The sequence below is a fragment of the Uranotaenia lowii genome, chromosome 2 (genome assembly GCF_029784155.1).
Source record: "Uranotaenia lowii strain MFRU-FL chromosome 2, ASM2978415v1, whole genome shotgun sequence".
NCBI classification, from domain to species: Eukaryota; Metazoa; Arthropoda; class Insecta; order Diptera; family Culicidae; genus Uranotaenia; species Uranotaenia lowii.
Window position 1 is genome coordinate 253163913 of NC_073692.1, and position 144179 is coordinate 253308091.

Genomic DNA, 144179 nt, shown 5'->3' on the forward strand with positions numbered 1-144179 from the left:
AGTATTCTGAACATAACTTCAAACTTCGTTTTTCTTGGAAGCATAACTAAATTGTTTTGAATACCTTACATGTATGTATTGAGAATTTCACTCATTGAAAGTTTAATTATGTTAAAAAACTTATGAAATTACTGGTTCGATAGAAATATTCAAATTTGTATGTGCTTCTAGCTCTTGGCGCCACGTACAATGATTCTATTACGTTGGTTTATCCAATCAAACAACTTTAATTTCAAATGAGTAAACTAACAAAAGGCCAAAATTAGAGAATCATTGAGAAGTTGTTAGAATGACTATGATGTTAATTCTTCTTATATCAGGTTTTCAATTTGCCCTTTTCTTGTTCTTTTATTTCTTTAACATTCTAACTGATTCTGGAACTTTAATATAAAGTCGTTGTAGAAATTATTATTGTTTTGTGAAGCAATTAGAAAAGCTAGCTAGTTTGGTCAGAGGAGTTAATGTATTAAAATTAAGCACCGCATAATCTGGCTCGGTAGGCTGTGGCCGTCGATGACGGAAGTGTTTTTCCGTTTGAAGAAAATTTTCAAGAGTTCTGAAAAGGAGATTTAGGATTTTTCTGAGTTTCAAAGTTGTGAAAAGATGTGAAAATTTATCTGAAAACGGAATGATAGCGCTAAGTATTCCGGATCAGCCTTATGGTGTTGTAAAGCTGGTGGAGCATTGAATCCGACTGCAGGACGGATCAACATTATTTCTCAGATAAGTAGTTTGTTTAATTTTTTACAGATAGATAAAGAAAGAAAAATGTTTAGGAGGTTATTTTGAATATTTTGATAAACAGCATGAAGTCGAGCAGAAAATATTTCATTGGATAAATTGCATGGTTATTTTTTTGTGAAAACGCAAGTTACGGGTCAAGGAAAAGCCTTTTTTGCGTTTTTTTTTTCTGAAGTCAGTTGGAGATAACACCTTCGGAGAGCATAATTCCATTTTTCTCAGCGGAGCTCTTGAGTTAGCGGATAGTAAAAACAATAGGTACTAAGTTTGAATCATAAACTCAAAGCAGAAGAAAGAAAATTCTATGTATAAATCAATGGAGTGAAAAATATTTAATTGATATAAAAATTATCGTGGTCAGGAAGGTATGAACTTTACGTTTCACAGATGTTCAAGATGGAAACATACGGTTGCGTTCGAACTGATTTTTCTGCCCCAAAGTGAGTTGACCAAATAGTTTTAGTATATATATATGTATATATATATATATATATATATATATATATATATATATATATATATATATATATATATATATATATATATATATATATATATATATATATATATATATATATATATATATATATATATATAGATTTATATTTGATTATTTTAGAAAAATTTGAAATTAAATTTCAACATAGTTCAGAATCAATGAGGGCTTCAGCTGGAGTTAAAAGTAGCATCACAAAGATGATAAAATCTAATTTTCTAAAACTTGATCTCTAAATTAGTTTTCAAAGATCTGCAATTTTTGCTCACTTTGATTTCTCAATCCGCGATGCCAAGTAAATGTTTTACGTTTTGTAAATAGGAAAAAAAGTAAACAAAAGGGTGTAAATTTTCGATGAATTTAAAACTCATTTTACTACGTTTTTTTACTTCAGAGATGTCTTAAAAAGTTAGTAGAATCAACTTTTAGGTCTTCTTCTAGTGTTTTAAATATTTCTTGAAAAAATATTGATAACTACTAAGCGAAAAATTGAGTTTCAAAAACTGGTGTTTTTCTTGCGATTGAAAACACACCTAAGTATTTTAAAAGTTTTTGAATGAAAAAGTGATATTTTCACAAAAGCATTCATCCAAAAAAATCTGTTGGAGATATTTGTAAGCTAAATTTACGAAAGTTCTGTTTTGGAAAGCATTCTAACAAGGACAAAAACCTGGTTGAAAAAACTGGAATTTTATCCTGTTTTCTGTTAACCAAAGTAACAAATTTGATGATTTTATCTGGAATCAAAGTAGTGTTTGAGTTGTTTTTTGTACTGGAAGAAGATTTAAAATGATTTAGATTTTGTATAGATTTATTTAAAAGTGGTATTTCTTTTATGAAAAATGCACTTCTGGAAAGTCTGCTCTTATAAGAGAGCTGTTTGCACATTTTTCGAAAATTTTTGTAAAAAAAAATCGAATGTATTTCTGTCGGCGTATCTTGCAAGTACCTTTTCATGACAAAATTGTGCCCAATAATTATTAAAAAATAACATTAGGAGCTTATTCCCTTTTTATTATATGCCTGTTCCTAAAAGCTTCCCAAATTCTCCAAACTCTTGTATGGAGCACTTTGTAGCGCTACTGTTTGGTTAATATCTCGGATTATGTCAAAATGTATGTTTTACTGGTATGAATTACTCGCTTCTTTCCTGCTTACAAGAGGAGAGGGGGGGGGGGGGGAGCTCACGAAGTACTCTATATTGCTTAATAAGTACTCAATTTATGCTAAAAAATTGGTATGGAAGTTTCCTTCCGATCTGCAACTGCTGGAAAGATCCATTTTTTTCGTAATCAAAAACCATATCATATCAAATTTGGTTCGATAGGTTGATAAGTTCTTGAGCAATACCACCCCCTCCGTCCCTTCTCTTTCCACACTGCAAGGCAGGAGGGTCTGTAACATTCATAGAAACATATCTCGTATAACAGTACCTTCCCGTGTCAAATTTGGTTATATTTGCTTCAGTACTTCTTTAGTTATACCAAGAAAATTGTATTGTAGCCCTCTCCCTATTTCCTGTGTACTCCCTGGAAGAAGAATGTTGTTTCAAATAATCATAAAACCAATTCTTCCCTCTTCCCTAAATCAATCCAAAATTGAAGGATAAAGTCGAGTCTCGAATAAGCATATAACCTTCTCTTGTATCCAAATTTCCTCCCATGCCAAACTTGGTTACATTTCCTCCATTGAAGTTATGCGAAAAAATGTAAAAGGAGCCCCCCTCTCTCCTTCCTATCACCCCACTGGAAGGAAGCAGTAGTACTAGATATTCATAGAAACATTCCTCGTTCTCAAATACCCTTTTAAGCCGAATTTACCACCATTTGTTCGAAAAGTTCTCAAATTATGCAATAAAAAATGTATGAAAGCCTCCCTCCCCCTTTCCTATATCCCCACTGGAAGAAGGGAGAGATCTAGCATAATCATAGAATTATTTCTCGTATTTTAATACCCTCCCATGCAAAATTTGGTTTCATTAGTTTCATAAGTTCTCGAGTTATGTAAAAAAATGTAAGCTAGCCATCTTCCCCCTTCTTATCACCCCACTGGAAAGAAATAGGGGTACCAAACAGTGATGGTAAATTTCGCCCGTCACGCTTGACCCGACTAGTTTTGTTTCATCAAACGACTGGCACTGTTCTCAATTGACGGAGCCTCACTACTCGCATGACGGATAAAGCACGACAACAATCAACATTTCTCCATCATCGACTGGCGAAGCTCCTACACATGGTCAAAATTTCTCCTGAGAGTGACTGGCGAATCGCTTCACACTTCGATCGGCTGCTGACGACAGGTACAACCAGGGGCGGTCCTAGAGCTGGCTCTTGGGGGGGGGTGATTTTCCAAATTTTCAAAAATCAGTCAATAACGTATCTAAATATATGACGAAAAAAATTCATTTGGAAAGAGCGAGTGGGGGGAGGGGGGGAGGGTGCTGCACACCAGACCCTTGCGAAGGACACGTCCATGGGGGGGGGGTCCGAGTTTCAAATTTTGTTTGAAATAATGACAATACCAAAAAAGTGGAAAATAAATAAGCAAATTGATTTCGAAAACCATATTCAAATATATATTCATCACACAAACTCGAAAAAAAATTACTGATACGAATCAAAATAAATCAGAATCAAAATTTCAAATCAATTTTATTTCTGGTTAGTCATTAATAAATTATTCGAAATGTTGGTTCTTATTTTGTATTATAAAAAATCAAGTATTTTCTAAACATCGGAAATGAAATGCGAATTAAAATTTTAATAAATATATAATATATAATACATAATTTGAGCCAGAAGAAAAATACATCAAATAAAACACAAGATTTGATAAAAAATTAAACTTGAATTCTAACAAAAAATCAGATCAGGTCACAGAGGCGAATCTACCCAGCAAGCCTCTATAATAAAACAAACAAACAACAACAAACATATCAGGTCAGAATAATTGATGATAATGTTTATTATTAACCATATCAATTTAATTGTTTTTTTTATCCTTGAGGAAAGAATTGATGACATGTGATTAAAATGCTTCTTATAAAATTCTTATCTCTCATTTTCAATATCCATACATTTCTTTTAACTTTCTATTTGCCAAGAATTTTCATGATGTTGAAATGTTCTTAGTTATGTTCTTTTCATTTTCACCGATAAGGTCGATAAATTAAATATACAATCAAAATCACGGTGATTAAACTTTTCATAAATATGAAGATAAAAAAGATTAGTTTTTAACATTAGAAAATTTTTAATTTTTTTCTAATTAAAACGTCTTATCAAAATAATTCAAGAGATAGCATTTTGGTGTCTATGCTTTAAAGATTGATTTAGTAGATTTTGGTGCGCTAAACTCGAATCTTCAATTAGATTTTGTTTATCACCTCCCGTTTTGTTTAAATGGAGTTTATAAATTTTTAAATGAATCGGGTTTGAGTGAAGTCAATCATTCATAACTTATGAACTTACAAGTTAACATGAAAACAAAACTGATTCTGAAAAATCTACAGTTTTTAATAACTCGGAAAGACAAGTATTTCTGACATTACTAAAGAAAGTTTTTAAAAACAAAGATTTTATTCCATTTAAAAAATATTGCTTAAGTCTGAAAAACGATTTGGTTTCTGCTTTGAGGAATATCTTAAATTCAATGTAGTCATTACTTCTTTAAACATTCGTTAAAAGTCTATTAATTACAGATTTGGGAACAGTAAACAAACAGAAAATTTCAATTTTTTTTTCACTTTTCACAGAAGTTAAAATTACTTGCGTTCTTTGGGAAAGAAATGTGGTTTGAACCCATATTTCGAATTTTAATTGTATCTAATGTTTAAAAGTTTTGTCAGAAAAGAGCCCAATAAAAATAATTTCGGGCACCACCAAAAATGTAAATCAGCTCTTAAATTTGTTCATCTAAATGATTTATCATTAAAGTAATGGATGAACTTGATAAGATTTCTTAAAAAAAAAACAATATTACACGACCATGATGCACACTGCTTCTCTTCTTCCCTTCAAATTTCATTGAACTAAATTTGAGGTTTGTATTTTAAAAAATTTGAAATTAGAGAAGTTTAACAAACTTTCTCTACATACATATTTTGATATCCTTTTAAACACTTATGCATCCCTTTATAAAACAATAAGCAAATCTTTAACATTCACTGCGAACAATTGTTGATAAAAAAAGATCATTTTTGTCATTTGTATATTCAGCAGTTTAAAAATGATCAATTTAAGAATTCTTTAAAGAATCTTCCCATATAAATGTAATTTTACAAATGAAAAAATACGCACATTTTTTTAGAAGAAAATGTGAAAAAATTCTCAGTTATCTACAATATTTTTCTTGAGTATCTGTATATCACCGCAAAACTCTCGCCAATATTTCAGTGATTCTTGTTTAGCAACAATACCATTGGAAATCCTAACCTTTATTTGAGAAAGTGTTAACAATTGCTATGAATTTAAAACTGAATATTTTATTATTTTTCTGAACTATATTGCTGAATCGTGATAAGAAAAAACGAATTTATATAAACTCTTGTTTCAATGCTTCAATTTCTAAACATAAATTTAATTCTAAAGCAAAATCACTAAAATCAAATTCTTAGGTATGCAGCTTTCGGTACTTTATTTTTATTTGTTTTCTCATAAATTTCAAGCTCTCATAGATTTTAAAATTTATTGGAACTGAGTCGAAAGAAATTGCTTCGTAAACTCAATATGTATATTATCATGTACTGAATATTTTCAAACTTATTGTACAATTTATAATGAAAAAAAAAATTAATAAAGGGTTCATTTCTTAAAGCTAATACTATTTTTTAATGGAAAGTCCCAATCAATTGCAATTGAAATAACGGATCTTTCTGATTCAGGGTGAATTTGCAACTTAAATTAATAAGCTGGATTTCTACTTAAAACTTTAATCATTATTGTGTTGATGAGCTGCAAAATCGGCGATATTATTGGTGTGAATTTGGAACGCCAGCCGTGTTGGTCAAGAATTAGAAAAATATCTTGAGCGATAACTTTGTTCCCGAGAAAACAGTCGTGTGATGACGGGATTATTATTATTATCACTGGTTCAATCTCATCTGGGAAAAATTAATACATTGGCATGTTTTCGGAGCCTATGTTTTAAAAACTGTTTTTGGAGGTTTATTATTGAACTCAATTTTTATCAGATTTTGTTCATCACCTCTAATTTTAGAAGTAGAATTTTTGATATTTTTAGAAAATGTAATATATATATGAATGTAGGTATAAAAAATGTATAGAAGAAACATACATATAGGGTCAGCATATTTAATTATACACTGAAAGTGGCTTAACAAAAGTAATTTGTAATTTGGTGAAAATCGGTCTAGGTAATCGCAAGCTACAGCTGTTTTAGTTTGGCGGACCGAATTTTTTCTCCAATTTTAAGAATTTAAAAAATTAATAAATTCTTTTATTGTAACAATCACCCCCACGGAGTGGAAAATTTTGAAAATTCAAAGGACACCCACTAAGAAAAGTTCGAAGTTTTTATAGAAATTCCAGCGTTTGCGAGTATTTTGTAACGGTTTTTTTCCGCTTGGGGGGGGTGATCACCCCGATCACCCCCCCCATAGGACCGCGCCTGGGTACAACTTATTGAACGACTTGCTGGCAGAAGCAACAATAATAATATAAATGCTTTTCTTTTCGTCTTCGGTCGTCTTCGGCTTGCTGGCAGGAGCAACAATAATAATAAATGCGTTTCTTTTTCATCTCGGTCGTTTGAATGCGATTGCTTAACTAGGTTATTATTTTAGCTTCAAATGACTGGGGAATGAATGACCGGCAAACGAAGTGACTGGTCGTTAAGGAACAGTCAATTGAGTTTGACGGACCAAGAGGCTTCACAGTCACAGCTTCACGCCTCATGACGATGACTTTTGCCAAGCCTGGTACCAAATATTCATAGAAACCTGGGGGAGGAAAACTGAATTAAAAACGAAAAAAATCTTTCAAACGTCAAATTTCTCTCATCAATCTACCGACCAGTGCGAAGGTTTAAAATTTTACTTTCTTCATTAGTGATTTTCAATAAAACTTTTTTGACGCTGAAAAGCACTTGTTTTGCATTAACCCTCATCCGCATTAGAGCGTCATTTTGACACTATTGCAAGTTTGAAGGCTTGTAACTTTTTTCAGAAGCTTCAAAATACAAAAATTTCTTCGGGGACCCTAAATGAATTCAAAAGTTCTTTAATATTGTACATATCTTTACTTTTTATATGGACGAACCCTGGAAGCCTGGACAAAAAAACTCCCTTTTCCGACTTAGAGTGTCAATTTGACACTCCAAAAGTAAAATCTATCTAAGTCGTTTGAATTTTTACGAATTTCATATGGAACTTATATCAAAAGAAAAAATCCGAAAAAACATGCCGCAGGAAAACTGCTGTAGTTCACGTCCAAAAAATATTTGTCTTATGCAAATGAAAGCTGAAGTTAATGTCTACATCATGAAGCCAAGAAATATTTTTTAAAATTTTTTTTAATGAAATGGTCGCAAAAAGTTCTAAAAAGTGGTCTAAAAAACCTACTTTTCATTCGATTGCTTGTAAATACTGTTTGAGCGATGGTAGAGTTTTTGAAAAAATATGTATGTATGTATGTATGTATGTATGGTTCCCCCATCGGTAGCAAGGTCCTGCCTATGTCTGTGTGGTTGGCCCGAAGGCTTCCACGGCCGATGGTTCGTCGAGAGTAGGCATCCAACCTTCTGAAACCTGCAATGGTTGGCTACCACTCCGCTTGCAATAGTTTCTTTAGGTTATCCCCAGATGCATTCTCTCTTGTTCCCAACCCCCAATATGCAACTGTTTATATGATGTATAAATAAAATTTCAAATAATAAAAAGATGTGTAACATAAAAATTTACCTGAAGTAAAACCTGAAAAAAATGATGTCAAGCTTTTGATAAGGAGTAAAAGGAATAAAATTTACGTATAAAAAATTTTCAGTACCAAATGTTTCACTCCTTAGAATTTTAATTAAAGTAAAATAATAAAATAGAATAAAACAAATCAATCGTTTCAATTTTTGACTTCATGAATTATATTAGGAATGTCTCCATACAGTTTTTGATACTGACCGAAAACAAAAATGATAACAATAGGTAGAGTTTTTGAAAAAATATGACTACAAAATCTATTAAAATTCTAACATTTTGCTGTCTTTAGATTTTCCATGCAACAAAAATTGAATTTACTGGAATTTTTCAAGTTCACTACTTTGCGAGATTTTTTTACAAATTGAAATTATATCTGTTTTTGTGGCCCACCGTCAGGTTGTACCCGGATTTTCAGTGCTTTTACTTTGTTTGGACCAATCAAAAGTATATTCATTGGAAAGCACATTTAATCTACATACATTCTAGTGAGGTGCAACAATTCACGCTGTGTGATTTCACAAAAATATGAAAATTATAAACGTAAAATCATTCCTGAATTTCTAGAACCACAAGAAGCACGTCCAGCAAAACGTGTTTGTTTGCTCTCCGAGTAGGTACGCTGGGTGGTGATTTGGGCAGAGAGCCAAGCCGAGAGAAGAAATAATGATGCGTGTCGTACGTTTCTTGGTTGGAAATTTTCTATTCGGTATCGATTTTTGAATACGGCGAATGCGCCAAGACCTTTGTTTTGAGAAAAACGCATTCCAAGTTTCAGAAAATAAAATCAATTTCCTATTTAGCTGCGTACAATCATTTTCCTAAATAAGTCGCTAAAATGCCTTCAAATTGATTTAATTTCATCACCTGATCGATCAATATAGCTTTTCCGTACTAATTACTTCAAAAAATTAATAAATATAACTGTGGGCCCTTTTACCACAGACTGGTGTTCCCATTTTGTTCATTCGCCAATTGGAGCGCCCTTTTGAATTGCAGAATGACTGTTCGCCTATTGGATCACTCATTAAAGAAGCAATATTCAAGCAAATTTCGGCTTGAAAGCGGGTCCAAGTGATCACATTAAAACATTAGCACATTCAACGATCTTATAAATACTGATTTGTGCATCTCCTCGTCTTGGAACAAAAATTTCAAAAACTTCAATGCCCTTTTTCTATCTCGAAATAACTATTGACCCTTTTGTTCGCGACGAAATTTTTAGGGGAAATGGGCGAATGAACTGTGGGATTACACACTCATAAAAAAAGCTATTCGCCTCATTCAAAAATTAAATTTAACTTCACTAAAATAAGAAAAATTGAAAGGAGATCATATTTTCGGATGTAAAATAAAGAGTTTAACGGATTTATGTGATTATCTGGATTTTTTTACAGTTGGCGCATTCGCCGTATTCAAAATTTGATACCGTATTGATAGCAGTTAGCGTTTGCTAGTCACGACACGCATCATTATTTCGTCTGTCGGCTTGGCTCTCTGCCCAAATCACCACCCACCGTACCTACTCGGAGAGCAAACAAACACGTTTTGCTGGACGCGTTGCTTGTGGTTCTAGAAATTCAGGAATGATTTTACGTTTATAATTTTCATATTTTTGTGCAATCTCACAGCGTGAATCTTTGCACCTCACTAGAATATAGATTAAATTTGCTTTCCAATGAATATACTTTTGATTGGTCCAAACAAAGTAAAAGCACTGAAAATCCGGGTGACGGTGGACCACAAAACAGATGAAATTTCAATTTGTAAAAAAATCTCGCAAAGTAGTAAACTTTGAAAAATTCCAGTAAATTCAATTTTTGTTGCATCGAAAATCTAAAAACAGCGAAATGTTAGAATTAGTCATATTTTTTTTAAAGCTCTACCATCGCTCAAACAGTATTTACTGGCAATCGAATGAAAAGTAGGTTTTTCAGACCACTTTTTTTAACTTTTTGCGACCATTTCATTAAAAAAAATTCAAAAAAATATTTCTTGGCTTCATGATGTAGACATTAACTTCAGCTTTCATATGCATAAGGCAAATATTTTTTTTGGACGTGTAATATATGAACTACAGCAGTTTTCCTGAGGCATGTTTTTTCGGATTTTTTTCTTTCATGCTGAATAACGAGAAAACTATTAGCTTTAGCTATATAAAATGTTTTAAACATATTTTACTGCCATTACGAAGTTTCTATTGATATAAGTTTTGTTTAGATTGGTTTAACACGCCAATAAAGTTATAACGATTTGAGCTTGTATTAGTGTCAAATTGACACTTCTAGTGCTGATTAGGGTAATGAAATATGATGCGGATGAGGGTTAAACCGCAGACACCAGATACCCAGACTGACCACTGAAGGCTGATTTTGGCGCTTGTTCCGCAGCGCTATCTACGGGTTATCGTGAAACTAACGGCCACATACACAAAAGGAAAAATCTCGATATATCACACACACATTTGCATTGTGCTATTTGTTTTTTTTACATCTAGCGATGAACACGGTCGTTTTTGATTACCTACTTTTGATAGAAAAAAATAACACGATATATTTCGAAAACCACTGAAGAACCGTTTTTAAATTGGAGCGCATTAACCAAACGTGTTTAGAATTCAACCATAAAGCTTATAAAAAATACATCGACTTCGACAGAAATGAAAATTGAATGAAAACTTGAGATCTTCTGCACCACTTCCTTATTGCATTGTGGTTGAAAAATAACCATTTTATGACATCTTTGGCTTCATGAGTGAAGATCACCTTCAACTGCAGGATTTCGTTAACCCCGAAACCTCCGCCAAGGGTAAGTTCAAGTTTCCCAAGTAGAATATTGTGACAACCCAATTATTTGTAAATAGTTATTAAAGGATCTAGGACTTGTTGAGAAAACGATAAATGACATCGTAAAAACATTCCACTGATTGTATATTGCAAAACTACATTATATTGAATGTGGCTTTAAATTATATTACTGTTTAGAACTGGTAAATCAGTTGAATGGACGAGATTCTTACAAAATTTGGTTCACTAATAATTTCAGTTAGATTTTCTCAAAACCCTTCGCCTAGCCGAATTGCCGCATTTATAGAGGTTTACAAAAACTGGATAAAACAAATGTAGAGGTAATATTTACAAAATTTGTAAAGCAATGGTTGTTAACAGAAGAAGCTTAATAAAATTCGCAACAACGAAATATACCATTAAGTCACCATCTACAACAAAAAACCTGTGTCAGATTTTTATTTACTTTTTTCTCCAATAAATCCTAAAACTTCCCGTTCTATGAAAAATTCAGTCACATTCGAGAAATGTCCTCTTTTCAAAATATCTTACTAAACTTGAATATCAAACTAGCCCTTTTACCGCCCACTGGAAGAGGCAGTTGTGGAAAAGATATTTTTAGCTTCGAGATGATACTAAACTTGAATATCAAACTAGCCCTTTTACCGCCCACTGGAAGAGGCAGTTGTGGAAAAGATATTTTTAGCTTCCTGCAAATTTAGCACAATATCATACGACATATGATGATTCTTGACAAACAATCTCAATTATCCGAGTTTGTTTAGTAAGAATAGCTCAGCTTTTCCTTTTATGTTGTTAAGTTATTTTTTCATTATTATTTTTTTGGTTAAATTTCGAACCATTTTTTGAATATCGCACGTGTAATTGATTTTATCCATGGGTAAAATAAAACTAACGTGAATTCATCACATCAAAATCAAAACATTAAATGAATTCACTCACACAGACAAACGATATTTGACATTCCATAAAACGACAAGAAAACAAAAATGACTTCCGTTTGCATCAAGATAGAACTGTTCTTTTACCATTCAAAATTCGTTTTGGTGGTGTGGAAGCATTGAAATCGATGTATAAGTTTAATTGGCATCGGTCAAGGAACATTAAAATGACCCTTATTCAAAAGCTTTTTGAAGAATGGATTCATTTAGTAAACTAATTACTTTCGAAATATGGTTTTAACAAAACTTTGAATCAAAGAATTTGGTTGAATGTCAAAGGTGAAAAAATTTCGGAAGATGTTTTATACGACGTAATGAAAGCTCACGCGAGATGGTCATTACAGTTGTTTTTTGACATTTCTCACGCACATTTGAGCAGGGAAAATACCCGGTCGACAAACACGGTCCTTTTTGAGGTTATTTTTCCAAAAATTTATAAGTTTTAGTGAAACTAGCAGCATTATATCACGAACACTTCCAGCGGCAAATAGGATTAAAGATCTTATCAATACATTCATCACATTTAAATATTATTCAATATATGTCAATAACTTATTTCACTCCTCAAACCTATCAAGGTAAGAGCCAAGAAACAGTTAAGATAAATTAGAATTCAAGTTTTTCAATGAGTTATATATAGTTTTTCTTTTTGGTCGCAGTCAACCTTTCAGATTAAGACGAACAATTCCGAACTCAATGAATTATTTATAACAGACATTATAATTTTCATACTGTTAATCAGCCGGATAAATTAATTTTGAAATCAAAACTGAATCTCAAAATTAATTGGCTCTGAACAAAGGACCGCTATAACTTTGGGTTTTTCATCTCAATCGACCAACAGTCATTGTTTGTATACCATTCATCTCTTATTATGATACAGTAAATTAAAGTAAACAATTAACATTGAAGACAAAAACGATAATGAAAATATTTGGGATAGGATTTCAAATACTAATAGGTGATTCAATCAAGACGGTTTTTATTTGGCTTGTTAATTATCAAGTGTAATTTTTTTTTCTTGATGAAGCACAGTAGTTTCACGATGCCCCGACAGATGGCGTATGATTCTGGGCGACTTGTAGTTGTATGGATTCAAGCGCCACTGATCAGTCTGGGTATCTGGTGTCTGCGGTTAAACGATTCCGCACCGATTCTACATTGTTAAAATTTTTGGCTTTCTTACAGAAAGGCATAGCGAACGGTCAGTTGGGGCTACCATTAATTAGGGTCCAAGACCCACTTTATACATACCAATCGCCTCAGCTCGACGAGTTACGAAGATGTCCGTGAATTTGTATGTTCCAATTGAAATGGTCTTACCACCCTTTCTCCTATTGTGGGTTTCATTTTGATGAATTTAGTTTAAAAAAATTGGATTTTTTCTCGTGCAGGTGCTACTTAAACAACAACAAAAAAACAAAATTGTTTAAAATTGTTCTATTCCATAGTACATATAAAGCTTATATCGGCTCCAAAAAAGGTAGCCAGCACTCGCTAAATTCATCAAACAGCCGAGTTTTGATCATACGCCCTCTATCATGAAAGAGTTTTGATCATACGCCCTCTATCATGAAAGTTAAGGTGGCTCACCCCTTGACCACTAGTAAGCGTCGAGAAATGTGGCTGAATTTAAGTGTTCAAATACCAGTCTTTCAATTCATAAAATGAGCTCAATAAATATTAGATCGCTTATTTTCCAAAAAAACGTACTGGCCATCTTTTTTATACTGATTTTGATTTTTCACTTTCGATTTCCTTGAATCATTATCGTATGAATCAGTAATAAGAAATCCATTATTGTGTCATAGGTATTCAAACATAATTTACACTCTGAAGAAAGGCTCCAATGCACTTAAGTGTATTAAACGGTTTTTTTTTTAATGGTATCCACTTCATTTCAATGGAGCATTACTCAGAATATTGGGGATTTCTTTCAGCAAATTTAATAGAAGAATGGAAAACTTGTATTAAATGAATTTTAATGATTATAACAATACGCCTCAACTTTTTTGCTTATCCTTTTGCATCCATTATTAGAAAACATTCCAGTATCGTCGAGCGTCATGATCGCTTTCAACAGCGAACTGGAAGTGCAAAAAGAAAAGATTAATGAAATTTAACACAAACTTATAGAAATTTAGAATGAAAATTACCTTACGGCTTCACTGGATGGGTTTGCTCTACAATACTTGAGAAATTCTTTTTTTATACACATTTCGACATGCCTTGATTCCAGTGGTAAAAAAGGTATAAAATGATCTATTACGTGCGCTTCTATGATACGGGCACGATGCATTCCCCCAATCATGTTGTATGCGCTCATTTCAACGATACGTTCAAAATCCGGCAACTTTGTATTATCCCTCCATTGACCTTTTTCCACTAAAGATTTTAGTTTCTGGGAAATCTCGGCACCTGCAAACAAGCATTGTTACAATGCATTAAAATTCACAAAATAAAAAAAAAATCCTTACCTCCACTGTTCGAAAGAAATATGAAAATAGCCTTTGTAAAATCGTGTTGTTTATAGAACGCATGAGAGTCCAGTAAAGACACTAAAGAATCAAATATACCTTCGGGCATTTTTTCAACTTCATCGAAGATAAACAAAGAATTAGGGCACTGGTATATCGCGTCTTTAATAGAATGATGTAATCTGAGCTGTAAATCAATAAGTCTTTAATAATTCTTTATACCATCTTATTAACTTACATTTATAATCTGTTCATCAAAGGCGTTGAATTTATGAACGAATTTACTCTCGAATCCTTTGGAATAGAGAGCCCCGACGATGAAATCCGAAACATAATTTTTACCAGTTCCTAGAAGAAGAGAATACAGTTGAAAAAACTTAACTGAGGTTTATGTTTGTATAATTCCAGATAGTAACCTGACGTTACAGAACTAAATAAGGTACATTTGGAATACATAGGGCAATTAGGAACAAGGGGTAATTCCGAACAAATGATGTAAACGTCGTTAGGGTCATTGTAGGGTCTCAAAACTGATCAAATGTGATAGTCTACCATTCTATTGATAAGTTACAGTTATCAAAATACATGTGTCTGAGAAAAGAAAATCGCTTTGAGACGTGTCTTATCTCTTATCTACTCCCTCGTCAATGTGAGTGGAAAAAATGTCGTCTTTAAAAGTTTAGCGTTCAGTAATTGATGCTCCACGATGTGTGATATGATTTTCTGTTGAAAAAAATTTCCACCCACGCACAAAGAAGTTTTCATATTTACCCCATATTTTTCAAGATACTGGGTAATTATGAACACGTGTTTTCTGGACATTGATTGATGATAAATTTTACTTTTTACAGTTTACCATTCAAATCTTGGAAAACAAAGTCTAAAACTTTACTTTATACGTTTTTGAGAATTGTTGATTTGTGATGATATGAAAAGATGTCTCCCACTTATGTAAAACTGAAAATGTTCCGTAACTTCTCAACAGTAAATTTTGAGAATCAACAAATCTCATTACAATGCAGTGTTTAGATGTTTTTGTTTGTTTGTTTATTGATAACAGTAGAGCAAGAATACAATATTCTTTAAACTTACTACTTTCGACGTGCGCATGACTAATTATATCGTTCACTATGAGATTCCTTAACTATTTATCTTTATCTAAAAAATCTCTCCTACATAAACCAGCCGTATCGAAAGGAACACACTTGAAGTAGCGCCAATTTTGATGCTGTTTCCATAAATTCAAACATTCTCTTTTGAAAATTGCCTTCGATTGAATACGCTTCTGGTTAGACGTTAGAGAATTGTAGTTGACAATAAGTCTGTTCAATGAAGTCTGGTCGAAACGGATCGAAACAAGTAGTAACGAGATTAGCTTTCTCACGAACAAGCAGGATGTAAATGCGTACAGGTTTTTCAAAGGACATCCTGCTGCTCTATAGATGACTCACTCAGAGTGAGGCTCTTTCGTAACGGTTTAGACTGTATACATATACCGCAATACAATTGAAAGTTAAATTGAAAACCTGCCCGCATACTAAAAAACTGTGTCTGAAACAGTCTATACGATACATCTACTGCTCTATAAATAGTGATTGTCTCTGTTAACGTAGATATTATATAAAACTTTAATTCGATACTGATAAAAACGTAACATGAACGTTCATACGAAAAAGTGATGCTTTCTCAAAAGGTTAATGAATGGTAGGAAGGATTACTTAATTTTTTCCAATAATCGTATGAATGATCTCGAACCATTACCTATGGCGTCCATACCTTATGTCAAATCGTCAAAATTGTCGAAAGGTGGGTCAGTGAAGCCATATGATTTTATTTTCAAAAAAATTTTTTTTATCAAAATATTGATCACACGAACTTGGAATGAACACCAAGTACAATCTGGTTTATCAAATTTTAAAACATTATAAATTTAACAATAAATTTTTAAGTTTCAGTCAAATTTAATATTTGGCAGCGCTGCCTAATCGAAAACAAAGAAACGATTTTTCTACAGGCCATTTTGTTTTGTACTTTTCAGGACAGAAGAACGAAACGGTAAGAAAATTTGAGTTTCTAATCAATATTCTAATGTTTAAATTCGTTTGTTTCATTTCAGGGGACAAAAATTGAACGTTCAACCACGAAAATCTAAATAATACGAGATAATACTCTCTTGGAGAGCCATAGGACGCTGAAATGTTTGCTTCAAAAGGCACTGAAATCCGTGCCATTAGCAGGGTGGCCACCCATTCGGGAAAAGCGGGAAAAAGACGGGATTTGAAATCCAACGGGAAAAAAGCGGGAAAAAACCGGGAATTTCTTCGAAAAGTCGGGAATTTTTGGCTCAGTGAAAGTCTATTCAGTGAAATTTAGTCGAAATAGGTCGAAACAAGTGGAAATGGATGAACAGTCGATCACCAGTCTCTTTCCAATTGACTTCGAGCGATTTCTACCAGGTCGAAACGAATCCTCCTTGCTTCATCGAACGACAAAAGGATGTTCCCGAACAGCCAGATTGCTAATCGAATAGAAATGGGAAGAACAAAAATAAGCTATTTGATTCCACACGGTGTTGCTCCCTCTTTTTTTTTTTGAATGAAGTTTTCAATTTACTACAAAATTGCAGTGAGTTCGTATTAGGATTTGACGAAACGTTAACCCTCATCCGCATTAGGGTGTCATTTTGACACCATTGCAAGTTTGAAGGCTTGTAACTTTTTTCAGAAGCTTCAAAATACAAAATTTTTTTCGGGCACCCTAAATGAATTCAAAAGTTCTTCAATATTGCATCTTTACTTTTTTTATGGACGAACCCTGGAAGCCTGGACAAAAAAACTCCCTTTTTCGACTTTGGGTGTCATTTTGACACCACAAAAGTAAAATCTATTTAATTCGTTTGAATTATTATGAACTTCATATAAAACTTATATCAATAGAAACCTTGTAATGTCAGTAAAATATGTTTAGAACATTATATATAGCTAAAGTTACAAGTTTTCTCGTTATTCAGCATGAAAGAAAAAAAATCCGAAAAAACATGCCTCACGAAAACTGCTGTAGTTCATATATTACACGTCCAAAAAAATATTTGCCTTATGCATATGAAAGCTGAAGTTAATGCCTACATCATGAAGACAAGAAATATTTTTTTAAATTTTTTTTAATGAAATGGTCACAAAAAGTTAAAAAAAAGTGGTCTAAAAAACCTACTTTTCATTCGATTGCTAGTAAATACTGTTTGAGCGATGGTAGAGTTTTGAAAAAAATATGACTACAAAATCTATTAAAATTCCAACATTTTGCTGTCTTTAGATTTTTGATGCAACAAAAATTGAATTTACTGAAATTTTTCAAAGTTCACTACTTTGCGCAATTTTTTAACAAATTGAAATTTCTTCTGTTTTTGTGGTCCACCGTCAGGTTGTACCCGGATTATCAGTGCTTTTACTTTGTTTGGACCAATCAAGAGTATATTCATTGGAAAGCAAATTTAATCTACATTCTAGTGAGGTGCTACAATTCACGCTGTGAGATTTCACAAAAATATGAAAATTATAAACGTAAAATCATTCCTGAATTTCTAGAACTACAAGCAGCGGTCCAGCAAAACGTGTTTGTTTGCTCTCCGAGTAGGTACGGTGGGTGGTGATTCGGGCAGAGAGCGAAGCCGACAGATTAAATAATGATGCGTTAAAAAAATCGCGCAAAGTAGTGAACTTCGAAAAATTCTAGTAAATTCAATCGCTCAAACAGTATTTACTAGCAATCGAATGAAAAGTAGGTTTTTTAGACCACTTTTTTTAACTTTTTGTGACCATTTCATTAAAAAAAATTTAAAAAAATATTTCTTGTCTTCATGATGTAGGCATTAACTTCAGCTCTCATATGCATAAGGCAAATATTTTTTTGGACGTGTAATATATGAACTACAGCAGTTTTCGTGAGGCATGTTTTTTCGGATTTGTTTTCTTTCATGCTGAATAACGAGAAAACTTGTAACTTTAGCTATATATAATGTTCTAAACATATTTAACTGACATTACAAGGTTTCTATTGATATAAGTTATGTTTAAATCGGTTTAACACGCCAAAAGTTATAACGATTTGAGCTTGTGGTGTCAAATTGACACTCCTAGTGCTGATTAGGGTAATGAAATCTAATGCGGATGAGGGTTAAATTAGATTGTGCAGAAGCAACAAATGGATATTTGTGTGCGCTTCTGGAATCCAAACAAAAACCTAGTTGAAGCAAGGTATATTGGTTCTACATCTACGTCGACGTGCTCGAAAGACCCTCTGAATGGCGTGAAACTTTGTTTTTCGAAAAATCCTGATCTACTGAAACGAGTGATTCAGTATTTCATGGATGGTCCAGCAGTAAATTGGAAAATGCTCAAGGAACTAACTAGCGAGGTTCAAGAACTTGTTTCTAATCTGGCGTACGAGATTCTCACGATTGGGAGCTGTGGACTTCACACTGTAATTACATAAAGCGTTCAAGGAGCGACTGAGGAAATGTTAATGGAATTTGGATGAATTTTTGAGGACTCCGTTAAAATTTTGTGACGTTCAATGGGTGGAAAATGAGCGCGTTGCTGCCAAAATGCTACCGTACTTCAAACGGTTTGTCGACGAGGTTAAAAAAACAAGAGGAGAAAAAGATCAAGGAAAAACATCCAAATTTCAAGCGGACTTTTCCATCGATTTCCCGGTCGAAGGTATTCGACATTTTTGCTAAAGCTGTAGATGATAATTAGCTGGGATCAAAAATGAGTTTTTATTTGTTACGGTAGCTTCGACTGTTGAGTCCTTTTTATGCGAGTATCAGACAGAAGCACCGATGGTTCCGTTTCTCTTCGATGGTCCGGGCTTGAAAGAGGATGGAGAAAGTTGTAATGCCTGAACGACTAAACTTTAAATCAAAAACACTTATTAAAATTGAACTCTCAGAAATAAATCTTCTACCTCCTGGAAGCGTAGAAATTGGATTCTCAACTAAATCGACGTTAAAGAAAGCAAAATATTCTGGTCATGTTTCCGACAAGGATATCCTTGTATTAAAAAATAGCTGTCGTTCGTTTAACAGTGGATTTTTTAATAAAATGGCTATACCATCTCCCTTGTCTTATCCCATCACTCGGTATTTATGGTGCGTTAATCCCGATGTGATTGCACACTACGCAGATATTGCCAAAAAACGCTTAGACCTGTGTCTAAAGATACTTGTTGACAAGCAACACTTAATTAGAGCTTGTGACGATAAAATTAAGGACGAATTCGGATAATTATGTGCAATACCTTCAATAAAAACATCGTTTCGGGATATCGATAAAAAACACAACCATTGGACATTTTTAGGATGAAACTTATTGGCGAACCGAAAAAGGAGTTCTTCAATTTGACGACTTTATTGAAGAACATTCTAATTTTGTCTCATGGCAACGCGACGATGGAAAGAGGATTTCTGTTAACGCGAAATGCCTAGTTGAAAACCAAACCTATTTTATCAAAAACTCAAAAAAGTGACACATATTGGCATATTGGCGCTCATAGAGAGGCAAGCTTAATGGACAAAAAATTAAAATACTTAAAAATATATGAGATACAAATAAAATTGAAAAATGATAATCAAAGATATTTTAATTAATAAACCCTTTTTCTGTTGTTTAACATGTTCGAATCGAGTGACATAGTTAAAAAAACGTCTTTATCAATCCAATGATTTTTAGGCTAATTTGTAAACATTACTGAAACAAAAACCTTTAAAAATCATTTACCACTAAAAGAATGCTTAATCAATTTTTTATATGGTTTCAAAAATGAATATTCGAAATTTGTTTGGTTTTCTGTTGTATAAAACCGGGAATTTCATAAGACCATGCGGGAAAAAAACGGGAAAAATGCGGGAAATCAAAAATTGATTTTGAGTGGCCACCCTGCATTAGATCCTGTATCGCCCAAATATTGGCTAAACCTCAGGATCCCGGGGAAAACAACGCACTTTTCGAGGCAGCGGAAGTGGGAATTGCCTGCAAAGAGACATCGTCCTTGCTTAGTGGAATTCGGTATGTGCAAAGTGAAATCAGTTCACCGACAATTTGCTCATAATTGACGACAAATTCTTCAAAGTTTTAATGCGAAGGTGATATAGGTGAGTCTAGCTTTAAAATCTACTTACAAAAACGTTCTGAAAGCCTTTCGGACTACATGAGTTAATTTTCTATTTCTGTTTTTTTTTTCAGAAATGTACCAAATTGAAAAAAAAAAAAAAATTATCGAAACTTTTCGGGTTCCGAAGAATCGGGTAGCGATAAAAAAAAACTGATGCCAAATCCTTGGAGCTCGCCACAAGATCCGGAAAAAGTGCGTCTTGGTGATGTAACGTGGTTACATTTCTGTATAAATAACTAACGATTAAAATCGAAAATAAGCCATTTCTGTACATATAATTAGATAAGTTCACGTTAATTATTTATTGTTATTGTTTATCGATATTGTGCCGTTCTAATGAAACGATTAGTCGACATGCTTTCCGTCACCTGTTCATGCCAAACAATCTTTCATGCAAGCCTTTATTCTACTTTCGCATGCAACATCTGCTTTCATGACTCAAGTGATCGAGTGTCACCTCTCGAGATATTCTCAGAGATCCGAAGAGGTTCGGTAATGAAAGGGGGAGATGGCTTGTTGTGGAAGACATAAGGAGATTCCCAATGTCATGCCGAGAGCATAGCTGGAGTACACGAACTCAGGTTCGAAAGTTCATTGACCGGATTCGTAGGTCATCGGATTTCCCCTCGAAAGGTCAAAGGATTTTCCTACTTGCGACCTAACTGAGGATCCACGGAACGAAGCTCGATCACTTTGATCCAGACCGTGGTTTAGGCGTAGCGAGGTTTCCTTTTTCTATTGATTCGCGAATTAAGTCCTCAAGTAAAGTCCACGTGAAGTGTTTTTAGAATTGAATGTAATTGTTCTTGTTCCCTTTTCCATTTAGAGCTAAACCAAAAAGCTAGGAGGAAATAGTTGTGCGTGTTGAATTCCGTTGTGCGAACGTTAACCTTCAAAAAGGTAAAAATTCTTATGAATTCTGTGTGTGTGAACTGTGTGTGAACTGTGTGTGTTAATACTTGTCGAAATTCGTCCGACCTTTTCCTATATAGGGAGTCAGCACCACAACCGGTCTAGCGATTGCTAACCCGAACCGGAACCTCGTTAATCCAGCCACGGGAGGCTTCAAAGATTGCCCGACGAGGCCACGTCGGAAGCGGAACCGTCCGTCAACACACGGTTTTCGTCAGCCGGTACGCCAAACATCCGGCTAATTGATATTCGCCACCTGATTCGTCGAAGAATCAGCTCCTGATCACCATCACCATGTAAGGTCACAACAACAACAACAACCACAGCAGTAAGTTACCTTGACAACGAGCCAGACCCGCTCTGCTGCACCGGCATTGAGCCCACAAAAACGGTACCGTAAGTAACGAAATCCGAAACATATATGCGCATATAAAATCTGGCCCATGATCCCATAATACCACACACAGTTTTTGGAAACTTAGCCAAAATAGTTTCCCATTTGAGAAGCTCCGTCAACTAAAGCTATTCTCAAACCAAACCGCACAACAAGATAGGGAAAGCCAACAGAAAGGAACCAATAGAAATAAACATGTAAACTACAATAAGAAATCAACCACAAAATCTAGAAATACAATTATAAAAATAAACCGAACAAAACAATGTAGTATAGAAATAAAAGTTAGCACGCTGTAAATAGTTTTCATCAAAATAAATGTTATTTATTTGTTCCGTAGTCTAATAATATGTGGTTGTAATTTGAATCAGCTTTCCCCTGAACAGTTGCGTCTGATTTAAAAGGTATTTCACGTGTTTTGTCCGCTTAGTTTCTAGAGTTTTCTTGATGTTTTTTCTATTTTCTTCATTTTACTCCGGGTTGAACTGCTCGGGAAAACAGTTCCCTCGCTTACGCCTCTATCACGGGAAGGAAAAACTTGTAAGAGTGAGTTCCACCTATGACGAGATGCGCAAGAGAGTGCTTTTCGAGCGGATAGAACAACGGTTTGCGTCCCAGCTATCCTTTTGGCACGACGGTGCAACTGCTGGTCTATTTTCCTGGCATCCCCATTCCCCTAATCATTCCGTGTCCTTTTTCGGATCCATTTGGACAACCCGCCCTGAGGTCGGGAGTCTAGCCGGGCAAACACCCTCGACGAGTGGTCCTCATATGAGGTGACGCATAAATCACTCGTTTGATGAAAGCGGAAGTTGTATGGGAGAGGCTGAATCCTCACGCGCGAAATCGCACGTGCTACAGTGATTGCATGAACGACCTGAATCAGCTGAAAGAAGAGGCCAACATGGTTCTGCAAACTTTGTGCCTGGCCCGCCGATCAATTTCTAATTTAACTTGAGTGTTATAGTGTAAAAACGAAAATTTATTTTTTCTTTAAAGAAGTATTTATGAAATAGATAGGTGTGGATGATGATAGTTAACTTAGAAAAAAGTATTATGTATTTGGAAATTGAATATTACGAGTGTTGAATAAAATATAAGAATTATGCAAAGTTTAAATTTAGTTTTTTTTATTATGATAAATTTCCATTTATGTGTGTGGGAGCGCCATATTCACGTACGATTCTGGAAAACGTTGGAAGGACGTTATTCTGAATCGTTTGAAAACCATTATTGTTACTGTTTAGTTAAAAGAGTACTTTACGAAAAACTATAATAATAATGGTTTGAGAGTCTGAATACGTTTTCTAGAAGCGGTTTTCGGACTTTACCTCAACTGTTTGTGGAGCAGTACTTCCATATAAGTGTTTTAACAGTTCTAAACAGCAACATAACTTAACGCCATATTCAACAGACCGTCGTTTTGGAATTCACAGTTAGTGGAATGTTTTTTACGGTCTCAGTTATCGTCTTCTAAAAGTTTTTTTACGCTGTTCCAAATAGTTTTATAACTATTATAGTAATTGTTTTGTAACAGTATTTTTGTTTTCGGTGGATTTTCACGTAGGCGCTCATTACGTGAATTTTTGCTTGATTTACGTGAAGCACTTAGAGCCAATAAAAAACACTTGATCTTTACGTGAGATTCGCCTTATTACACATATTCTGTTAAAACAAAGACACATTCGATTCACGTGAAAATCCAGTGGTCCGCCAAGTATAGCGGAATTGCATTCTATGTGATGTTCACGTAACTCTTGTAACCGTTCGTTACAAAATCTTTAGGTTTTTTTTGTTGGTGCTGTTTAAATAATTGAGTGAACACTAGCTTAAAATTTGTTAGTTACGTTGTCAAAATTGTTATTGCTGGCAGGAGCAACAATAATAATAAATGCGTTTCTTTTTCGTCTTCGGTCGTCTTCGGCTTGCTGGCAGAAGTAACAATAATAATAAATGCGTTTCTTTTTTGTCTTCAGTTCGGTCGACGACTCGTTCGATTGGTGCGATTGGTGAATGCTTGACTATGAAATTTAAAAAAAATATATATATATATTTAATCGAAAAATAAATTAACCTCTACACCCCGAAGCAGTTTTTTTTATTAATTCAATTGTATGTATTTTTGAAAATGATAATATTTTAAATGTAATGTCCGAGGCCAAGATTTATCATGAGCTCAAAAATGTTGAACAAAAATTCAGTAACCGACATTTTTTATTTATTTTTGATTAAGAGTTAGGTAATTACTGTTGATTTATTTTTAATATTTTTTGTTTCGGAACTTCAAAAGTGTCCTTGAACTAATCTTGCCAGTTAAAATTTACTGTCTCTTTTTTATTTGCCACGAATTTTCAATGAATTTAAATAAAGGTAACAAAATCATATGTATACTGGTGAAACGACCAATTTTTTTTTCCAGTAATCTATGCTTTAGTAAGCATTGATGAATTATCTACAATGTATTCAATTTCATTATTCATTAATTGGACGCAGAATGCTGAAAATATCACATGTGATGTTAAATGAGATTTTTGAATTTTATAGACGCCTAAAATTCTGAACATTCGTTGGAATGATGTAACCTGTTATCAGGAGTATCATTTTGAAGATTTAAATTGTTGACTACATAGATTTCAATTGAATTTAACCTTATACTTCTGGATTTTTGAATGTATTAGCTTATTCTGGGGAATTGTCATGAGAAAGCTTGAAAATTATAAGAAAATTTAAATTTATTTCCCTTTATTTTGCTTTTAAAAAAAAAATTACTTTACCAAAGAAATTATAAATCATGATATTATGTTAAAATCTTTCACTTCAACCTCATGCGAAGTATTTATTTAAGTTTAATATGTATGTACTTGTAGTTTTATCGACCTGATATTTGACAACGAATTAAAACTAATATAAAATCACGCCATTTCTGAAGAGATGACGATCCTGAAGAGAATCCATGTACTTAATGGTAATCAGAATGAAAAGTGACCATTTTTCGGAAAATAGTGACTTTAGTGACCAAATGATGAAAATAGTGACTTTTTAGTGACTGACCCAAAAAAGTGACCAAGTCACTAAAAAGTGACTCGCTACCAGCCCTGCATTAGCCGTAAGAACATCCTCGACGCCATGACGCCATGTCAGTTGCGTTTCGACGCGGAATTTCCACGTATCAAATCCTTCCCCCGCAAACTGGACGATTCCAGCCTTCTTCGCACTGGTGGTCATCCTGATTAGGAAAGGTTTTACAACTCCTAACGGGTTTCGGGAAAATTTTCACGAGCTGTTATTTTTTCGTCCTGGTTACGTTGCTGGGCCCATAACCTAAAGAAGGTTGTTGCTTGGACGAAGGTTTATTTAGGACTAACTTAGTAACACTAGGAACATAGTTTTATAATAGGAAGGCTAAAGCAACTGCTACTTATAGTGTTTTCGTTTATTGGCAGTGGTAACCTAGTTTTCCACGAGTTTTGCCCGAACTGCTGTTATTGTGTTCGTTTATTAATTCAGAAGTCCTCTAGTTTTGCCCGAAGTTTGAACCTCAAGCAGGCGGTTGCAACCCGTAGAAGTTGTCAGTGTTGGAGGTAAGCATAAGGTTGACTATAGCAACCATATATTTGCATCGTCCCGGGTGACGATTCTGTTTGTTTATTCAGAGAAAGTTTTGCCCCGCACCAGTGGAGAAAAACGAAAACGGCATTAGATTTCATCTTCAACAGAAGTATTTCAACAGTGTTGTGATTGGATTAATAAGAAAATTTAAATACAGAATCATTCAACAAAATGTTGTTAACTACCCTAAATTTGTGATTCTCTTTTCGAATCAGAATTATGTTAATTCTCCTGTGAAATACATTCGACATTCCACAAATAATTTTCCGTTTCGGTATCATAACTGTCACTGTCTTAATATTTTGAAATAATTTAAAATAGGTAAATAAGGTACTTAGCTTTAGCCATTTTACAGGGACTCGAGTTTTCAGGACAGGTGATTTTAAGGACATCCGGAATTTTGTTTCACCTAGCGTAGCGGTCCACAGCATTCCGGGAACAATGAAAATTATCCTGATTTAGAGCTTGAGAAACATCTGAAGGAATCATCTGGGTGATTTGATTTCCTCACAATTTAGTATTTTCCGATTTTTCACTTTTTACGATAAGATTTGAAATTTTTACGGGTGGAAAAACATTCTTTAAGAAACCCCGCCATTTCCAGAACTATTCCTTTCGCCTTTAATTAGGTTTTATAACCTACCCACCTTTTAAACTAGCTCTAAAAGTTTTTCTAGTGCATGCAATATATTGATTGGACGAAACTCTTCTGAGGGTGCTAACGGCGGAAAAGGCGAAAATTCCGAATGTTTTCATTGTGATGGTGCGGGTCACTATAGACGAGACTGACCAGAGTTTAAGAAAAGGCAGAGCTCGGGAAGACCGAAGGCGCCTGTTCCTCGAAGGGATAACAGGCAGACCCATGCCAAACAGGTGAAGAAAAGTTCGGCAGTAAACTTTAAAGTGCTAGAGAATGAAGAAGTGGTTTGCTCAAGTGTTGAGCAAAATCGGTCATGGACAATAGACAGTGGTGCGTCATGCCATATGACCGGGTGCGCTAACTATTTTGACAAACTGGAACCTGGAACCGTCGAATCTCGATGTTCGAATGGCCAATAGAAACAGTGCGAAATCTGCTGATTTTGAAAAAGTGGACATAAAAATGAACAAAGTGCTTTATGTCCCGGAACTCGATTCGGGATTGCTATCGGTTGGCAAAATAACGGACAAAGGTTACAGTGTCGTGTTTGATCGAGATTTTGTGAAAATAAAAAGTGATTCGTCAAACCAAGTTGTTGCCGTGGGAGAACGCAGAGGAGATCTGTATTTCCTGAAGAGCTCGGAACGTGCATCCGTGGCCAGTGTTGAGATTCACACGCCATACTGTCAGCACACATGGCATCGTCGTTTCGGACACCGTGATCCAGCAGTGTTGGATCGGATCACGAAAGAAGGTTTCGTTTCGGGAATGAAACTGGAGGATTGTGGAGTTAAACTGACGTGTGAGTGTTATTTGGAGGAGAAAATATGTTATTTGGAGGGAGAATGCTGCTCGGAAGACCATTTCCAGGCGGATATTTGCGGACCAATGCGTACCACTACAACGGTGGAATGGAAGACGATATAATCCGTCTTGAAGTAGTGCGCAAGGAGTTCAAGATTTCATCGTTGGGTAACGTCTGAAAGGAGGTGTTTCCTTTCACCTGAGTCAGACAAACTTCATCCGTGAAGTGGCTCAGCGATTTGGGTTCCAGGAAGCGAAGAAGTCTAAGGTACCGTTAGACCCAGGATACCTGAAACACCAAGAATCAGAGTTGCTGTCGAACAATGTACAATGCCAATCGCTATAAGGTGCGCTGTTGTACATTGCTACCAATACCAGACCACATGTTGCAGCAGCAGTGTCGATTTTAAGCAGAAGCTTTCCTTGAGGTTAGGCGGACACAAAGGTCTGGAACTTGTCGGTTATAGTGACGCGGACTGGACCGTGAGTCGACCAGCGGTTACCTGTTTCAAGTTGGTGGTGCGCCGGTTAGATGGGCTAGTCGAAAGCAAGGGTACGTCGCAACGTCGGCCATGGAAGCTGAGTATGTGGCACTATCCGAAGCTTGTCAAGCTTGTCGAAGCTCGAACAGTAAGGCGAAGCACAGCGTCAACCGACAGCCATTTATGAAGATAACCGAAGTTGCTTGGACTTCATCAAGTTGGATCGCCAGAACAAAAGGAGCAAGCATATAGACACAAAGTTTCATCATGCTAGAGATTTGTGTGCTAAAGGTGAAATACAACTCAAGTATTGCCTCAGCGGTGACCAAGCTGCAGATGTCTTCACCAAGCCATTAGGACCCACGAAGACAAAAAGATTTGCAGTCTTCGACACAAAGTTGAAATATGCCAAGATATACAGTTGCCTAGCACAATCCGATGTGTTTGAAAATTGCTGAAGCGCTGTAGAAAGCATTTAGAGTTATTTTTACGATTTTTATCGATTTTTTTTTATCAAAATACGCGAAGTTTGTAACACCAGCTTATGCGGATTATATATTCGGTATTTAGACCCCAAATTTCATAATACAAAACATTTTTGTAGAAACCTCGTGACTGTTTACTGTTGAAATTATGTTTTTTTTTTGCTTAGGAAGTTGACAATTCGCCATGCTGTTGCAGCGCTAGGAAAACGTGACGTAACGACGGAAATGAAAATCTGTTTTCAAAAATTCCTGCGTGGTCACGTCACGTTTTCAACTTAGTTCTTATATAACTTTAAGATTAATGATAAGTTTTAATCGCCGATAAATTTATTAATTTAATATGTTCATTGACACGTGCGGCGAGATGAAACGCTAGGTAGAAGAATTTGTAAAGTCATGAAGAATAGGCGGATAGGCAAGCATCAGATGAGCTTCGTAGGATAAAGTTTGGATAGGTGTTGAAACTGTAAGTCTAGGGCATTTTTATTGGAAAGCATGAAAGTGTGGTGGTACGCCTTTGCCGTACAACAGACTACTCTGTATAGGAAGCGTGATCGACTTTTGATCAACACATTCCTAAACACAGCAGGCCAGTTGGACTGTGTACTGTGTATTGACAGTACACAGTCCAACTGGCCTGCTGTGTTTAGGAATGTGTTGATCAAAAGTCGATCACGCTTCCTATACAGAGTAGTCTGTTGTACGGCAAAGGCGTACCACCACACTTTCATGCTTTCCAATAAAAATGCCCTAGACTTACAGTTTCAACACCTATCCAAACTTTATCCTACGAAGCTCATCTGATGCTTGCCTATCCGCCTATTCTTCATGACTTTACAAATTCTTCTACCTAGCGTTTCATCTCGCCGCACGTGTCAATGAACATATTAAATTAACTTTAAGATTATTAAAACAATATATGAGAAGTTTGTGAGAAAATTCATTTGCTACAAATCTCAAGAACATTTTTTTTGCTAATATAAGGGAGACGGGAAATTCGGCTTCTGCTTTCTTTAAAGTCACTTTCTCACCCGTCGTCACGTCACGCATGTTTTTCTTGAATAACTTCGGAACCGCAAGTCGAAAAAGACAAAAATGAGCATGTTGGATAAGGAATTTAATAATCTTTAAGAACATGTATAGTTTGTTGGAATCCTAAAAATGAGAAAATTGACAAATTATGCAACAAAAAACCTGTCCAAAAGTCATCAAGTCTTGAGTCTTGGCCCCAGAATGATATAGCTATAGCGTAAATAGTAAGCTGGCATATTTTAAGATAAAAAAAAACATAAGTTGTTCCTAATAAAATAAAATTAAAATGTTCGATGAATTCTTATCGAACAAACCTTAGGACATATCTGTACCAACACATGAATAGGATCTATATCCATTTATGGTGAATCGAGAAAAACGCGTTTGAAAAAAATACAACCTATTTTAAATCGCTAATTAAAATCACTTAAAATTTTTGCATTTTATGAAAGACAAACGATTTTTAGAAGCATCCTCTATGTATATGTTAGAATAGAGGAATATCAATTTTCATGGAAAAACAACGCGCTATGTTATCGTAGATAGAACCTAGATCACGTAATATTTTGTTTTGTCTCCCTTGTTTATACACCCATTGCTATTTTCTCATTTCTAACTTTAGTTTTAAGCTCGCATTCAATTGCAACTATGTTTTTATGTTGAATAAAGAATCAAATTGATTATTTCGAGTTTGTTTGCGGAGTAGTAGCGAAAAATTGTTCCGGAGTAAACGATGTAAGGTACACCGGGGTAAGTGTGGACGGGTTTTCGTATAGTTCAACTTTAAAAAATCATAAAAAAAATCAGCAGTGGAGCAATTTTGATAAATTGACGTTCAATGTGATGCAGAACATGTTTTTTACAAAAGCTGAAAAGATGAGCTCGATAGAAGCAAAGCGAAAAAAGTTATCACGCAAATCGTTATGGACGGCTGGTGTCTTCACTTACCCCGCTTTATGGGGTAAGTGTGGACGGTAGATTTTCCCTTTGATTTCTCAGGAAATTTTCAAAAAATTTGTGTTTTCTTGGTTGAATACGTTACTTTATTGCTCGAATCGTCCAAAATTTTGAAAAAAGTTCATGATACTATAATTATAGTGTGTAATTTATGTTACAACACACGAGATCCGATTTCATCAAAAACACAGAACAAATAAGTACTTTACTCAAATTTTCATGATCCGAATGCTTAATATAGCTAAATAATACAACTCATAAAGGATGAAGGACAGAAAATTGAAAAAAATGTGTAAACATCAAGTCTTTTTAAAGCCGTCCACACTTACCCCAGGTAGGGGTTGGAGACAAAATTTTAGTTTTTTGTAAATAAACTCTTTTTTCTTAATTTTTAACCGCTGTTTCTTTTCCTAACTGGTTGTTTGGAATGTAAGGATTGTTTCAATGTAGAGTTTTTCATCGAGAGCCAGCTAGTTTAGGAGAAATTTGCAATTGAAAAAGATGCACATCAACTCGACATCGTAGTTGAAAATAGAAAATTCCGAAAAAGTCGCTGTAAACAACCGTTATTGGCTGAATCGTATCTTTTTTACAGTTATTGGATAGATTACAAGTAAATTGAACATTCTGCATCAAAAGTTTGAAAAAATAGTGCACAGTATTGTTTTTATAGCCATCGTCCACACTTACCCCGCGTCCACACTTACCCCGGTGTACCTTATATCAATGTGATGGCAGTTCTGGTTTTAGAATGTTTATACATTGTTTATACATCTTATGTGCATTTATACATCTTATGTGCAAACAATATGACAAAGTTCGACGAATTTAGACAAATTCTTAAAGTTTCTGATGTAGATTTTGCAGCCGTTTGTGAAACCTGGCTCAGTGAAGAGAAAGCTTCTAGTTTAATCAATATCACTGGCTATTCTACAATTCGCAGTGACCGAGTGGGCAAAGTAGGAGGAGTATTGCTTTTGTATGTAAAAAAAATCTTAAATTCAAATTATTGGTTGGGTTGAGCATAAATTATTGGTTGGGTTGAGCTATAATCATCCTAGCTTAGAATGTACAGATCTGGTACAAGATAAAATTTTGCAATACGGTTCGACATACGATGAATTAATATTTTTGGGCGATTTCAATACGAATATGCTAGTGCACACTCCGAAAACGGAACGTTTTAAGGAAATGCTTGTTTCCACGTTCTTGTTCAATGTTGGATCTGAGCCTACATTTTTTCATAAAACGGATGTTCTCAATTGGATTTATTAATACTAGTACACCTGAATCAGTTCTCAGATTTGGGCAAATAAACGTGCCTTTTGCTTCCAATCATGACATGCTTTACTTGACATAAATATTGAACCTGCCAACGGATATACTTATTTTAGATTTTTTTTTTTTTTTTTTTTTTTTTTGTGGCGTTTAAATAGCTGTGGGAAGCTGACGCTGAAAATGAAATGTGGGTAATATACTTATTTTAGAAATTACAGAAAAATAGATTCCAATTCGATTCTCGATTATTTTGACACCATAGATTGGCAATTATTTTATTCAAATTTGGTCCCAACAGCGTTATAGATTCCTTCAACGTCAACATAAATCATTACATGACAATTACGTTCCATTGGATCGTTTTAAACAGAAAGATAATTGTTTGAACCCTTGGTTTAACTCGTCAGTTCAGAGAGCCCTTATTGATAGGGATCGCGCGTACAAGAGATGGAAGCTAACAAGAATGACTGAAGATCATGTGGCTTTTAAAAGACTGAGAAACATTGCAAACAACGAAGTAACTTCTGCAAAACGTGAATTTTTGAATAATCAATTAATGAGAACAGAATCGAACCCCGAAGTTTTTTGAAACAGATTGAAACGAATTGGAATTACTTAGAGGAACACTATTGTTGAAACAAATCATGAGGCAAACGACATCAATTCCATTCTCCATAGTTGTTTCACAACAGACACTAGTTATTCTCGTTATTTTTATACACACCATGAAAACGGTTTTGCTTTTACCTATTTTGAAGAATATGAAGTGATTAATGCTGTTTATGAAGTCACATCAAACGCAATCGGTTTGGATGAGCTCCCAATAAAGTTTATTAAATATTTACTGCCTCTTCTTCTGAAACCTTTGCTTCATCTTTTCAATGTAATAATTCGCACATCAACGTTTCCCGTTCGTGGAAAAAATCTAAGATCATTCTTTTGAGAAAAAAGCCCAATCTTTCAACTTTGAATAATTTACGACCCATTAGCATATTATGTGCTGTTTCTAAGGTGTTCTAACGTTTACTTAAAAGTCAAATTGTGCTTTATTTAGAAAATAACAATCTTATCAATGAAAATCAGTCTGGCTATCGATCTGGTCACAGCACAAAAACAGCAATGATTAAGATATGTGATGATATTGGAAGATCAATTGATGAAGACAGTAATGTTATACTTGTTCTTCTTTATTGCACAAAAGCATTTGACACCATTTCTCATAAAAAATTGTGTGATAAACCCAAATCCCAAAATATCTCTATTTAAAGCTCGCGAGTTAGAAATTATTTGATTCCCTCTTACACAACTGTACACTGTAAATTTTTGCCTCGATTTCCAGCAAAAAAAATTGCTGGAAACGTTCAGCAATCCAAATTTTTGCTGGAAACCAGCAATCGATTTTCGAATTGCTGGATTTTTCAGCATTCGGTTATCAGGGCTGGTAGCGGTTTGACTATGAAAAAGTAGTGACTTTAGTGACCAAAACTTGAAAAAAAGTGACCAAATAGTGACTTTGAGGACCGAAAAAAGTGACCAAATAGTGACTTTGTAGAACGAAAAACGTAACTAGTACAAAAAATGTGACCAAATCAGGCCCGAGCGAAGGATCCGTCCATGGGGGGGGGGGGGGAGGGGGGGGGGGTGTTTGTCACTCATGTTTAACACACAAACTAAAAAAATGACTGATAAACCAAATTTTGGAAACATATTACAATGAATGTTTCAAATTTTCGATAAGTCAAGAAAGTAAGAAATAAATCAGTTTCAAAAGAATTTCTTAGCAAATTTAAAATTAAAAAAATCTGAATTATAAAATAAATGTCCATTCTTGTACAAAACTTATCATGAATAGATGTTAGGAATATGATAATAATTGTTTATTTTTATTTATCTAAATTTGGAATTCTTTTCTTCATTTTCAACTGGAAGTTTAGTGAGAAATTCCGCTGTAATTTTTTAATTTGAACAAAAAATATTTAATCACTTTTCAAAATGTGAATTACCGATTACTGAATAAAAAATGGATTTTGAACAGAATTTATTCAATATTCGATGGTTTAATTTAATTTGATGAAAAGAAGAATATATTTATAATTATTTTAAAAGTGCCAGTTATATAAGCCAGGCATAAAATCTTTAATAAAGTAAAATCCTCCAGTTATCAAAATTTCATTTTTGAAGCTTAAATAATAACTTCATGTTCAACTACACTGACAAAGAAATGTAAGAAAATGAGTAATAACATGAATGATAAAAACTGATAAAAAATTGAAAATAATGAGTTCCAAACTTTTGTTATTAATATTGAAAGCACAAATCTAATAAAAAGATAGTTAACACTGCGTATTAAAATTTATTTTTAAAGTTGCTACTTAGAACAATTTTTCAAACTTTTTAGATTAATTTAACAATCATGATCGATCCAAAAAATCTGATTTCATAAAAAAAATATTAATAAAAAGTTTTAAAATTTTCAATCGCAGGTTTTTAAGCTTTAAATTACAAGCTCTGAGTTTTTTGTCACATTTGATTAAAATATTGGGTCCTTGAAAAAGAACAGAAGGTTGAAATTATGTTTTATTATTGAAATTTTGGAGTTAAAGGCTTATGGTTGAAGAACACGAAAATTCAGAATTTAAAAACAAGGAAACAATTTTAAAAACTATGTCTTAAAAATTTAAAAAGTTTGATTGAAAAAAAATCCGGCAAGTTGATAAGAAAATTGAAAAAAAAACTGTACAATGAAATTCGGTAAATTTATTTGAAAATTGAAAAAAACAATATGGAAACAAAAAAGATTTTTAAAAACATTTCAGGAAGAGTTTTTTCAATAAATATGTTTCACCATAACCATTTTGGTGCTTATTTTTTTAAAACTATTAATTTGGTAAATAGTGTCTTTGGTCACTATTTGGTCACTTTTTTTCAAGTTTTGGTCACTAAAGTCACTACTTTTTCATAGTCAAACCGCTACCAGCCCTGGAGTTACCCGTTTCGAGTTGAACTCGAATCGAATTAGAATCAGTATTACGAATCTCGTTCGAGTTCTAAATTTTAACGTATTAGTTTTCGAGTAAATGGGGTAGTAGATCATCTCGAAACGTTCCATCCGAACCGAGATCGGTAATGCCAAAGTTGGTCGAATCGAACGAAACTCGAAATTAGAAATTTTGTCAAATTCGGCTGAACACATTTAGTTTTGATGATAAAGAGTTTATTACTAGTAAAATCAAACATTGATAGATAACTGATTATGGAAAAATATCATTACAAGTATTTTTGACATCACAGCAGAAAGTGTAAAAAAAACTTGATTCTATTTAAAGCTCATCAATTCATATAAAACTTTTATTTTTAAATAATATGTTTTTGATTTGAGTTTTTGTAAAAAAAAGTGCAGAAACTTCTCTAAAGATTTTTACTTATTTTCAAAAGTCATTTCAATAACAAAAGCTGATAGAAATATAAATATTGCATACATATTTAGATTCGGGGAAGCCAAATTAGTTGCAATTACCGTTTAAATTCATTGCACCTAAGAAAAATGTAAATTTTGTGGCCTTGTTTAAATTTTTAAAACCTTTTTTTAAGTATTTAAAAAAACAAAAAACACGAAATAAAATTGAGTCTGAAATGGTTTTTTTTTAAAAGAATATTTCATATCAACATAACATTTGTTATGACACAAAAGATTTTTTAAATAAAAAAAAATGGTTCGTTTCAATCTCAATCTTATCTTATCTTATAGTTACACTTCTTAATAAAAACCCATTCTAAAGGCGAGATAGGGTTTTTGTATATCAGGTTTTGAGTTCAAATACAAAAGGTTTATTGAACTAAAAATTAAAATCTACAATCAAAGTTAGTTTCAATTCATGAACGTCAAATAATGTCGTAGATCGAAATGTCTCAAGCCAAGGGTGATTCATGCCGAAATTCCGCCGGAGGCGAAAAAAATTTCTAACTGACTGATCAAGTAATTTACCGTTACTACCGTCAATATCAACACGCGCAATTCAAATTACTCTTTCATTGGTTTATTTTCGGTGAAAAAAGTGACTTTTGGTGATAAAAGTGACCATTTTTCGGAAAATAGTGACTTTAGTGACCAAATGATGAAAAAAGTGACTTTTTAGTGACTGACCCAAAAAAAGTGACCGAGTCACTAAAAAGTGACTCGCTACCAGCCCTGGGTTATGTGCTTGTCATTTTTGCTGAAAAATCAGCAATCGGTTTTCAAATTGCTGGAATTTCCAGCAATTGATCTAGTTTGCTGGAAAATCAGCAATTGAGTTGTCAATTTGGAGTTTGTTTTTATTTCGTACGCTGAAGTAAGGTGAGATTCTATTTTACGAATTTAGGTTCCTTCTTGTTCGGTACGCCATCGCGAGCGGTTGAAAGTCTTAACCAGCGCGACTCTCTACTGAAAATTTCCACGTGTTTTTTGAAAAAGTGAAAATTCAACAAAAGATAATTGTTTTCGGTCATTAACTTGAATAGTCGAAAAGAAATTAACGAGAAAGTTACGTGAAGGTGTTCAGCATGGCTGAAAGTGGGGGGACAATCCCTCCAGATAAAATCACGGATGATCCTAACCTCAATAGTGGCAAAGGAAAAAATAAAGAATCAGTTCTTTATATTGCAAGTGATATTGGACCGTACCGCGTATATGTTGAATCTAAACATGAGGAGGTTAAGCTCAATAAGTTCAGGATTGGGCAGATTCTGCGTAAAACGAATAAATACCGGAATAATATAATCGAAATGAAGTTTCTTGGGCGCAATAAGCTGATCGTATTCCTGAATTGTTGGGCAAAAGCTAACTTGTTAGTATCGGAACCGGATTTATTGGATAAAAATACATACCATGCGTACATTCTACGTCATGCAGTTAGCATTACCGGAGTCATTAGTGGGATTCCTGCTGACATTAACCCCGATGAGATAGCAGCCGAAATGGAGTGTAGTTGCTATGTCATGAATGTCTACCGTATGAACCGATGGGACAGCGAGAAAGAGAAGAAAATACCAACTGCGAGCGTAAGTGTCACTTTTCGTGCAAAAAACCTCCCGGAAAAAGTTAAGCTTTACGGCGTAACCGCTAAGGTTAAACCGTTCATATCAAGATTAATATTTTGCGAGAAGTGCCATCGTTTTGGCCATAAGCAAGAAAATTGTAAAGCCAAGAAGCGTTGCGACAGGTGTTCGAAGGTACACGAGGATGGGCAAGAAATATGTACAGCAGAAATAAAGTGTTTCCATTGCCGAGTGTCAACTCATAAATCCACCGACCCAGCGTGCCCAGCCAGACAAAGGGAAATCAGCATACGCGCTATAATGGCAAGGAAAAATCTAACGTATGTAGAAGCAAAGGAGTTAACAGCCACCGTTACCATCAGCAATACGTATGATGTGTTGGCCAACTCGGAGGAATTTCCTATGTTACCACCAAGCTTTGCCAGCAAGGTTGCAGGAGCTAGAACATACGAAAAGGAAGGCACGAAAACAGTAAATGAAAGTACCGGCGCTATTCGAAAACAAATCAAACCTCTGGAGCCAACGGCCAGGACACCAGTTGGAACCAAAAGGAAGAAATCAGAATATGAGTTTCCCCCACCAGTGTCCGAACTATCAGACGAAAATGGAAGAAGAAATGGAGTAGCATTGAATAACAAATATGCAACCAATGACAAGGAAAAAACAGAAGAAGTTATTCGAAAAGCCGTGGCCAGAGCTGAAGAAAATGTGCGTTGTGCGGTACGCGGAGACCTGATGAACTTTTACGCAGCGCTGTTGAAGGTGCCGGGTATAATAGAGTCTGAAATAATTCAAAGTAATATTAAAGAATGTTCTAAACAATTTTTGAAGCTGGATCAAACCATGAAATAATAATAATAAAAAAAAAAAAAATAAAAAAAATAAAAAAAAACAAAAAAAAAACAAAAAAAAAATCATATATATATGAAAAAAAAACAAAACCATAAAAAAAAATGTATACATATCAAAGTTTGCTTTAATAACTTTTTTGTAATTTCAGAAATGGACGGGTTCACTATTATTCAATGTAATATTCAGAGAATTTTTAAAAACAAGGACAATTTGAGGTATACGTTGATCACAGATGACTACTCAGCAGCCTTCGTTTCAGAAACGTGGACAGACGCTGGATTGGAGCAAACAAAGAGGTATGAAATTTCCGGTTACCACAAATTCTTGAAATCTAGATCTGACAACTATGGCGGTTGTGCCATTTATTTAAAACAAAGCTTTGCCTATACTACAATAGTTTTACCTGTGTTGTCGGACTTGTTCCAGGCAGTAGCAATCAAAGTACAATGTTACGATACGATTCTAGTTTCTTTATATATAGCGCCAAACATAACAAGTAATGATTTAAAACAAGATTTAAAAAAGTTATTCGATTGTCTAAAGAAATACAACAAAATTATTGTTGGTGGAGATTTAAACGCTCACCACTATGCTTGGGGAAACAGTTACCAAGATCTTAAAGGCAAACTAATAGTTGACGCAGTCAATGATAATAATATTATTTTAATGAATAATTCATCAATGACCTATTTTCCATTACAAATCAATAGAAACCCTACGGCAATAGACTTAACTTTCTGCTCACCCAATTTAGTAAATGATTACTCCTGAAAAACGTTAAATTATGGAATCGGTAGCCATCATGTAATTATTAAAATTACATTATTCTTTACCAGAAATACTAAACCCAAGTATGTCTATGATAAAAAAGCTATTCAGAATTCTATTAAAACATTTATATTGGAACCACAACAAAATATCGAGTATTTTCAAAAATTTGTAACCAAATTACATAAAACACATAGAATTAATAACAAGTACCAACCAAAGCATTGGTGGAATGAAGGAGTGAGGGAAGCTTGGGAGAACAAAAAGAAAGCACAGACAGAGTTTAACAAAAAATCTACAGTTGAAAACCTAATTAAATTCAAAAAAATGCAGGCAATATTCACTAAAATAAAAAAAGAAGCTAAAAACAATCAATTAAAGGAATTTGTCGAAGAGATAAACCCTTCTATGTCTTCGAGCGAGCTTTGGTTGCGTATAGGAAGATTGACTGGAAAGCGTAATAGAGCGCCGACTAATAATATTCTTTTCGAAAATAGTATCATGGCTGAAGAGTTTCTAGACCAACATTTCGGTAAGAACGATGCTTATCACAATATAGACTACGACTATAGAATTGACAATAATATACTAGAAATCAGCAAATTCGACGATATCATCCATAACAAAAAAAAGAAATCTGCCCCCGGCCACGATAAAATAACATATCAAATGTTACGCGAACTTAATTTTGACTCCAAACAGGTTTTAGTTGATCAACTTAACTCAGTCTGGAAGAATTGTGATTTGCCAACAAGTCTTAAAACGATTAAAATAGTTGCAATACCTAAGCCGGGAAAGGATCAGTCTACAATAGCAGGTAAAAGACCTATCTCGCTAGTACCTACTCTCACGAAAATACTCAATAGCGCAGTATTAAAAAGATTGTTAAGACACCTTGATAACAATAATATAATACCTGAAACATCTTTCGGTTTCCGCAGAAACAGATCAACTATAACCTGCACTAATTACATAATCAATATGATTAAAAGCAATAAAAGAAATAGATTCATAACAACAATAGTCTTTTTAGATTTGAGCAATGCATTCAATTCCGTAAAAACAGACATTCTAGAACTCATTCTTCAAAACTACAATATTCCAGGCGACATAGCATCTTGGATTTTACAATTTCTTAGAAACAGAAGAATAGTATTTGCAACTCAAAATAATAATTTAGAACGAATCATTTCTAACGGACTCCCTCAAGGAGACGTGTTATCGCCGACACTGTTTAATGTATATACAGCAAAACTACATGAAGATAACGACGATGATGTAACTTTGGTTCAGTATGCAGATGATTTTGCATTGATCATCAAAGATAAGAATCTGACGAACCTTGAACAAAAATCACAATATGCTTTGAACAGGTTAGTGAACAAGCTTAAAGATCTCAACTTTACTGTAAACCCAGAAAAGACAAAAGCAATACTCTTTCAAAAGAATAATAAAACACTTCAGCTTACTATAAATGGAAATGGAATAGAAACAGTTAAGTCACACAAATATCTAGGTATCACATTAGACAGATATTTCAGTTTCGGTGAACACATAAAAATCACAAAATGCAAAATAATGGATCGGCTTAATATGATCAAAGTTATTACGAGTCTGACAACTGGAGCTCATCCACAGACGATGATTTCGATATATGTAGCAATATTCCGTAGTATACTGGAATACGGAACATGTATTCAAAACAATGCCAAAAAACTAATAGGAACATACTAAATATTGTTAAAAATCAATGCCTTCGAAGAATAACAGGTTGCACCAAAACAACACCAATTAATTCCCTAATGGCCATAGCGGCACAACAGCCAGTTCACATAAGACAGGATTTTGTAATATGTAAAGAAATATCCAGATACTTTTACTTTGACAACTCAATAGCCCAGCAACTAAACATGTTAAACGATAGTATTACTCCTACCGATTTAAATTATTTAGAAAAACTATTCCTTAATTATAAACATATTTTTGATACCATTTCTCCTTTAGTAAAAACAGACTTTCATTTTAACTCCATAGATATAAACACAGAACTTGAAATATTAACGAATTCAAAAAATAATACAAACCTATTCAAACTCAAACAAGCTGTCCTCTTTGCGATGAACGGAAAATTTAGAAACAGACCTAGAGTATTCACAGATGCTTCAAAAGAAAGACTTAGTTGCGGGATCGGCATTTTCACAGAATACAACAGTGCTAGATATTCATACAAACTTTGTAACGAAACTTGTATCACAACAGCCGAAATAGTAGCCATTTACACAGCGCTAAAAATAGAAGAAGATAAGATTGAAAATACCGTGATCTATACAGATTCAAAATCAGCCTGCCAAATAATACAAGATGGATTACACTCTGAGAAATGTTCGAAACTTATTCAACAAATCATCGAGCTAGCTAAAAAATGGCACTGTTCATTGCAATGGATACCAAGCCATATTAACATTAGAGGCAATGATATTGCCGATGAATTAGCCAAGGCCGGATTAACAGAAACTAGAACCGTAGAAAACAGAATCTTACTTAGTGATGCTTTTAACTTCTTTAAAAACGAAATGATTAATAAAACGAATGTGTGGTACCGGGAATATTCAGAACACAAAGGTAAACTGTTCTATCAGTTCCAATCCACAGTAGAGAAAAAGCCCTGGTTTCATAACAAACAGCTCACAAACGAAGAAACAAGATTACTAAATAGATTACTAACAGGTCATGACTGGTCAAAATATTGGAGGGCTAAAATAAAAATAATTGAGGATGGTGATTGTGAAACTTGCAAGACACCAGAGAATAGCGAACATATAATTCTACATTGCAGCAAATTCAATTCTATACGAAACAAATACAGCTTTAATAATAAATTTAGTAAACTTATAGATTTGTTCAATACAAAATATATCTATTTAGAGAAATTTGTCGATACTTAAAAGAGATTAAAGCAGATATTTGATTCTAAAAAAAAGAGATACATTTTTCAAAATATAACGATATATATATATGAAGAAAAAATATTTGCGTACAATGAAAAAAAAAAAAAACAAAACAAAAAAAAAATAACATGGTTGAGTCAATTTCAAAACAATTTTGTAATTATAAATAAAACTTAATGCAAATAACTATTACTATCCGGTACTGAAATATCTGCGTACATCGATTCGGTGATCCAAATGCTCACAGCGTACAGAACCACAGGGCAATATAGTCTTGTAACTAAGCCCTACATTTAGAGCAGTTCGACGGATTGCTCGAATATAAAAAGAAGAAGAAGAAGAAGACGAATTTAGGTTAAATTAATATAATTATTTTATTGTCCTCTATATTCTAGCAACCAGGCATCAAGTCAAGGGTAAGTTTTTATTGTACAGGTAGATATTCCATATAAGATACTAATAAAAACTATTTTTACAGGTGACGGATGATCAACACTGCGGCACAAAGAGGCCACCCCAGAGCCGGTTTTAGAAAGTTGTTTTTTTTTTTAAATAAATAAATCCCTTATTGAAAATGGGTGAAAATAATTGTTTTTATTGCTTATTATATGCACAACCAATATTAAACTGTAATTTTGAATTGAAATATAAATTTCATACTAAATACTGCCGGTTGTGTTGAAAGAAATAGCTGGTTTCCAGCAATCTGGATTGCTGATTTTCCAGCAATTTGAATTGCTGGAAACCAGCATTAACGTTTGCTGTTTTTTCCAGCAATTGAAATTGCTGGAAATTTTGCTGGAAAGTCAGCGGGACAAAAACCAGCAAAATTTTGCTGGTTTCCAGCAAAAAAAAATTTGCTGTGTAGCATATGGATCTTCATTTTCTTTTAGAGGTGTTGTATATTGGAATTCCTTACTCAGTCACTTAAAATCTAATATGAATCTTAACACATTTAAGAAACATTGTTTGGTTAATTTTAATCGTAGTTAAAATTTTGTTAAAAATAGTGCAATGAAAAATAAATGGTGCATAAAATGATACACATAACACTCGATGTATCTGTTGCGTGGGATTATAGCCCACAGATTGGGTTTCTAGTTTGAGCGTGTAGGAAAAAAAGCGGTAAACGTCAGATGAAAAATAACGGATTTTTATTGTATTGCTGGATCTCGTCGCAACGTGTTTTGTAAACGTTTACTAAGTTCCAAGTGCTTTAGCTTTTCGCGAATTTGTGGTGGATAATATTAGGTTTCTGATATCTCCAACGATTTGTCGCTCGAGGTTGACGTAGAGCGTTCTCGTTGAACATTCCGGTTTCTAGGGCCAATTACACTGTGATTCAGCTCAAGTTGCCCGTTTCCATGTAAGTTTTTTATATATAGAATTGGAACATTTGTTAATCTAAACATCTTATCAGACGCTAGGCAATCTGTATCCGGAACGCCGGAACGTAGCACTCGAGTACAGACGAGTTAAGAAAGGGAACTATTTGTAAGTAACCGAATTTGTTTTTGTTATACCTAAATTTTAAATAAAAATGCCTTTGCAGTTGAGTCCTGTCGAGGACGGACTACAGAAAAACCCAAACAAGCTCAAAAATAACCTGCGGAATGAGTGCTACGGATTCCAATCAACATAACCTGCAAATATCATCCCAGCATAATTGCGTAGGATGCACGCAGCCGGATGAAATCCAGGATATGGTGGCATGTGACGAGTGCTCCCAGTGGTGGCATTATAATTGCGCCGGAGTCAATGCCTCTATTGCCGACAAATCGTTCCGTTGTGCCCAATGTGCCGGAAAATCCAGGAAAACGAATACTTCTTCGTTCCACACAATGCGATCCACTTCCTCAAAGCATTCAACATCTTCGCTGGCCAGGCTCCGATTACAACAGCTGGAGGAGCAAAAGCAGTTGGAAGATAGATTGAGGAAAGAAAAGGCAGAAAAGGATCGCTACTTTCTGGCGGAAAAGCACCAACTGGAATTGGAATTGCTGCGCGAGGGATCTCAAGCGGGAAGCGAACGTAGTTTCGAGTCACGTGAGCAGCTGACCGAAAAGTGGATCCAAAGTCAGGACATCGGTAATGAAAACCTGTTGGCTTCATCCACTCCTGTAGCGGCGCCGGTACATACTGGTGCGGTGCCGAAAATCTTACAGCTGCCAGCGATACAGGAGGAATATTGTTTACCGGAAGATTCACGAATAGTCCAAGGAAGGCGACCACAGACAGCAACTAACAAGAAAGGCAGCATAGGTTACGCTAAACTTCCCCCAGCAGCACTGGGCACAAGGGAGTCTAGTTTTTCCCGGAATTGTTGGCCAAATTCTGATGTTCAGCGTCATTCTTCGCATCCATTCAGTATGACAGTGAATCAAAGTCCCCAGCCGATATCTTCTTATGCAGAACTATCAGAGCTGGTAGATGTTTCCGGAAGTTCGTGGTGTCGAGAAAATGACCCCCCTCCAAATTCTCCACCTCTGTTCAACAATCAACTCGTTCAGCAGCAGCCTGTACTGCTCAATGCCCAGCAACTCGCAGCAAGGCACGTCGTATCCCGGGATTTACCCAGATTTTCGGGTGATCCATTAGAATGGCCGGTGTTCCTTAGCACTTTCGAATCGACCACGGCCATGTGCGGAATTCAACCAGACGAGAACCTGGTTCGCCTTCAAAAGTGCCTGGTTGGAAGTGCGAGAGAAAAAGTTCTGAACCTGCTCACAATTCCATCAGCGGTTCCAGAAATTATTGCTACCCTCAGGGAAGAGTGTGGCCGACCCGATCAATTGATACATTGTATGCTGTCTAAAATTCGCCGTGGCAGTCTGCCAAATGCAAACAAATTGGAAACTCTCGTTAGTTTCGGACGTGAAGTGAGGAATTTGGTGACGTACATTGAAGCCGCTCGTTTACAGTCCCACCTGACTAATCCGGAGCTCCTTTCCGAACTGGTGTTTAAATTGCCTCCAAGTTTACGCCTTGAGTGGGGAAAACTCCTAGAAAACGTTCCGGAGCCGTCGCTAAGGGATTTCTGCAATTATGTGTCATCGCTCAGAACAGCTGCATGCAAAGTCACTCCACCAGCTGACCTCGCAATGGATGGTCAAATTCGAAGAGGAACCCGCAAAGAAAAAGAAACAGGCTTTCTCAATACTCATCAGGAGGTTTTTTCGAAAACGGAGAACACTTTGCCGAAGCAGAAAGGAGATCCCAGACCCTGTTTAGCGTGCGATAGGAAGGGCCACAGGGTCCGCGACTGCGAGAGATTCAAGAAATCTTCGTTGGACGATCGTCTGAAAGTAGTGCAGGAGAAACAGCTGTGTCGACGATGCTTGGCACCACACGGCAAGTGGCCGTGTCGAACGAGACAACCCTGCGGTGTGGACGGTTGTCAGGAAATGCACCATATGTTGCTCCATTGTAAGCCATCGCCATCCACCTCGTATGGTGCATCCGGAATTGTAACAACACATCGACACAAACAAAATTCCACGCTTTTCAAAATCATACCGGTTATGCTACATGGGAACGGCAAGTTTTTATTGGTCCACGCATTTCTCGATGATGGGTCCGACTTGACTCTCATCGAAAGCAAAGTCGCCGATGAACTGGGCCTAGACGGAGTAGAAAGACCTCTATGCATAGAGTGGACAGGTAGCGTATCACGGAATGAAGATTCTTCTCGTGTTGTGCAGCTGACGATATCCAAGCCGAAAAGTGAAGAAAGACATGCCCTGACGAATGTGCGCACCGTTCCAGATTTGGGATTACCGAAGCAGTCGTTGAACTACGACCAATTGGCAAAAGATTTCCCCCATCTTCGTGGTTTACCGATTTGCAGCTATACCGATGTTACTCCCAAAATATTGATTGGAGTCGACCATGCAAGACTGAAGTTAACGCTGAAAAGAAGAGAGAGAAGTGCCGGTGAACCCGTGGCAACCAAGACGAGATTAGGCTGGGTTATTTTCGGTGGACAGAGTGCTACGAATAATCTCGCCCGAACCATGGTCCACACCTGCAAGTGCAGCAAAGACGACGAATTACACGATCTTGTCAGAGAGTATCTAGCAGCCGAAAGTATGGGCATTGCCGAACATGCTCCGCCAGAAACCAGCGAAGATCAACGTGCCCGAAGAGTCTTGCAAGAAACTACAAAGCGCACTCCGTCCGGGAAATACGAAACTGGTCTCCTCTGGAAATTCGACGATGTGAGTTTCCCACTCAGTTACTCGATGGCCGAACGTCGCTTACAATGCCTGGAGAGACGTCTTTCAAGAGATCCAGCATTGAAGGAAAACGTGAATCAACAGATCGAAGAATACCAGAAACTTGGCTACGCACATAAGGCAACCGAAAATGAACTCCGAGAACGGGATCCGAACAAGGTGTGGTACTTGCCCATTGGTGTCGTCCAGAACCCCAGAAAGCCTGGCAAAGTCAGGGTCGTCTGGGACGCCGCTGCGTCAGTGAATGGAACATCACTCAATTCAATGCTCCTCAAGGGGCCTGACCTCCTGACGCCCTTGCTGAATGTTCTTTGCCGATTTCGTGAGAGGCAGTACGCAATTGCAGGTGACATCCGCCAGATGTTTCACCAGATTTTGATTCGTGGTGAAGACAAGCAATTCCAACGTTTTTTGTGGCGTACCGATCCGAAAGCACCTCCTGATGTCTACATTATGGATGTGGCCACGTTTGGAGCGACGTGTTCTCCCTGTTCCGCTCAATATGCGAAGAATCTGAACGCCTCCGAACATCGTGACCGTTATCCAGAAGCAGCAGCCGCCATCGTAGAAGGCACGTATGTCGACGACTTTCTCGATAGCAGAGATTCAGCGAGAGAAGCTGTCGAAATTGCGCAAGGAGTGGTCACAATAAACGGTGCAGCTGGCTTCCAAATCCCGACGTGGCAATCGAATTCCATCGAGGTTCTTCGAGAGATCAGCAACGAAAGCGAAAACTCCACGAAACGTTTTTCTGTGGATAGAATGACAGCAACGGAACGAGTTCTTGGGATGGTTTGGCGGCCAAGCCCAGACGTCTTCGTATTTGAAAATATATTTCGTGATGATCTTCAGACACTGCTAACCGAACACATCATTCCCACCAAACGTCAAGTTCTTCAGGTGGTAATGAGCCTTTTCGACCCCCTGGGAATAATCGCAGCCTTCACCATCCACGGAAAAATCCTCATGCAGGATATATGGAGGTCAGGTGTGAATTGGGACAAGTCTATCCGGTTGACGGATTTTGAAAACTGGAAGCGCTGGATAGGAGTGCTTCCCGATTTGGCGAAAGTGACGATTCCAAGATGTTGTTTCCCGAACTACGATCCTGTTAGCTATGATTCTCTGCAACTGCACATCTTCACAGATGCAAGCGAGATAGCTTGCGCTAGCGTAGCATTTTTTAGAGTCGTCGATCGAGGATCACCGAGATGCTGTCTAGTAGCTTCGAAGGCGAAAGTTACCTCACTTCGACCACAGTCGATTCCTCGGAACGAGTTGAATGGTGCAGTCATTGGAGCGCGACTAATGGAGTCCATTGTGGACAGTCACCGGTTGAAGATATGCAAGCGATATTTTTGGACCGATTCATCCGTAGTGATTTCGTGGCTTCATGCCGACCCACGAAAGTACCGGCAGTATGTAGGATTCAGAGTTGGTGAAATCTTATCGAAAACTCAAGTCAACGAGTGGCGCTGGATAGCGTCAAAACTGAACGTTGCGGATGCTGCGACAAAGTGGGAATCCGAATGGCCGTCACCACATTTGTTTCATTTTTACCATCGCTGTCGAACCAAAAATAGAACTGAGAGTACCATAACATTAGTGCCGCTGGACTCTCCGAATGATCCTGTACTTACTCCTAATTGTTTCCTGCTTATGACATCGAGTGGTTCCTGTGCACCGAAGGTGGAAATTGGTTCGACGAGTAACCTGAAAGCTAATTGGAGAACGATGGAAGAAATTTTAAATCAATTTTGGAAACGCTGGATCGAGGGCTATCGACCAACAATAGCAAGGCGGACCAAATGGTACCATGATGTTCGACCGTTGCAGGAAGGAGACCTTGTTGTAATCGTGGACGAGACCGTGAGGAACGGATGGTTACGAGGGCGTGTAAGCCGTTCTTATCCAGGATCTGATGGGCAAGTTAGGAGAGTAGACGTAGAAACTAGCTCAGGTATATTGCAGCGAGGAGTTGCCAAGGTAGCACTGTTAGATCTAGATGTGACAGGTAAAACCTACTAGCGTTAGGTGTTACGGGCGGGGGTGTTGCGTGGGATTATAGCCCACAGATTGGGTTTCTAGTTTGAGCGTGTAGGAAAAAAAGCGGTAAACGTCAGATGAAAAATAACGGATTTTTATTGTATTGCTGGATCTCGTCGCAACGTGTTTTGTAAACGTTTACTAAGTTCCAAGTGCTTTAGCTTTTCGCGAATTTGTGGTGGATAATATTAGGTTTCTGATATCTCCAACGATTTGTCGCTCGAGGTTGACGTAGAGCGTTCTCGTTGAACATTCCGGTTTCTAGGGCCAATTACACTGTGATTCAGCTCAAGTTGCCCGTTTCCATGTAAGTTTTTTATATATAGAATTGGAACATTTGTTAATCTAAACATCTTATCAGACGCTAGGCAATCTGTATCCGGAACGCCGGAACGTAGCACTCGAGTACAGACGAGTTAAGAAAGGGAACTATTTGTAAGTAACCGAATTTGTTTTTGTTATACCTAAATTTTAAATAAAAATGCCTTTGCAGTTGAGTCCTGTCGAGGACGGACTACAGAAAAACCCAAACAGTATCATAAAAAAGATGTAAAATCTTACGTAAAATCTTAATAAACAAAAATGAAAATGAAAATGAATACATCCTTTACTCATATTTATTGAGTTTTTAATGTAACGGAATATTATTTTCTCCAAAGGGTTTTACCGTTAAGTAGTGCAAATGTTGGCCTATCATGAGGTACTGAAAATGGTTCTTGTTTACTTTTGGATTTAGATACCTTTCACGTGTTGGTATTGGTACAGATATGATTTGTGATTGAGGATATTCCAGTTAAATGACGATATAAGCAATTTTCCTTACCTGCAGGGCCATGGAAGCTGAAAAGATACAAATACCATATAGTTCGAAATAAAGAAATATAAATTCTTATAATTATACACATACCTCATTACTAGAGGTTTTCTGGAGCTCTCTTGGTTTCGCAGATGAGACCCAATTGCATTTACCAACGTATCAACTACAATATGCTGTCCGTAAAGATTTTCTGTCAATTCCTTTTTAAGACCTGAAATGAGGAAAATTTCGTTGTTGTATGTTATTATCTTATTCTCCTGTGCGATAAGCCTTAACTTTTTTTCATTAGAATGAATTTAAAATGTCTTTTTAAAACCTTAAGATTGATAAAAGGACCGTAGAAAAAACTTACTGTTTACTTCGCTAATTAAATACGGCTCTTGGCAACATTCTTTAAATTTACAGAAGGTGTATTTCTTCATTGTAGAATAATCAATAGCGCTTAACGCTGCAGAGATTGAAAACGGATCGAATGCTTGAACATTTATAGCACATATTAAACTTAAACCGATCAACAACATCGACATGGCTATTTAATTTATTAAATTATTTTTGTTTTTTTCCGGTGTTTCGTCACTCGCGCTGATGTAAGCACACTTGCACGTTTACATAAATATACACGAAAAGCGCGAAAATTTAGCGTATACACTCTAATTCTCCCCGACTCAGATTTGAAGGAAAACAATTCAGAATTAAGAAATTCAGATTTTGATTAGGGCGGCACAACTCAGAAATAAATATTATACATGCAGAAAAAATTCAAAATATGAGCGCTAGTAATCAAAGCAGCTTTGCCTACTAGCGACACGTCGCATACGTCGCGACGTTGAAATTAATAACGACGCATTGCGAGTTTCCTAGGAAACTTGAAGCATGCGATTGATGACCTAGGAAAAATGTACAGTAAATAACATAAACAATGTTCGAGTACTACATTGAAATCGCCTACTGGACTGAAAAAAGAATAACAAACCTGCGAATGACAGAAATCTCGCTAGTAAAAAAGCGTCGCTAGTCCTGCTGTCGCTATTCGGTTTGGTGCTATACACATAATATTTAATGAGGTAATCATACACTGAACCCAAATTCACACTTAAAAAACACTAGAAGAATCACTTAAAAGTGAAAACGCAGTGAATTTCTTCATTTCAAGTGGCTCATGTACATTTCACTTGCCTCTCACTTAAGTTTTAAGTGACCGAATCAATATACACTAGCTCATCACTTGAGTTTTAAGTGACCGGCATTGAATGTCTTCGATGCTCACTTGAAATCCACTTGACCGGTCACTTAAGCCAATATTCACTTGCCCATCACTTAAAATTCAAGTGATTTTTTGCATAGCGAATGTCAACAATGTCAGTATTGATTGTTTCATTGTTGTTTGGAAAAGAAACAACAGAGGTTTGTTTGAGTTGGTAGATGCAGAATTAAAGTAATTTATATGTTATAAAACAATGATATTTTCCATAGGTCGACCGACAGAAACATCGTGTGAACCGGTTAACACGTCGCAGAGACCCTTTTTAAAGCAATCAGGTTTCGGATACGTTTTCCGATGATGATTTATTTTGGAAATATTCAAATGCAATTAAAGTAAGTATCATGCAAAACAAAAAATACTAGTTAAATTTATTTTATTTTTTAATTATTATTTCAGAAAAGATCAACCCGAATGTCTCGTCAAAGTGAGTAAGTCAATGATTTTTCGAAGCCGAAAAATCTTTTTGAAGAAGAAAAAGTGACGTTTTTTACGTTGTATTTTTAATAAATAATTGTTTTGTAGAAACAAAGTTGATTAATGTTTGATATTCCGAAATTTCACCTAAAAACCACTACAATTGAAAGATATTAATGACCTGAGCAAACATTTGAAATTGACTTTGCCATTCACTTGAAATTCACTTGATCGCTCACTTAAGTGATTTCACTTGACGCGGTCACTTAAAATTCACATGAATTTACGTATGGCGCAAATTCACTCCAGATGTCACTTACCTTTAAAGTGAAAATTATTTTCGGTGTAAAGCCCTAAAATAAAAATACACGGAAAATAATAAAAAGGTAAAATTTACCGAGTTAGCAAAGGTGAACGCTCGTGAAAGCCAAAAAGGTAACTTCTACCTCTTCGAGGTGAAACTCACCTCACAGTGAGGTAAAATTTACCTAAATCGAGATTTGAAAAAAGGTACAATTCACCGAGAAAAAAGGTGAATCCAAAAAAGGTAAATCTTACCTCGTAGCCGTTCACCTGAATTGAGCTCGCTAAAAAAGTATAATTAACCTAGAAAAAAATCCAAATCCAAATAAGGTAAAACTTACCTCGTAGCGAGGTGTAATTGACCTGGATTGAGCCAAACAAAACGGTACAATTCTTCTAAAAAAAAAGTAACTATTCGCCGAACCCGTTCATTGAGGTTAAGCTGTTTTGTCATTCTAGGAACAAGTTTTGCTTTGTGCCTAATATGTGAAAATCGGAATAGAATGGTAAGTGTTCTTAAATATCATTTAGTTGAGCTGGTTCTCGTCATAATACTATTGATTTTGTTTCAGATCGGCCCATAGAGCTTTGAGTTGTACACGCAGAAAAATAGAAATTAGTTTCAAAGGAAAGTGCCGCAAAAACAAAGGATTTTTTCCTTTGATTTTGGGACAAATAAAAATTCCTCTGATTCAAATGCATTTTCTTTTGTTTCAAAGAAATGCTTTCCTTTGAATCAAAACATTTTCTTTGTTCCAAATAACATAATGCTTTTGATTCAAAAGCCTTTTCGTTTAATTTTATGAAATTTTCGTTTATTCCAACGTTATTTGGGTTTCAATTTCAAAGCATTTGTTCTTCAATTCTATGTTTTGTTTCTAAAAATTCTAGTACTACATATATATTAATTTTCGTCCAATTGGAAATAAAAAGAAATAACTTATGGTTTAAAAAAATTATTTATTTGGAAGTTCATGTTCACACAAACGATTTTTCCAGAGTTTTGAACCGGCACATCTGTAAATAAAGAGGAGAACAAAATGTACACATACATGTAACAATAAAATAAATTAAAATTATTTATTGCATGAATGAAAAGTACTTACTGAACGATGTTTGTTGGCGGACAGTTCCTTTCGAACAACTCATGAAAGGTTTGACGCCAGATGTCTCCTTGGACCGGATCGGAAGCGATTAGTTGGATGAATGGTTGCCCTGAAAACGTTTGTTAGGTTGACGGTTTATTTGGAATTAAATTGATTTTGATAGACCTACCTAGGAGTCCACTATCGTTTGGCCTCTAGTTGTCAAGACTTTCCTACGCCGGATCTTGTGATTCCTGTGCTGTCTGACTGTTGCGCGGCAGGAAGATGAAATGGTCTGACTGGTTGTCGGAAAAACTTCTCGTCGACCCGTTCACTAAACAGAAGCTAATGAAGATGTGTCGACTGTTTGACGAAAAAATACTTTGATTCAAAAGAAAATTCATCTAAATCAATGAATTTTTACATTGATCCAGAGTCGAAAAAAAAATTTCTTGAATTTAATTTAAATCTTTTGATTCAAAAATTAGGAACATTGGTTTAATGAAAAAAAAATTCGGTTCAATTTAAAATTTACTTGAATTAAGGAAAATGGATTTTGTTTCAATGTATATGAGGTTTTTGAATCAAAGATGTATTTTTTTTATCTCAATGGCACTACTTTTCGCTGCGTGTATTCCACGTCATCCTCCAGCCGGAAAAGCCGAACCTGACCGGATTAGTCGAACGGAGGAGGCCATGAATGTACGCAACGCAGGTGGATTCAGCGGCCATAGTGGCTCAGAAGAACGCGAAGCCGAATTACCAGTCCCTATTTATCTCCGATAAATATCATTTTTGAAAGAATTTTGTATTTTTTTAATTCTTATTGAAGAAAACAATCAAACCAACCAGCATTTACCTTTTAAATCAGTAAATGGGAAAACAGTATTATTTACTATTTTGCTTTGCTGCAACACGTGTTGCGTACTCATCGGGCGTATAAATCTTTTTTTTGTAGCCAGTTTACCATGCTGCGACGTTTCTAAAATTTTAACTAAAATAATTCAATTTATCTGCCAAATGTGAACACAGCACGATCTATTGATTGGCATATGGGATCGAGCTTATGAGCTATCGAGGTATTTGTAGGTATAAGAGAATTCCGTTTCAGTCGTCGTGTTGGCGGTGACGTGTGACAGCTCGCTGTCAAAACCGATTTGGAAATACATTTCGGATGACGGTTCATAAAAGCTCAATTTCGCAGTCCCGAAGTTAACAAAAATAGACCAAGGGGATTTCGAATTTGCATTGTTTTGTAAAACGAAGACACTATTTTTTCGGCTGATTAAACATCTGCAGTCTGTTGTCGCGTTCACCAAGATTAGCGACATTAATTCGGGATGAATCAATAAATACGACACATGTTAAGTTGGCACTACTCATTAACGAATACTTTTGATCCATTAAAATGCTTAAAATCCCGAAAGAAATATATGAGACATCTGAGTATAATCTTCTTGAACTTTGGGCAAATCATGGTTAGCGTACATCAGTCAAAAGCGGCGATTTTTTGTTTATATATTTATTTACCGCACCAGGCGAGATGGGCTCACTGGCCCCAGCCAACAAACAGCAAAGAAAAAAAAAAAAAAAAATTTACCGCACTGATTCAACATTGCTTTTGATAGCATTTTGAAGAAGATAATGTTTCGTTCAATTATTAATAACAGTTTCAAACTAAATATTAGCGTAAATGCTAGCGTTCGAAATTATGGGAAGCACAACAAAAAATTTCTTTATAAAGATGGTGTTAAGATGCACAATATTATCTATTATCCTAGGTAAATTTCAGTGACGATCATATTGTATCTTACATAACATTGTTGTTCCTATCCTATTCAACAGAGACAATGGTTCACATTCGCTTCCAGAAACAGGAGAGCCATCTAAACTATTCCGGGTTCGCCGAATTAAGCCAGTGAAAGGGTGTCCCCATTGGGAAAAGCGGATTCTTCGAGATCTTGGTTTGTACGAGGTAATCTTTACTAAGCCACTCTCGTTGGGAATCCATAAGTTATTCAAAACAAACGTTGCTTATATTTTTTTCCGTTATAGTCTAATGCTATTGCTGTAGTTAAGAATATCCCGGAGAACAACGCTCGGCTATGGAAGGTGAAACATTTGATCGAAGTGTTGCCGATCCGATTCCCTTATGGTGAGCCAACGAAAGCTGACATCAATTACACATTCTTGAAGGATAATGGCGATTGTGTTGTTGTTAAGGATGTTACGGAACGCCAAAAGCGAGAGAATCGTTTCGAAGCATCTGAGCAGTTCACGAAAACGCCCAATCGTATGGATGGCGAAACACTGAGGAAAGATTCTCGTCTTAAATGGCTTAATCCATGGTAGCCTGGGCAATTTGAATACATTAATACATTACTTGAAGTGAAAATATGCGTTTATGTTACGATAATTGAGATTACTTCTACAAGAAAAATGATAATCTTTGAATTTGTGAAGCCAGGGTTTATCGACTTATCTTGCTAGATACTTTTGGAAGTATCTGAATGACCTTTGCTAAAGTCAACTTGTTTTATCCAACCGGTATCATGAGGAGTAAGCTCATAACTTACTTCTCAAGAACGCTTTTCACTCAAAGCTGTTGAGATTGCTACTAGGTACCAAAAAATCAAACAGTTCTGTTTCGTTGTGGTATTTTTTTTCCAATTTTAAGAAATTTACAGACCACAGCTGATTATTTAAATTTTATGGAAAGTTTTTAAACTACGATTTTATAAATTTAATTTTATCAGAATCATGGCCTTATGATTTGACCCGAATGACAATTGTTAAAGGGTCTTTAATAAATATTAATAATAATAATGGACTTATGATTGAAAAAATTGCTTTTTTGTTCATTGTTACATTCATTTCTAATCGAAAGTGATAAATTTGTTTTGAAGAGACTGATGGGGTAACCAATTTGAGTACCAAATCATAGAATTTAATCATATTGAGAGCCAAATGTGAGGTACCTATGTATATCGATTATTGCTTTGAGCAGTGACAACTACTCGAAAATTTTAAATTTATTTTTATCAAGTAACATTATAGAAATGAAAACGAGATTTTGATTAGGTAACTCAAGAATATGAAATCTGCATATTTAGTCCATTTTATGTCGGAAAAAGACACGGCGTACTCCGACACAATGAACAAAATAGGTATTCTATCCGGGACGGTCACGATCTTTGTTCAAAAACGCCATCTTTTTATTGTCGTTTTGATTATTTTATACGATAAGTTAAGCCTAGTCCACACTAGGAGACGGTTCGTCTCGACACGGTCTCAACGTCTCCCATTTTCTTCGGGAGACACTGAAACCATCTCAGGTTTCCAACAACAACAAAGTCGCAGTTCATGTTGCTTAGTGTGGACTAGGCTTTGAATCACTGCATCTTTTGCATTGCATACAGACGTCCTCGATCATGTAACCTTTAATGAAGCTGCTTCTCTTGAATAAACGAATTTATGCCGAAATATTATTGATTGAAATTCTACGTTCTTATAGTACAGAAAAACTATTAATATTTGTGTCGTGATTGACTTCTTCTTTTCTTATCGATAGCCAAAGACTGTAAAACGAATTGCTAATGCTTCAATAAAACTAGATCTTTATTCGAACTCAAAAAGTTTTATTTCATACACTTTTTCAAGTTGATCATCAAAGTCACTTGAAATAATTCAGATACTACTTTTTACTTTCTGTACCACATCTGTAGAGTTTTCATCCGCTTCACTTTTTTCTGGAGTTGAAGTACACCATACAGAAGCGCTTCGGCCGTTGGAGGACATCCAGGAACATAGATGTCAACAGGGATAATGCGATCACAGCCACGCACTACAGAGTAAGAGTAGTGATAATATCCTCCACCATTCGCACAGCTTCCCATTGAGATTACCCATCTCGGTTCCGGCATTTGGTCGTACACTTTCCTGAGAGCAGGAGCCATTTTATTGGTCAACGTACCAGCTACTATGATAACGTCTGCTTGACGTGGAGAAGCACGGAATACAACGCCAAATCTGTCCATATCGTAACGAGGAGCTGCGATGTGCATCATTTCCACAGCGCAACAAGCCAACCCAAAAGTCAGAGGCCAAATTGAACCTTTCCTGCCCCAGTTCAATACATCGTCTAGACGAGCAACAGCCCAGTCTCCCCAGTTGCTCTGTTTAGTGCCGAACGGAGAATAAGGTAATTTTTCTGGCTTATCGTGTTCCACGACCGGAAGCGTACTTTTTTCCCGAGCATTCTCCTTATTACCAACAATCAAACTACGGGGCGCTAATAATTTCCATTCCTGTCTGGCAATCAAGCCCGCGGGGAGGCGCAACATTTTCGATTTCTATAAAAGAATATTAAAATTTAATTTACGAAACTAATTTGAATCGTTACTCACCGAAAAATTCAATGTTTTGAGAAACTTCGTTTATGTAATGCAAGCCCGATTCTTTCCGAAGAAATCAAGAATTTCACACGTCAAAATCCGTCAAAATAACATTTTTGACACTTTAAATGAGGATAACGACTGGGTTGCCAGAAAACCAAAAACGCGCGCCTTTATTTTCTCTAATTGATATGAACAGAAATTTTTATCATTATTTAAAAAAATTAAATTTCAGGAAAATCAAATTTTATGTTAGTTAACTAGGTTAATAAAAATAAAATCGAAAAACAAACTCTCAAAATTTTGTTAGTATTTTTTTTTTATTTACAAGTAGCTTTATTAAGGCATTTAACTCATAAAGTTTTTTTTTGCCGAGTATTCACTTTCACTTTTATGTGGTGTTAGTAAGAGGGGGGCCGTAATCGTCGCGGCTACTCAACTGTTAATTGATTAACTAAGAGGGAGGGAAAGAGGATTGTGTAGGGTCACTCTCGAGAACAGATTTCCGTCTTTGGTCGGTGGTGGCTTCCTGTAGCGTGGTTTCGTAAGCTACCGCAGGTATTGTGTTCCTGGCCAGCCTTCATTCCGGTGTTATCGAACCGGTCGGACGAGAGGTTGTTCTAATGAATAGACGAAAAGAGCATTAGATAGAGTAAAGACAGAGAGGAAGAGGACTAAACGACCAAGTCAGACATTTTAAGATATTTGTATATAGGGTACAAATATTCAAGATCTAAGTTTGCCAAGATGTCTCGAATTGGAACCCCAGGTAGTTTACTTCGGGCCCTAAGGGTATCCAGTAGCCAAGCCCTCGATCGATCAAACCGTTCACACGTCCACACAACATGATCAATGTCGTGGTAGCCATCCCCACAAACACAAACATTGCTTGTAACTAGTTGTATACGAAACAAATGCGAGTCAAGCCGGCAGTGATTTGACATGAGCCGAGAAACCACGCGAATGAAATCGCGACTCATGTTAAAATGCTTAAACCATGCCTTCGTCGGAACCTTAGGGATAATCGTATGGAACCAACGTCCCTTTGTGCCATTATCCCAGCTAGACTGCCAAGCGTTAATCGCTAAAGTGCGAGGTATTGAAAAATATTCATTGTAAGTTATTATCCTCTCAAAAATTTCACCTTGTAACGCGCCCACCTTAGCCAATGAGTCCGCATTCTCATTGCCTTGAATAAGACAATGAGACGGGATCCAAGCTAAGGTAATCCTGTACGAATTTTCGATCAAAGCGCCCAATATCCCTGAAATTTCCAGCAAAAAATGGGAAGAGCGCTTCATCAGTTTCATCGATCGAATCGCCTCAACGGAGCTGAGACTATCCGAATAGATGAAATAGTGGTCTACGGGCAGTGTGCGAATGTGTTCCAAGCTACAATAAATTGCGGCTAATTCAGCAACGTAAACGGAGCATGGCTCTCGAAGCTTGAACGAAGCTTCAAAGCGCTCATTGTACACTGCGAAACCAGTCGCGCCGTCGATTCTAGAACCATCAGTAAAGAACATTTTTGTAGGGTCAATTTCACGTACTTTTGATGCAAAGATTGAAGGAATGACGTGGGGTCGGACGTGATCTGGTATTCCACGGATGTCAGCGGTCATGGACAGATCGAATCTTATCAAGGAACTGCTAATCGGGTAAAAGTGACTCGTGTCCGAATTTAATAAAGAAGGATTTATTTCTAATTGACTAAAAGTTTCATAATTGTTTACATATTTTACTAGCGGATTAATATTCATAAGCCTTTCCAAATTTTCTATCACCAAAGGATTCATAGTAACACTTCGAATTAGGAAACGTAGCGATAAATCGAAGAACCGATTTTTCAACGGCATTATTCCCGCCAGTACTTCGAGACACATCGTATGTGTCGACTGCATACAACCCATGGCAATACGCAAACAACGATACTGTATTCGTTCTAGTTTAATCAAGTGGGTTTGCGCGGCGGACCCAAAGCAAAAGCTTCCGTATTCTATGACCGACAGTATCGTTGTTTGGTATAACCTGATGAGGTCCTGTGGATGAGCACCCCACCAGGTTCCAGTAATCGTTCGAAGAAAATTGATTCTCTTTTGGCATTTTTGAGTCAAGTACCTAATATGTTTTCCCCAGAGGCATTTAGAGTCGAACCAGACACCCAAATATTTAAAACTAAGAGATTGAGTTAGAGTTCTACCCATCATAAGAAGCTCTATTTGAGGAGGGGAATGCTTCCTTGAAAAAACTACTAACTCGGTTTTACTAGGCGAAAACTCGATGCCTAGATTCCTGGCCCAATGTGATAAATTATTTAGAGTTTCTTGTAACGGAGGTTTAATTTGAGTGCCTTTTTTACCTGTGATATGAACAACACAGTCATCCGCAAGCTGTCTTAGCGTACAATTTTGTGCCATACAAGCATCGATTTCTCGGACATAAAAGTTGTATAGCAGGGGGCTTAAACATGAGCCTTGGGGTAGACCCATGTAACTAATTCGTTCAACTTTGGTTTCTCCATGACTAAAATACATGATTTTTTCAGACAACAGGTTATAAAGAAAATTATTCAATATTGGTGAAAGTCCGCAAGAGTTAAGATTACTAGATAGCACTTCTATGGACACCGAATCGAATGCCCCTTTGATGTCCAGAAATACTGCCCCCATCTGCTCTTTTTGGGCAAACGCCAATTGAATGTCTGATGAAAGTAATGCTAGACAGTCGTTCGTACCCTTTCCTCTACGGAATCCAAATTGTGTACTTGACAAGAGATTGTTTGATTCAACCCATTTATCCAGCCGAAAGAGAATCATTTTTTCGAGTAATTTCCGGAGACACGAGAGCATTGCGATCGGCCTATACGAATTGTAATCAGAAACTGGTTTTCCCGGTTTTTGGATGGCGATAACTTTCACCTGTCTCCATTCATGCGGCACAATGTTCATCTCTAAACACTTATTGAATAAATTCAACAAGCGTTTCTTAGCGGTATCTGGCAGATTCTTCAACAAGTTGAATTTGATTCTGTCCAGTCCGGGAGCGGAATTGTTACATGACCAGAGCGCAAGTGAAAGTTCGACCATCGAGAATTGATCCTCCGTTTCGGAACTATTCTCTGTATCCCGATAGTTTTTATGAGCTGGTACTGCGTCTGGACAGACCTTTTTCGCGAACTGTGTCAGCCAACGACTCGAGCTTTCCTCACTTTCGTTCGAAGGTGTATGATTTCGCATGTTTCGAGCTGTTCTCCAAAGCGTGTGCAGTGACGTTTCTCGAGATAACCCATCTACGAATCGCCGCCAGTACCCACGTTTCTTGCCCCTGATCAAGTTCTTGAACTTGCGTTCCAAGGACAAGTAACGTTGGAACTTCTCTGGCAATCCAGTTCTGCGAAACTCAATAAACGCCTTGCATTTTTCACCTCGCGCGCGTGAGCAGTCTCCATCCCACCATGGAGTGGGAGGCCGTTTCTGTATCGTCGAGCTTTCATTCCGTCTGACCTGTGCCCCGATTGCACAGTCCACAATTGTCCCGGAAATAAAACTGTACTCTGCCTCCGGAGGCAGTTCATCCGTTGAGTCGATGGCTTCAATGACACCTGATGCATACTTTTTCCAATCTATATTCTTTGTGAGGTCATAAGGAATATTGATCTCTTCGGGTGGACTACGACCACTGGTGATAGAAATATTGATAGGCAAATGATCGCTTCCCTGAGGGTCTTGGATTACCTTCCACGCACAATCCAAGCTCAGAGAGGAAGAAGCTAAAGAAAGGTCTAAAATACTATGCTGTGATTGGGATCCATTAATTCGAGTCACTTCCCCATTGTTTAAGACAGTCATGTTGAAGTCGTCGCACAGCTCATATATCATGTTAGCACGATCATCATCACGTGAGCTACCCCAGCCCACGCCATGGGAGTTGAAGTCTCCCAGAACTAGTCGGGGTTCTGGAAGAAGTGAAATAATATTCGCCAATTGGTTCCCGCTCACGCTTGAATTTGGCGGAATATATACCGAGGCTAGGCAAAGGTCTTGGCCTTTAATTCTAGCTTGGCAACTGACGACTTCAATACCTGGAGATGGTTGTAGTGGAATACGATAGAAAGAGTGGCATTTCTTGATCCCCAAAAGAACGCCACCTCCTCTTTGCCCATCTCGATCCAGGCGAATAATATTGTGGCTATGGAAGTTGAAATCAGTGTTTGGAGAGAGCCAAGTTTCGCATAAGGCGAACACATCACAATTCAAATTGTGTACCAATACTTTAAAGGAGTCTAATTTTGGTAAAATACTTCTGCAGTTCCATTGCAATACAGAAACAATTTCTCTTACCTCAGTGGACGAGTTATTCATCAAAAGAAATTGCTTCTGCGATGAGGGTCATAGTACAAGCTTTCTTTTTCAAGACTTCTCTCAAAAGAGGTACAAACATATTAATCATAGTCCTCCAACCTGCTGGTACACTGAAAAAGTCCAAGATGAACGCAACAATTTCCGAAAATTTCATCTTACCATCAGATGAAAAGCTGGGCAAACTGTTCGACGATGGATCAGATGCAGTTTCTCTGGGAATTGTTGCATTCCTGTTAGCTACTGATGGTCCTGAATTCTGAAGGGAAGTCTGGGGTTTTGACTTACCAGAAAGTGGAGGGAAGTCCTTCGGGGACGGATTAAAACCCGGAGGTCTCTGAATAGGAGGGGTAGAATAACTATTTCCACTTTGAGGATTTTTTGTTTTATTAACTTTGCTGGCAGCTGATCGGGGTTGTGTGTTAGTTGTGCGTTTCCTTTTTGGAGCCTGTGAAACATTTTTTTTAACAAATGGCCCAGCTGATGTTCCTTCACATGGATTCTCCCCTTCGGATTCATACTCACTTAGAAGGCCAAACTGGTTCTCTGAGACGATTGGCAAAGACTTCATCAGCATGTCTCTATATGATTTCTTAGAGCGGGTTTTTAAAGAAGTCTTGATTTTTTCCCGGCGCGATATGTACTTCGGACACGCCGAGAGAGCATGAGATTCCTCGCCTGTGCAATACAAACACTTGCTTAATGCTTGTATTTCACACGAAGCTTCCGCATGCTTCTCCCCGCACTTAGAGCAGCGTGCCTGATTGCAACAGTAGGCGGCCGTATGATCCAACTGCTTGCAATTCTGGCAGAACATGACCGAAGGCACATAAAGTCTCACAGGTAGACGAACCTTCCCGATCGCAACGTAATCAGGAAGTGCAGTGCCGGAAAAGGTAACCCGAAAAGAGTTCGACAGGGAAAATGTTCTCTTTTCCCCCTCGCCTGATGCTGATTTCAGCTGACGCGCGTCCAGCACCTTGACCGTGGGGAGACCAGGGTCTTTGAATCGGCCAACCCCGGATTCCATTAGGTCATCGACGGTCAAACCCTCTTCGGTTACCACTCCGTCGATTTCCACGTCACGAGCGGGAACGTATACGCGGTATTCGATCGTAAACTTCGGGTCACAAGCAATGGCATTTGCTTCCTTCAGGCTACCAACAACAATGCGCATCTTGTGCGGTCTCATCGGCTGGTAGCTGATTACGGAAGGGTAAGAACGATCAAGGTCCCGGGCGATTGAAATCACATTGGGTGATTTCCCATTAGTTTTGGACCGGATGTGAACTACCCAAGGTCCCGTCGATTCAGGTTGGTAAACCCGACGGCGAGGGGCAGTTTGAGGCAACTCATTATCTTTTTCAACGGGGGAGTTTGCTTGAGGGGTTGATGCTAGCGTGGAGTTTCCAAACACAAAAGGCATTTGTGGGAAAAGGGTCTTTGGGAGAGGAGAAGGGTCATCTTCCGTGTCCGTGAGGTACATCGGGTGGTCTTGTAATGTTTCTTTGGAAACAATTTCCTCGGAAAGAATTTCCTCGGAAATATCCTCCCGTAAAGGGGGATCTTTGCCCGTCTCGCCGTCGTCATCCATCAGCCGGTGACTTTCCGAACTAATGGGCTCTGGAGGAGATGCAACCGCAATTTAAAATTAAATTAAAAAAAGAAAATTTATATATAATATAAATTTCAAAAAAAAAAAAAAAAATCTTATAATTTATATAGTAATAATAACGAAAGAGGAAAGCTAAAGAAGAAAACCAAATAAAAAAAAAAAATAAAATAAAAACCCAAAAACTTTTTGGGAAAAAATAATGAACCACTCTATTAATGTGGACCACTCTATCAAACCTGATGCCAACAACGTGGTCCTTTGTTTGATGGCGAATGGATGCTGAACCAAGGCTATTGTATTCAGCCGGGGTGATAATTTGCTGGGTGATTTGACGAACCAGCTACACGAGCGTTAGAATTTCACTGCCGTTCTGAACTAAGCTATCCGGTGTAACGGTACATAAGTCCGGATAATTCGGATAGCGGCACTACACGGTAGGTATAAGGGGCAAATAAAAAAAAACTTTTGCCACACACGCGAGAGAAAACAAACTCGACCGTCTCCAGTGAGTGATGCGAAACGAATGAAAATTTTGTTAGTATTTACTATACAAAAACTGTGGACTGCGAAGTTCTGTCAAATCAATGCTAAATTGGCCATTCTTCTATACATGTTCATGTTAAGAGCTTTTTGATTTCACCTTGCGTATGAATCTTACATAGAAACGAATAATTTAATTTGCAACGTTATATTTTTCGAAACTGATATGCGATTTTTCGTAATAAAGATGTCAGCAAATATTAATTACCCAATGTCAAATCATTGAACAGAACTTTTGACTTTCTGCCTGGTGCCGGTGCGTTAGAAATATGTCAAAAATTAACTCGTTTTGCTAGATGTGTAATTATATGAAAGTGTTGGTTTGCATGAGTGAAACATCGATAAATTCGTCACACACCACCAGGTTGTTCTCAAGAAAAGAGCATTTCCGAAAAATAGACTTTTTTGCCCGGCAAGTGAGAAGATAAATTAAATTTTCGTCTAGTTCCGTTGAAGTTGACATTATTTTTATATTCTAGGCACAATGCTCGAACTGGAAAAAATCGATTTACCGAAATTGGAAAACAACCAGAAGTCGTACGCTGGAATTCCGGAAGCAGTTTTTGTGGTAAGAACTTTCCATCAGCTATTACTATCTTAGGAGTGATTCTAGGGCTACCATATTACTGGTTATGCATTTCATACACCTGGAATTTTTGAACAATTTTGATATCATAGGATAGATTTATGTATTACATGATTATCCCGTAAATTAAGCCAATTTAAAATTTGGATAACTTCATGTGAAACATTTTTTATTTAAGGTTATGAAGATCCTGGTGGTTACATATCACTTGAAGGCTACCGTAATTGCAATGAATGAATTAAATTACACTCTAATATCAAAAGATGGGCGGCTGTTCTTTGGAGCAATAGTAAACTCACAATGAATGATTAAGCTCATGGGTGGCCAAGATTTTTTACCAAAATGGCTTTATTTTGAAGCTATCAGACCGCAGAAATTGAATTTCTTTATGAACATTTATGTACATTGAAGTTGAACCATGTTTGCATTTTTTCAGAATTCAAAAACCTTATTACCCTCGGGCTAAATGCATTTTGACTATTAAAGACATTTTTCTTTCGATATACATAAAAAAACCAACAGGCGGAACCATGATGCGAAATTTTCATAAAGAAAAAATCAATTTCTGCTGTCCGCTAGCTTCAAAATTAGCAAATTTTGGTGAAAATCTTGACCACCCATGGTTTAGCTGATAACAGCAGAAAAAAATCATGGCACGGTGTGCAATCGGTCTCGAGCAGGTTAAAAAGGATCAGCACCGCCAGACATTCCTTTGGTTTAGGAGAACGCAAAACCATCAACGGCTTAAAGGATTTTTTTTTGTTATTTTTATACAGGATGATGTCGAAGCATACATGAAACAGTCTGGAGACGAGGAAAATGTGGAAAAAGTTCTTAAAAGTTTAGACGAACAGCATAGCAAATATAAGTTCATGGAATTTAATATTATCTCCCGCAAAAGGCGATTGCGTCAGCAGATTCCGGATTTGGCCAAAAGTCTCGAGATGATAAAAATTCTTAAGAACCAGTCCGAGGAGTTGGAAACGCAATTTCTACTGAGTGAACAAGTGTTTGTGAAGACCCGTGTTCCGCCTACGAAGACTGTCTGTCTTTGGCTCGGCGCCAATGTAATGCTCGAGTATCCGCTGGATGAGGCCGAAGATTTGTTGAAGCAAAACAAGCATTCGGCCGAAGTGAATTTGAAGTGCCTGGAGCATGATCAGGAATTCCTACGCGACCAGATTACAACAACCGAGGTGAACATGGCACGGGTGCATAACTACGACGTGAAGAAGAGACAGGCAAAGAAAGCAGCTGAAGAAAAATGAGCTAATTCTTAACTTATGTTTGTAACGTTTAAGCCAATAAAATATCGCTTGTCGAATATTAACAAGGTCTCAAAGAATGACAGATGACAAATATGTTATACTTTGGATTATATTACCTTGAAGATAATGAGGATAATCGGCAGCTAATGACTTTTAATAACGCAGATTTCTGGGGCAAGGGTTTCGTATATTTCTATGATTTTGTAAGACTAGAATACAATCGCCTGTTCATTCAAAACAATGGGTATAGTTCAATGTCACGCACACACACATGTTTATCAATAACATAATTGTACTATGCATTTTGAATGGTTTGATTATATTTACCCAAATGTTAAGTAGTACTACAGGTCTACTGTTATGCAAATCTGTTTTTATTCAGATATGTTCCTATCTGTTAGATGTTTTAGATTTTTTTTTTTTACTTCGATTGGAATGAACTAAATTATCATACTCTTAGATCAAACATTCAATGTTTCTTTAAACTAAAAGTAAATGAAGTAAACTTCACAATGAAATTTTTATTGCGCACCTGTTTCCTTTGGTTCAGCAACTGGCTCGGATATTTCGGCGACGGTTTCGACGCCCCCACCGCTTTCAGAAGTAGGCGGAAGACTGACCTGTTCAGGAGTTCCTTTGGTAGCAACCGGAGTAGCCCTTTGCTCATTCTCATTCGCACTACTGGAAACAGCCGGGGGATCCCCGCTTTCCTCCTTATTGTTACTCATCGCATCAGCTGTTTTCGCTGATACCTGAAGCAAAAAAAAGTTTAATAAAAAAAATCCCTTAGACTTAATTAAACTTAAGTAAAACTTAATATCTATTGATTTTTAGCCACGTATAAGAAAATATGCATTTAACCATTAAGATAAAAAAAAATAACGGCATGTTCGAACCTTCAAATTGTCGATTTCTTGTTTCAAGGCTTCGATTTCGTTCCGAGCATCGTTAAGATCGTTCTCCAGTCGGGCGATTGTGTCCTTATCCTTAAGCTTTTCGCCCAGGTTGTCCAGCAGATACTCAATGGCATTCTCCGGCCGATCCGAATTGCATTTGATGAGCACCTTAGTGATGGCATCCAGCACTCCTTTGCGATCGAGATATTTGCGAAAATCTTCCTTGGAACCATCAATGGGCTTAAACGACAATGGGATAAATTTGAACAATATCCAATTAGAATATCAACGCGTGAGAATTTTATTCTCGATTACCTTGAAACTGGACATTTTGCAAATGGGCTGAGGAAAATCGATAGAAAAAGGTACAAAGCGAATATCGTAAAAACCTTTTCTGGACGAAAGTGTTCGCAACTTAGCACTGAAGCCAAGATATTTTATTAACTTGTAATATTAACTTTTTAATGTTTTATTCTGTTGAACTTTTCAGGTTCTAGTTAGTTTACTAGAATATGTAACAACAGATAAGCAATAAAGTAATAATCACGCTTGCTCTTCACCCTAGGACAGTGGTGCTAGGTGTCCTGATAAATCAGGATTTGTCCTGATTTTCGAGAAACCGTCGATTTTTTAAATTATCCTATTTTTTCAAAATGGTATTAAATGTACTGAGTTGTCCTGATTTTCAAAAAATATCTAAATAGTAATTGAATTTATAATAAAATCACCAAAATATTAAAATAATATATTTGGCCGATAATAGTCTTATTGGTTCAGTTGATATTTGATAAATGGGTTTTTTCATGTAATATGTATAGGCCAGGCAATATTCTTCTCGCCTCTGTTACATAAATTAAGGCGCCTAGGCCGATGACATATACCGTATTTTTTTCACCTGGAGGCAAACGCGTGCATTGGTATAAGAACACACCCGGAGCTTTAGGGCATCTGTATTCGTGGTCTATTCTTGGGTCTAATTTATACAAGAACTGGACCAAAGAAATTAGATCCGATCCAATGAAAAAACTGGCAACTGCACTCGTGTTCCATTAACTGTCAAACGGTTTAGAACTGCGTCAAATTGGATCCAAATCTCATCAGTTTCGGATCAATCCTTATACCAGCTCTAAAAAAAGTTGAGTTGAAACTGGTATAATGGATCACCAATGTGGTTGCTCGGGTCGGAATTTGGGTCTAAACCGGCTGTTTGGACCACGGATACAGGTGCTCTTACACGTCCTGCCTGCGCTAGGGTGCTTACACGGAAAAAAATGGTTGGGCTATTTAAAAAATGTCATGTTTTAAATAAAACAAGCTCATTAAATGCATACTAATCTTTATCACCGGTTGTATACTGTTTACTAAACCACGGATTTAGTAGTTTTACTCCAGGGCTGGAAAACAGAAAAAATCGCTCAAACGTCAAGTTGATGTCATTAAATCAGTTTTGTTGATTTTGATTGGTTCTGGCGCGAGTTTTTATCCTAAACAATTAACTCATTTAAAAAAAGTGATCAATGTTTTGCCGAAACGTAAAAAAATGCTGCAGCAAAATTCTATTTGACTTAACCCAGGGGTGGAAAACAGAAGAAAAAAAACAAAAGGGCGCTCAACTGTCAAATTGATCTGATTAAATCACCGACCAGTGAGCAGGCATCAAAATTTGTTTCATTAGAATGACTATTCTTACAACTTTTTTTAAGTAGTTCAGAGAGTTTTGCATTGGATAATTATCCTACTTACCCTTAAACTTAAGTCTACAAGTTTCACCAAACTGAGTATGCCTCATCTATGAAACAACAGCTTTGTTGATTTTGTTTGGCTCCGGCACGAATATTTATCATAATCGATTAGAAATCTTTCAAAAATTGCTCATTTTTTGTCGAAAAGTAAAAAATGCTGCAGCAAAATTTCTATTTGCCTGACCTAGAACTTAACTAGGTTTTACTATGCTTTTCTTTTGAGTGTACATGTTTCACTGAAAAATCAGAGCACCTGGCAACCCAGATGAAAAATAAATCTGGCACCCCAGTAAGGACGAAAAAAAAACAGAAGATAAATAACACTTTTCTTTAAAATTGAAGGCTAACGCAGCTTTTTTTTGTAAAAGCAAGTGCAATAAATGCCTGATAAGTTTAATCTCTCGTGATTGTACAATTAATCACAAAAGCCCTGAAAAAAATTGGAAAACAGTGTGAGAAGAGCACTGTCTGGTGAGAGTATGCAGCCTAGTAACTTTAGAAGTTCCGTTCTCAATGAACCAAGGATTTTCGGAGGTCAGTACGGTTTGAACACCCCGTCTGGAACGATAGCTACTAACCAGGCACCACCTTTGCCTCCGAGACCTTTCCAACAAAGCTATGGGACAGCAAGCTATGGACAATCACGCTTCGGTATCTCACCGTATGGGGGTGGCTTTTCCGGACTTGGTGGTGGAGGTTATTACGGTGGCATGTACGGAGGATATGGGAATGTCTACGGTTACGGAGGCAGTTCCGGTTATGGAATGGGATGGAATCCGGAACAGAGGTAAGGATAATTCCGTTTATTAGCGTTATATGGACCTATAGCTTTGAAATTCAAAAAAGAATAAATTATTTATCATTTTTTCCTTGATCCTAAGGGTTACCATACGTACTCATTTAAGATTACATGTACTTTTTTTCGATCGAAAAATGAGCGTACTCTTTTTGTAAAAATTTACATAATGTACTGTTTTTTTTTTGTTGAAATATTGTAGCGAATTAGAAGATCTGAGATCTTATGTTACATGATTAAACAATAAATAAATAAATAAATACATTTCTTATACCGTGGTTTCTTCACCTGGTGGCAAACCAGTTGCAACCTAGGTGCATTCTAACTGCTGCCATCGTGTGTTTATTGCTCTATATAGAGGCAAAATAGTTTCGTTCGAAAAACGGACGGAGTCGCCCTGAGAAGAAAGTCAGTTTTGGGAGATCATAAATATACTCTCAATTTTGTTTTCAAAACAATAAATAGCTGTTTGTGGCTGAAAGCAAAGTAGTTGATATAATGAATGGAAAAATTAGTGCTGCGATTTTGAACCTCTCAGTCAAGCAAAATTGTACTATCTGCTGTCCAGTGCAATCCGGACACGAAAAAGGACAATCCGGATTCGAGCCGAGTGAAGAAACCCCGAAGGGAAAACAAATTGACAGCTGCATGTAAACATTGCGCTCGTTCTCACGCACACCTACGTATGGAATAACTCGAAAATCGAAAGTCGTTTTTTTATTCGGACGACTCCAGAAGCAAATCCAGAATAAAAAACACACTATTAGAGTACGAACTAATTTCTTTCAATTCATGAAGTTTGTATTCTTATATGTACAATGTACATTTTTAGCGTTTGTTAGCGCTGATGTGGTCTAGTGGATAGGCTGGCGCGAGTCTGGTAACCCAGGCGTACTGGGTTCGATTCCCTGTATCGGCAAGAAAAACTTTTGGGTTCGAATCCCATAAGTTGCCGACAAGTGAGATGCTTGGGGAGTAAGTAGAAGCCAGTCTCGAACCCACCCTTGTCCTTCCTCCAACTGGTATCAGGAGGGATTGGTTTGTTATCTTGAACTGCATTCTGTCCATATCCAGCCGGAATGGATATAATGAAGTGCATGATGGTCTAACCAACGTCTCACGATCGCTTACTATTCTACGCTGCCTACTCTAAACTTTAAAATTTTGCTTCTCCTAACTATCTCTAATTTTCATTTCCAGCGTCAGCTCCCCGAGCTATTTGAACGCCACAAAAAAAAAGGTTTATTTTTAGCGTTTGTTAAATTTTCTCAACGATAGATAAAAAAGGAAGGTATAACGGTCAAATTGGGATTTTTCGTTAAAGACAAGTTTGCTATTCGTTATACTTTTCAATAAATAAAATACAACAACTTAGATAATTTTTTTTACATCCGGTTGAAGAAAAGGTTCTTCAAGACGTCGAAAAAAAACTGTGAAGGCATTCAGCAGATTTAGACATGCAATACTGACCCAAACAGGTGACAATATAAACAACAACAATTTGCTTAAAATATACGTAAGTACACAAATCTGAAGTGCACCAATCGGGAAAAATGTTAAAGCGGGAAAGGAAAAACACACCGCTATATACAAACAACCCTTTTTATTTATTTATTCCGCCAAACAGTGTAGGCTACATATATATAATAACTTAAACCTAGAGATTACAATGTTCAAATAAGCTTAATAATAATAATTTTTCTTTACATTTACAAAGTCAGGTTCTTCGGTGCCTGTTACCGTAAAAACCTTTTTTCAGCTGCTGTTTTGACATAGTTAAGTCTATATTCTCATAATGTTTATTATAACTATACATTAAACAATTAACAGGACTATATTTTCCATAATCAGTTCGAGTAGAGGTTATAATGAAAAGATTTCTTGTTCTTAAATGACGGCAAGGACAATAAAAGTTTAATTGATTTAGTAGATAAGCAGACTGAACGCGCTGATTAATTATGTCGTTTACAAAACAGATTGCAGCAAACTCTCTTCTTACACTTAATGTTTCCATGTTTATAAGCAGGCAACGTGATTCATAGCTAGGTAATTGGTTCTGAGACCATCCTAAATTTCGTAAAGCGAATAGAACAAATTGTTTCTGGACTGATTCCAAACGGTTTTTATGTAAAATTTGAAAAGGCGACCACACAACGCTACAATACTCAAGAATAGATCTAACATAAGCTGTGTACAATGTTTTTATTGTGTATGGGTCTTTAAAATTATAACTGAAACGTTTTATAAATGCTAACATACCGTTTGATTTCTGGATTATTGAGTTATAGTGATCTACAAAGGTAAGTTTTGAGTCCAATATAACTCCAAGGTCTCTAATCTTGTTGACTCTCTCGACAGGATCATCTCCCAATTTGACAATTTCATATGACTGACATTTTCTTCTGGTAAATACAATATTTGAACATTTTGCCACGTTAAGTTTGAGCAGACTTTTAATGCACCATTTGTTAAATACATAAACTTCGTTTTGAAAGATTCTAAAGTCTTCTTCGCTATTCACTTTCATATAAAGTTTCATATCATCAGCATAAATTAGCACATTTGACTGCTTGAGAAGACAAGTTATATCATTTACGTATAAAATAAATAATAAGGGGCCGAGATGGGAGCCTTGAGGCACACCAGAAGTAACGGAGATACTTTTTGAAAGTGAACCATTAAATCTAACAACTTGTGAGCGGTTCGTTAAATAGGACCTTATCCATTTCAGTAGGTGTGAACTGAAACCCTGTTTATTTAATTTAAAAATTAACATGGGGATGTCAATTCTGTCAAAAGCTTTACTGAAGTCCGTGTATAAAGCCTGTACAGAATTACCGCGATCCATACAGCTAATATTATAGGTAACAAACTCGAGTAAATTAGTGGCTGTAGATCTTCCTTTAACAAATCCATGTTGCTTTTCAGTAATGAGTGTTTTAATTTGGTTATATATTTTTGCATTCACTATAGCTTCGAAAAGTTTTGGTATGCACGATAAAATGGCTATGCCCCTGTAATTGTTTATGTCAGATTTTTTCCTGACTTGAATATGGGTACAAGAAATGATTCTTTCCATACTTGAGGAAAAACACCTGATTTCAATGAAGAGTTAAATAGAAGAAACAATGGCATACTCAGTTCATTTACTAGATTTTTTAAAAGAAGTGGAGGAATTCCATCAGGCCCGGGCCCTTTAGTGCTGTCTAAGGAAGAAATGGTTTTACATAGTTCTTCAAAGGAAATTGATTCTACTACAGTAAGTACCGTTGAATCAGAGAGATAACTAAAAAACGAAGTATCACGATCTTGCTCGGAAAAACTAGTGTAAACATTTTGGAAAAAGTCGGCGAATAGATTACAAATTTCGTCGGAATTTTGACCTTCTATGCTGCCAAAGTGCATGCGAGATGGAAAACTATTATTTTTTAATTTTGTATTGACATATCTAAAAAAGTTTTTTGGGTTCGATTTTATGTTTTGCTCAATTTTTATATTATAGTCATGGAAAGAAGTATTTAAGCGTATTGCTAGTCGATTACTGGCTTCTTGGTGTTCTAACTTAGTGACTAATGATGGATTCTTTTTCCAGTTTTTATGTGCCTTCTGCTTTTTATTTCTTAAATGCACAAGCTCTTTCGTGAACCATGGCGGATTTTTGTTATTATTTGTTCGTCGCTTTAATTTTGTTGGAACGTATTCATTGAGAATATTACCAAGAATTTTGTAAAAAATCTCCACTTGATTGTCTGTTGAGTTTTCAGCTCGGAATATTGTTTGCCAATCAACAACTTGTAATTTTGTTTTAATCATATTATAGTTAGCATGAAAAAAGTCAAACGTCTCTATAAACTCGTAATCATCTGGTAAACGTTTTTGATCAGGACATATGATTGAGAATTCGATAGCAGTGTGGAAGACCTCGTTTTTCCAAATTGGATCTGAAGCTTCTACAACACAAAAATCATCAGTCAAATTGGAAAATAATAAGTCCAGATATCGACTACAGGCATTTTTTACATGATTTATTTGATTAAGACACAAAGAAGCCAGATTATCAAAAAGAATTTGCAGTGTTTCATTATCACCACAGATCGGCAAGAGAATGCTTTCATTATCTTCATCAATTAAGATCTACCAACCAACAATGTCTTTTTTTCACTGGGTACTGTCCTGTTATTTGTTTTTTTTTTTTTTTTGCTTGGATACTGCCATCCAGCATTTTTTCACTGGGTTCTGCCACCCTTTTATTTATTTATTTTTTTTTTTTTGCTTGGATACTGCCATCCAGCATTTTTTCTTTTAGGGTTCTGCCACCCTAACTTTTTTTTGCCTGGGTACTGCCACCCAGCTTTTACTATTTTCATTTTTGGGTCCTGCCACCCATCTTTTCTTTTGTTCGGGTACTTACTTACTTAATGATCCCGCGCCGATCCTCCGGTGCATAGGGCCGTGGTAAAAGACCTCCACTGTTGACGATCCGGAGCCAGCGTCTTCACCTGGTCCCAGTCAAGATTCTCGTCGACAGTTCGGATTTCAGCGGCTAGGCTTCGCCGCCACGAGTTTCTGGGCCTGCCTCTTCTTCGATGACCTTCTGGATTCCAGTCAAGCGCCTCTCTGCAAATCTCGTTTTCATCTTTTCGCAGCGTGTGCCCAATCCATCTCCACTTACGTTCCCGAATCTCGATTTCTAGCGCCCTTTGATGACACCGGCGATGTAGTTCCTCATTCGAGATCCAGTTGCCAGGCCACCAAGCGCGGATGATGTTCCGCAGGCAGCGGTTTACAAATACTTGCAGTTTTCGCGTCGTCACCGCATATGTGCACCAAGTTTCGCACCCGTACAGCAATACGGATTTGACGTTTGAGTTGAAGATTCGGATTTTTGTTCGTAGAGAGATCTGGCGTGACCGCCAGATGTTTCGGAGACTCGCAAACGCAAATCGGGCCTTTCTGATCCGGGTTTCGATATCTTTTCTGGTACCACCATCAGGCGTTATCTGGCTACCAAGATACTGGAAGCACTCCACTTTCTCAACTTGTTGCCCAGCTACCATGAAACTGGAGGGATTTTCTGTGTTGATCTCCATCGACTTGGTCTTTCCGACATTGACTTTGAGACCTGCTGCCTTGGAACTTTCGGTGAGGTCGTCGAGTTTGCTCTGCATGTCCGGTTGTGTTTGGGCGAGCAAAACAATATCGTCAGCCAGGTCAAGGTCGTTCAGTTGCTCCATTGTTAAAGGATTCCACGGCAATCCTCGGTTCGGTGCACAGTCGATCGATCCAGTCAGAATCTCATCCATTACGATGAGGAAAAGTAGCGGTGATAAGATACATCCTTGTCTCACTCCAGCAGTTACCGGGATTGGTTCGGACAAGACACCACCGTGCAAGACCTTGCACGAAAATGCCTCGTATTGTGCTTCGATGAGATGGACTAGTTTCTCTGGGACCCCTCGTCGCCTTAGAGCCGCCCAGATGTTTTCATGATTAAGCCGGTCGAATGCTTTTTCGAAATCAACGAACACCAGCAGAAGAGAGTCCTGGAATTCGTTGATTTGTTCCAGTATGATTCGTAGCGTTGTGATGTGGTCCACACATGATCGTCCGGATCGGAATCCAGCTTGTTGCCGTCGGAGTGTAGCGTCGATTTTCTCCTGGATCCTGTTCAGGATCACTTTGCAGAGTACTTTGAGGGTTGTACAGATCAACGTTATGCCTCGCCAGTTACCGCACTCTGTCAGGTCTCCTTTCTTCGGGACCTTTACGAGGATACCCTGCATCCAGTCGGCCGGGAATGTTGCAGTATCCCAGATGTCAGCGAAAAGACGGTGCAACATTTGTGCTGACAGGGCAGGGTCGGCTTTCAGCATTTCAGCAGGGATGCAATCGATCCCAGGTGCTTTGTTGGATTTCATGTTTTTGATTGCCGCTTCTATTTCAGCCAGCGAGGGCGCTTCCGAGTTGACGCCATTTATGCGACTTACTGTTGGCGCTTCAAGCTGCGGGTTCTGTTGGCCATCGCTATTCGTGACTCGGAAGAGTTGTTCGAAGTGCTCAGTCCATCGTTTGAGCTGATCTGTTCGATCGGTCAATAACTGACCTGCTCGGTCTTTCAGCGGCATTCTTGCATTAGTCCTTGCACCACTGAGGCGGCGAGAAATGTCATAAAGTAATCGGATATCTCCATTGGCAGCGGCTCTTTCCCCCTCTTCGGCTAGGGAGTTTGTCCAGGCACTCTTGTCTCGTCTACAAGCTCGTTTAACTGCCTTTTCCAGCTCCGCATATCGTAAGCGGGCGGCTGCTTTGGCTGACCCGGTACATGCCTGCTCAATTCCGACTTTCGCCTTTCTCCGATCATCGACCATCCTCCAAGTTTCATCCGACATCCATTCACTCCTTCTTCCACAAACTTTACCGAGAGTACCATGGCTCGTCGTGATAAAGGCATTCTTGATTCCACACCACTGTTCTTCGACTGTTCCGTCTGTCGGCAGCTCCGAGGCTCGGGATTCTAGCTGTTCAACGTATGCCCTTTTCACCTCTGGATTCTCCAACCGGCGGACGTCGTATCGACACCCGACTTTCTCCTCGCGCCGTTGGACACGCGCAACTCTCAGTCGTAACTCGCCAAGGACGAGGTGATGGTCAGATGCAATGTCTGCGCTTCGCTTGTTGCGGACATCAAGAAGGCTCCTTCTCCATTTTCGGCTGATGCAGATGTGGTCAATTTGATTTTCTGTTCGGCCATCTCGGGATACCCAAGTGACCTTATGTGCTGGTCGATGGGGGAAGAGCGATCCACCGATCACCATGTTGTTATTGCCACAAAATTCTACAAACAGCTCTCCGTTTTCGCTCATCTGTCCTAGGCCATGGCGCCCCATGATGCGCTCAAGGTCTTGATTGTCGGAGCCAATCTTTGCGTTGAAGTCGCCCAAATGGATTTGAATGTCACCCTTCGGAATTCTCTCTACCACGCTGTTCAGTTGACTGTAAAACTGCTCTTTCTCCTGCAAATCGGCAACGTCAGTTGGCGCATAACACTGGACCATTGTAAGGTTTCTAACCCGTGTTCTAAATCTGGCTACGATTATTCTTTCGTTTATCGGTTCCCATCTAATGAGGGCCGCGTAGGCCTGCGGGCTTAACAGGAAACCAACTCCTCGTTCCCGAGTAGCATGTTCTCCTCGTATGCCAGAGTAAAGCAGGACTTGCCCGGATTGTGTCTTGTGTTCTCCAGTATTAGGCCAACGGACTTCGCTCAGTCCCAGAATTTCAAGCTTGAGGCGGCTAGCCTTTCTAGCAAGTTGTTCCAGTTTGCCTTGTTGGGCAAGGGTTAAAACATTCCAAGTTCCAATTCGTGTCCGTGTTTTCATGCTAAAAGTCGTCGCCAAAGTTCCAGATCGGTCATTTCTTTCGGATTCCGTAACAAGTTATGAATCGGGAGCAGTAGGTGTTCGGGTACTGCCACCTATAAATTTTTATTTTGCGTCTATGGGTACTGCCACCCAATCATACAATTCAGCCATAAGAACGGCATAAGTTATATCTACTGACATCGTTCTCGAAATCTTCTTTTTCAAACACACTTTATACTCACCCTGTTGTTAGTTTTGCAGTTTTTTTTTCTTTTTAAAATCACGTTGTTGGGAGCGTAAACCACGCCATTGTCGTAGCTTCAAACCAAAACCTCGCTATGGAATCTCCCGAATGGAGAAACACGTCATTTCGGTCCAAAACTCGTTAAAAGACTCATTTGACCAACCGTCATCCAACATCAAACTCCCACCAAATTTCTTAACCACGATTTACAAATGTAGTAGTGATTCCTTTCCGCTTTTTGTCCAAGCTCACCACTACAAGCAATATACATTCCAACCAATCACAAATTGAACGTTGCGCTTCATCACAGTATTTAAATTGCCACAGTTCATTAAAACATGTATCTGCCATCACAGTATGCGAATTTTCAAACATACACATCCTTTTTATAAAAAGGAATGTTCTGTCTGTTCATTGTTTTCATTTTCGTGCATCTATCTACCACAGAGACTTGATTGGTTAAAGTCGCCATAAAGGTGTATTTAAAATTCGGGCTCAAAATTTGCGAACATTTCAGTAATGTCAAACAGAAACTTTTGAAAATATTCTTTAGTGGCATATTCTGGCGGAAAGTAAATCGACCCAAAAATATGCGTTTCATTGAAGATGCGGGCTTTGACCCACACCTGCTCGAATTCTTTGTGTTTAGTCGTAGGAATGAGCTCAGAATCGAAGACAGAGCTGATTGCCACAACCACACCACCGCCAGATTTCTTGTCAGAAAGAAGAAAGTTTCTATCATCTCTAAACACGTTGAAACTAGAACCAAAAACTTCTTCGCTCTTTATGTTTACATCCCAGCTTGTTTCTGTTCCCAAAATTATAGTATAACTACTAGCTGCTAAATTTTTATAAATTATATTCAATTTCGATGCACTTCGCATTCTGTTAAAATTTTGACAATAAGCCACAATTTCATTATTATTTACTATAGCGGATGTATTCAGGGCAGAAGATGTTCTATGGTCGCGCGAACGAATTGTAATGCGATCCGCTTGGTCAACATTAATCAAAGAGCTAGTACCTATAGTGGCACGCGTCGATGGGGCAGAAAATATGGATACATTACCGGGTTGTTGAAATCAAATGCATTAGGGCCATGGTGGTAGCAGGGGCCGGCAAAGGGTGCACTGAATGAAGTGGGACACGGATTGAACGTTGCATATGGCGGCATGGAAGTCGATGGATGATGTGTGCACATATTTGCTTGGTACGGTGAAGTCGTTGCCGCAGCAGTAGTCGGGAACCTAGCCGGTAGCCTATCATGATGTGGTGGCGTATTAGGTGACACAGAAGAGGGTCCAGGGTCCAGTGGTGGTGTATTTGATGATACAGTAGAGGGTCCAGGGTTTAGAGTATCTCCACGTTGAAAATTGATGAAGGTCGGGATCTTTGTTTTCGGCTGAGGTTTCCTATTAAACGTGACCTTGGCGGCAGCAAGCAGTTCTTTGTCAGTGGAAGGCTTTTTGATCGGTTTGATTTGACGTTGACGTTTTCTTCGTTTTTTCGCTTTATCAGCGTTTTTTTGTTGCTCTCTGCGACGCGACTGGCGAATATCGAACTCTGCCCAGTCAGCTTTCCACACCTTTTTTGTACCCAGAAGTCGCCAACCTGAGTCATTTAATTTTAATTTTCTGTTTAGCTCGATATCTAGGCTTGGGTAATCTGGTGTCGGAGGTGAGGGAGAACGACAACGGGCAGAGGCTATGTTGGCTGACAATGTTTTTAACTCATCCAGTATATCAAGCTCCAATACTGGGTTTGACGTAATCGTGCAACTTGAGGCGATTTCCATCGACAGCTGTTGTAGCTGACTGAGTTCCTCATTTATGTTGCACAGGTCTTTGAAAAGACCTGACGTCACTGAATTAATTGACTTTGTTAGGCATTCCTGGAATTTGGAATGCACCATTTTATAATGTTTGGTATGTTTTCTTAGAATGAATTCAAAAACTTTTCTCTTCTCTAATAATTTAAAACTGAAACTGATAATTGCCAGGTAAGTCACATAACTGGCAACTAGTTGACAGTATTTGAATGGCTTGAAATATCCTTTCTTTCGTTTCTCCTAAATTTCTGGATGTTTAGTTCAATGTACTCTTTTTTGGCGTTACAGGGTATGGTAACCCTATCCTAACAAAGATTTCATTTCGATGGGCCGACGTTCATCAACAATCTGGTAGCCATGTGACAGGTGTGACCGACCACTCACGATAGTCAACAGAATTAACTAAATATCTGAACCCCAATATCCATTACTGTAATACTAACCACTAATTATATTATTAAAAAATCTTTTAAGTCATTGAACATTTTATGCTAAAAAAACATTTTCAGCCTCAGTTTTATATTGTTTTTTTTGTTCTTCTAACGGCGTGTTCGTAAACTGATTTTTTTGGGTGATGCATCGATTTGTTTGGTAGATGTCAAATCACCTTCCAATGCTTTTGCATACAGTTTGTTTAATTTACGAACGCCAACATCGATAGAAAAAATCACTTCGATAGAAAAAATCAATTTACGAACCCGCCGTAAATACTCAACTCCACATTTAAAAGGGTTTTCATAAATAACACAAAACAACAAAATTCACATTTTCCCGAAATGCAAAGAATTAAAGAGCTTATGCCCGAGTCCAAATATACTACTACGAATCTTTTTTTGTCATCTTTTGTTTTTGAAAATTAATTTTGGAAATGTAGAAATTATTTAAGAAATTTCTGTACTTTTCTAACAAAACAACAAATGTACAACAAAATAGTCGCAAATAATTAACTCGATAAATTCTAAATGCAAAAACTTCCGATATCTACTATATCTAACTCATATTGAGGACCAAATAAGAGATAGCCTCGTTTTTGTTGCTGTGCGTCTTGTTATATATTATATAAGGTACACCGGGGCAATAGCAAACTCGGGGCAAGTGCAAACTTTCATCTTTTCTCTGTTACAATAAAAATAAAAAAAAATTTCTTCTTCTAGAAATTATTGTTTAGGCCCAAACAAACAATCTGACATAGATAAACTAAACTTTGTTTAATTTTTTTTGTTTATGGGTTTATGAGCGCCTGGCTGACCCGGAAAGGAAAAACAGAATGGGGGAAAAAAGAGGAAAATTTCAAATGAGAGTATAGCTTAGAAAAGGATAGCGGCAACAGAGCCCGAGGGTTCTGAAACACCAGTTGAGGGAAGCGTTAAGATAGTGCTCGACGGACTAGGACGGTTGGTGGGCCCCATATGAACTTCGAGTCAACCGAGCAATAGCAGTATGGTATCAAATCATATGATTCGTTATTCTAACGCCTCGATATCGTTGTCAGAAGGGTTCACTATCTTACCGTAGTTGAATTTTTCCTACCTGTCACCTAACCTTACTCGTTTCCATAAATTTGGATTCTTGCTAGTTTGATTTAAAAATAATCATAGATTTGCTAAGTAAAAGATGTATTCAAGGATTGATTCTACGCGACTACACGGTATTCGATAATTCAACTAGGATATCATAAAAACAGAATCTAGAAAAGGTGTCTCTTAAACTCATCAAACAATGAACTGTAAGTTTAAATAGCTTCGTCAACTTATCAACAGAACAGCAAAATAACAGCGCTGTTCTTTGAAACCTAATCACTGTGGTCAACTTCTCTATTTGTTTATTTGTATAAAAAATCAACGGATCACATGTTGATCCAAATGATAACTTAATCCTAATTAACTTTCTAAAATTAAAATCCATTCGACACAGTTCTAGACACGTCTAATATTTTCCTTCGGAACACATTTCTCGAAACGTCAAAGTTAAAATGCTCAGCAAAACGATTAAAAGTTTTTAAGATTCCCACAAAAGCGCTGTTGGCCCCATAGTTGTTCAGACGAATGGGAACGTAAAGCTGCAAATGCTGGTTTCTTAATCCTCGGGGTCGTACACTAAGAGGGACAGCCTCCAGCAGCGTGGGAGAGTCAATTCTTGATGTCAGCAGGTCAGCCACAACCAGAGCTCGAGTAGCGTTCCTACGAACTTGAAGCGTATCCAAATCTATGAGGCGGCAACGATTTTCGTAGCTTGGCAGACGAAACGGATCGTGCCAATTCAGGTGACGTAGTGCATACCGCAGGAAGCGCCGCTGGATAGCCTCGATTCGTTCAGCTCCGTTCTGATAGAAGGGGCACCAGACAGCTGATGCGTACTCGAGGATGGAACGAACTATGCAGCAATAAAGACTTTTAAGGCAGTACACGTCTTTAAAGTCTTTGGCCATGCGAAACAGGAATCCAAGGTTTCTAGAAGCTTTGTCAACAACATAGTTCGTGTGAGTCTTGAACTCCAGCCGTTGATCGAGGATAACTCCTAGATCGTTGATGTGTTCGACTCGGGTGATGGTATCGCTTCCAAGGATGTACTCAGCATGAAGAGTGTGCCGCTTACGGGAAAATGTCATAACCGAGCATTTGCTGCGGTTCAAAGGCAGGCAGTTAATGTCGCACCAGTGAGCAAATTCGGAAAATTGCTGCTGTAAAAAGTCGATGTCGTCTTGGTTGTTTATGGCGTGAAAAAGTTTGAGGTCATCAGCATAAGCGAGTTTGGTGCCGTCCAGAAGCGAGAGTGCGTCATTGAAGTAGATTACGAAAATTATCGGTCCTAAATGGCTTCCTTGGGGCACACCTGAAGGGGCAGGGAATTGCCTGGAGAAGGATTCACCGGTTCGAACGGTTAATTTCCGTCCCATTAAATAACTCCGGAACCAACTCAGAAGAGATCCACAGAATCCTAAGCGTCCGAGCTTTGCAATAGCAATATCATGGTTGACCTTGTCGAACGCAGCAGAGAGATCAGTGTAAATGGCGTCAGTTTGGGTCTTCCTGGCAAAGCAGTCTTGAATGAAAGATGTGAAGCTCAGTAAGTTGGTAGTTGTGGATCGTTTAGGCATGAATGAAATTCTCTAAAAACTATAATACTCAATCTAAAAGATTCAAATAAATCGTGTGCCTGTTTTTAAATGCCCGAAATGAATGAAATGAACTACCTACTCATTCTTGCCTATCGAAATCATACTTTCTATTCTATACTTCGATTTATGAATTTCAATCCTAACCGAAAAATACATATACATCTACCGAAAATAAATAAATAAAAAAACGAATGTCGAAAGTGTTTAACTAAATGAAATATCATACTTGTCAAAATAGCATTTCCTCCCAATGAGCCTCTAGTTCTTGTAAAATGTTTTATTTAAGAATAAGCCAACGAAATTCATAAACCGCAAATGCACACTTTCTAGAGCATTGGGGAGGCAATGGTAAGAGCCTATACCAAACCGCTATACCGCCACACCCCGTTCTCCTGTACGCCGCCAAAGATGGTTCTAAACACTCGTCGCTCGAATAATCCGAGTGTACGCAGATCCTCCTCGAGCAATATCCATGTCTCGTGCCCGTAGAGAACAACCGGTCTAATGAGCGTCATATACAGGTTACACTTCGTGCGAGGGCTAAGTCTTCTCGACCGCAGTTGCTTGTGGAGTCCATAGTAGGCCACCGGATCTCACGGCTGGTGTCATTGTCTGCGGTCACCAGTGAGCCGAGATAGACAAAGTCTTCGACTATCTCCAGCTGGACAAGCGGGTCGGTCTCGGATCTGCAGGCCAGCATGGACGTATTAATCATCAACCCAATCCTTCCTGCTTCGCGTTTCAGTTTGCGGTAGATCTCCTCCACCGCCCCAGATGATCTGCCGACTATATCAATGTCATCGGCAAAGCAGATAAGTTGACTGGATCTGTTGAAAATCGTGCCCTGCATTTCGCCCACCGCTCGTCAAATAACACCTTCTAGCGCCACGTTGAACATCATGCAGGATAGACCATCACCTTGTCGAAGCCCCCTGCGCGATTCGAATGAACTCGACAATTCACCCGAAATCCACACACAGCACTGCGTTCCATCCATCGTCGCCTTGATCAGTCTGATCATCTTCCCGGAAAAGCCGTTCTCGTCCATGATTTTCCATAGCTCGTTACGGTCGATCGTGTCGTATGCGACTTTGAAGTCGATGAATAGATGGTGCGTAGGGACTTGGTGTGCCCGGCATTTTTGGAGGATTCGCCGTAATGTGAATATCTGGTCCGTCGTTGACCGTCCCTCCATGAAGCCGGTCTGATGACTTCCCACGAATCTGTTTGCTTGTGGCGTTAGGCGGCGGAGTAGGATTCGGGACAACACTTTGTAGGCGGCATTGAAGACAGTGATCGCTCGGTAGTTCTCACAGTCCAATTTGTCGCCCTTCTTGTAGATGGGGCATATTACCCCCTCCTTCCACTCCTCCGGTAGCTGTTCTATGTCCCAGATCCGGACTATCAACCGGTGTAGGCAATCGGCCAACTAGTCCGGGCCCATTTTGATGAGTTCAGCTGCGATACCATCCTTCCCAGCAGACTTGTTTCTATTCAGCTGGCGAATGGCTTCCTTAACTTCATTCATCGTTGGGAGTGGCTCCTCTACGTCGTTGGCTACGCCGGCGATGTACCTTCCTCACCGTCTTGATCTCCTGCATGTGCGCCGTTCAGGTGTTCGTCGAAGTGCAGCTTCCACCTTTTGATCACCTCACGATTGTCCGTCAGGATGCCCCCGTCTTTATCCCGGCACATTTCGGCTTGCGGCACAAAGCCTTTGCGGGATGCGTTGAGTTTCTGATAGAACTTTCGTGTTTCTTGGAAACGATGCAGCTGCTCCAGCTCCTCCTCCTCCAGGCGGCGCTTTTTCTCCTGGAAAATTCTGACTCGCTGCCTCTTCCACTGTTGATGATTTTCCATATTTCGACGGGTGCCTCTTTGCACTACTGCCGCCCGCGCGGCATTCTCTTCGTCCATCACCCTTCTACACTCCTCGTCGAACCAGTCGTTCCGTCGAGTTCGCTCCACATAACCGATGACGTTCTCCGCAGCACTGTTAATGACTGTCTTGATGGTTTCCCAACAGTCCTCGAGAGGAGCTTCGTCAAGCTCGCCCTCTGCCGGCAGCGCTGCTTCGACCGATTGCGCGTAGTCTGCCGCGACCTCAGATTGCTTCAGTCTCGCGATATTTAACCGAGGCGGGCGTCGGTTTCGTGTGTTGTTCACTACGGAGAGTTTTGGGCGCATCTTTACTCGATGTTGGCGCCTCGACAGGATCTGACGTCGATGATGTCCGAGAAGTGCCGGCTGTCAATCAAAACGTGGTCGATCTGTGATTGCGTTTGGTACGGTGATCTCCAGGTGTACTTGTGTGGGAGGCGGTGCTGGAAAAAGGATGGCCGTACGATGGGCCATTCGTTTGGAGGCGGCGAAATATAAAAGTCTGAGGCCGTTTTCGTCAGCTGGTGCGCACTGAACCTTCCAATTGTCGGTTTGAATTACTCCTCCTGGCCGACCTGAGCGTTAAAATCCCCGATGACGATCTTGATATCATGTTTTGGGCAACAGTCGTGTTTACGCTCCAGCTGCGTGTAAAATTCGTTTTTGTCGTCACCGGTACTTCCGAGTGCAAACTTTGAAATTTTTCCACAATATTACCGTTGCTGTTTTACAAACATTTTTTAATTTTTCACTTTCATCGCGAATTTGTTGAGAACTATTTTAGTTATGCAGCGAACGATAATTGATAATTTTTGAACATATACATATTTTTATAGGGCATGTGAGAGTTGAACTATGGTGAAATCCGTTTGCACTTGCCCCGGTGTACCTCATTTCAAAATGAAATCATGTATATAAAATAGTCTAAGTAATATGAGTAGTCAGCTAAGTATAAATACATTGATTTATATAAGTTCACGGTTTACTCTTACTTCCCGAACGTTTAACGTTGTTTATGTTAATAAAAAATATCTTTTAGGTTCATACAGATGGCAGAAGAAAGTTCAAGACCGGCCTTTCAAAACATTGAGTCTCTTGTGGGCGCAATAAGTAACATTGCCATGATGCTAGACTCGACGTTTTTCGCCCTCACGAGCTCGTTCCGTGCTGTCCTCGGCGTTGCTGCAAATTTCGCTCACTTGCGCGGAGTTTTTGCGCAGTTCTGGACTTCATTTGCCTTGTTTCGTTGGATAGTTTGGTCATGTAGAAAGTAAGAATGATAACTGCAGAACGTGTGTTTCATACCTCATGTGCTCATTGCTGTTCAAATCAACAGGGTTCTATATCTACTCAAAATAACGAAAACCGACCCAGCTTCGGAAAGTTTTACTCAAGCCTTCAAACTAGCGGAATCGATGGAAGCAGAACAAAACCCTTCGAAAAAGGGATCGTCTTTACCTGTGATGCTGTTCCTTGGATTTATTATGTCGGCACCGTACTTGCTGATGAAACTTTTCGGAAATAAAGACACCGTGGATCAAAGTAAGTTTAAAATCATTTGTTTTTTTTTTCACAGTTTGTTGTATTGTATCATATATTTTAGCCAAAAATCCCAGCTCGTGGAAAGGTGCGTTAGAAGCGGTTGCTGTCTACAATTTTGATTCTTCCAATCAATCCGAACTGACGATTCGTGCTGGCCAAAATGTATTGATTGCACCCAAAAATGTCCAGATTGATAACAATTTGCTAAACACCGGTTGGGTGCTAGCAACGGTCGATAACGTCAGGTCGGGTTTAATTCCTATAAGCTACGTACAGGGAGCTAAACAACAGTTGCTTCAACAGGATCAACTACAATCTAAATCCCCTGATCAAAGTGCAACGTCACATTCCGACGAGAAGCTGGAGAGTTAAAATGGCCAGCTTAAAAGTTCAAAAGTTTTGTAGTTGTGTTTTATTAAGTTACAAATTTTATTTTTAATTTGTCACAAGAGATGGTATATGGATAGAATAAATTTTCTAGAAGGGAATTTGTTTAATTTAAATTCTGATCTGGATAAAAAAGCTTGTATACTTACCCACATTTCAACCCTTGGTAGAGCGTAAACAAAAATACACTATTTCTACTATACTCAGCAAAGAAATTCCAAAGAATAAACCCCCAACGCCACCGAGGGAAACTATAATGTAGAAACAAAATTTAAATTGAACAATAACAACAATACTTAAAATTTACCAATAAAATCCAAACTTGTCCGGGCTACGCTTCGTTCATAACGACTTGTTGGTAGATTCAAAACCTCCAAGACAACGTGCCCAAATTCAGAGTTATTTTTCATTTCATCTATGCTTATCCTTACAAAATATTCAATTCAAAAAGTTTTATTAATTATAGGTTGCATAGGTAATACTCACCCAAGTAAATTGATTTCCATTTCTAAGCACGATTTAATACATGTTTTATCTCGAATAAGTTTCTGCTTTGTACGAAATGAGACTTCATCTGTGAAAAACAAACATTTGCATTAACAACATTGACGAAATTATTGTGAAATTACAAATCTACCTTGGAAAATGCATGCCAATCCTTCAAAATTACAATAACGCGAAGAATCTGGATAATAAGTACAAATAAGTCATTAACAAAATACGAATAAGATCACCTAGTTACATTCTTTCGGAAAAGCAGGATTGGTACAGTTACACATTTCGAATTCTGTCTCGATGCGAGTAACCAAAGCACAATTGGTGAAGCTGTACGGTAAATAATTTGTAATATTCTCGAATGGGAAGCGACATTCTCTTTGTGCCATCGGTTGATCTCTTATGTCCGGTTTGTTGTAAACTTCCATTGTCTGGAGATAAAATAGAAGGATTCATATTATACTTAGGTACTAGCTGATCCCGAACGAACTTTGTTTCGCTTTTGAAGCTGAGGAGTTTGTGTTTGATGCATTTTCACGACAAAATTGCTTTAAATATTAAACAATGCCTAATCATAAGCGACCTATCTACCAAATAATGCATAATAACAAAATATTCCCGAGCAGACTTTTATGACAAAATTATACCTAATTTTGCTATCACGTCTTGAAAGTAAAATGAGGTATCATTATGCCCGAATAAAGGTGGTACAATGCCAAAATTTGGGTCTCACTTTTCATATATGGATACCTCGATTATCCCAAGTCTAGGTTTCAATGAAACCTTAATGATGCCTCGTTTAGCCAACGTTTTGAAACGTATTTTGAGGGCATAATGATGCCAATTTTGGGTTTCAACTAGAAGCAGAATTTGGCATCGTTGTGCCCTCAAAATTCTTTTGAAAAGGATGGCTAAACGAGGTATCAAAAAACGTTCAATAAAATCAAAATTTGGCAGAACTGTGCTATCCATATATAGAAAATGAGAGATAAATTTTGTCATTAAACCACTTTTATTCAGTCAAAATGATTCCAAATTTCGCTAACAAGGCATGAGAGCAAAATTTCCAATCATTTTATCCTTAAATTCTGCTCAGGTATGACAACCGATACAATAAAAAATCTAATAAGAATCTCATAACGTTAACGCCTTTGTGTAGGCATCGAATTGATCATAGAGTATAACAGGTCGATCAAATCATAAAATCCAAATTTCAGTATAATTTGTTTTCGACATTAGGCATATTATTATCAAATTACTAATTTTAATTCTGTTAAAAGTAACTTTTTTTTTAGTTTTCTGACTCACTTAAGCTTTTGTTTTGACATATCGAATAATGAGTAACTAATTTACAAACATACTTTCAAAATATTCCTACCATTGAAATTATTATTATTTTTTTGTAAAAGTGTGTGAATTGTTTTCCTGTTAAAATGCTTCCAATGTTTGTTTAGCGTTACGGATCCAATCGAAGTCGAGTAGTTCATGTTTGATGAATACCAAAAATGATATCATATTTAATTTTAAAGAGTATATTTATCTATTTTAGATTGCAAATAATATGTCAATAAATCGTTATTAAAAAAATATAATAAAATAGAATATTTAATTTTTTTTTTCTTGGAGCTATCATATTATTCAGTCGGCATTTATACTTATTTAAAATATTGCAAAAACCTATGAATCGGCAAAAACGGCTGTGAAGATTTGTTATGCATATGTTTCAAATGGAAACGCACAACAACACAAACATATTTTGGTATTTTTTTTACATTTCACGAATTGACCTAAACTTTTTTATTAAATCCAATGGTATAAATTATGTGAAATTAAAGCTAGCTGAAAGAAATTTCACGATCTTTTGGGTATATTTCGCATCGTACAATCATAAATTGGCTTTTATGAAGTTTTTTTTTTAATTTTATGTTTCCTCAAAGTGTGCTCGGGGGGATATGATGGACATCGCCTTTAATTATGCAACAAATAAAGAAGTGAATGTTTTCATGGTTCAGACAAATAGCAAACATTAAAACGCCAAAATGTATATAAAATTTGGTATTTAATTTTCATTAAATGTCATGAACCTTGTAAGCTATAGCTTAAGTAGTTTACTTTTTTTCAACTATTTTTACAGTTTTCCATATTCCAGACGTTAAATTTTACTTACAGAAGGCTGAAGACCGATGCAATTTCCACTGTCGATGGTCGAGCAATCCTGACAATAGATGTCCTAAGAAAAAGATTTCCAAGCTGGGCTGCATCTTAGCAAAAATCCTGTAGGGTACATAATCGCTGAATCTATCTAAATTTCTAAATGCAAAATTTGACATTTCGTTGCTAAGTAAGTATGTACATTTTGCTTTCATTTTTGCTGCGTACCATCTAATATCGCCTTCGATATTCATTACATACGAAGAGGTGATTTTCACTGCGCGCAGCAATCTATCATGTTAAATTTGTGATAATGAAAACCGCCTACACTTATGCCATCATCAGTGGTTACGACATTCATTAAAAATGGCCGTGTTCATATTATATGAAAATTGGCACCTTTGCTTATATAAGGATTGAGTGTAAATGAAAGAAAACTTTTTCTTGATTTGTGTTACCTAACCAAATGTGTTTAAAATTTGTTTGCAAGTAGGTACATACAGTAAGTCACAAAATTGACCGTACCAAGGCGCACTCTTGCAAATCTCCACAGATTCTGACGAGATTTGGCGATTTTCTTCCACACAGTTTGACTTTTTGTCATATCTCGTCAGATAATATTGTTACTCTATCAGTTATAGAAAGTTTGAAGAAAAAAAAATATTATTGCTGTACAAATGTATGGAAGTGCCAGTTTGGAGAGAAGTGTGAGTGTGCCTGGGTACGGTCTGTTTGTACCTTCTTTGAAACAAATTTGTTTATGTTACACACGGTTCAAGAAAAAGTATTTTTTCTCTTCTACAATCATTTCGTTTTTAATATGAGACATGTATTATGAATATCGCCTCCACTTATGATTGCAAAAGTGAAGACGAATCATAATACCAAAAGTTTTGTAATACATAGTTGTACGTATGTCAAATGCAAAAATATAACCATTTTGGTGTGTACATTCAAAACAGTTGATTGCTTGATTAGCTAGTCCAGTAGATCGGCCTATTTTCGGATGCGATTCAGAACCACACTTTCGATATCTTTTCCGAGTGTATGGTGACTTGGCAAAATTTTTAGAGACATCTTCGTTGCTAGTGATCAACTGCTCCGGGTAGAACAGCTTCCGGGTTACAGTACTGGCTCCATCAAAGACGGTCAATTCCAGAGCAACGAATATGGCACGCTATGCATACTGGTCGAGTCATATATCACTGAAAAGGTTTAAGAATAAATTGTCTTCACTGTGAATAACTTGAATGTCTAACGAGTGCAAACGGTCCGTCTGGTTTTAACACTCCTGGGATTTTGTGTCACTCTGTGTTGAAACATACCACATAATCCGTCCTCAGGGTACAGCTGCTTGGACCTTAAGGCCCTTCTTCTTTGAGCCAGCTGCTTGAACGATAGTAGTCGCATATTTTCAATGCTTTGCTCGCGGTTTAGACCTGCAGATGAAGATTTAAAAAAAATGTAAATTGAAAACTTGTTGCAATTCCTGTTCTTTTTGTTTCCAGGTTCAACGAAACGAACTTACCTGGAGAGTTGACAAGCTCTTCGTGATTTTCTAGCGCTGCAAATCTCGGGCACAACCACCGACAGCAGTTCATGAATGTGCTCCTTCCTAAAGAGGTCAGGCTTCAGCGATCTATCAGGAATGGTTCGCATATACCAGGGTCGAAACCAATCATTTCACGTCCCGGGTTGGTACTGGTTTCTAAGTTGCCGGAAAACGCCACAATTTTCACCCTATTCCACGGGATTGAATCGATTTTCGACATAACATGTTGGATTTTTGCCAGCCAAGATCCGTCCTGCTTGACCCGGATCCGGTTGCCAATAATCTCAGCGGAAAGCGTCGTTGAACGCATCTATTTTGGAAAGAATATCCCATTTTCCGATGAAAACGTCACGCTTCAGAAGTAATTCTTCTCGAATTACGCATCAGGAGGATTTGCACCGTTCGGAAGTAGGTACATATGTAATTCTGCTCTAGCTTTGGCACGTAAAAATTTATGGCTTTCTTTCAATTCAACTTCACGGGCACAGATCACGCAGTTGTGTGGTCATGTCCGTGTTTTATACGATACCCGGCACCAGGATGGCTTGACCGATCTGTCCCTCTAACGTATAAGGGTCGGCTGCGCGCTAAGATCACCTTCAATTTCAATTCTTCGAAACTTCCCGGGAGAAAAGGTAGCGAGCTGCAGCAATCTGCGGAAAAAAAACTCATCATTGCTTCGCATTCAAGTCACCAGCGGCAGGTTGCTTTGTCCGTGCTTACCAACATCCTGATCGTCCAATATCGAATGAAACGGAATAACCAGTCTACGCTAGCAGCGATAAACGAAAACAGTGTTTATTTACATTGTCCTACACGCTCCAGATTTAATACTCAAAATAAGCTTAGAAGCTGGATCAAAAAGTTTCATTTTAAAAACTTGAAATTGTTCTCCATTTTTTCTTATGACGAGGGATTTAAGCAGAATTCGAATTGCAAATGAATTTTTTTAGAAAAAGCAAAACAGAGTTCGAGCTAATAAGTGGACTATTGAACTCTTTGTGTTTCTCTTGTGGCAAGGGTTCAAAACGGAGTTCGTTCCTTTTTCTTAATTTTGAGTTCCATTTGTGGAAAAGCAAAGCTCAAAACATGTTCATTTCAGAAAGCGTTTAAAAAAGAAACGGTACCGAACAGGAACGTTCCAATATTTTGAATCCGACAGAGTGGAAGGGGAACAGTCATCACAAAATGACCGTCGCTATCTGAATTACATTGTGTCTGCTTTAGTAATCATAAAATTATATGCGGCTTAAATTGAAGTTACCGTATCTTACATGCTGTGGACAGCGTCCAGAAGATTCATACACTTCTTCTTAGAAATCATAATTTATTGTTTTTTGTTTCGTGATTTTCCATTAATGTTTCGAAAAGATATGTATTTTTATTCAATCGAAAAGCATAAAGTTGAAAATCTGAAATTTTAAACTATTGAATGTTGCGTTACCGAGAATCAATTGAAAAATCAACGTTATGAAAATTGGTTTGGAAACTAAACAATTATTTTTTAAAAATCAACTCAAATTAAGTTTATTTTTAAACAAAAAACAGCCCGCAAAACGATAAAAACGAAACATGAACCTTATGTGAAAAAGTGATGGTATCTGGAAAGGTGATACAATGGTACGAACTATTTCCTTCAATTTTTCTGTAATCGTAAAAATGATCTCGAACCGTAAACCATACCGTCCATGGCTTATGTCAAAAATGAGCGAAATTTTTATATTCTGATACGACTCTGTAGCGTTTCAAAAACAATAATGGAACTTGAAGTATGCTCATATATCATACTAAAAGAGGTTAATTATCGCTTTTCGCGATGTTTTTAACATCGCTCCAGTTGGAAATAGAGCTTGGAGTACCGATATATAGTACAGATATTTCAGTTCATTGAATAGATTTTTCAATTCATTGAAATATAAGATTAAATCATAGATTATAACACTATTATAATAAAAAATAGTCTCGAATTTAAGTTTTAAAAAATTATTTAATAACAATTAGCTTCGACACTTCTACCGGTGATATTGGCAGAAGTTTCAAGTTTTATAAAAACTCCTGCCGATTTTTTTTATAATGAATAATTTTTGACATTTCTAGCGCAAGCTTGCTCCAGATATGACAAGGGATGAATAACACGAGAGTGTTCAAATCCTAGAAAAACAAACAAAAAAAAAAGCTCCATATACGAATAAAGGACGGAAAAAAACGTCCAAAAAATTCAACAACAAAAACCGGGCAGCAAGAGCAGACGAACATGATGGTTTTTGAGATTTATTTTCAGAAATTTTCATATTGAATTCAGTAATTAAGATATTGAATTATAATTTGAAAAAAAAAACATTTTTCCAAAATCTTTTTTCTTTCAAAAAATTCAAAAATCGGTCAAACTGGCAGCCTTGACTGTTTTCCGCTTTGTCATTTGTTTTTTGGTGCACGCTCTTTTTTTTAAACTCAAAATTAAGTAGTTTTGGTTCAAAACCGCACTTCAGTGGCATCCCTCAACTTTGAGTTTGTCTGGGCAATAGCAAAACTAAGTTCTGATAGGCATACTCAATACTAAGTTCGGCAGCCGAACTCGAATTTATCCTTTTTTTTTCGAGGGTAGCTTATTTTCAGGGAATTAAAGGATGATTAAAATTTGTTGTACCCGGATGTTACTGTTCCGGTACATTGCATTGCAATTGCAGAGCGGTGGAAACTGCATTGCAATTGCAGAGCGGTGACACTCCCAGTCATAGAAAACTTCCGGATGTTACTTCCTACGGGAAGTAAACAACATCCGGAAGTTTCCGGACATTCCAAGCCGCTCACCGTATGATGACAATGACGGACAGAGTTTTACGCTGACACGGTGATCATGCATTCCATTATGAAGTTCCTTCATAGTCTTCCGGTAATTGTTCCGGAACCACAAAATTTTGCGACGTGTTCGTTGGTTGCTGTTCCAGTTCGAACTGAACTCGCTAAGTGTTTTTAGTCCAACAAAGAGAGTTCAATTTTTAGTTCATAAGGTCGAACTCAGCTTTGCTCCCTCGCCGAAGGAAAAAAAATGGTTCAATTTTGAGTTCGCAGTTCGAACTCCATTTTGAACCATCGCAAGGAGGAAAAAGGGTACTTAACTTTAAGTTCATAGAATCGAACTATGTTTTGAACCTCGGTCGTACTTAATTTTGAGTTAAAATAAAAGAGCGTGTGGTGAATTCTGCTTCTCGTCGGAAATTCTACACAGCAAGAAAAATTCGTGTAATTTTAGATTGAAAACGATGCACGAAAACGGAACACCGTTTATGATCTAAAATTACATCATCTTTACATCGAGGCGTGTAAATTTAGACCAAAAACGATGCACGAAAAGAGAACAGCATATTGTCGTGTAAAAATACACAGCGATGTAAAATTTTAGATTTTTTTTCGGAATATTAGGAATTTTCATGAAATATTAGGATATTATGAATCGTTTGAGTAGAAAAATACACTATAGTTTCTGTTATTAAACATTTATTTTAAAAAACAATCATTAAAGAAAAAAAAGTACCCCCACCATCAAGAGGACCGCCAGGTTGGGGCACTGTTGAATATAAAGATGTCAATTCTGCTGATATTCTAATCTGTCAGGAGCAGTGGGGGACCAAAGGGAATTCCGTTCCGGACTGTCAGGGTCCGGATCCATACGTCATCCATATGTCATTACGTCACTGGTCGGGTCAGGATGGATTTTGCTTGCAAATGTCCCGAATTGTTCAGGAAAATTCCTCTCCTGGGTATCAAATTCCGGATCCCTGCCCCTTCAAAATCTGCCGTCGCTGTAATCGAGAAACAAATAATGATTTTCAATAACATCATTCGTTTGTTTTCAACTTAAAAACCTACCACTTTTACCAGAGAGCTTCGTCTTAGAATGAAGACACTCGGTTCCCGAAAAATGACTCGACTGACAAATGACACAAACAACAGTTTCAGTCAATATTAAATCAAACAGATATAATTTTACACTGCTTGTGATATAAATTTCATTGGTCGCTTTATTTTTACATCATGGAATGTAAAATTATACCAAAACAATTTATTTTTATTCGCTTTTTGTGAAAAGACTAAAATTACATCAAAATGAGTGGAAAATTACATCTTTTTATGATTATACTTGTGAAAAAATAGATCACTCGTGTTTTAGATTTCGTATACTTTTAGAAATTTTTTGCTGTGTACAGCGAAAAACAAAATTTAGAGAGCGAGTCTCGGATATTTCGGAAGTGGAACGCTAGCTTCGAGTTGGCTTTGACCATCAACGGCAACGGCGAACCGGAAGGTGACGGAAATCATCGTAACATCCGCAGCAACTTCCAGTACGGCAACGAAGATGTCCGGAAAAAATTTAGCATCGCGACGGCCTACTCAGTACCGTAGGACGGTTGCTTGTTACAGGTAGGTCACAAAATTCATTATTTTGGAGATATTTATGCAAAACTAGGTGGTCAAAACTATAGTTCAATTAGAAGAAAATATTGAGAACTTTTTTCTTTTGCTTTCAGGTTATGGTTGCTAGCCTGTTTCGAGAGTTTATCGATTGTGGGAATCAGAACCGGACAAATAAAATGTACACACCAATCGAATGTCCAGAATCCCCAGGGTCGTTATTTGACCAGATCGATTGTCGGAGAGGAATTTGTACATAGCCTGGAAATGTATCGGTCCGAAACCCTGCAGTGAGAATGACGGATATTGTCCCACCTAACCTGGTAGCTATTGGGCCTTATCCTGCGACGCGAATGAAGTGACTCGGAGTCACATTAGTCGTAGTCACGTGACTCTAGTCGGGGTATTCCGAGAGGCGACTCACTCACGGTGACTAGTTCATTGCCTCGGTGGCTTGATGTTCATTTTGACGTTCCAGAGTCAATGAACCAGTTTCATCGGGTTCACCATGCGAACTGTCAAACATGTAAGGAACATTCAAAGCAGGTAGTGTGATATTCAATTTCTTGGATGACGTCACATTCATGAAGAATTTCAAAATAATGCATTCAATTTTTATGTAACCAAACCCAATGTAGGACTTCAATAAGAGTGTGATTTGTATTTTTGTACGTGACAAAATTTCAGATTTAGATATAATGCATACTGAAAAGTGTTTATTTTAATTTTTTTAAATGAGATTCGAAATCAAGTCGAAATGTTTTTTTTTCTTTATTCGGATTCTCCATTTAGAATCGAAAATTTAAATAGCTTGAGAATTTCAAACTCGGATTGAAACTTCAAATCCAAAATTTCATTGTATATTTACGTTTGTCTTATAAATTTTATATATCTTATTAGTATTTGACGATAGGAAAGGGGTCATCCTTTTTTTTGCAATGATTGCGGTACTATGTGTCGGATCGAGATTAAAATTCTTACATGGTAGTTTTACAGGACAGATTTAAAATTTAAAATCAGTTGATAGAAAAAGGGGTCGTTCATGTTCATTGTTTGATATTTTTGCCATCAATTTTTATACCTCCGAAAAAGGCGTAGATTCGTACTCGTGTGTCGTTTTTAACGGATTAACATATTCTAATTTCAGTTTGAAAAACATGAAAAAGGATAGTGTATAAAAAGTGTTTAATATTAAAAGCGATATATTTTCATTAAGTGACATTTTATAAACTTTAATAATAATCATAACTATACTTTTAGCTCTGCCTTATTATACCAAACAAATCTTTAAAACTTCATCATATATGATGTAAAGAAGCACAACATATGACGGAATTTTCAAAGCGAGTTAAATATCCTGGGTGAAACAACAGTATTCTGCCTAAGAATTGATCAAGGATGACATGTCAATCCACCATTATTCCATCTGAAATTAACTTCTTAATTCTTCCCATGGTAGCACAGATTATTCAGAAATTTGCACAGCTGCATTTGAACTGGGCGTTTTGGATCAACACCATTTTCTCACCGAATGGTTAGGTCTGAGTGAAGAATCATTGCACAAATATTGAAGAGAATCGATTCACTAGTTTTCGTTCGGCAGTTCAAAAGCTACACAAAATTCGGATTTTTTTCGAATTCAAATCAAGTCGTGAATTAATGTTCAATAACTTGATATAACTTTTGCAGATTTTTGGATAAAAAAAACTTAATGATATTTTTTTATTTCTAAATTAGATTTTTTATCACATAATGAAAAATTTGTTCTGTTGAGTTTGATAAATACTTAATTCTGTATGATAATTGAGTGATAACTGCGATACAAATATGCTGCTTGATTAAATTCAGTCTGATAACATTGAAATTTGAAATTTTAATTGGATTTCAAAGGAAAAGATTTCAAAGGCATAAACATTTGAAATATGCAAGTAACTGGATTTATCAAAATTGCTAAGTTTTGCAACTACTAAAACATATGCAAAAACGTGAATTTCGTACCTCAAAAATCAAGTTACCTTTATTGATTGAACTTCATCCGAAGTTCATTCGAAATTATTTTTACCCAACGTTCGTACATACTCAGGTAATGCAAACCAGATAAATTTCATGCACAATTATGCACAGTTTCTTCAAAGTTTTGATTGTAAATGCATTTTAAATTGTTTGCGAAGTATTTATTTTTTTTGTTTGCAACTAGTTCAAGCAATCTTATTAGCAAAAAAAGCAACTTCTCTGTCTGTTTTGATTACCATCAATTTTAAAGTTAAAGATATGCGTCACCTCCCTTTACATTTGCTTGATTTTTGCCACTGTGTTCATTCGCATGGTACAAGATGAATCCAACGAGCTGTCAAAGCCCAAAGCAAATTCGAGATTCGATGGATTCGCAAAAAAAATGTGTCTCGCGTTTTTCGACGGTTCGGTTCGGCTTCCGTAAAACAGCAAATGACCGAGAATGTCTGGGTCATTACCACGGTTCTGTTGCCGCGGCTGTTCTCGGCCTAGTTTTACATCCCACTGCCGCTGGAATCGAAGGAACAGCAAATTTTGCTAACGCTGCGGCAGCAATCGGAATTTTCGAGCAGATCTGGGAGATGGTAGCGGAACTGGCCAGGAATCTAATCAGTTGTTTTTTTTCCAATGTGCCATCACCCTGAACATCCAGGTTAGGAATCAGCACTACCGGGAGGGCCAGCATCTGTCGCTGATCAAACAGATACTGGAACCTAGATCCCTCGTCGGACTTGGAGGTGCGGTACCAGACCGTTAAGGCGTGTATTGTGATGAACGCCAAATTTGTAGGTTGAAATGAAATTTATTTTCGAAATGTAATGTGCGTTTTTCAGAACTAGCTGCCCCTAATGGTAGGACGGTAAAAGAAAATGAAACAAGAAATTTATAAACAAAAAAAACTGTATTATGAGAACCATCTATTTTTTTTATTGAAAGAATCAACGGAAATAGTGAAAAAGTTACCGCAAAGCTTGCGTTAAGCTAAAACTTAATCTTCTTTCTTTGGGGCGTGAAAAAATTAAGTCATTGTAATTGTGATTTTTATTTACGGGAACCTTTTAAGTCCATCGGCCGGCGGGGGTAGGAACCCCACTGTTGCAGATCCAAGCTTCTTTTTTTTGTCTTGGAAACAACCGAATTTAAGTAGAAAAGTTTATGTTACAAGTATTCAGAATAAGTACTTCTAAATTCAATCACGTTTTCTGAATGATTTGTTAAAAAATCAGTTCGATTTTCATATATTTCTTTTGCATTGAACTTTTTTCCCATCGAGTCACCTGCGAAATAGGTCACGACTTCAAAAGTCACTTGGCACCGACTTGAGTCACGCCATTCGCCTCTGAGAATACGGCGACAGTAAAAAAAAAGTTCATTCGAGTCACCTAAAGTTCATTCAAGTCACGGCATTCGCCTGCTAGAATACGGTGACTCTAAAAATCTTAGTCACTTCACGTCACTCGCCTCGCAGAATAAGCCCCATTGTATTAATCACCAGATTCATTCGGATTATTAGAAAATGTAAGTTGAAATCAATTGAATAAAGAAAGTATAAAACATTTTCAATTATTAATTATTTCGAGATCCGAATCCCCATCAAAAATTTCATTGCATGTATTTGTGTCATTCACGTACGATTCCAAAAACCGTGTGCATAACGTTGGAAGAACGTTTCGTCAAATCGTATCATAACTGTTACTGTAAATGTTGAGTTACAAGAGTACTTTAAGAATAACTTTAACAATAACAGTTTGATGCTCTTAATATGTTTCAGTGAGCGATTTTTGGATGTTTTCTAAACTGTTTGTAGAACAGTTCTCCCATACAACTGTTCTAACAGTTTTTAACAATTACATAACCTAACAACATATTTAAAATACTGTCAATTTGGAATTCAAGATTTAGGTAATGTATTTTACATTTTCAATTAACATTTGTTAAAAGTTTTTTCACGCTTCATCAAATCGTCGTTTGACTGTTCCAGAAAACATTTGGTTATAATCCTCATTTATGCGGGAGGAGTTAATTTTTTAATGCCTTTAACACTAAACATACCGACACTTTGTATATACCTATTCATACCGCGAGCGGTCAAGTGACGGCAAACACCGTTTTCGCTAAAACTCCTTTGTTTCTCAACCGATTTCCACGAAATTTATAGTTTTGAAAAGCATTTAATTCGACTAAAATATGTTTCTCAGTCAATTTTCAGCTAAAATCAAAGATTCCTAAGTTATTTGAAGTTCAAAAAAAAATTTATGAAAAAACATGCCTCAGAAAATAGGCTGTAAATTAGTTTTAAAGAGCTCGAAAAAAATTTCACTTAGTGCCTCAGAAAGCTGAAGTTAGAAGCTATATGTTGCACATATGAAATATTTTTTCAAAAAATTTCTAAGATCATGGCTACAAAAAATGTACAAAAGTTGTGTAAAACCTGTACTTTTCAATCAATCAACCGCCAAACCTGTTAATGTTACAGCAGAAAATTTTTAAAAATTGAATTGTAAAGTTGACGTAATTTGTCACATTTTGGCATCTTTAGATTTTTAAAATACGAAATACATAATTTATGACGACTTTTCAAAGGTAGCTATTTTTCGAACTTTTTATCAATTGGGATTTTCTGAGGCAATCCCCACACCTAAATTCAGCTTTGCACTGGATTTTGAGTATGTTATCGTAAGGTTTAGGCTTTAAAACTATATGCAAAAGAAAGCAAATTTCATACCGGTTCTAGTGATGTAACTGCATTGGCGATGCGATGCTTGACAAAAATATAATAAATATATTTCTGAAAGTAAAACCAGAAAATTTGAGCGAATGCTCGTTTTTTTTTTTTTTTAAATATGTCTTTATTAGTCTTTTAATCATTACATTTAAGTTACATTATTAAAGTTAAATTAAAGTGTTCAGATCAATTATGATCAGTTCAACTCTTTGATACAGTTAATTTTAAACATTGTTTATTTGATTTAAATTTGCTTTAGCTATAAATAATTTGATTTATAGGAGAATATCCTGTTGAGCAAAAAAAAAAAAATGTATAAACTTAATCCTAAATCCTAAAAACTAACTTAATTGTAAAGAGAACGAATCTCTGCGATGGAAGACTGCATCGATTTGCCTCTGAAGTTGGAGATAATTTTGTTGGCCATCTCTCCGATCGATTCAATGCCCGCAATCCGATGAAGATCTTCGGTGCTGTGCCAAGGTGGAAGCCGCAAAATCATTTTCAGAACCTTGTTCTGAATCCTCTGGATGGCTTTTTTCCTCGTCGCGCAGCAGCTAGACCAAATCGGAACTGCATACATTATCGCTGGTCGAAAGACCTGTTTGTAGATTAACATCTTATTTCGCAGACACAACCTGGATTTCCTGTTGATGAGAGAATAAAGAGATTTAGTGTATTTATTACATTTAGATTGAATATCTTCAATGTGATTTTTAAAAGTAAGATTCCGATCAAGTGTAAGTCCCAAGTACTTCACGTGATCAGACCATTCTAATGAAACCCCATTAAAAGTTATGGAATGATTTTCATTAGGTTTTAAAAAATTTGCTCTTGGCTTATGGGGAAATAAAATAAGTTGAGTTTTGGAAGCGTTAGGAGAAATTTTCCACATTTTCAAGTAATTCAAAAAGGAATTTAAATTTTGTTGCAATCTACTGCATACCACCCGTAAATTTCGACCTTTGGCTGAAAGCAAAGTATCATCAGCAAATAATCTTCTACCTTTTCCTTCTGGTACATCAGGAAGATCAGAAGTAAAAATATTATATAAAATTGGCCCAAGTATACTACCCTGAGGGACACCAGCTCTAATGGGTGTCCTTTCAGAGCATGAATTTTGATAGCTTACTTGTAAGGTTCGGCTAGTCAAATCATTTTGAATAATTTTGGTGAGATATACAGGAAAATCAAATCGAGCTAATTTAGCTACTAAACCTTTGTGCCAAACACTGTCAAAAGCTTTTTCAATATCAAGAAGAGCAACACCAGTTGAATAGCCTTCAGATTTGCTAGCGTTAATCATATTAGTTACACTCAAAAGTTGATGTGTAGTAGAATGTCCATGACGAAAACCAAATTGTTCATCAGGGAAAATAGAATTCTGATTAATGTGAATCATCATTCTATTCAAAATAACTCTCTCAAATAGTTTACTTAAAGAAGGAAGCAAACTAATTGGTCGATAACTTGAAGGCTCTGAAGCACTTTTTCCAGGTTTTAAAATTGGAGTTACTTTGGCATTTTTCCATTTATTGGGAAAATAAGCCAAGTGAAAACATTTGTTGAAGATTTTAACTAAAAAATTTAAAGTGCTTTCAGGCAACTTTTTAATAATATAGAATATAGAAAATCCCATCTTCCCCTGGAGCTTTCATATTTTTAAATTTTTTGAAAATCAATTTAAGTTCATCAATATTTGTCTCAGAAGAACTTTCAAACACATTTTGCTTAGAAAGAATATCATCAAATTCTAGGGAAATTTGAGCATCAATTGGACGTTGATATTGGCGTCGACGAATGTTTTTCAGTCGTATCAAAAACTGAAGATCATCATCAATTAAAGGTTGATTAAATTTATGTTTAACTTTAGGTATTGAGGCGGCTTTAGCATTGACTATTGAAGTTGTCAAATTTTCTACAGCCAAATCAATATCTTCTATTGAATTCAGTGGAACGTTTACATCTAAATTACGTTCAATAAAATTCATATATCGCTCCCAGTTAGCCTATTGAAAGTTAAAAGTTGATTTTAAAGGGTTTTCAATGGGACTTTGGGATAAAGAGAAAGTTACTGGAAGGTGGTCTGAATCGAGGTCCGCATGAGTAACTAATTGACTACAATGCTCGCCTAAATCCGTTAGAACCAAATCAATTGTGGAAGGATTTCTAATCGAAGAGAAACAAGTATGCCCATTAGGATATTCAACAGTATAATAACCTGCAGAGCAATCATTAAACAAAATTTTCCCATTAGAATTTGATGAAATATTATTCCAAGATCGGTGTTTGGCATTAAAGTCACCAATAATAAAAAATTTAGATTTATTTCTGGTGAGTTTTTGTAAATCTCCCTTCAAAAAATTTTTCTGTTCACCGCTGCATTGGAAAGGCAAATATGCGGCAACAATTATAATTTTCCCCATAGAAGTTTCTAATTCAATTCCAATTGTTTCTAAGACTTTTGTATTGAAAGAAGGGAGAAGTCTAAATTTGAGACGACTATTGATGACAATAGCTACACCCCCACCTTGTCGATCAAGTCGATCATTTCGCAAAATTTTAAAGAAAGCATTGCTTTTCAAGTTATTGTCTGGCTTTAAAAAAGTTTCAGTGATGGCAGCAATATGTATGTTTTGGGTTTTCAAAAATAAAAAGAACTCATCTTGGTTAGCCAGCAAAGATCTAGCGTTCCAATTCATAATATTTAAACATCTATTTAGATCCATGAGGGAATCGCAAAGTCATAATAATTTTGTTAGCATAATTAAAAGAAGTTTGGAAAGCTTCAAACATTGAATTTGCTTTCAACATAAGTTGCATCATTTCCATTAAATTTTGATGCAAAAATTTTAATTTTTCCTCAGTTATCTCACCCAAATCAACAAAATTGTTAGGATCAGAAAATGAAGGAGAAGAACAAGTATTTGAATTTCGGGGATTTTCCCAAGCCTTCGCATGAACGTTGGGACTTGGTTTTTTCCCATTTTTATTAGTTAAACCTGAAGAGGGAAACCCATTTTCAACCACCTCTGAGAACGATAAACAACGAGTCTGAGGCGCAGAATCAGCCCAGGTAACATTAAAATCACTTCGGGTATTACCCAGCCGTGATTCCAATGTAGGCCGAGGCTGACCGCGAACAGGCAGGCTGTTTGCCGGTCTGACGTGTGAAGATGAAAAAGAGGAAGGAGGAGAAGAAACTTTTCTGGAAACTTTGGGATTTTTCCTAGAAGCAACAATTTTTGCCCTAACGGGACAGTCTAGAGAATTCGAGGAATGATTACCTGCGCAATTCGCACACTTAAAAAATTCTGTTTTTGGCTTATCACCACCAAAAAGGCATTTAGATTTTTCATGATCGAATGAGCCGCAAAACATGCATCTGGCATTCATTCTACAATTTTTAGTGCCATGACAAAAAGCTTGACAACGACGACATTGCGTAATATTTTGTAGAAAATTGGTAGAAGATTTACGAAAAGGTTCGAATTTGACTCGACAATGAAACATAAGACGAGCCTTTTCAAGAATTTGCAAATTATTAACCTGATCCTTTTTAAAATGGATCAAATAAAGTTCAGGAGCAAAACCAACACTACTGGTATTATTCGTGTTGGTTCTTTTCCTCATTTGAATTACTTGAATTGGAGAAAAACCTAACAAAGAATTTAATTCAGCTGTGATCTCATCCGGTGTCTGATCGCCAGTGAGACCACGAAGTACAACTTTAAATGGACGATCACTTCTAGTGTCGTACGTAAAAAATTGGTGTTTTTTATTATTCAAATAATTTAAAACCTTTTGAAAATCATTAAAAGATTCCGCCAATATACGAGCAGTTCCCCTTCGACCGATCTGAAAAGAAATCTTCACATCCTTGACGGAAGTGACGATTTCTTTTCGAAAGGCATTGAAGTCAGGAATCGTGACCGTTATTGGTGGAATCTTTTCGTTTTTAAGAGTATAAGAAGAAGAAGGTTTCTTAGTACTCTTATCAGAATTAAATATGAATATTTCCTCATCACCGATGTTATGAAGGACATCGAATGAATTGGAAATTTCAACTTTTTTGGGCGATGGACCTGAATTAGGTTCGGCAATCCGTTTTCTCCCGGCCCTTGAGTCGGCCGAAGACTTCCCCATGCTGGAAAGAAAAGAGAAAAATATGAATAAAAGAAAATAAAAATAATTATAGCACTGAAAAGTGCTGATTGAAAAACAGGTAAGGAAAAAATAAATAATGTAAAAATGTTCCTACAGGTACACAGCAACGATACGATGCTCCGGCGTACGTGTTGACGGCTCAACGGTACAGATGGAAGTGAGCGAATGCTCGTTTGTTTTTTCGTTTCCTTTCATCCGTCTTCGTGTGCAAAATAGCTTTGAGATATTACCACCCACTGCGCCCGTCTGCCAAGCAAGAATTTTTGGTGACTTTTCAAAATTCAGACACTACTCCACTGTTTTATTTATCATATTTTTGTCAAGCATTGCACCGCCAATACAGTGACATCACTAGAACCGGTATGAAGTTTGCTTTCTTTTGCATATAGTTTTAAAGCCTAAACCTTACGATAACATACTCAAAATCCAGTGCAAAGCTGAATTTAGGTGTAGGGATTGCCTCAGAAAATCCCAATTGATAAAAAGTTCGAAAAATAGCTACCTTTGAAAAGTCGTCATAAATTATGTATTTCGTATTTTAAAAATCTAAAGATGCCAAAATGTGACAAATTACGTCAACTTTACAATTCAATTTTAAAAAATTTCTGCTGTAACAGGAACAGGTTTGGCGGTTGATTGATTGAAAAGTACAGGTTTTACACAACTTTTGTACATTTTTTGTAGCCATGATCTTAGAAATTTTTTAAAAAAATATTTCATATGTGCAACATATAGCTTCTAACTTCAGCTTTCTGAGGCACTAAGTGAAATTTTTTTCGAGCTCTTTAAAACTAATTTACAGCCTATTTTCTGAGGCATGTTTTTTCATAAAAATTTTTTTGAACTTCAAATAACTTAGAAATCTTTGATTTTAGCTGAAAATTGTCTGAGAAACATATTTGAGTCGAATTAAAAGCTTTTCAAAACTATAAATTTCGTGAAAATCGGTTGAAAAACAAGGGAGTTTTAGCGAAAACGGGGTTTGCCGTCATTTGACCGCTCGCGGTATGAATAGGTATACCACATGCGTTATTCGAAAACCGCAATACTTAAAAAAAATTTAAAAACGCAAAAATACTTGCATTTCGTAAACAAAAATAGTCCTGTCGTGAAATTTGCGAAAAAACATTTATATAAGGCGTAATCATCGTTTAAAGTTCAAAAACCGTCATTTGACCGCCTCCGGTACGTTTAGTGTTAAATAAGGCAATAACTGCTGATTGATAATTTTGATGACTATTAATAAAATGAGTTTTTTTTACACAGCAAATGAACAAAGAAAATATTTTTATTTCTTTTTCAAACAGGACATACTGTAGTTATAAAGGTTTAAAAAAAGCGAATCGAAAATTCTCTTAAGAGTGATAGAAAGTCAAGTTTTTTTTAATGCTTCTTATGTTTTAAAACGTTTGTGAGAACCTAAAACTATGCAATAATTTTTATTGTTACGTACATTGAAAAAAAAAAAGATGCCTTAATGATGCCTAATTTTGCAATCGTTTAAATTCCATAACAAATCATGCTTTAATTTTGATATCGAATCTTGAATTCAATAAGTTCTATCTAATTCTTAATTTTCTATTAGCTTAGCGATGCTTAGTTAAACAGCTTAGTGATGCTAAGTTAAACAATCGAATTAAATTCTATACTAAGTTTTTCTCTAAGCTTGCTGTTGTTAGCTTATTATGGTCTCGGTTTGCTATCAAAGGAAGAATAATAAAACCTTAATGATGCCTTATTTTACTGTTGCCAAAAAACAGTCACCAAATGGTGCTATCATTTTGCTATTAATACCTCATTTACGTTTCACTTTGCTATCCAAAAAACAGATTTCGATACCTTAATGATGCCTTGTTATGTTATCGTCTGAAAATGAATACCTAAATATGCTATCATTTTGGTGCCGATGCCTTGGTCACGTTTTGCTATCGATTCAGGCATCAAAGTCTGCTCGGGTTTCTAAAACATATAAAAGTTAATATGAACGAGCCCTTTTCCTGCCGTCTGATACAATTTTTGAAATCAGGAATAGACCCTTGGTCTTGCAATACTCCCGTGTATGGATTTTTGTCTCGAACCAATCCAAAATTTAAAAAAGTTATAATGAACGACAATTTTGCTGTCGTATGATTAAAAATTTGAATCCAGAAATCAAGCGTTTTGGTTTTTCTCGACCCCGAAGGGAATCCACAGAGAACAGACATACAAGCTAGCCCACGAAACTTGTGTAAAATTTCCAACGATAGTTTTGAACAATTTTTTTTTGTTTTTTGGCTGGGCCTTTTCGAAAACTGGTCACTTGAAAATTTGATTTCTAACTTTTGAACGGCGCAATAGATGGCACTATTTCAAGTCAATTTCTAACGTATTTTTGGAATGTCAGCATTTGAAATTTTACACACTTTTTGGAAGATTTTTTGTTCGAGCTTGTACGTCTTTTTATTCTGTGGGGAATCTTTAAAATTCGGTTACAGTTGCAAATAAGACTTGATTTTTGTAGGTTTGTATAGTTATAGGTGTGTAATTCAAATAGTTTGAAATCAGAGAAATATAGTAAAAAATTTTAACAAATTTTCTCAATACACTTGTTTTGATATCTTTTTATAAATCAATCTGCGAATCTAAGATGCTCACTGCGAAAAAGTGTTGATAAAAAGATTATTTTCGTAATTTTTACAATTGGTAAAAATTAAAACTTTAAGTATTCTTTACAGAATTTTCCGATATAAACGTCATTTCACAAATGAAAATTAAACACACATCTTCGTAGAAGAAAAAGTAAAAACAATCGTTAAGTTATCCACAATATTTTTACTGGGCATCAATCAGCGTAAGACCCTCATTTTAATGATTCTCATTTTGCAACAATTCCAAAACAATTATTCAAAAAAGTGTTCGTTAATAATTGCTTTGAATTAAAAACTGAACATTTAATTATTTTTCTGAAGCATTTTGCTGAATCGTTGTTCGAAAGTTTCGAATTATTAATACATAATTCTTGTTCCAATTCTTCAATTCTTGAAAATAAATTTAATTCTTAATAAGATCATCAAAATCATATTTTTCACAGTTCCGTGCGGGCCTTCGTAGAGTGCGGTTGTGTTTTTTTCCCTCATGCGTTGTGTTGTTGGGTAAAAATTTTCTCTCCGGCGATGGAGGTGTGTGGTCGTTATCGCGTCGTTATCAAAGTTAGATGTTATGTGCTGGCTAAGTTTCTGGCTATTAAGTGACGCTAAACCATAGTCATAATGGGAAATATTAATGGAAGTAAGGGTCTCAGAAAACGGGCGTTGTTAAAAAAAAAATTAAATAAAACTGAAAGAATGCTCCCGAGAGTGTCGATGGAAGGTTTAGTGCGGATGGCAGGCTTTTGTGTAGTTTTCGGTTCTCTGGAAGTGACGTGGGTTCAAGGATAACGAAGTGATCGGCTGGCTCAATGAATTGTGGACATTGTACCTACCTAGTGATAGTAAAAATTCGCTCCAGCAAATTTAAAGTTGTAAAAATGGCTGCCATCGAGCGAAGTCAATTAAGTGGTGGCAATTGGTTGGCGTGAGAGAGAGGGGGCATGTATGTTGAGTGAAAAGGTTGAATCGTGTGAGGGAGGGATTGTGTCGGAGTATCTGGTGTGTTGGTATGCGTAATAAATATGTAAGTCCGACATCACGTGGAACACACACACGTCTATGTGATTATTGTCAACGCAGGTTCGAGCATGTTTTTCGGAATCAGAGTTCACGAGATGAGTCAACATGTAAAACTAGAACGAGACTCGGGTGAGGCATTTCCGATTACTCTTTCTCATATCTTTTATTGCATGTTTAATTTAGGTTCTTTTGATATTAACACAGGAAATTCGCATCATATTTTAGGTATTCTGTTCGAGAACTGGAATATGATTTTTTTTTCTTTTGCATAAAAAATTAGTTTTTCTGATCAAATTTCAGCCTTGATTGCTGAAGATTGTGACACCTTTTCAGATTCATATTTATTTCAGCATATTTTGTCGACCCTTTTTTGAATTTATGTTTTTGCATATTTTTACAGCTAAGTTCATTAATAGAGTGTTTTATTTCAATAATAGATCATAACTTTTTGTATAAGAAGCGGTGGAGGATTATATTAACCAAGTAAATGTTTCTCTCGAGAAAATTATTTAATTATATTTCCCTTCCAGTCCAGTCCATTTGTACTACGGGTCAAATGCAGTGGCAACTGGCTTTAGTCGGAATGAAGTGGTTGTTGTTATTCTGTTGATTTTAGCAACGAAAACGAATGCTATCAATTAAATTTCCTAACAATTCTACAGTCTGAATCAGCTTGAGACGGCATAACTACTAGCTATTTTCGTTTTGTGAAATATTTTAGATTTTTTCTTCATAGTACAGTATTCGCACATTAGTTGTACGATTTTTAATCGGATACGCTCGAGTATTGGACGTTTTAGGGAGCTAAGTTAAAGGCCAGTTTTGCTTAACAGTCCTAACTTTTGTTTGGATGGATCAAGAAATCAAGTGTTTTTTTTTAAATATTTCACGAATCGGAAACCTCACAATTAAAGTTTTTGCTCCATCAGATGCAGTCAATCAAAGACTTGTAAGATACCGTTTCTAAGATATTTTTACAAACATCTACTTCTACCAAATTTATATGAAAAAAACTAAGTTTAACATTGCATGTTTCAGCGTGTCCTGTTTTCATAGGAAATTTTAAAATTGATTTGATAATTTAGATGATAACAATTTATTATTCCAGCTACCACCAGCAAATTCTGCAGTGAAGGAGTCCGGAACTTCAATCATATTGTTGCTTTGAATTTAATTTTATGTTTTAGTTTGATAACCATATGATCAATACATTATTAAGCATTCTTTGACACTAACTACTAAATGCTTCTTTAGTATTAATTGCTGCTGTGCCGGAGGAAACCATAAATTTCAACAATTTATATCATGGTGTATTTCGATAAACTGTTGAGAACTATTCAATGATTGATTTTAATTTTCATTATTAATTTAAATTAATAAATTTATAATCTGAGATATTTAAATTTCCAAAACTTATTTTACCCAGACAACATTGTTTTATGCAATAACATAAGAAAATTAGTTTCAGCTTACGTTTTGATTCATTTTTCAGACAAAAAAAACTTACAATGCAGCAAAACTTCGGACCATGAACGATAAATTGTTTTCAAATAGCTTAGTTAGTCATTTGATTTTCAATCCATTTTGTTTCTGCATAATTATTTACATTTCAGTTGTAAATTTTATATTATATTGTATGAATATATCGCATTGGGTAATTATTTGAACAATCCATGCGAGCATTTTGTAGATTGCATATTTCGATTGATTCCTCTACGTTTACGCATAATTTCATTTACAGTGAGAACATCAGGTGCTGTATGGTATTCTCTCGGACCTCATATCACAGCGAGTGAGCAATATATGATTATGATTAATTAATCGAAGTTACCTTTTTCCAGCAAATAAAGTACGTGCAATAAAAAAAAACATACTTATAGATAAGTATTTGCGAGTTATTTTACGATACATAAAATATTACTAAACTAATCAACAAACCAATTCATTTTGCAGCGGTATCATCATTCAGAATATGAAGTATTGGATTCAACAGTTCGCTCATCATTACCGCTTTCATTGCTTAAATTTTATATTGCATTGAATATTTTATCATTTTATTGAAACATGTTTTTTTATCATATCTAATCAATTTGCTATATCATATTTCATTATACAATATTTCATTACATTATAATACTGCAAATTATATATCAAATATTTTTATATAAACAAAAGACAAGGGTAGGGGCATCTGAGTATCCTCGTTTTACAAAAAGAGCGGGTTACCGTGTATGCTAGTACCGCATTGAATACTACACTCAGAGGAAATCTTATTATAAATTTCATAAGATACATCTTATGAACTACTTTTTTGCGTCCAAACTAATTGTTCATAAGAGTCTTATGAAATTCTTTCAATTTTCATACGATGTTCTTATGAAAAATAGAAGAAACGGCATTGTGAAAAAATGATGAACACGTTCATTCATAGCATCAGTTTTTTTTTCATCATCTAACAGTACGAAGCAATCGCCAGTTCATAGTTATTATAGTTTTCCTTCAATGTTAAATGTTATTGTTATCTCCGGAATGGTAAGTGTGTTTTTGGTGTGAACGTGGAATATATTAGAAAACTAAAATACATTATTTGTTTACTTTTCAGCAAGCTGATCGGCAAAAAACCAAAGGTCGAAGATTAAGATGCGGCAAAAAAAAACTTTGATGGAGCCGTCTGTTGATGCGCTGCTGATGGTGACAATGAAGGATTTAATTTTAAACGAATTTGGCAAACAATAAAGTGAATGTTTTCAGCATGAAATATAGAGAATTTTTCTTATTAGAAAGTGATTTACTGTTTCCATAAGAATCTCTTATGAAAAGCAACAACCTCTCATTGAAGTAGGCGTTCATCTTCAGAATTCATTCGCGTCATAAGACAATCTTATGAATTTCATTAATTTTTCTTATGGCGCCACTTCATAAGAGAATCTTATGGCATACATAATAGTATTTTTCTGAGTGTAGACGTTCCTCAATTTATGTCAAGGGAATTTGGCATGGTTGAGAAAAATAAAGTATTTGATTACTTTTTGTAAAATAAGGACGCACTCTTTTTTCGGAAGCCTTGGCGGCGGGATTATAATTTGCATGCTATCGTGGTTAGTCAACAATATGGTTATAGCTTCTCGAGACTTTCCCCCTTTTTATCCTGGATACCGTAAGTGCTTCTGCTTACGATTCCATTCCCTTTGAAGTCTCATTGAGTGGTTATGACTATATTGCGTGGTAACCAAGATAGACGCGTGGGTTATTTTCTTTGCCACAACCGCGGCGCTGCCGTAAACCCAAGGTGGATACAATACATACATACATACAGATCATCAAAATCATATTTTTCTTCACGCTCTCAATATTTCCAAACTTTTTGTATAATGTTTGAATAAAATAAAAGAATATTGAATAAAGAGTTAATTTCTGAAAGTTAATACTCTTTCAATATTTCAGTGAAAAGTCATAATCAATTGCAATTGAAATAACCAAACTTTCAGATTCAGAATGGATTTTTAACCTAAATTATTAAGCTGGATTTCTACTCAAAAGTTTAAATATTATTGTGTAGATGAGCTTAAAACAGTATCGGCGATATAATTGGTGGAATCCTGAAATCTAGCTGTGTTGGTCAAAAATTCGAAAAAAAATCTTCCGAATGCTCTGTTGTGGTATTAGCCTACTTGGTTGAATGATTCAACTGAATCAAAGCAATCGAAAGATTCCTTTTAATTCAACCACGGTAAATGAAAAGTTCATATACCAGTATTTCGATAGCAACTTACTACCTTCTTCAGTGAACGTTTTCAATCGAAAACGTTCACTGTAGAAGGTAGTAAGTTGCTATCGAAATACTGGTATATAAACTTTTCATTTACCGTGGTTGAATTAAAAGGAATCTTTCGATTGCTTTGATTCAGTCTTCCGAATGTTCAACTTGAGCGATTGCCTTGTTTCCGAAAAAATAGTCGGGGATGAAGGAATAATTTTATTTCTCCTGGGAAAATTAAAAAAAAAATGGCAAGTTTTTGTAACCTATGCTGTATAAACTGATTTTGGAAATAAAATTTTGAACTCGTTTTTTTATCAGATTTTATCCATCACCTTTAGTTTTAAAAATAGTATTTTCAGTATTTTTAGAAAATTGAATAGATATCATTAGAGATGTACCGAATAGTGCTAAATAGTGAAAAACACTATTTTCTGAGTTTGTATAGGATTCGGAGCATAACTGATATCAAGTTTCAACCAATAATCTAAGTTTCGTATTTTTAATTTAATTTTTAATACCATAAAATCCCCATGATTGAAATTTATTTTTATAATTTTAATCATAATTTGGTCTCAGGACAACTTTATCGTAAAAATTTCTTACTTAATTAACTTTATTTTGAAAGTTTTCAAATTAAGAATGGATTTTTTTATAAATACTATGGATCATTATAAAAATAATTTAATTGTGATAACGGCTCAAAATGCAAAACGTCCTCCGAGCCAAAGGGGATTCAAGTGCATAAAAGCTAATGAAAGACGTAAAATATTACAGTAAACGAGACTTCGAAAGAAAAATACATGATTAATTAAAAAAAATTATTTCAAGAAAACACATTTTGAATTTGATGTGTTTGACCATTTCCCATATATTTATCTAAAATTTGTATTTCTTTTTCAATCGTAAAAGTATGTAAATTGAAATTCTAAAAATCTGAAAAAAATCCAAATTATGAAGAATCGTTTTATATCAATAAATTAAAATTGATCATTTTTGCTACGTCGAGGCCAATACAATCAAAGCTAATTTTTTCAAAAACGTTCGAAAATAAGAAATAACAACAACAAAAATCGAATCTGCCTAGGTGGACATCTGGAGAAGGGAGGTAGGGGTTGCCGAATATTCACACTTGTGCACGGAGAGGGAGAAAGGGGTGAAAATTTTTTTTTTGTCCACGTGGTATCTGAACGGCCCCAAAGGCAATTTAACACTTAAGATCTCAAGTTCTTTTTACTTCTGAAAAGGATCGAGATATGTTGATCCATCAAACATTGAGCCAAACCGATCTGCAATAACTTGTAAGATAACAAAGTTATGGTCGAAACAAGTTTGCAGGTATTTATTGAACATACCGACTATGTGGCGAACATTATCAAAAAATGATCAAACTAAGGCTAAAGTTTTAAAGAAGTTAGTTTGAAAAAACATTTTCACTAAATATCCAAAAGCGAAAAAAAACTCATCAGCGTTAAAGATAACTTATCAGATTAGCGAAACGTTGTTTGATGACAGAGATACGCACGAAATTAAATTGCATGTTTCGCATGATCCCAAACTTTTTGCCGATGCACCATACTGAGGAGTAAACCCAAACTTTCGATCGATAACTTAAGTAGCTAATTTATCTATTTAAAGCACTATGCAAATTTTAAGCACAAAATTAAAAAAAAATGTTTTGATATTTATGAAAAAAGATTCAAATGGAATTCAAATTTTTAAATTCGGTCCACCCAACTTTAAGTCATATAAGCTTAACATATACATTTTGCCAATCATATACGAAGAAGGTTTTGCTCATCGACTTTAGAATGAGATCAAAAGAAAAGCAATATGGCATAAGATGACTGCGATATGGCCAAACAAATTAGCTTTTTTTAAAGGGGGTGATCCCAAACTTATGGCCGGAAGCGTATATGGTCAGCAAATTCGAATTCAACGCTGTGATTACCTCAACAAAAGTTATTTGGTGAAATTCGGTCCAGGGAATTGCTTTTTTTTAATTTTAAGCTATTAAGTAATTAATAAATCCAACAAACCCCCCACGGAGTGGGGAAATTTGAGAATTCGAAAGTACACCTACTAAGAAAAGTTCTAAGTTTTTATATAAAATCCAGCGTTTGCGAGTACTTCGTAACGGTTTTTTGCCGCTTGGGGGTGATCACCCCGATCACCCCCCCATAGGACCGCGCCTGTACATACATAACATTAATTGAATATGAGAGTCTTCATTAATTAAAATGGAAAGCGTCCTTCAATACAATATATCATCTAATTTGGTTAAAACTTATTTGTCAATACAATAAATCATTCAATTAAGTCAAAGCGACGCTTACGTTTATCAATTTTTAACAGAAAAACATTCGGGGATTGTTAAAATATAGTCATTTTTTTATTAATTTACTATGGGAGCCCCCTCCCCCTTTTTGGATTCGGAGGACTTTGAAAGTACTTTAGAAACCTTTCCAGTTTTGAAAATGGTTACACACCAAATTTCACGTTGATCGGTTCAGTAGTTTCTGCCATTTGTTCAAATTATGGGAAATTTATGTGAATTAAGCTAACTCCCACGACCCCCCCCCCCCCCGTTTTGGATTCAGAGAGGGGTTTGAAAGTATAGTAGGATCCATTCTCGATCTTGAAAACGGCCACACACCAAATTTTTCGTTGATCGGCTTAGTAATTTCCAAAAACTGTACGAATTTGTGTTAATTTTGTATGGCAACCCACCGGTGATTTCCGTTAAAAAATAATAAAGTTATGTAGATTTGAAATATTTTTTTCATTTTATTTACAAAAAATCCAACCGAATCTAACTTGAAAATTAAAAATGTTAGAAATCTAAAAAAAAAAGTTTGTTTAAGCCGTAGAATAAATCCCGGCGCAAATTGTCAGATAATAAAAAAAATTCCCATATGCAATGCGGTTGTGCTGGAAAGGCAATACCGTCAACTGGGGCAACATGCAACAATTTTGAACTTCAATAGCTTCTAAAAAACTTATGTTCACAGTTAATCGTATCCTTTATGCATCAAAAGTTTTAAGGCAGATGGGACATCAAATTGCCGTAGTTAAAAAAATTATTGGTTTCTTCAGTTATTTTTAATTTTCTAAAAACATGCGATTTTCACCCTTCTTAGAAAATGGGGTAACTTGCAACAAACTTTGTTTTAATGAAAAATCTTATGAACACGTACGAAAATTCATAATTTTTAATATATTTGCGATGTCTTAAAGACCATTACGCATGACAACAACAATTGCAGTAGTTTTTGGGTCTGTAAAAACAAATTTTCACATTTTTTCTGAAATTAAGGATGCTGCATACATTTAGGGGTTAAATAATACTACGAAAAATTCTAAAAGCTGAAATCATAAAAATAAATGTTTGGATGAATGAAATTTCAATGTTTACAAACGCGTGATTCAAAACATTCATATTCCAACACTTCGAAACGAGATTTACAAGGAATTTCTTTGATTTGGATTTTGTTGCATTTAACCCCAGACACCTAACTGAATATTAAAAATATTCATTTAAAAAATTGGGTGATTGTTCGAAAAATATTTTTACTCCAACAATGTTGGTATAATATGAGGAAACCTGTTAAAAGTTTGTAGGTAATTTTATCAAGCCGATCTGTCATACTGGGTAAAGTTTTTTTCGGCATCAAAAAATGTTAAAATTTGTACATTTATTGCTCGATTTTTCAAATTTTACATAAAAATAAAAAACTTAAGACAACTAGCTTAAGATGCGAGAAATTATGTCATCATCATTTTGTTATCATTAAAAGATAACTTTATTACAATACATTAAATTAAAAATTGATTCAATGTAGTGTTATATAAATGTTGCATCGAACCCCGCTGTTGCATGATGCCCCGTTTGACGGTACCAATTATTAAAAAGCTTATTAATGCCGGTCCGGCATTGAATATAATACTAATAATTCCACCTCTAAGATAGCTCATTATTGGATTAGAGGTTGATTTGTGGCTGTATAAAGTGTGTGTTCGTTTCATATATATTAAGAATCATTGTCCAAGTAAAGTTATCTTTTGATCTATCTTACGCAGAAAATTTGAACAAAAAATATCATCTAAGTAAAGGAGTTATGGAAGGTTCAAGTCGAATTGACAATGCACGTGCAATGAACGGCACTGTATATGTACTTTTTTAGTGCTTGATCTGGTAACCATAGCATAAAAAGCCGCATTTGTTTTTGAATAGTTTCGGGGTGATACTTGAATAATGCTTGAAGTATACATATTTCAACCGGACTTAAAAACTCATCTACATCTATACTTACATCTACAGGAACATAGATTGCTGCTCCCGCCTTTCTTAACATCTCGTTGTACATCGATGCATATGGTAGTTCATCAGGACTGTGCAGATACAACTGTATGCAGGAACATAATCAACATCACGTGCAAATTATCATAAATTTAAAACTTACTGTATACGAAAGCACGTCAATATCTTTATACTTGAACTCGAAAATCCGGCGTTCATCTCTAGCCGTATATTTCAACGGAAGGTTTTCATATTTCATATTACTGAAATAAAAAGGAATATACTTTTGTTTCTTTACTTTCAGGAATAAATAGAAACTCACTACGAATATATACTATTTGCAACAAAGCATAGACCCATTTCGGTACCGAACAACCGAAAAAACTTTTCGCAAGGGTAAGAAATTCCCAAATATTTTACATCTTCGAAGACTTTGGTGCAATCTTGTGGCACAAACTGTAACAATTTCGAAAACTTAAATTTAAACTGCAGATATTGAAAGTAATATAAAATTAAATATGAAATGAACTTACCAGTTGCCGCAAAACTTCTAAATTAAGATCGCAAGTTGAGTTTCTGCCTGTACACATGCCATGTTTTCCGACGACACTAGCGCTAGAGCTTATAAATGTATAGCTGTGAGCCAACCGCTGGTAGCCTAATAACCTTTGTAGTAAACGAAATGTTTAAAACACATTGAAAATTAATATACAGCAGCGTTGTTTTCAAATCTAAAATCGATATTTCAGGAACACTAGAAAGGATTGAAATCAATGTTAAATTTTCGTATGGAACCAGAATTCAAACTCAGGACTGAAAAATCAGTGCAAAGAAATAAAAAAAAAGTACAAAATGAAAAAAGAATCATAAAAAGAATCATAATATTCAAATCAAATGCACAATCCTAACTTTAATCCAAATATTAATTAAAAAAAAATTAGATGTAAAATGAAAATTTTAAAAATTCTTTCAGAATTATAAGTTGACATCAACATTCAAAAATCAACTTCAGATCATATCAGAGTTTAACAATGTTAATAATCAGAGCTAAAAATGTTATCGAATAAATAACAAAATAATTTCAAAAGAAAAAAGTTTAAAATATTATGATATAAAAAATTTCCCCTTTACCAGTCATTTTGACTGGTCACGGTCCGAATAGGTATATTCAATTTGCCGGTCCTTCTAGTGTTAAAGTTCAAAGTCATTTGACCGCCTCCGGTACGTTTAGTGTTAATAAGAGACACTGCTTCGAACATTTTGACGCAGCATTAACAGTGATGAATATCACCCTGAAAAAGGTTACTCTATTTTTCAAATTTAATAACTTTTTTATCATAAGTCGAATCGAAATGCAGTCTTCCGATGAAAAATTTGTCATAGTTTAGGCTTTAATAAAAACCGTTTTCAAAAGAAATCGGTTGAAGGGGACCAAAGTTATTCACGAAAAACTGGATTTTCATGTTCTTCCCGAACAAAATGTCTCAAAATCCCATACAAACTTTAGGCTCGTTGAGCGACCCTTTCCCGTGATCCGATCTGACCCAAATTTGGCATGAGACCTTGTACTAGGCCTACACTCAGAAGAATCCTATTATGTTGTAACCATTCATTTAATGCAGGGGTGAGCAACCTTTTGAACAAACGGGCCAATTTAAATTTGAAATTTTGTCGGCGGGCCGCACTTATAATAACTTTATTTTTTTTTCAATAATATAGGCTTGCCAGATACTTTCAGAAAAAAGCGGGACATTTTACGAAAAAAAGCGGGACATTTGAGAAACTCTTAAAAACATCTTTTTTTTTTCTTGAAAAACATTAAAAACAGCTCAATTGTATAGCCACACATCATCCAAAGTTGTTCATAGTACAGTAAGTACACTAAGGTTTTTTTTCACGCGGATTGATTTTGTTTAGTTTTTTCTTACACTACTTCTATTTTCCCTGGTTTTTGCCATAAACACGTTTAATTTCCACGGTTCTCACGAATTAACATTTGCAAGAATAAATATATAAAATGTAAACGGCGGATTTATTTGCAAGAATAAATATATAAAATGTAAACGGCGGATTTGATACCGCTTATAAATCCATTGTGTAATAACAAATATATTCCAAATTTATTTTAAAAATTTGAAAACTAAAGAAAACTTCCATTATTGAAAACTTCGGATATTTGAGTCTAAAAAGGACGTGTACAATATAAGGCAGTTTAATTAAGATTCCGGCGAAAAATTAAGATTTATAATCATTTGGAAGCAACTTAAACAATATTCGTGCTCCAAGAACGGTTAAAGGAATCAGAATCTTTCTGTAATGCTAAAAACATTAGAGTTTTTCAGTATTGTCTTATATGCAATATGAAAAATGCTGCCTAATTGGCGGAAAAAAGTTTTTGAAAGCTTTTCTGTGTTGAACCAATGAATTCAAATTAAGGCTAAAGTTAGATTTATTCTAGTGTAAGTTAGTAATATTTGTGAAAGTTTTGCAAGAAAAAAGCGGGACATTTTGAGAAAAAGGCGGGACAGTGGGACGTTCAACAAAAAAGCGGGACATGTCCCGCTTTTGCGGGACGGATGACAACCCTACATTAATAAGCAGAGTTTCTTGTCATTTTTATAACCGAAAATTTCTGGCAAAAACAAATCTGAAAAAGAAAGGATAAATCGAATTAACTTTTTTAATATCAGGAATTCAACGCGACTTTGTGAATACCCGATATTGAGAAGGTGCTTCATTAAACTTTTATCATTTCTCAATTCTCTCAATTTTTTTAAAGTACTTCTTGGCAAACATTCGTTCATAGAACATTCTTGTTCAACCCGATAGTACTATTATTCGTCATCACTTCCATTTAAAAATTTCCTGGAGCCATCCACAATGATAACTAAGAGTGTGAAAAATATGAATTCAAAGAAATCGCCGTCTTCTTAGCGTTGGACGTTGAATCGCTAAATGACTTTGTGGGATTTTTTTCCACAATTAAAACTTGTCCTCATAGCCCAGATTTTTTCCTTCAAACGGTAAAACCCCCGTTTCTAAAATTGAAATTGAACAAGGTGGTCAAAATCACAGAAAAATTTTCAATTTAACATATTTTTAAACAATTAGGTATCTACAAAACTACATTCTTAATTCTAGAATTTTTATGTAGATTTTAATTTTATCTTATTTTGATATTATTGGGATATAATTTCTTTAGTAATATAATGACTTTTGTAATGGGGAATGCGATTTTAAAGTGAAATAACTCAATTTATCGATGTTTGTTATAAATTTTCTATCAAATTTCTGAAAAAAAAACATCACAGATAATTGTCAAAGACCTTTTGGGTCGAATCACAGAATTTCAGATATCTATTGCTTTTATCAAAAACTTTGATTTTTGTCGGTAACTTTGATGCCGGATAATTCAAGTTGATAAAAAATTCAAAAACGTTCACCCAGTCATTGTTATTAAACTTTCGTAATTTTCGTCAATATTCATCCTTTTTGTCGAATTCTATAGAATAATTTAAAAATATTATCTGCTGAGCTTTTTTTTTATCATAAAACTTTATTTTTGCTTGAAACGAAAATAATGACTTGACTAACGGACTTCGAAATTCCTTTGATCATGGGTAGCTTCCGATTTTTAGCTGCTCTTCCTAACTTCTAGGATTTTGCTTCTCAAAGTTGTAGGAGTTGAATTTTTAGGAAAAATGTATCCTGATTCCTGAATAATAAAAAAAAACTCCAATATTACATTATGCCAATAGACAATATTGCATTTAAGCCTTGAACAGAACATAATAAATGCTTTAAAAGCTGGGGGAAAGGTTAACAATCTAAATGATTGTTGGGAAAATGCAGATTAGCGCATATTTCACCATGTCATATTCATTTTTCCTAATAATCCGTTGTAGAAAAAAGTTTAGGCATGAACATTTGAAAAAAGCTTCGCGGGCCGCACATAAGGGTCTCGCGGGCCACATGCGGCCCGCGGGCCGCGTGTTGCTCACCCCTGATTTAATGGTTACAATAAAAATTGTGATTTTTGGGCCAGTTTGGATGACAACTTTCAAAATATTGTAAATAAAAATTATTGTCAGTAAATGTCTAAAATTAGGATAAGATATCTACATGTTTGTGTGGTGTCTTGTCCTAATTTTAATAGCAATCGGCTGGTGTCACCTAGGGATAAAGTTTTCGTTTGTTTATTTATTTATTTATTTGTTTAGTTTAAATTTTTCGTTATTTATTTATTTATTCATTTGCTTATTTATTTATTTTCGCGTTCATCATTTATTTAGTTAGTTATTTGTTGGGAATTAGTTTTGTTAGTCTAGTATAATTTGTTCTGGAATGCACGCCATAAAAAGAGATGTTAGAAAATATGACACCAGCCCTCTACATGTCAAGTTCCTGTTTCGTTCCTGTCATCGAAGGGGACGAGAACATCACAGACGGGAAATGGGAACAGGTCTGAAATGAGAGGCAGAAAATGCATAAATAGAAGGAGCTGGCAAGACGCGAGGCTTTTTGATGAAGTTCCGGTCCAAGGTTGAGCAGCAACTGCGCGGTCACACACCCAACGTGACAAACGTTTCAAACCGTAATTGGGTGGCTCTGACCCCCTTCCCCGTTAGTAAGGATCTAGTAGAGATCCGCGTGAAAAAACAACGGCCAACTGGAAGACTTCACACCGTTATTTCCCGGTTGGTCGGTCGAGTGCGGCTTCTGTGAAGTGAACCAAGGGACAATAGTCTTCCCCCAGTGCCGCGAATCACCATCAGCCTTCTCGAGAACACACCGGTGTCCCGTGAATGCTAAGGTCGTGCAAGTGCCAGTGCCCCAACCCGTTACTACCCCTTTCGGGGCACTTCGTGCTGTGGTGAGGCCTGGTGGGAATTCCCCCCTTGAGTTCTTGTGCCGACCGAAAAGCTAGAGCCCCTCGATTGAAGTGAGACATTCGCGTGGTAACCAGTGCACCAAACCAAGCTCCCCGGACCGCGTTGTGAAACGATAGGCCTACGCCCAACAGGCCGAGTAGTTGCTCGGATTGCCCAAAGGGCGATCTGACTGGTTCCTGAATCTGCCCTATTCCTGCTCTCACCTTTGATCCCGTTGACGTCTAGCTGTAGTCCCCCAACGAGTCGACCACCGAGAAACGGCCGCAACGAGATCATCGAGATACAAAGAATATATGCGCAAGTACCAAACATGAAAAACCCTCTTTTGTAATTTTTTTGTTTAAATATTTTGCATGGGTAAATTCCAAATATACCCCTAAATCTTATTGGCATTTGCCCAAGAAAACCAAAAGTTCAATAAACGAGAACTGAATTAGCCAAACAAGCTTAAATAAATGTATGGTCTAAAATTTCATCCGAATTGTTGAGTCTTTTAAATATATGTGCATTCCCTAGATTTGCTTAAGTTTCCGTTTTCTTGTTGTAAAATTTGGTTAGGTTGTAAAGTCCGCTCATAAATCATAGTGTTACTAGTTTTTGTTAAATATTTCTCCGGTGATCAATTTTGTTTTCCTGTTGAGCTAGCGCAGGGAAGTAGGGTCAAAACGATTCTAACAATGTATGCCATAAGATTCTCTTATGAAGTGGCGCCATAAGAAAAAATAATGAAATTCATAAGATTGTCTTAAAGATATTCTTATTGGAAAAGGAAAGGTCGCATAGAATTAAAACAATTACAGATTATTTTTCATTTCATTTTATTTTCTGCTTAGTTTGTATGGAATAACAACATGGTGACATTCAGCTGCCTTCCAACACCCGGTTCCGTAAAAAGTTTTATTGCGCCTCGGACCCTTAACTTCGCGCTTTTTCCGGAAACCAGACTAAAAAGTAAATAAAATATGAAATGCACATATTGAGTTTGCAAATGTTTTCAACAAAAAATAAATTTCAACTAAAACTTACCATTTGGAATATCAAGTTCACACTGTAGTGTTAAAGAAAAGAAGTATCTTTTCAATTGATCAGGGCTTCTGACGACGATGAAATGAATAATTGTGTTGAATGTGTTCATTATTTTTTCACAGTTCCGTTTCTTCTATTTTTCATAAGAACTTCGTATGGAAATTTAAAGAATTTCATAAGATTCTTATGAAAAACAATTTTATGCTCTAAATAGCGATTCATAAGAAGCATCTTATGAAAATTATAATAGGAATTTGCCTGAGTGTAGGATCAATTAAAACCTGCACCGCATAACATTTCACAATCTTGAAATTTCTCATACAAATTTTGGGCAGTCTTCTTTTCCAAATAGATAAAAATACTAGAGATGTACCGAATATTAGGCCGGCCGAATTCAGCGCCGAATACCGCCGAAAAACCATTTGACCGAATATTCGGCTCAGTGAATAGTTGAGCTAAGTATTCAGCCGAATATTTATTTTTGAAATATATACAATAACATAATTATCAATTTTTTTAATGATTTAGATCATGTATAAAATATCCAAAAGTTAAGCTGAAAAAGCTACACAATCGCTTAAAACACGTGATTTCAGTAAAACATATCAAGTGTATCCGTTTATCTTCCATTGTAGACAGCATTGTTCTTTGATTATCGTTTACTCAAGATTTTATTGATATATCTAGGCTTGCCCATAGATCCAATAAAGATTTCGAGATAAGTCAATGCTCGCCGGGATGCCCAGGTATTGATCGAAACTTCCCGGATTTTGCCGGGTTTATTTAAAAAATGATTTGCTAAATCAAATGAAGAAAAAAAAACTCAAATTTCTCTTTGAAAATTTAAAGATTTCGTGTCAAACACGATTTTTTAAATAATTTCAAAATAAACATAAATTTTTGTAGTTAGTAGTTATCTTTCTTGTTTCTCTTGTATGTTTTTGGCCTGAATTTTGTCCAGAATCGCCCTTAATTTTACAATTTTTTCAAAAAATCTTCCTGAATTGCCCGAATTGTGGTTATATTTAAGGTTAAAGATCATTATTCTTTTAACAATTATTTTGAAGATATCAAGCTAACATTTCGACTTTTAATCTTATTCGATATCAAATAAGCAATTTCAAGCGACAATCAGCGGCAAGTCATCTGATGTCCTTCCAGCTTTTGGTGAAGGCATCATTCTGTTAGAAAATAGAATATTATTTTCTTATTCTGAATTTTCGATATAATAAGGTTAAAAAGAATATCCAGTGTATAGAGAAACGGATGTGTTGTTTTTCATCAAGTGGAATAATTGATTCGTTTATTTATGGCCGTTTCTGCTATGCTGCCATTACGGATAAGAGGTCATGTAAACGTACGCTGTGAAAAACATCCAGGTGCTCGCAATTTCAACGCCGCGCCGCTTTCAACTAAATTATTCTTTTAATTCAAAAGTTGATGATTAGGTACAACTAAAAGAATTATCTTTGATAAAAAAAAACATAAAATAACTTACACATGTAACATTTTCTTTATTAAGGAAGAATCTTCACTGTATGTTGATTTTTCCCCCATTAGGTTAAGGTACTTACTTTGATGGTTTTGTTATGTTCGTTGCTTCCCAAAATTCTTCCAAAAACTTAGAAATCGGAACTTAGTTTGAACAATTAAAAAAATGTTTGGTGAGAATTAAATAGTATTAGATATAGTTGTACGAACTGGAATGTGAATATTTGCTCACCCATGGCTGAACCTTTCAAATAACAAATAGAGAAAGCTGGAAATGTGTGATTCCAACGCAAGTACGACGTGTCTATGTTTATATTAACTGTTTCTTCGTAATTTTCTAAAGTGTAAAGTAAAATATATCCCATGGCCGTGAAAGAGCAGACAATCATTGATAGCCAGAATAACCTTGAATGAAACGTTTGTCGACATAAATTTATCAATACTTAAGTTTTACTTAGCAACAATACTTGGCTGGAACGTTACATCTTTCTCCTAAGTAACGCACACCATGGATCGAGCAATTTTCTACGAAATACTTCAAATATCTCTTTGCATAAGAAAACATCCTATCGAGAACTTTTACACACGACGACACAGGAAAACGTGTTACATCTTAAGAGAAACTGAAAAAAGTTCTGAAACCAATGCCGGATGAGAGGACCACAGTCATAAGTAAATGCATTAGTATTGACATGTTAAACGCATTACCAGGTTTGTTGCATGTTTCCTAACAACGCATAATTGTCACGAAACCCAACAAGCACAATAATGCGCCATTACGGGCGTTCAAAGCCCTCATGGGAAATTCAAAACTGGTGCGGGGATGTATTTAATAACACTTTAAATCAATTACCAAAACGAAACAAGCATTTCAGGCTAGGAACTACCGAATAGAAGGAAAAAGTTAATGCACTTGCGGAGAAAAGATTTGGAAAGGTTTTGACAAAGCCAACACATCCCTGTTAGGTATAATCTTGTGCCCGTATTATGATTATACAGTAGGTTGTATAAAAGGTAAAATTATAGAAAGCACGAAAATAATGGATTGATCTCACCAAAAACTACCGAAGCTTCATGCGGAAATATATGTTGTTTAATTAATGCAATCTGCAACCTTTTTCCAGCTACGATGACATTTCCTACAAAACTTCAGAATTTTGTTGACTTAAGCTTCTCCGTGGTGATATTAATTTAATTTGTCCACCGAATTCAATTCACAATTGCCTTCACAAAACACCTTTTCAGGTTTTCTTAATTTTAGTTCATTTTTTTATTAACTCTCACTGTACTACGAACTTTTTCAAAAGTATCTTGTGCAATTTCAACTCATAACTTCCACATAAACGGTTTCTTCTGAGAACTCTTAACACTTTAATTTAATTTGGTTGTTAAAAAAATTGTTATATTTCCTCTGAAATTTTTGGACCCGAAAAAACGCGTGTTGACAGTTTAGCATACGCCTACTGGTATAAGCAAAAAGAAAGAGATCGATTACCAATGGAGACCAAAACGAGATTTGAACAGCAAAATGAGAGCATCATTTGCTGTTGATTTTCTTACGATAGCAGTTAGGCATCATTTAGGCTTAAAAAAAATTCAGTTTGATTAAGCTAAAGAAGCTATCAACAAACTGTTAGCAAAATTGGAAGAAGAGTTTTATCCGATAGCAAAAATAGGTATAACTACTTCTCGAATAGTATACTGTGACCACTTTCTTAAGCCGCACCCCAATTTGTCACATTTCCTCATGACAGCCATCATTCTAATGGTAAGTAAAAATTTGCATATGTTTGGAAAACATAAACTATGCATAGTTCATTTTTTTTAATTTGTGTTTTGAGAGGACGTCGATAGCACAAATTTATCACACTGTTGGGTGTCCACTAGACTAGTTCACTTTTCGGTTTTTTTCGCTGATCACAACGCCACTTACAGGGTTTGATCCTCATTCATTTTCAAGTACTCTGGCCAAATTTGAGCTCATTTGAGTAAGTTTCCAGCGTGCGCTAGGAGTTTTATTGAAAAAAGTCCATTTTTCTGGAAAATTTCCGTAGATGTGTTCTAGCAAGCTGTTGTTAATATGAAATGATAATTTTATAGTGCTCGGTGATTGGTATGACAAGCATTCGTATGGATCTGTTTTAGATAATTGACTAAATCAAACCGAAAAAAATTAAAAATTCATAAACTACCAACTTTTACAGAAAATTTACTTATAAGTTAAGAGCTTAAAATCAGTAGTAAATAGAAAAAAATATTTTCGATATAAGCTTTTCATAAAAAGATAGCCTTATTTATAACCTTTAATTTGAGGTAGAACACTTAATTATCGCAACAGTACAAGCAAAGATATTCAAACATTCACATCACATTCTTTGAATCATAATGTTGTCTCCATTCAAGTTTTAGCATCATGCAACCTGCAAAACGTGGCATCAAGAGGACTTGCTTACAACTTGATCAAAGCGCGCGCTTTTTTTAACTCCTGGCCCCGTCATGGGGTACTTGATTGAATAAAATATCTTTCTTGTGCACAAGTTGGTGTGGAGCAAACTTGAATGAAAAATATTTTATCAAATCAAATTTGTTGCATAGATATTTGAATAACTTTGCTAGCACTCTCGCGATCATTGAGTGTTATACATCAAATTAAAGGTTATAAATAAGGCTATCTTTTTATGAAAAGTTTATATCGAAAATATTTTTTTCTATTTACTACTGATTTTAAGCTCTCAACTTGTAAGTAAATTTTCTGTAAAAGTTGGTAGTTTATGAATTTTTAAATTTTTTCGGTTTGATTTAGTCAATTATCTAAAACAGGTCCATACGAATGCTTGTCATACCAATCACCGAGCACTATAAAATTATCATTTTATATTAACAACAGCTTGCTAGAACACATCTACGGAAACTTTCCAGAAAAATGGACTTTTTTCAATAAAACTCCTAGCGCACGCTGGAAACTTACTCAAATGAGCTCAAATTTGGCCAGAGTACTTGAAAATGAATGAGGATCAAACCCTGTAAGTGGCGTTGTGATCAGCGAAAAAAGCCGAAAAGTGAACTAGTCTAGTGTCCACTTTCTATAACCACTCATATTTTTGTGAACAATTTTTGGGCTAACTTTATATTTTTAGGACTGATTCAGATTGTTGAGACAATTTCACAGAAGCCACCCTGTTGTTAATAAAGTTTGTTATTTTTAATTCAAAATTCCCAAATGTACTTCAAGATTAATACTCCAAGACAAGAAAATTATGTTTGTACATTTCGAACCTAAGAAAACTTCACAACAGAATATTTTCTTGTGTGAAATTTTCTCAGCAATCTGAATCTGTTGTTGATTTTGGTCTAACGTTAACGTTACTTACAGAAAGTGGACACCCAATAGTGGGAAAAATTTGTGCTATTGGCGTGCTCTCAAATCACAAATTCGAAATAAACTATGCATCGTTTATGTGTTCCACATACAAACATATGCACATTGTTACTTAACATTGGAAAGAGGAAATGCGATAAATTGGGATGCGGTTATAGAAAGTGGTCACAGTGTATAAGAGCTGATAATAAAGCAAAGAATGCTTTGAATTGAGACAAATGTTATTTGACGGTATGCGTCTATCCCACGGCTGCTCAGCTGCCAGCGTCAATAGTGTGCTAATCTTGTGCCAATTATGTGCGAATATCTGCATGCCATTATTGGAGTACATTGGAGATATGTGTAAAATTCGGCCCAGGAAATTGCAAGTTACAACTGTTTGATTTCCGAGGACCGATTTTGGGCCTGTAAGTGTTTTCGTTCTCAAATTACCTTTATTGAAACAAGAGAAGTGTACTTCATTTTTATTGCATCTAAATCATAGTTTGACTAACGCCGTCGTTCATCTCATTATAAATTTTGCCTAGAAAACAAAATTCTTTCAGTATTTGTTTTCTTTTGCTACATTCACACAAGGTATGCTTGCTACTTCCGCACACTAAACAACCTCCATTGTGAATTTTTACATTGTGAAGCTTCCAAAAGCTGCATTTTCGTTCGGTATGACCCTTTTTGCTACAAATTCGACATGACAATTGTGCGCTGTAAATATTACATTCATGATCCTGGCGTTGCGTACAGCGGCCGCATTTCTGACAGTGGATGTAGTTCGGTTTTACGCACCAATTGCATTTGGTACAGTGTTTATACGTGGATCCATTTTTAGAAGTACAGCTGTTACATATTTTGCAGTGCTTGTTGGTTTTGTGAACGCTCCTTCGACATTGTTTGCAGTAAACATAACCCTGGTCTTTCGGTAAACGTATCAATTCTTGCAAAATGTTTGTAAAAAATCGAACCGGTGATCCATGCTTTAGTCCTTTTTCTTTATTATGATAAGTACCATGATTCGTGTACTCTACGTGGTAGTCTATCATTTCCATAGAAGGCATTTCCGTTCGGACGTAGTTCTCCATAAAGTAAGGAAAAATCCAAAATGTTGGTAGAACATGTTGTGTAACACAATTTGTTTTATTGTACATTCGGTTGATTTCGTTTATTGAACGTGCTAGTAGTTCAGTACGGCAACCGAACGGTGGGTCAGTGAAGATACAAATTTTATCGATTAAGCTACGGATAAAAATAAAAAGTTATGTTAAGATTCTAATTAAGTATCTAATTTATCTTGATATTACCCAGAATTTCGTAAAAAGCCAAGAAATGTTTCTTTAGCTTCGAATCCGTCGAAGAAGTAGTTGTTGAACATGTTGTATCGTAAAAACTTGTTACAATCGTAGAAATAATAAAATCTTTTATCAATGTCTAGCATCAACGAATCTGTATTTGTTTTAGTCAGCAAGTGTTCATGCAGTCTTGGCGCACCCATGCAAATTACTTTCGTTATGCCAAGCTCATTGAAAAGTTTTACGAAACACTCAAGTGTTTTTTCAGAGAAAAAATACTGAGCTTCATCCCCATTTTCACTCAATGGAGTCAGGAACTGGGTGGGTTGCAAAATATCAGTCTTTTTTAAATTGGTTCTTACGGTGTGGCCGCTATGGTTGTCCAAGTCACTCTTTAGAGAAAGGGCCTGACAATTAAAACAGAAAAACTTCGCTTCTGGTTCCGCTTTCCGAATCTACAATAACAAAAAAAACATCAGTCAAGTGGTCGAGAAGAACTTATATACAAACCTCTTCATATTTTTTAAATGTTCCCGGTTGTTTGATTGGATCACTTTTTGCTTGTGATCTGACTGATGAACTGTTGACAGCTATTTTAATGGAACATTTTCCACTGCGGCTCGCCGAACAGCTGTAGTATTTTTCCAAAGTGTTGCCTTTTTCATCAGTTCGATGGAAAAGAATTGTTGGCCCATGTTCGCATCTCGGATGTTCCTCAATGTTTTCCAATATAAGCTTTAGCGTTGCTATAGGTATTAATAATTAATAAAGGTTAATTCTTTTTTGGTAACTGCATTTGAAGGTGTTGAGAACGATCAAGGCAAACCCAGGGCAGTCGGAATATGGCATCGCCAAGAAGTTCAATGTCGACCGGTGCACCGTCAGAAGGATTTGTCTGCGTGAAGGAATACGATCTTATCGGGTCACTATGCAACCGAACCGGACATTGAAGCAGAATGTAGTAGCCAAATGACGTGTCCGGAAATTATACAACAAGGTTCTAACGAAGTACGACGGATGCATCCTCATGGACGAAACGTACATGAAAATGGATTTTGGGCAGCTTCGAGGACAAAAATTTTATAAAGCCACTGGTCGGGGTGATGTCTCCGGCTAGTTCAAATTCGAGAGATGAAGAGATGGTGGAACAAAATGGCCGCTGAAGTCATCAGTGAATGATGAGTGGTATTCGCCTAAAACTTCGAGATTTCATCAAAGCCATATCGGAATATTTTTTTTGTTATTTTTCCCTCAAAAGACCTACATTTTGAGTACATAAAATTTTAATTTTATCTACATATGTAGCTCCCGTTTCAATGCGTCCAGATTTAAGATGAACTATGCTTTAAGTACTCCCAAATGATCAAACAACTTTTGTCGATAAAGGAACTCGAACAGAAAATCTTCGACTAATAATCATAAGACTGATTAAAGGAGACCGGGCAAAAATGTATGAAACTTGGTTTTCCGGTGTACAAGGATGTGCAATATTGGCGATTTGCAGCAAAGCTATTTCGCATACAACGCCAACTGGTTGTCAATAATGGAACTAACGAAAGGGTGATGATGGCAGATTTTCAACATGGCAGTGAATACAAATTGTTTCAAAAACTTAGTTTTTTATGGAAACTATCAAATTTCGGACAAAAATAACTGCTAAATCTTGTTAGAAATTCATAAATTTACTAGTTTCAATGCTTTGCATATTAGTGAATATAAGTTTGGTTTGGTTATATGGTTTGATGTAAATATGCCAAAATCAGAAGGGGTGAATGGGTCGCTTAATGAGGTGTCGAGGATTCCCGGGCTGCACAATTACTTACGATCGTTTAAAGAAAACAGTAGAAAAATGTATATCTAAAGATAATTTCCATGAAAAATGAAACAATGTAACAGTTAAAAACAATATATGGTATATTTGTACGGTTATGAACGTACTCGCAAAAGGCCAGTTTGACATTCATATTGTTGATTGTATTGCTGATTCCGGCAGCAGAGATTTTTTTTTAATTCCGTAGAAAAAACAAAACATCCTTTGCGAATGCAGTTCCTTATTGGGTCCGTCCGTTTTATCACATTCTTTAGCATTTGTTTTCCGAATGAGGTTTAAGATGCTAATTTTTTTTATCCTGAAACTCGACACGTATCTATAAATAATAGCTAAGAAGCTAAGAGCTAAGAAAACTTCATCTCAGAGTTGCTTCAAAAAAAATCTTTCCATGTCGTTTATTTACAAATCGCTCCTTTTCGAGAACTTTTGCTGTTGAATAGCGGCACTTCAAACATTCTTTCTCCGGGTAGGTCTTCCAAGTTACTGCAAGTTGACTCTTACGATTTTTCCGAAAAACTAAAAATTAATGAAGTTTAAATGATGAAAATATTACAAAAAAGTATAAGCGATTCAAGAATTCACTTCTTCTTACCAGATTCTCCAATCCAAAATGACTAAATATTTTATTCAAAAATTGTCATGTGATTTGGAAAACTACTACTTGAAAAAAGAAAGTTTAGTTTATCTAAGTCATATTGTTTGTTTGGGCCTAAACAACAATTTCTAGAAGAAAAAATATTTTTTAGTGTTTTTGTAACAGAGAAAAGTTGAATGTTTGCACCTGGCCCGGTGTACCTTTCCGATAATGTTTTTTTTAAAGAAAAACTATCTCACAAAACGGAAACGATTATTTTTTGTATTGTCCTCGTAAGCAGCTGTCAAAACTATATTTTGGATCTTGAGAGGATGCTTTTTGGGAAATTTTCCCGAAAAATTAGAACAATTTACGTTGACTAATAAAATAATTATTTCTGACAAACAGCCTCAAGTAACCGGTTACTTTTAGCAATAAACTATCATCTTCTAACAAAATCAAACTTATTGGCACTATAACTAACACATTAGATGCATTGCATGTGACAAAAACAAAGAAAATACGTGTGACCGGTCATTAGGAAACAAAACTTTTGTTAATATACAAATTACCAAACGCTTCCAAAAACAACAGATAGAAAAAATCGAAAATTTTCCAATGCATTCTATAAATTATAAATTAACCAATGCATTCTATTCTACTGAAATAAAACTATCGTTTCAAATCGATTTCAGGTAAAACCTATATACTATCTTGTAAACAAAAACCATTTATGCACAGTACATCACAGTAATGCTTAGTTCGCTAACAGGCGTCGAAATAAATAATTTGACCGGGAACATAAAACAAAATATATTATTTTTAGCTATCGTTTGCACGATTTTGTGATGTTTTTCAGTGAAATGGATGAACGATGCCAACACATAAAAGACGGCGTATTTTTGGGGAAAGTTAATTCATACATAATTTCAAGTAGTTAACCGCCAAATGTTGCAACATTTTATGTCCAGTGACAAAATCGGTTAGGTCTTTCCAATTTATGTCACACAGGCTTTTTAGAGCTTTGGGTACTTACTCATTGATTTAAAGTAGCAAATATCACACTAATTTCAGTAGAAGTTATTTAGAAAATATTTCTCAAAGAGACTGTTATGGTATCGTATCGTATCGCATGGATCGGTTATAAAAAAAATGTAAACAAAAGCACGCGATATACACTCCAATCTCGAAAAATGCAACGCCTCTTTTATTTCTAATCATTTATATCGCACACTGAAAATAAATAAAAGTCAGACCTGAGAAGTCTTTGCCCTATTCGTGAGGCAACTTGAACTGCGACTTTGGTGGCTAAAACGTGTTTATATTATATCCAGTTCCCCATAATTTTCGGGAAGCTTGATACATACAACTCATCTTCTAGGCCTAGATGCAAATATAAACAGGTTTCAAACAGCAGTTCCAAGTTAGTGTCACTGGCCCTTTCAACCCGAACTGCGAAGTGCAGCTCAAATAGAATCAAGTAGAAGAAGAAGAAGAAGTTGCCTAGGGTGGATTGGACTTCATACCCAGTAAACGTAATATTGTCGCTGAATCCCCAAACCGGAGTTATCGTCAATGAGCGCTGGCGACATTTACTGGCGACACTTAGGGTATCCGCAGCAATCGCGAGTATAGTGAAAATGCTCACGCGTTTGATCACTCTCATACCGCACCGGGGGTTAGTATGAGGGTGAGCAAAATAGGGCCGTTGCCGTCGGGACCGACGAAATCACCAAATTTGCTCACTAGAAAGGGGCGAGAGCAAACATGCACTGAAAAAAATCTACCATTTAAGGCTAAGTTAAAAAAACGATGTTTATTCATATTTTGTAATTTTGGTAAACAATTTGTTAATTAATTAAGCAATTGTGGCTCTTCTTTTGATTTGGTTGAATGTGCGGACGGAATTTTGTTCGCGGGGGGATCGGAAATGTGTCGAAGATTACATAGAGCCATTTTGGAAGTATTCTGTGCTGGGTCGAAAGAGGTGAAAATTTAGGCCCTCGGAATCGGTGGCCCTCTTCTTTGCAGCCGAGTGGGTCGTCGGAATTAGCATAATTTTGAACAGTGCAGAACTTGCAATTGACCAGCATCGAGTAACAACAACGTAAGCGATGAAGGTAAGTGAAAAAACTGTTTATTTAGCGAAATATTATATTTTTTTAAATTTTTTTCTACCCTCCGCTTGGAAAAGTACGCAGCAGATAGAAGAAAAAACTTCACCGTCTGACCGGGTCCATGAGCAGCATCTTTAGCAGATAGGTTTGAACCTGGGGGAGGAAGACTGGAATTTGCTGTATCGTTTTCTGTATCGTTTTTTTACTGTTCGGCAAAAAGCCAGCAATTATTGAAAAGATTTGTGATCGTTCAAATTGTAACTTTAGATGATCAGTTTCGTGTAGCGAGTCATGTAACTCAGTTGTTTAGGTGCTAAATTTAGATTTAGCTATATTTTTGGAACAACCATCAATCAAACCATTTTTATTTATCAGCTTCAAAACTTTGACGAAATTTGAGCGACTCAATACGCCTGATCATGAAAGAATTTGCCAGATCAAAACAAAACCTAATTAAATTATTGTTTTATGCAAAACAAGTGCCTTACAGCATCAAACAAGTTTTAATAAAAATCACTAAATAAGAAAGTACAATTTTGAACCTTCGCACTGGTCGGTAGATTGATGAGAGAAATTTGACGTTTGAAAGATTTTTTTATTTTTTTATTCAGTCTTCCTCCCCCAGGTTTGAACCGGGCCAATGACGCATACAATCCTCCTTCTCGCTGTGCTGCACCATTGCAAAAGGTTCCGACTAACTGAAGCCGAAGTCTTAGACCAGCGGCGGAAAACCTCCTGTTTGATCGTGGAACTCCACAGCAGCTGGCATATTTCGCGCAAGATCCGCTGAATTTCGGATGATTCCGGCTGCAACTGCACAGAAGTTCTTGCTGCACCCACAACCTGACCCGGTTGCTGGTCGCTCGAAACTGCGTGGCCCTGTTGCTGCTGTATGGCATCTTCAACACGCAGAAAAAAGACGGGTGGTCGGTTCAACAAAACGTTTTGTTATTTTATTTTGTATTTTTAATGCATATATTTCATTTCATTTCATGAAATAATCGATTGGAAATAATAACAAAATTTTGTTATTTTTGCACACTCATTTTTTATCACTTGAAATCGAAACTTGGTCTGTTTTCAAACGAAAACCTAGTATTTTTTAATAAACGTGTAGTTGAAAAAAAATATAAACATAGGTTGAAAATTGGAAAAAAAAGATAAAAATCGAGAAAATTTTGCTTTATCATGATCATCAAACACACCATGGCAAAAACTGCCATTGAGGGTGAAGGCCAGCAGCAGCGGTGGAATCCCAGCCGAGAGTTGGAATCTCCGAAGGAACCAGCTGGAATTGGAAGGTAAGTTCTTTCTACCTTTGAAAAATCTAATGTTTCTTTACTAATCTACTTTTATTTTGTTTTTGAACATGGCAGAATTTGAGACCCTTCGTTGAGTAGCAACCAACGACAGTTGCTGTGCACGGCCATTATCATGAATAAGTGAATGTGGACTTTAATCAGCAGCAGCAACACCGGATGGGCTGTGGACCAGTGCGTAATTTTGGAGGAGATGCTGCTGCTGTTGTTTGACGAGGATGACTCGATTTCAGAGAAAATTAAAGTAAGGAAAATTAGAAGCAAGTTTGAAAAATAAATTGACTGAATAAAAAATGTATTCTAAACATATTGAAAAGATCCGAAAACCAAAAAAATTATTGAAAGAAAAACTAAATTATTTCAAATCATAAACCCATTATTTTATACCTGATCTTTTTCGCTGTTTCGAACCTCACATTTGTTTTAGTATTTACCCAATTTTTTTTTTATTATTTTGACAAGAATGGTGGATCATTTTCAAAAAGGGTGTATTTCGTTTTCAATCTAACGATAACTTTAAATTAAATCGATAATTGTTGTCAGAGTTACCAGGAATATATTTGTGCTTTTTCCCAACCAAAAATTTTATTATTTTCGTTCAAAATCTTATTTTATCTAAAATAAATTTTTCTGCGTGAACCAGCATGTCGACTTTGGCGTCACATAACGGATAGCAGTTAAGTTAACCCGTTGAATAACCTCCAACAATCGCTATGCATTATAATAATTAATTATTGATAAAAATGGTAATAACCGAAATTGAAGCGAAAAAACTATCGACTCCGAAAATTTATTCGATCAGTAAATTTAATTTAATATTTTCTGTTAAAGTTTTCTCAGTGCAATGCACAATTTAAAAATAATATGCTTCCACCCGGTGCGCGAAAGAGTGTGTATACCAAAATCGGTTCGCTGAAATGAGCAAAATCGGGCCGCGTATACTCCCGTATTGGTGCGTTTGCTCTTACTGGCGACAAGTTATTATCAGGACGTGTACAACTTCGGGTGTGTTCTTATACCAAAGATTTTTATTTCAAAGGAAAGTGCCGCAAAAACAAAGGATTTTTTCCTTAGGTTTTGGTATAAATAAAAAACCCTTTGGTTTAAATGCATTTTCCTCTGTTTCAAAGATTTTTTCTTTTGAAAAATCTTACACCCAAAATAATCCGCACGTCGTGGCTACGTGAAAAACTACATAATTTTTATCCAATTGATTTTCACGTAAATTGTACGAAAAAAATAAGTAAACGCTCCCCCAATAGGAATTTTTGCTTGGTGAATATCGCGTACAACTTATGTGAATTTCAAGTGAGTTCAACGCGATGTGATGATGGAAGCTACGTGAAATGTGTTTAGTATTGAAATGATGTTTGAATCTTTTCTATTAATATTTTTTCGTCTCTGCTTTCGGTAATATAAAATAAAAATAAATTTTATTTTATCGCAAACATAATTTATTTAAACCATGTGAATAATGTACCTTTGTGCGCCATTCCATTGCCACTTGAAATATACCTCCAACACCTTCTTGACTGGAATCGTCTCCTCGGTGCCGACGGCTCCTTCTCACGGTCCTTCCTTTTCTACTCGGCGGAGCTTCCAGAAGCTTTCTCTGAAGCTGGAAACAAACACAAATCTCAGCTTAGAATGAATTAATTTCCGACCGGAAAATTCATATACACTTACCTCCACGCTGCTGACGCTCGGATTTGCATTGCTTGTGCTAGGGCCCCGCAGGATGACAAGTGTGGTCTACTGGTCGACTTCCGACGATAGCAAAAAAAAAAAAACAAGTAAGCTGACTGACAAAAAGTCCCTTTTCGAATAAGAATTTATTACCACTATCATCCACTTGGAATTTACGTGAAATTCATGTGTATGTTATGTGAAAGTAAAGTAGCTTTTACCAGGTCATTGTTGATACTCTGTGGTTACACAAAACTCACGTAGAATCGATAGGATGCAACAAAATCTAAATTTACGTGAAAAATCCCGTAGAAAAAATTTCAAAATTATTTTGGGTGTAGATTCAAAATATTAATGCTTTGATACAAAAACCAGTTTCATTTGATTTAAAGTTATTATCTTTGCTCAAAGGTAATTTAGATATAGATTTAAAAGCATTTATTCATTGAACCATTTTCCATTTATTCCAATTGGAAGATTTTTACCCTGTTGTTTCGAAGTTCCTATTAGGAGTTTGAATAGTAAAAAGATACAATTTTAGTTCTTAAATTCTTTTTTATTCACAAACACATAAAACACTGGTTCACTATAACCGAGTAGGGTCCTTGATATCGTTGACAAAGTTTCGAATTCTCCGTGGGCCGGTCAATAAACTTCCGAAAGCCACTCCAGCTGCTGGCTGGTCCGACTGGTGATTGCCGTTGAAGATTGGGCCGAAAAAATACGACCGCGGGATTTGGGGAGGTGTTACTTTGCGCTGCTTTCTCCATGTTCGAGAGACTTGGAAATCTATCCGTCGGCCGTGGTCCTGTAACTATACAAGGGTTTTAGAAAATCTTGAATTCACTTAAATATTCAGTATTTATTAACTTACACTTACCATTTTGCATCCTGAATCCTCCTTATTTATAGCTTACTCCGATTCACTGGTTTGATTTTAAAACGAGCGGCCGAACTTTATTTGATTTTTCGGTTTTCTGTTCTTCTTGCAAGTCAATGCAAAATATTTTCTAAGTTTGAAGTTTTTGTTTCAAAAAATTATTCTTTTCAGTTTAAAACATTTTTCTTCGGTTGAAAGAAAATTTACTTTGTTTCTAAAGAAATATGCAATTGAACGAATTTCTTTTGAACCAAAGAATTTGTTTGAAATCAAAGTCCAAAGTTATTCAATTCAAAAAAAATATTCTTTCTTTCAAAAATTATTCTTTTCAATCAAAACTATAATTCATTGATTCAAAAAAACAGGAGCTGGATTAAAAAAAAATGAATGTTTTGAATCAAAGTCAGATTTAATTCGTTCCAAAATTCAAGTTTACTCTGCGTGAATACACGGAATCGTCCATTTTGTAACAGGCAATCGTAATCATAGGCATGGTAGGCGAACAATTCGCTGTCAAAAAGCGCTTCGTCTCCACCCCTCACCAATGAGAAGCTTTTGGTACTCCTTGCCTACTGTTGCTCAATATGCAACCACCCGTAGATGTATAGGCACGCTGGTTATTACTTTACAAAAGCGTTGCCAGTAATGATATTTCACAACGTCGCTAGTTGGCAAGGTTGCCGATCACCAGCGCGAAAACTTCGGATTTCAACTTCAATGACAATATACATTCAGAAATGAAAAAAAATATGAAAATATTATTTTTCAGGTATTTTCACGTTACTCCGTGCCTACGCACAGAGTTATTTCTCTGGGTGTTATAACTGGGATATTTATTGCCGAGAAATATCTCGGTTATTAAAATTTATGCATGGAGATTAACTTTATTTCCGTTTGTTTTTTTTGGTTAACATGCATCATTACCCATAAAATAGAACAGGAACATTTTTCCTGTTCGATCTCATTACTTACTGGTATTACTTTCGTCCTCTTCGCATACTCAATCTCAATGTAAATATATAGGTAAAGAGGATGGAAGCAACATATAGCCAAGCTGAGCGAGCACCATGTCGAAACTGATGCATCTAGCACGTGCTCACTTAATGGTTAGCTGAGACTCATACGCACAAAAGACAAAGCGGTTGTTTAAGAAAGAATTATTTATCTCGCGATTGTTAAATTTTATGCATTGGATCATTTCGCGACATGTTTAATTTTATAAAATTCTGCATATTTTCTTTAATTTCTATTATTTTCAAACCTGGGGTTGGTCTATCAAAAATGAAGAAATTCGAAGTATAGAAACTTGAAACATATAGATACCAACTAAAAAATAACTTTTCTCCTACAACTTACAGAAAACATTGATGTACTTTTTTCACATATTATCGGTATCTTTATTTTAAAATGCATTTTTTTTTTAATTTTAAGAAATGATTTTTACTCTAACAATTGTAGTGTTTTACTCTCCAGACTGATTATTTCGTATTTTAGTTAATCGGGTTAATCACTAATCAGTTTTCAGAAGGTCCATCAGGTAATACTGCTAGTGGTCAAACTTATTCTAGTGAAAAATTTTAAACAATGTTTTGATTAATTCCCGAATTCCTGCAACACCTTTCATATTGCCTCGAATATCACTGATATTATAGCAGTGTGGAAGAGGTTGACAGAGCTGTATGTAAATTTGTATGGTAGAAGAAATTTTTGCACATTGAATCATCCAGAAAATTTAAATAAGTTTGAAATGTAGTTGGTCTTTGATTTTTAGTTTTGACTAATCTTAAGCTTCATATTTTGCTAGCATGACAAGCATCTAAGCATTTCATGAAAAAAGTTATAATCATTTCCAAATAAAAAAGCCGAATCCATTCAGAGGTATTTAAAAATGGCAGACTTTGCTTGCTAGAGCTTTTAACAATTTCATTAATTTTTTTTTTAATTGACTTTCGACCAATTGTGCAAAATAACAGCATACGTTAGAAATTATTCAAATAAGACTAAGCGATTATCAAAATTTCGAATATTAATAGAAAAAAAAAATTAGTACCTAGGTACCGTAAAACGGGGTAACATTGATCACCGGGGTAGCTTTGATCAACATGAAATTGTGCCAAATAATCATCAATAACTAAGTCTATAGTTTGAATTTTTGAAAACTGTTTTCTACGTTTGAAAGCCTATTAATTGAGTATCAAATAGGCAAAATTTGGCTTGTATTTGAATTTTTTTTTCTGCTAGTAAAAATGTTATTTCAAAATATTAAAATATCTATCTTATCCAAGGTTCGCAAACAAACAGCTCTCCTGATGATACGAAAAAGCATTTAGAAGTAAACGAGTTATTGAATGTGAAAGACCAATTTTTTTTCTTTGTATTTGTGTAGTTGTAGTGCTAATTTTTTAGGCATTTAGTGATAAACTTTTTATATTTAATAATAAAGGACGTTTGCCAAGAGTAAGCCCGTATTGGAAAAATGGCTATGAACCCTATCAAATGGTTAACTTTGAAGAAAAAATGGAAATGGCAATAGTGGGTGAGCCTAGAAGAACGTATGAAGGTAAAATTTCATTTGTATTTTGAAGCTAAAACTATTTAGCAATTGTTATAACTTTTGCCCCTAACTGTATGCAGCATCAGTGTTCTTTTTTCGATTATAAATGTTTTTAAAAGAAAACGTTAAAAACTAGGTCAAATTGATGAACAAGCATTTAAAATTTTATTATTATGGTTTTTTGTATTCTTTATGATCAAGAAAACTCGATAAAACCGTCAAAATAGAGACTGATCAATGTCACCCCAAAGCATCAAATTCTGAACAGAGACTAAATCGATTTTTAAATCAAATTTAAAGAAGTCTAATAAATTTCTGCAACCATGTTTTACGAACATAGGAGCCCAGTACTGGTTTTAAAAATATTAAACATGCCACATTCCCCTTAACAGAAAAAATAATCGAAAAATATTGAAAAAAGTGATCAATCTTACCCCGGATTACGGTACTTAACTTTGTGTCCTCGAAATGCTAAACTACCTTAGGTTCGAATTTTTCCAGACCAAAGAGAATTACCGGGGCTTGAAATAATATCTCGAATAGTTTCACTCTACTTAAAGTTAAGCTCCCCCTCCTCCCCAAGGGTAAACATTACAGATTTTTTCCCACAATTTTTTGGATGATCATATTTTTTAAAATACCAGCAATATCTGGGCATTTGATCTCGAATTTTTCGACATAAAATCCGCACAAATCATAGAAATGACTAATACTCTCAAAAATTATTATTTTTCGAAACACGTCAGAAGCGTTCAAATTACTTTTCAAACTCCCAAATAAAAAAATCAATTCGGATAAAACAAGCACAGAAAAATTGAGCCTAATTTAGGCAGTATTTTGGTTTATTTGTCCACTTATGAAAACCCGGGCTGTCCGAATAAATTCGGGAAATCTGGATGCATACCCTACAATAAATAATGCTTCACTTTCTCTTACTTATTGGACGTTTAAAATATTGTGTTGACTGGGACAGCATATGAAAAACAAATTGATTCATAGGGCCCCCGTGAAAAATTGCCCCGGATCCCCCGTTGGCTTAATTCGGCCCTGGCTATATTACATCAAAATGGAAATCAAAGTTTCAGCTTTTGAATCTCATTTTTCATTTCCATATGCAGGAATATGATTGTTTTGCATCACGCGTTTGATATTTTCAAAATTCCATCCATCCAAACATTAATTTTCATCATTTAAGATAGTTGATTTTTTGTAATATTTTTTACCCCCTAATGTATGCAATCCCTTAAAACAGAGGTGAGCAACCTTTTGAACCCACGGGCCAATTTGAATTTTAAAATTTTGCGGCGGGCCGCACTCAAAATAATTTTTTTTTATAATTAGCAGAGCTTAACCTATGAGCAATTTTCGACTAAATCACATCTGAGAATGGAAAGATGAAACGATAAGGATTAAAAAAACTTAAATTTTACATCGATTTTTTTATGCAAGGCCAATCAAAATTGAATAGCTACATCACATGGTATATCTTGATCATTTTATATTAATCTAATTTTTCAAATTGATTTACACTTCTTCGGAACATTTGTTCTTCCAAATAGAGACATCATTCGCTTCCCTTCGATATTCAAAACGAACATTTTTGAAGCCTTTATATGGTTCATAATATAAGTTTGGATCATCTTTTGATTTAAATCCATGTTTTCTCAAACCGTTGAACTATTTGTCATCATTTCCATTAAAAAGTTTTCTGGGGCGATATCACAGCGATAGCTGATGGTGGGAATAATATATTTCAAGGAAATCACTGTCTTCTCAGCGTTTGGACGTTGAATCGTTATTGAACATTAATTCCATTTTTCTTTAAGTATTTTCGAGAAGTTCCTCCACAATATAAATTTATTCTCGACGTCTCGATCTTTTTACTTACAAACGGTGACAAAACTGTGTTTTCAATTTAGAATTTTCGTAAAAGATCATATTCTTTCTGGATATATTTCGGATGGGAAATGGACAAGACACCTTATCTTGTCGACGACTAAAACTTAAGAGTAGGTATATTTAATTGTCTTTTCATGACGTTTACAATTTTCACCGCGCAAATCTTAGCAAATAAACAATATGCTCCGATTCCTGCCAACATTATAGCGATAGTCCAAACGAATCAAACAGCTAGTATACATCCAGGCGTTTTCACTAACATCTCAGGGTGACCAATAGTCTTGAGTGAGACTCAACAGATCATGCATTGAGATGTTGAGCAAGGTTGTCAAAATCATAGGAAAATCCATATTTTCTAGATTTTTTCGTCAAAATTACAGTTAGCGTTCTAGATTCTAGAACTTTTTTTTTGACAGATTTCGTGAATTTTTTTTAAAAAAAACCTAAGGGATAGGATTTAGAAAGCTGATTTATGAAAGTCTTATGATTTTGGAAATGTGGATTTCTAATTTGCAAGTAAAATAAATAAATTTATCGAATTTCGGCAAGTTTTATAGAATTACTGATTTGTTTTATCAAGAACCCAGAATTTTTTATGCTGGGCCAGGCCGATAAGAAATCTAAAACTGTTCACCAAGGCTTTATTATAGAACTTTTCTCATTATCCTAACTATTCAAGAAGCACTAACCTTTCTACGAAATTTGTATGTTAAACTCAAATTAAAAAAAAAAATAAGCTGCTTAACATGGAATGGAAAAACAATGACTTCACCAACAGATTTAAAAATGCCTGTGATCATCCATGGCCGTAGAAACAGGGGGGGGGGGGTGGTTGGGGGTTAAACCCCCCCCCCCCCCATGAGTCAGTTCTTCTTACGGCCCTGTGATCATCTATAGTCTTTCGATTTTTTGTTTGCTATTTTATTTTGCTTTTTCATATTTTGATTTAGAAAGTGGTAGTTTTGATTTTATATAACCCGAATATAAATAATAATGTACTTATGCTTTTAAAAGAACACGATGAATGCTCAAAATGCTAGACAAAAATTAACAAATATGAATGGTTGAGGAGCAAATCCAGCTCCAAACAATTGAAGTGCATGTGTTTTCAAATCACTGACAAATCTTTTTTTTTTTTAATTTAGTACCCATTAGGAAAGCGGGTAAGAAGGACACCCTAAGGTAGAATCGCAATAGAAAATAGTGCATGCTTTTTGCGATGCAGAGTGCTTTTAGGCTGACGATTGCTCTTGCCAAGGTCTTTTGAAAGCATTTGGGGGATCAGAACGATGAAAAAATTGGAATTTGGAAACTTTGCCCGTCCTTGAAGTGTCCGTCTTACCCGACTTAGCAATTTTTTTTTAAAATCATTTGTTGCTCAAGCCCGTTGTCAAAATTCGCTGGGTTTCCTTGAGGTTTTCAAATTTTCCACCTTTGAAAACGGATTCTTTTCCTTTTCCATTTTTAATAGAAAAAAAGGTCAAATTAAATTCAAACAATACCAAAGATTATTGCAAATTACATGCTTTAGGCGTTATAAAATGTGCTTTAATTCCATTCGCACGCAAAACTAATATAATTCATTGGACATTCAGAATCTCTAACGCGGCGCTAGAACGAGTATCCTCGTTTAAGGATCTTGGAGTCATTTCCGACGAAAAAATAACATTTCGTGAACGGTCTTATATCGAAAGCCAACAGGAATTTGGGATTTATAACAAGATTATCGAAGGAGTTCAAGGACCCATACTGCCTTCGTTCACCGTTGCCTCCTTTTAGACATGGAAACACTCTACGAAAGGCGTGTGATAGCACGTGTTATTTTTGTGAAGAAGCTGATCAATGCAGAAATCGATTGTCCAGCATTGCTTAGACAGGTCGATATCAATGAACGCCCTCGTACTATAGGACTTCAGAATTTCTTCGGATCCACTTTCAGCGGACCAACTACGGACAACAAGAGCCATTACACGCTATGTTTAAAGTGTTTAATTGGTTCTGCGAGTTTAATTATTTTCACATGTCCACATAGACTTTCAAATCAAACAGCAGAAAATCTTCATCATATTACGCAGCTTCACTCATGTAAATTGTTGATGTTTATGATTGTACACTCAGAGGAAATCTTATTATAAATTTCATAAGATACATCTTATGAACCACTTTTTTGCGTCCAAACTAATTTTTCATAAGAGTCTTATGAAATTCTTTCAATTTTCATACGATGTTCTTATAAAAAATAGAAGAAACGGCATTGTGAAAAAATGATGAACACATTCATTCATAGCATCAGTTTTTTTCATCATCTAACAGTACGAAGCAATCGCCAGTTCATAGTTATTATAGTTTTCCTTCAATGGTAAATGTTATTGTTATCTCCGGAATGGTAAGTTCGATTTGATGTTTTTGGGGTGAACGTTGAATATATTAGTAAACTAAAATACATTATTTGTTTACTTTTTAGCAAGCTGATCGGCAAAAAACGAAAGGTCGAGGATTAAGATGCGGCAAAAGAAAAACTTTGATGGAGCCGTCTGTTGATGCGCTGCTGATGGTGACAGTGAAGGATTTAATTTTAAACGAATTTGGCAAACAATAAAGTGAATGTTTTCAGCATGAAATATCGAGAATTTTTCTTATTAGAAAGTGATTTACTGTTTCCATAAGAATCTCTTATGAAAAGCAACAACCTCTCATTGAAGTAGGCGTTCATCTTCAGAATTCATTCGCGTCATAAGACAATCTTATGAATTTCATTAATTTTTCTTATGGCGCCACTTCATAAGAGAATCTTATGGCATACATAATTGTATTTTTCTGAGTGTATAGCTTTATATTACTTTATTTTGTTAAGAATTCATGTAGACTCAGAATGTCAGATGGAATAATAATAATAGTAATAATAATAAAAAAAAATAACTGGTGAAACCAATAATTTTTCTGACTACCGTAAAACGGGGTAACATTGATCGCCGGGGTAACTTTGATCAACATGAAATTTTTTAACATAATCATCAATAACAAGTCTGGAGTTGGAATAACTCGAAACTTTTTTCTACGTTCAAACACTTAAAAGTTGAGTTTCAAATTGGGAAAAATTTGGTTTGTTTTTGAAAATTTCAAATGTAAGTAAAAATGTAATTTCAAAATCTTGAAATATCTATTTTTCGAAGGCTCGCTAACAAACACCCTCCCTGATGAAATCAAAGCGTCTAGAAGCAGCAGGTTGATTTATGTGAGAGTTCATCTTTTTACCTTGGTAAATCTATAGTTTTTGTGTAGTTTTCGTTGTATTTTGAGGTAAATTTTTCAAATTTAAAAACAGACAATTTCCAAGAGTAAGCGAGTCTGGGACAAAAGGCTAGAAACCCTATCAAATGGTAAATTTTGAACAGTGGTTGTATTTGGTTGAGAATGAATTGATCAACCTTCTCTCGCTCAACGCTTTACTCGGAAGCAAAGGTTGCTTTGAGGCAGCGAAAACGACAAAACCGATGATGCATACGCTCTCAACATGGCCCACCTTCACGAAGCAATATAGGTACATTCGAGGCAGCGAATCAAAAAAACCAAACGAATGGCTCTCACTCATCTCCTGTTACATTCTTGAGGGAACCGAATTCAAAAGGCACAGCAAACCCGAGTCTCCTCGTTTGTGCCTGGATCGAATACCCGAGGTTTTTCTGCTATTGCTATTATTGCACAGCAACCGCACGCAGGCAGCTAGTTTTTTCGTTTTTTTCCTCCCCTCTCCTTGCTCCATACGTTGCGGGCCTATGCAATGCAATAAGTTTGGTTGTTGTCGTTGTTGCCTCAACCTTTGCGGCGAGGTTGAAGATGTTCTCCTCAACGACAGCTACCGGCTTGAGTCCATCGAATTCAATAACGTAAATGAGTATGTGTGCCTCGTCTTCTTCATGCATCATGTAGCAACCGAACGTTGAGAGAGTTCGTTCGGGGCAGCAAACGAATAGTGTCTCTCAGAACAGATCCTCCTCATGGGGGAGGTTTGAATGAATGTATATGTATCGTCTCCTGTATAGCTATGCGAGGCCTCAAAGCATGTATTTTAAGAGCCTCTGATGAGAAAATTGGTGAGGATTTCAATCACTGATTTTGAAGGAAAAATATAAAGGGGAATAGTGCGTGGACCTGAATGAAGGCTAAATTAGGGTTTTCATATCCCGCGACTCCAAAAAGAGTGCATTGAGATCATTTATCCAAAAATTCAGGAGAAACTTTAAACAGTAGAATCCCGCTTATCCGAACTCCAGTGTTTCTGAGCTCCTCGTTATCCCAGCCATCAGGTTGACACAAGATCCATATTTTAACCGAGCTTTGCGCCCGGATGGTATGCAAAAGGATGTAGGGGAGATAAGGGCATAACGAGCACCCAGGGCATAATGAGCACTCCTTTTTTCTACATAAGTACGTATTTTCTTAAACAAATTTTCATGAGGATTTGTTGCGTACTATCCATAGTATTAATTTTTCACCAAAAAAGAGATATCCTTCTCATCTTTACAGAAATATTAAATAATAACCAGCTAGGTTCTCAAGTGACGAAAATATTATAATTTTTGAGCACCACCAAATAAGCTTTTATGACCTTTTAAATCATCTTGATCTGAAATGTACGCACTGCAACATGATCTACACATTGTTTCTCAATTTTCAACATCATAAAATTTTTGATTTTTCACTTTAATCAATTTTAAAACGCTTTTTTACTTTAATTTGTTCACTAGAGGCGAACAGAGCACTTTCAATGAAGGCATATTGAGCATTTTCTGCCGGGGAATCTAGTAACGAATTCAACTCGATGAAGTCAACTGAATAATAGAGCTACAGCTTGGCTTGTTTCGCCTGTCGATTTGGCCTATTGGTAAGGTGTTGGAGAGGTAATCAGTAGACTCCAGTTCGATTCCTGTTCGAGGGAATTTTTTTTTGCACATACCATTAATGATTGATTTTTGTATTGTTACATTATACAGCTAATAGCATCAAAGCATTATCCGTCAAACAAAACACCAGAAACATAATGTACGAGCATGTGTTAATTCTTTGAATTCTACAAACAAATCTAGATTATTTTGTTATTGCTTTGTTTGATGAATCTACGCCTCACCGTTTAGTGCAATCATGATCATGAATGATAAATGAAAAAAAATCACCTCGACTAGGAATCGAACCCGAGCCTACTGATTACCTCTCCGACATCTTACCAATAGGCCAAATCGTCAGACGATACAAGTCAAGCTGTAGCTCTATTACTCAGTTGACTTCATCGAGTCGAATTTGCTGCTTGAATTCCCGGCAGAAAATGCTCATTATGCCTTCATTAATGGTGCTCATACTGCCTCGGGGTAGTTTCTCATTATGCCTCTACAGTGACTGGTTTTCAGCTTTCGGCAAAAAATTTTAAAATGCATTTTTAAACGTTTTAATCTATTTTTTCAAGTTTCATCCAATTAGGCAATAGACTATTTGAGTGTCTGAACACGAAACAATGATGTAATTAACATATTACAGCTGTTCTCTATGGTTAAATAAGCGTTTTCCTTAAGGTGGCCATTATGCCCCCATCTCCCCTACAGTAGAACCAGAAAAACCGGAGGTAGTCGGGAGAAGGACCCCCTCGGATAAGTAAAACGGCGGATTAAACGAAATACATTGACGAACGCTATCCTTTTTCTCTGGTATTGCATATCATCCAGGCGCATAGCTCGGTTCCTACATGGATTTTAATTTTATATTTAATCGACACCTTTCTCACAAGTTTAGATTTTAAACTTGCCAAAAACGTCGATTTTATAGCTTAACAATATATCGTGATGATAAAACACTATTAACATGGATTTTCAGTAAAAATTGTGGTTCGGATAACCAGAGCTGGGAAATGCGAGATTCTACTGTACATATGTCGTGTTATCGGAGGTGGCATCGTGATATTTCATTTCAAACAATTACTGTTAATGTCTTGGAGGTTAGGTGACTTACATGACAATTATAACATTTCTTAAAAAAAAAATACTCTTGAACTATACCTAACTTTTGAGCATATTGATTACTGTTTGCATACTCAAAGGCGTTTAACGCGCTCGCTGTTTATAACGACTTAAAAAAATGTTGATTGAAACAAAATATTTAAATAGTATTCCTTTCGTAGTTTTTTCATAAGATGTGCAAGAACTTCATAAAATGGAAGAAATTCGTTGGTTTTTCTGATCAAATGTCTTTCAACAAAAAAAGAGTACATTTGTTAAAATTTCACAAAAAGGAGAGTACGCTCATTTCTTGATCGAAAAAGAGTACATGTACTCTTAAAAGGGTACGCATGGTATCCCTAGGCTAAATTTCATTTGGTTTTGTAGCTAAAACAATTTAGCCCTTTTAATTTTTGCAGCGTCATTGTCTATCTTTCGATTTTAATTGTTGTTCGGCCTTACCCCTTAAGGTCTGCGATGTTGTTTTTTTTTGGACCGCGAAGATATCGAAACCAAGAAACACCGAAATTCAGCATTGTATATGTCAGAATTCACTCGACCA

At 36.1% G+C, this 144179-nt stretch overlaps 9 protein-coding genes across 12 annotated transcripts; 3 read left to right on the forward strand and 6 right to left on the reverse strand.

The window, feature by feature from the left end:
* Positions 1 to 13878: 13878 nt before the first annotated feature.
* Positions 13879 to 48472, reverse strand: LOC129744426 (torsin-like protein). The gene is made up of 7 exons (XM_055736939.1): positions 48210 to 48472; positions 47948 to 48068; positions 47864 to 47880; positions 14629 to 14738; positions 14391 to 14577; positions 14070 to 14331; positions 13879 to 14000 (listed from the first exon to the last, which is right to left on the reverse strand). Exons 1-7 carry the CDS (start codon positions 48382 to 48384, stop codon positions 13895 to 13897), a joined length of 978 nt encoding a protein of 325 aa, XP_055592914.1. The 5' UTR covers positions 48385 to 48472; the 3' UTR covers positions 13879 to 13894.
* A 4004-nt stretch (positions 48473 to 52476) lies between these two features.
* On the forward strand, positions 52477 to 53318 carry LOC129745114 (uncharacterized). The gene is made up of 3 exons (XM_055737962.1): positions 52477 to 52704; positions 52769 to 52898; positions 52979 to 53318. Exons 1-3 carry the CDS (start codon positions 52568 to 52570, stop codon positions 53273 to 53275), a joined length of 564 nt encoding a protein of 187 aa, XP_055593937.1. The 5' UTR covers positions 52477 to 52567; the 3' UTR covers positions 53276 to 53318.
* A 1199-nt stretch (positions 53319 to 54517) lies between these two features.
* Positions 54518 to 55482, reverse strand: LOC129745112 (NADH-quinone oxidoreductase subunit B 2-like). The gene is made up of 2 exons (XM_055737957.1): positions 55330 to 55482; positions 54518 to 55275 (listed from the first exon to the last, which is right to left on the reverse strand). Exon 2 carries the CDS (start codon positions 55264 to 55266, stop codon positions 54625 to 54627), a length of 642 nt encoding a protein of 213 aa, XP_055593932.1. The 5' UTR covers positions 55267 to 55275; positions 55330 to 55482; the 3' UTR covers positions 54518 to 54624.
* Positions 55483 to 62106: 6624 nt separating this feature from the next.
* LOC129745113 (prefoldin subunit 3) lies at positions 62107 to 63749 on the forward strand. 2 transcript variants are annotated; one of them, XM_055737960.1, is made up of 3 exons: positions 62107 to 62246; positions 62310 to 62398; positions 63193 to 63749. In XM_055737960.1, the coding sequence occupies exons 2-3, from the start codon at positions 62315 to 62317 to the stop codon at positions 63682 to 63684; spliced, it is 576 nt and encodes a 191-aa protein (XP_055593935.1). In that variant the 5' UTR covers positions 62107 to 62246; positions 62310 to 62314; the 3' UTR covers positions 63685 to 63749. The 2 variants fall into 2 exon arrangements, with proteins under 2 accessions (XP_055593935.1, XP_055593936.1); XM_055737961.1 differs by having other exon boundaries at positions 62181 to 62242.
* LOC129745115 (c-Myc-binding protein) lies at positions 63192 to 65157 on the reverse strand. Its single transcript, XM_055737964.1, has 3 exons — positions 64896 to 65157; positions 64581 to 64820; positions 63192 to 64436 (listed from the first exon to the last, which is right to left on the reverse strand). The coding sequence occupies exons 1-3, from the start codon at positions 64908 to 64910 to the stop codon at positions 64206 to 64208; spliced, it is 486 nt and encodes a 161-aa protein (XP_055593939.1). The 5' UTR covers positions 64911 to 65157; the 3' UTR covers positions 63192 to 64205.
* Positions 65158 to 66615: 1458 nt separating this feature from the next.
* LOC129749073 (peroxisomal membrane protein PEX13) lies at positions 66616 to 87084 on the forward strand. Its single transcript, XM_055743919.1, has 4 exons — positions 66616 to 67109; positions 82590 to 82820; positions 82887 to 83092; positions 83154 to 87084. The coding sequence occupies exons 1-4, from the start codon at positions 66802 to 66804 to the stop codon at positions 83462 to 83464; spliced, it is 1056 nt and encodes a 351-aa protein (XP_055599894.1). The 5' UTR covers positions 66616 to 66801; the 3' UTR covers positions 83465 to 87084.
* On the reverse strand, positions 82854 to 120933 carry LOC129749072 (sodium channel protein Nach). Of its 3 annotated transcripts, none has more exons than XM_055743916.1 (13): positions 120576 to 120933; positions 120341 to 120513; positions 120192 to 120252; positions 113233 to 113365; positions 113022 to 113173; positions 112863 to 112962; positions 112713 to 112805; positions 84222 to 84405; positions 84117 to 84164; positions 83966 to 84053; positions 83787 to 83905; positions 83629 to 83730; positions 82854 to 83569 (listed from the first exon to the last, which is right to left on the reverse strand). In XM_055743916.1, the coding sequence occupies exons 1-12, from the start codon at positions 120671 to 120673 to the stop codon at positions 83636 to 83638; spliced, it is 1344 nt and encodes a 447-aa protein (XP_055599891.1). In that variant the 5' UTR covers positions 120674 to 120933; the 3' UTR covers positions 82854 to 83569; positions 83629 to 83635. The 3 variants fall into 3 exon arrangements, with proteins under 3 accessions (XP_055599891.1, XP_055599892.1, XP_055599893.1); XM_055743917.1 differs by having other exon boundaries at positions 113022 to 113155; positions 120576 to 120931; XM_055743918.1 differs by having other exon boundaries at positions 120341 to 120933.
* LOC129749074 (eukaryotic translation initiation factor 3 subunit M-like) lies at positions 87181 to 88180 on the reverse strand. The gene is made up of 3 exons (XM_055743920.1): positions 87654 to 88180; positions 87451 to 87564; positions 87181 to 87330 (listed from the first exon to the last, which is right to left on the reverse strand). The coding sequence occupies exons 1-3, from the start codon at positions 87724 to 87726 to the stop codon at positions 87275 to 87277; spliced, it is 243 nt and encodes an 80-aa protein (XP_055599895.1). The 5' UTR covers positions 87727 to 88180; the 3' UTR covers positions 87181 to 87274.
* Positions 120934 to 123945: 3012 nt separating the features above from the next.
* LOC129749071 (rRNA N6-adenosine-methyltransferase ZCCHC4) lies at positions 123946 to 128383 on the reverse strand. Its single transcript, XM_055743915.1, has 4 exons — positions 128212 to 128383; positions 125281 to 125516; positions 124783 to 125225; positions 123946 to 124717 (listed from the first exon to the last, which is right to left on the reverse strand). The coding sequence occupies exons 1-4, from the start codon at positions 128213 to 128215 to the stop codon at positions 123961 to 123963; spliced, it is 1440 nt and encodes a 479-aa protein (XP_055599890.1). The 5' UTR covers positions 128216 to 128383; the 3' UTR covers positions 123946 to 123960.
* Between the last annotated feature and the right edge of the window lie 15796 nt (positions 128384 to 144179).

Bases quoted from the DNA above. Each gene is read 5' to 3' on its own strand.
- LOC129744426 (XM_055736939.1), bottom strand. From the start codon at position 48,384: ATGTCGATGTTGTTGATCGGTTTAAGTTTAATATGTGCTATAAATGTT. The intron at 48,069-48,209 runs GTAAGTTTTTTC...TCCTCATTTCAG, and splicing joins TTTAATTAGCGAAGTAAACA to GTCTTAAAAAGGAATTGACA. The intron at 14,578-14,628 runs GTAAGTTAATAA...ATTGATTTACAG, and splicing joins TTGATGAACAGATTATAAAT to CTCAGATTACATCATTCTAT.
- LOC129745114 (XM_055737962.1), top strand. From the start codon at position 52,568: ATGTTTCGTTCAATTATTAATAACAGTTTCAAACTAAATATTAGCGTA. The intron at 52,705-52,768 runs GTAAATTTCAGT...CCTATTCAACAG, and splicing joins AATATTATCTATTATCCTAG to AGACAATGGTTCACATTCGC. The intron at 52,899-52,978 runs GTAATCTTTACT...TTTCCGTTATAG, and splicing joins GAGATCTTGGTTTGTACGAG to TCTAATGCTATTGCTGTAGT.
- LOC129745112 (XM_055737957.1), bottom strand. From the start codon at position 55,266: ATGTTGCGCCTCCCCGCGGGCTTGATTGCCAGACAGGAATGGAAATTA.
- LOC129745113 (XM_055737960.1), top strand. From the start codon at position 62,315: ATGCTCGAACTGGAAAAAATCGATTTACCGAAATTGGAAAACAACCAG. The intron at 62,399-63,192 runs GTAAGAACTTTC...ATTTTTATACAG, and splicing joins TTCCGGAAGCAGTTTTTGTG to GATGATGTCGAAGCATACAT.
- LOC129745115 (XM_055737964.1), bottom strand. The intron at 64,437-64,580 runs GTTCGAACATGC...TTTTTGCTTCAG, and splicing joins AAGAAATCGACAATTTGAAG to GTATCAGCGAAAACAGCTGA.
- LOC129749073 (XM_055743919.1), top strand. From the start codon at position 66,802: ATGCAGCCTAGTAACTTTAGAAGTTCCGTTCTCAATGAACCAAGGATT. The intron at 82,821-82,886 runs GTAAGAATGATA...TCAAATCAACAG, and splicing joins ATAGTTTGGTCATGTAGAAA to GGTTCTATATCTACTCAAAA. The intron at 83,093-83,153 runs GTAAGTTTAAAA...CATATATTTTAG, and splicing joins TAAAGACACCGTGGATCAAA to CCAAAAATCCCAGCTCGTGG.
- LOC129749074 (XM_055743920.1), bottom strand. From the start codon at position 87,726: ATGAACTGCTGTCGGTGGTTGTGCCCGAGATTTGCAGCGCTAGAAAAT. The intron at 87,565-87,653 runs GTAAGTTCGTTT...CTTCATCTGCAG, and splicing joins AGAGCTTGTCAACTCTCCAG to GTCTAAACCGCGAGCAAAGC. The intron at 87,331-87,450 runs GTATGTTTCAAC...AAACCTTTTCAG, and splicing joins CCCTGAGGACGGATTATGTG to TGATATATGACTCGACCAGT.
- LOC129749072 (XM_055743916.1), bottom strand. From the start codon at position 120,673: ATGTTTTCTTATGCAAAGAGATATTTGAAGTATTTCGTAGAAAATTGC. The intron at 112,806-112,862 runs GTAAGTTTTAAA...TCCTGCATACAG, and splicing joins TTGACGTGCTTTCGTATACA to TTGTATCTGCACAGTCCTGA. The intron at 84,054-84,116 runs GTAGATTTGTAA...TGTTTTTCACAG, and splicing joins ATTGGCATGCATTTTCCAAG to ATGAAGTCTCATTTCGTACA.
- LOC129749071 (XM_055743915.1), bottom strand. The intron at 125,226-125,280 runs GTTTGTATATAA...TTGTTATTGTAG, and splicing joins CATTTAAAAAATATGAAGAG to ATTCGGAAAGCGGAACCAGA. The intron at 124,718-124,782 runs GTAATATCAAGA...TTTTATCCGTAG, and splicing joins GGCTTTTTACGAAATTCTGG to CTTAATCGATAAAATTTGTA.